General features: G+C 37.3%; 12 protein-coding genes across 20 annotated transcripts; 8 read left to right on the top strand and 4 right to left on the bottom strand.

Annotated features, from left to right (window-relative positions):
- Positions 1–33,256: 33,256 nt before the first annotated feature.
- Positions 33,257–49,801, top strand: RB195_012243 (uncharacterized protein; the record flags this gene model as incomplete). The annotated part of the gene is made up of 10 exons (XM_064194015.1): positions 33,257–33,496; positions 33,564–33,644; positions 35,498–35,598; positions 35,696–35,801; positions 43,776–43,883; positions 44,026–44,154; positions 44,328–44,375; positions 44,462–44,592; positions 49,558–49,650; positions 49,714–49,801. The coding sequence occupies 10 exons, from the start codon at positions 33,257–33,259 to the stop codon at positions 49,799–49,801; spliced, it is 1,125 nt and encodes a 374-aa protein (XP_064051598.1).
- A 2,623-nt stretch (positions 49,802–52,424) lies between these two features.
- RB195_012242 (uncharacterized protein) lies at positions 52,425–54,440 on the bottom strand (the record flags this gene model as incomplete). The annotated part of the gene is made up of 5 exons (XM_064194014.1): positions 52,425–52,471; positions 53,246–53,397; positions 53,481–53,698; positions 53,907–54,023; positions 54,300–54,440. The coding sequence occupies 5 exons, from the start codon at positions 54,438–54,440 to the stop codon at positions 52,425–52,427; spliced, it is 675 nt and encodes a 224-aa protein (XP_064051597.1).
- Positions 54,441–58,238: 3,798 nt separating this feature from the next.
- Positions 58,239–61,422, top strand: RB195_012241 (uncharacterized protein; the record flags this gene model as incomplete). Of its 2 annotated transcripts, XM_064194013.1 has the most annotated exons (11): positions 58,239–58,272; positions 59,190–59,233; positions 59,557–59,646; positions 59,749–59,868; positions 59,954–60,022; positions 60,317–60,441; positions 60,596–60,662; positions 60,721–60,809; positions 60,900–60,975; positions 61,033–61,159; positions 61,223–61,422. In XM_064194013.1, the coding sequence occupies 11 exons, from the start codon at positions 58,239–58,241 to the stop codon at positions 61,420–61,422; spliced, it is 1,041 nt and encodes a 346-aa protein (XP_064051596.1). The 2 variants fall into 2 exon arrangements, with proteins under 2 accessions (XP_064051596.1, XP_013309029.1); XM_013453575.2 differs by lacking the exon at positions 58,239–58,272 and having other exon boundaries at positions 59,195–59,233.
- Positions 61,423–63,176: 1,754 nt separating this feature from the next.
- RB195_012240 (uncharacterized protein) lies at positions 63,177–68,979 on the top strand (the record flags this gene model as incomplete). 3 transcript variants are annotated; one of them, XM_064194012.1, is made up of 14 exons in its annotated part: positions 63,177–63,260; positions 63,347–63,435; positions 63,567–63,681; positions 63,952–64,068; positions 64,124–64,213; positions 64,280–64,399; positions 64,471–64,623; positions 65,389–65,468; positions 65,930–65,937; positions 66,642–66,796; positions 67,768–67,860; positions 68,282–68,361; positions 68,633–68,713; positions 68,790–68,979. In XM_064194012.1, 14 exons carry the CDS (start codon positions 63,177–63,179, stop codon positions 68,977–68,979), a joined length of 1,455 nt encoding a protein of 484 aa, XP_064051593.1. The 3 variants fall into 3 exon arrangements, with proteins under 3 accessions (XP_064051593.1, XP_064051595.1, XP_064051594.1); XM_064194011.1 differs by lacking the exons at positions 65,930–65,937; positions 66,642–66,796; positions 67,768–67,860; ... (1 more) ...; positions 68,633–68,713; positions 68,790–68,979 and having other exon boundaries at positions 65,389–65,472; XM_064194010.1 differs by lacking the exons at positions 63,177–63,260; positions 63,347–63,435; positions 63,567–63,681; ... (4 more) ...; positions 65,389–65,468; positions 65,930–65,937 and having other exon boundaries at positions 66,647–66,796.
- Positions 68,980–77,244: 8,265 nt separating this feature from the next.
- Positions 77,245–80,476, top strand: RB195_012239 (uncharacterized protein; the record flags this gene model as incomplete). The annotated part of the gene is made up of 7 exons (XM_064194009.1): positions 77,245–77,313; positions 77,764–77,866; positions 78,451–78,557; positions 78,623–78,732; positions 78,857–78,937; positions 79,382–79,494; positions 80,403–80,476. 7 exons carry the CDS (start codon positions 77,245–77,247, stop codon positions 80,474–80,476), a joined length of 657 nt encoding a protein of 218 aa, XP_064051592.1.
- A 3,941-nt stretch (positions 80,477–84,417) lies between these two features.
- Positions 84,418–88,748, top strand: RB195_012238 (uncharacterized protein; the record flags this gene model as incomplete). 2 transcript variants are annotated; one of them, XM_064194007.1, is made up of 6 exons in its annotated part: positions 84,418–84,451; positions 84,511–84,629; positions 84,686–84,781; positions 88,196–88,310; positions 88,370–88,530; positions 88,587–88,748. In XM_064194007.1, 6 exons carry the CDS (start codon positions 84,418–84,420, stop codon positions 88,746–88,748), a joined length of 687 nt encoding a protein of 228 aa, XP_064051590.1. The 2 variants fall into 2 exon arrangements, with proteins under 2 accessions (XP_064051590.1, XP_064051591.1); XM_064194008.1 differs by lacking the exons at positions 84,418–84,451; positions 84,511–84,629; positions 84,686–84,781 and adding an exon at positions 87,245–87,253.
- Positions 88,749–92,615: 3,867 nt separating this feature from the next.
- On the top strand, positions 92,616–94,299 carry RB195_012237 (uncharacterized protein; the record flags this gene model as incomplete). 2 transcript variants are annotated; one of them, XM_013453572.2, is made up of 6 exons in its annotated part: positions 92,616–92,667; positions 92,726–92,844; positions 92,952–93,047; positions 93,636–93,750; positions 93,920–94,080; positions 94,138–94,299. In XM_013453572.2, 6 exons carry the CDS (start codon positions 92,616–92,618, stop codon positions 94,297–94,299), a joined length of 705 nt encoding a protein of 234 aa, XP_013309026.2. The 2 variants fall into 2 exon arrangements, with proteins under 2 accessions (XP_013309026.2, XP_064051589.1); XM_064194006.1 differs by having other exon boundaries at positions 92,634–92,667.
- A 3,306-nt stretch (positions 94,300–97,605) lies between these two features.
- Positions 97,606–101,430, top strand: RB195_012236 (uncharacterized protein; the record flags this gene model as incomplete). 2 transcript variants are annotated; one of them, XM_064194005.1, is made up of 6 exons in its annotated part: positions 97,606–97,639; positions 98,021–98,139; positions 98,196–98,291; positions 99,291–99,405; positions 99,464–99,624; positions 101,269–101,430. In XM_064194005.1, the coding sequence occupies 6 exons, from the start codon at positions 97,606–97,608 to the stop codon at positions 101,428–101,430; spliced, it is 687 nt and encodes a 228-aa protein (XP_064051587.1). The 2 variants fall into 2 exon arrangements, with proteins under 2 accessions (XP_064051587.1, XP_064051588.1); XM_064194004.1 differs by having other exon boundaries at positions 98,018–98,139.
- Positions 101,431–101,996: 566 nt separating this feature from the next.
- Positions 101,997–113,587, bottom strand: RB195_012235 (uncharacterized protein; the record flags this gene model as incomplete). Its single annotated transcript, XM_064194003.1, has 32 exons — positions 101,997–102,162; positions 102,225–102,378; positions 102,497–102,676; positions 102,743–102,869; positions 102,983–103,055; positions 103,218–103,305; positions 103,510–103,659; positions 103,776–103,893; positions 104,623–104,771; positions 104,878–104,960; positions 105,040–105,136; positions 105,246–105,330; positions 105,713–105,777; positions 106,189–106,364; positions 106,422–106,535; positions 106,613–106,709; positions 107,170–107,269; positions 107,467–107,560; positions 107,638–107,789; positions 108,194–108,390; positions 108,562–108,685; positions 108,918–109,048; positions 109,371–109,457; positions 109,713–109,791; positions 110,091–110,181; positions 110,795–110,868; positions 111,396–111,548; positions 111,615–111,732; positions 111,957–112,039; positions 112,813–112,902; positions 113,197–113,327; positions 113,401–113,587. 32 exons carry the CDS (start codon positions 113,585–113,587, stop codon positions 101,997–101,999), a joined length of 3,813 nt encoding a protein of 1,270 aa, XP_064051586.1.
- Positions 113,588–116,867: 3,280 nt separating this feature from the next.
- On the top strand, positions 116,868–118,293 carry RB195_012234 (uncharacterized protein; the record flags this gene model as incomplete). Of its 2 annotated transcripts, none has more annotated exons than XM_064194001.1 (3): positions 116,868–117,032; positions 118,027–118,145; positions 118,206–118,293. In XM_064194001.1, the coding sequence occupies 3 exons, from the start codon at positions 116,868–116,870 to the stop codon at positions 118,291–118,293; spliced, it is 372 nt and encodes a 123-aa protein (XP_064051584.1). The 2 variants fall into 2 exon arrangements, with proteins under 2 accessions (XP_064051584.1, XP_064051585.1); XM_064194002.1 differs by having other exon boundaries at positions 116,877–117,032; positions 118,218–118,293.
- A 1,413-nt stretch (positions 118,294–119,706) lies between these two features.
- RB195_012233 (uncharacterized protein) lies at positions 119,707–121,940 on the bottom strand (the record flags this gene model as incomplete). Of its 2 annotated transcripts, XM_064194000.1 has the most annotated exons (4): positions 119,707–119,832; positions 120,335–120,415; positions 120,504–120,644; positions 121,187–121,297. In XM_064194000.1, the coding sequence occupies 4 exons, from the start codon at positions 121,295–121,297 to the stop codon at positions 119,707–119,709; spliced, it is 459 nt and encodes a 152-aa protein (XP_064051583.1). The 2 variants fall into 2 exon arrangements, with proteins under 2 accessions (XP_064051583.1, XP_064051582.1); XM_064193999.1 differs by lacking the exons at positions 119,707–119,832; positions 121,187–121,297 and adding an exon at positions 121,833–121,940 and having other exon boundaries at positions 120,320–120,415.
- A 1,095-nt stretch (positions 121,941–123,035) lies between these two features.
- Positions 123,036–141,836, bottom strand: RB195_012232 (uncharacterized protein; the record flags this gene model as incomplete). The annotated part of the gene is made up of 18 exons (XM_064193998.1): positions 123,036–123,155; positions 123,697–123,768; positions 123,858–124,035; positions 124,692–124,769; positions 124,897–125,039; positions 125,104–125,158; positions 125,275–125,366; positions 127,004–127,181; positions 127,346–127,439; positions 127,534–127,668; positions 131,172–131,268; positions 131,324–131,414; positions 131,827–131,930; positions 132,059–132,185; positions 132,360–132,547; positions 134,152–134,302; positions 134,385–134,508; positions 141,734–141,836. The coding sequence occupies 18 exons, from the start codon at positions 141,834–141,836 to the stop codon at positions 123,036–123,038; spliced, it is 2,130 nt and encodes a 709-aa protein (XP_064051581.1).
- Between the last annotated feature and the right edge of the window lie 2,343 nt (positions 141,837–144,179).

Below are 144,179 nucleotides of genomic sequence, written 5' to 3'. Positions count from 1 at the left end.
ATCCGGAAGCTCATGAATTGCCCACCCTCTGGAGGACGCGGCGCGTACGTCTGCGCTCGCAGACGTGACACGTCGTTAGGTGCCTCGTAGGAGGAGTCGGTGCAACAACAAGCCGTTTCCCACGCCACATTTCTTGACAAACACAAACTTTTGAAATGCACCACCCATAATCCTATCTATTCGGCCGAGCGGGGATACTAAAACGCGCAACTTTTTGATATGCTTTTTTTTATTTCAAGGCGAAAGGGACTCGTTAGGGACCCTGAATGACGCTGTCGGGGGAATTTCAAACAAGTTATCCTTAAGCGGATTGTTACTACCGTATAGATCATATAAATAAGAAGTAGATTTAGATGCAGATGAAATTTTGCAAGTTAGATGACACCCGAATGCTTCTAAAAACTCAAATCAACACGAGTTTTGCCTAATGGATGCACGTTAACGCGCATGATTTCACTCATATGCAATATGAATGTGTCTGGATTAACTCGCGGGAACTCGCGACACAGCTCGGACGGATATTCTGATCGTCAGACATACGTATGTGTTATATATAAACACGAAAAAGGATAAAATCGATAACGAAGCGGATCATTTATTTATTTATTTATTTATTTAGGGCGGGTGTAGTGTAGCGGTTAGAGGTTCCGCTTCCTGCACAATCGATCGTAGGTTCGAATCCGCCCTAGTGCTCACCAAGCCTTTCATCCCAGCGGGATCGATAAATTCGTACCAGACTTGTCTGGGAAAATAAAAACACTTACTTGACACATCGGCTAGCTCCCTGTAGGTCATTGTATAGGCCAGTCACACGTTCGTGAACCTCAAACGATTCTGAATTGAAGTGAACGTGGTGGCGCATCCCAAGCGGATTGATTAACGCCAGAAACTTTATCCTTTTATTTATTTATTTATTTATTTTAACCCCGTGTTTTTCGGCAAATTTATCACTTGAAGTTCGTGGAATGGATTTGTATGCGTCTCCGTCATACAACGTAACTCTACGAAGTACGCTACTCATAAAAAAGACTACAAACAAACAAAAAACCAGTAATGTTTTAGAAAAGTTAGAAAAACTTCGAATAATCCAACAACTCAATCAGTCCTTTAAAAATTGTCTTGAAATTCGGGGCAACCCATGTGGTGTTACATCGAGAAATCAAATTTATCACTGTCAGGCGCACATTTGTGCGGAGAAGAAAAATCCAGGAATTTTTTCCTTCAGAAGAAGAAAATTCCGATTCATTCGCTTACGTGATTGATCAATCCATGGATCATTACTGATCTCCATTTTGATCGCATTTGCTATAGTTTGTGTTACCGTTAGCGACTGTAACGTCTCTAGTTACGAAGAGATTTGATCGTTTTAAATTCAGGATCGGATCGGCCACGTCAAGTTCTGAAGGAGCTGTTTCGGTGAAACTGATAAACCCGATGAAATTGATCAAAAATCAGAAATCATAAAGCTGATCAGATAAAAGAGATGAAAATAATGATTTCTCTATTTCTATATAAAATTATATTAAAGTGCACTAAATCATTATAAATCTATATTTCTGAAAAAAAGATTTTTTCTTCTTTTTTCAGCCTATCGAAAATCAATACATTGTCTCATCATGCTTATATGTAGGTTCATCGATACTCGAGAATTCCATAGTAAAAATTTCGGGTGCATCGCGAATCCCGCGCCACATTCCCCAATTTTTCAATCCGATAGCCCTATCGGTGTTTTTCCACCTCCAGAAATTCAGGCGAATAGAGCTAAGCTAACGATCTTGATCCTTCTTCGCTCAGCTAAACAAATCAAGTTCTTCTGTCCTCGTCAAGCACGAAGACACGCCTCCTTCAAGCTCTCCGAGAACGTCCATCGATGGGTGGCTCATTCAACGTTTCGTGACATTTCTCTTGTCATTCTGCCTTTTTTCCTTTGAAAAATTTTCCTTGAAAAAAAAAACGTCTGCCCTCACTGATATGTTATCCACGACGGATTCACAAATCAACCAGTTCTAGCAAATTCAGCTGGTTTTTAGATGGTAATGGGAAAGTTCCTGTGAGTTATTCTTTTTTTTATTATTTCTATGACATAATTTTGTTCTATTCTATTATTTTTTTTACTATTCATTATTTTATTACTCGATTATTATTTTATTACCGATCGTAACATGGTCGCTTTTCCATAGTGCGCAGTTGGTGAATGTAAAAAAAAAAACAAATAAATAAATAAACAAAAATACATCTATAAATAAGGAAATGATGAAGAAAAAGAAGTTACTTTTTCTAAGGTTTAAATCAAAATGAATAATAAAATAAATAAAAAACTTAAACTAACCTAATTAACCTACTTATATTTTACTACCATATTTTTACATGTTTTTATTTTTGATATTTATTTACTTTTACATGATTTATTCTAGGAATTGGTCTTTATTGGCCAAAATGTAATGCAATCGAATTTTTTCTAATTTTATTCTCTTTGCAAAAATACGAACATTAAGATTTAAATGAAATAAAATGAATAATAAAATAAATGACAAATTTAAACAAACTTACTTGTATTTTACTACTATATGTACATTTGTATGTTTTTATTTTTATCATTTATTTACTTTTCCATGACTAATTCCAAGAATTTTAATTTAATTAATTTAATTTAATTATTTCAATTATTTATTAGTCATAGTTATTTATTTATTAGTCGAAGTGCAATGCGATTAAGTTTTTCCAATTTTATGCTCGGTGCAAAAACACGGACATGTGATATTCAGGGAAAATCCACGGATTATCAAAAACGAGTAAAAAGAGTTATAGTCGTCGGCTCTCGAATGTGCTTTCTTGCATCCGAAAAATAATTCAGCGACGAAGAGGTTCTCTTCCATCTCTTTCTTTTTCCCGTTTCTAATTTTCCGCTGCAAAATTTATCGGGGGATTTTCTATTCACTGGTCACTTTATGGATATTTCTAGCTGGAAAATTCCGATGTTTTTCTTAAGGTGGGGGTGGGGGGAGGAGGAGCGGGGGTGGTAACGTTGTTGACGTTGGCTGTGTGCTTAACGGTGTGGTGGGTCTCCCTTTCAAGCACTACAAAACAACTCAACTATCGACAATCTCGCAGTTTACTCCCTAATTGTGCAATTGCACAACAAACACAACTATAAGTTTTTTTTTTGCTCAACTATGCAGTCTGTGCAATTTTTTTTACTACAAATTATAACTGGCTGGTATAAATTTTTACAAAAAGAAATGAAGATAAATAAAAATAAAAACGAGAAATGCTAACTAAAACTAAACAAAATGGGAATTGGGAAAATCTAAATTGGTATTAATTTGAACTTTTTACTTATATCTTCCTACCGTATTCAAAGAGCAAATCCTTTGTGAGTAGTTCTGCAGTCAATTTGAGAAGTCATATATTTTCAAGGATTTTAGGATTAGGTTTTTAGGGTTGTCCTAAACCGAAAATTGGGCTGAAATTTGACCGGATGTCTTCGAGAACGAGACGAGGTTATGCTTAAATCCAAGATTTACTTTAATCGAAACTTCTTTGGTCGATTTTTTGTGGCTTTTTTTTGGAATATTATTTTGAAATACTTAAATTTCTCTTCCATTTTCTTCTGCTATTCTTGCTAATCTCTTTCGTTCGGGAAATTTCTCACCTCACAGTTCCTATAGGTTCATTGCTAACGTCCTCACAGTTGAGAAATTCCTCATACTGCAATAAATTCAACTTCAGTAAAAAAAGAATGAATTTTTATGGATTCTTCTATATGAGGTGTTTTTCAGTGCTTTTTTTCTGACATTACAAAATTTCAAGCATGTATGAATTTAATGATGCGTTTAAAGGGAGCGTATAATGAGCTAAAGGATGTTCGGATCTTGCTACGAATAAATGGGGTTCGGGTTCGTGATTATTCTAGAAAAAGACATGTGAAGCAGTCATGTGTGATCCCGACTTCCCAACGATGCAACTTACTACGCGATGAGAGGCAAAAGAATTAACTGCCATGCTCATCCAACTAACATAACTCAGACAAGCAGCAGAAGATGCCCATTCGTAAAATTGTGGGCACTTTGCGGATCGCCTTCGTTTTAGCGCACGTAAGAAGTTGTGTCGTCGGGGAGATGTAACCACAGAAGGCTGTTTCGCACGGCAGGTTTTAGACTATTCAAGGATTGAGCCCAATCACGTTTATACTCTAAAACTACACTCATACCTCTAATCATTTCTGGAAAGATCCTAGTGTCATAAATTTTGTGATTCGCTACCCTTCACCTGAATTTTTTGTTTCTTCATCCGCACAGTTCGTTTTTCGTTCACATTAAACTGGAATTTTTTTATTTCTTTTTTCTTGATATTAGATTAGTACCTTCGTTGCGTCGTCGCTGAACATGCTCAATTTTTTTTCAGGTGATTAGCTGTCCTCACCTTACGCTTCGGTTTTTTTCGTTTTCTGTAGTATAAATGAGCAGGGAGACTAAAGAAAAGTTGAGTATTACTGTTCAAGAACAGTTTTTCCGGAAAGTTTTAAATTATCCATGTGCAAATGTATCAAACAGCTCAAATAAGCGTCAGAAGTTTTTTTTTTTGTAATTTTTTTTTTTGCAAGTTCTCGAGTCTCATTTCTGTCTGAGATGAAGGTTTGCCATCGAGAACAAATGACGACATCAATAGGAGGGGAAAAACGTGGTTGATGTTGCCTAGCAGAACCAATATGCATTCAGAATAAGTTCAGAGATTGCTGATGTGGAAATCCAGAGGATAGATAGCTTCCTTCTTGGGATTTCTCGGGAACCCAATGCTACCGCTACTTTCCTCCTTTCAGATTTGTCAACTATTGTAGTTATCTGGTATTCTTTTTTCAATTTTATTGTAAAAAAAAAGAAAAAATAAGAAAAATTACAGAAAAAAACATATGCCTTTCTCCAAATGCGGTTCCTTGTAATCTTGTAAAAAATAAATTTTCATAAACAAAAACATAAGGTAGATGTGCGTTAAAAAAAATAAGGAAGTTAAAAAAAAGAAACAAGTCCTCTTTTTTCCCTGTGCGTTCCCTCATAGAAATAAATTTTCACAAATGACAATAAATTTGGTCCAGGTTTTAGTGTGGTTTGTAATTTTTTTTTGTTCGTAAAATTCTCTGAATCAGACAAACTGTGTTCCATTTTTTTGATCTTTCTTTTCTGGTGCACCATTGGTGTATGTGAATAAATAAATAAATAAATAAATAAATAAAGGCATAAGATACCAGCACGTCACATATATAGCCTTAGGGGGAATCCACTACGTCGGTGGCGGTGGAGGAGGAGGAGGTCTCGGCTGCCTGTCGTTGTTTTTGTTTCACGTGGAGCGTGTTTAAACTTAAGGGAACCCTTTCATAACTTTCTATACTTAGTTTGTCCTTTTCGGTGAAAATCCTAAATAATTCCCACATTCCTCTGACTGATTCGAACTTGCTGCCCATTATTTCCGCACCTTTTGTGTGTGTGTGTCTGTGACAACAATTCTATTGATCGAGCTTTTTGAGGAAAAGAGGGAAAAAATGACGGGGTTGTCGTTCTTGTGTATGTGTGCTGAGCCAGCGGATACACACCGATCCAGATCACATTTTTAACGGATCATCGGTTGGAAATGAGTTCGAGGCGACTACGATTCGAGTGACGACGACGAAGAGGAGGAGGAGGTGGAGGTGAAGAGGAGGGTCGGATCCTTTCTTCGACGAGGTGGAGCGGGAGGAAGAGGAAAAGTTTTTTCTCCAGCAAATGTGTTCCGCCATCGCCGTCGCCGCCGCAGCCGCTCAACGCTGACAACGACATCAAGGAGCGTATGAGCGATTGACGCGTTATCTTGTTATTATTTACCATTCGCCTCAAGCATCAACAATCCTCTTCCATCATCCTCCACGTCCTCCTCCTCCTCCTCCTCTGCATTCTCATCCCAATTCACTCCTCCTCCTCCACTCGTTGCAGAGAATTCCACTTGACTTAGCCGCTGCTCTAGCTGACATCCCAGCACGTCCCAGTGCTCGGATTATTTCGCATTCGTACGAACCTTAACAGCTTTAGCCGTCCTTATACTCCTCCATGCATTCGCTTCTATTCCCTACCTCAATCCTCAATCGTTCTCGTTGAGGTTCTTCCTGTCTCTTTTTTTTTCTTCGCTGTTCCAACACCACCCCCCTATGCCCCTAATTGCGCCTGAAAAACTCACTCACGTCGTATTCGTAAACTGAATTTCATAAACAGCCACAACTGATCCTCACATTCTTCTTTTTTCCTGGAAATATACGAAAACTTTGGCGCTCCAGTCACGGAAACATTCTCGTTGTTATCGTATATCGTTTTCTGGATCAAGTGATTTGCAAGTTCTGAGTTTTTCGAAATTTTTCAAATATAAAATTCAAATTTATGCCCTCTATTTATAATATAAAACTCAAGTTTATCTGTTTATCCATTCCGAGACTCTCGTATCACTCAGTGAATTACTCGCCTCAGGGGATAGATTACGTTTTCTCGACGACAAGCTCCAAGCTTTGTCAAGTGAACTTATTTCATCAACTGCAGGATTGCAAGCACTCAAAACATAGAGGAAAATTGCTCTCCTTCTTCGACGTTTCCCGAATGTTCGACTCAGGGTAGAAATTCTCTTCAAAGCAACGGATTGATTGATGGATTGATCTACCGTTCGATCTCGTCATCTGCTAATTGGATATTTTCGTTCCTATTTCTGTCATTTCACGTCATCGTGTGCTGTACAGCCCCGGATTTGAAAGATTTGCATACTTCTTATTGTATTTTTTTTTATTTTTCAAACTGTATTGTGGCTTCAATTTATCATAAATTTAACTTTTTAATTTCTTGAAATTCATTGATTTATTTTATAGAACTTTTGTGCCTTTTATTTATCGTACTTTTTTTGAATTTATTTTAATTTATTGGTTTTTCTAGAGCGTCTTCCAGTTGCACACAATCGCATTGCGATATTGCGCTACAAAATCACAATAAAAAAAATGAAAATCCTTTTTTTTTTATAAAATATTAAATTAAAAAAATTCAAGTCATCCAAAATTTTGTTTTTATCGAACTTAACTTGAACTGGAAACATTTTATGTGACGAACAGCTGAGCATTTGTGTTTGTTCACACCCTTTAAATTTTATTTTTGTTTTCTAGAAAATATTGGTAATAAATAAAGACGAGATGGATCGGTGACTAATTGCACATTTTTGAACCATAGAGGGTTCAAACTTTTTTTTTTTGCTGTTTTGCTGACTTCACGATGAACCTCACAAAAATTTCTCTCCTCAAGATTTTGAGGGTTTTCTTTTCCCAGCAGACTTCATTCGTATTTATTTTCACCTATTATGATTATCATTTAATTTATTATTTTTTCAACTTTATGTTTATTGAAGAAGATTTTGTAAATAATTTCTCTCAATGTGATGTTTTTTTTCCATTCATACATTCTTTTTTTTCTCATAAATTTCAGATTCTTTTTATTTACAATACGAAGATTATTTGTTTTCTTTTTATTTTTTTTTGCAGGTCTTTATTCGTTTCAAAAAAGCATCGGGTACCGATAATATCGCCTTTTCTCTCAGAATACTGTTTTAATACCGTATTTTACATTATAATTATTACTAGGTTTTTCCAGGAAAAGTTCTTAGTTTCTATACATTATAATTTATGAATTTTCTTATTTGTTTCGTTAATTGCACTGGAAACCAAAAATTTTATTTAAAATTTCTAATTTAGAAATTTAGAAATTTAGATTTTTGAGTGATCAATTATCCTCTATTTTTGTTCTTTAAAAATTATTTTCTATCTTTGCGTTACAACTAATAATTTAATAATAATAATAAATAAATAATAAGTACTGTTCATCAGGTGGGAAAACGTTCGTTAAAGTAGGGTTTTCTACTGCTTTTCTCTAGGAATTAGCAAGAAAATTTTTGAGAGGAAAAAAACAACTCTTAGAATTTTATTTTTTTAAATGAGGATCCCAGTGGCAGTACTGATCGGCCGATATGACTGTTATTGACTCCTGTGGCGGTTTAGTGGACGACGACGAACTCGCTTAGCGTTTTCTCACCAACTTCCTGAAAATTTTATGCATATGACGGGGAGAAGGACGGCCAGCACCATCCCAACAGCTATTATTTCTGGCCTACTTTGAGTTTTTATGTTACAAATAATTTTTGAAAATCCAGGAGCGGTTGCTGCGCCTATCTGATCTCTGCCAAAAAAATCCTTTATATGATTTGTTTTCAGCGTTCAAACAAATTTCAAAATTTCAATTTTTATTTTTCTTTTTATTTCATTATTTCAAAACGAAAATTTCATCTTCTGGCTCTGTATCTATCCTAGCTATGAGTATCGAAGATTGCGAAATTTGAAAAAAAAATCAAAATTAAATTAAACTAATAAAAGTTAAAAATAGCAACTGAATACGATAAATTAAAAATGGCTAATAAATTAGATGAATGAAGTTAAATTTCAGGTTTATTATTTTATTTTTGAGTTAAATTGTGGACGATGAGATTCTTCAAAATCAAAGTGAACCATTCACAATCACAAGGAATGAATTTGATTTTTTTTAAACTTTTTTCCTAACATTTTACTTCTTTTACAGCAATAAATCGCGGACAATCTCCTCGATATAAATGTATCACTGAGAAAATTGTTTTAAATTATTATTTTTTGTTCGTAGTTTATTTTATTATATTGTTTTTCTAATAAGTACCTTTCCCTTTTCCTTGGGTTTTCTCCTTCTTCTCTGTCCTCCCTTCGCTCCCTCCCGGCTTCCCCCCGAACCGATTTTTTCTATTTTCTATTTATTTTTTATATTTTCTGTATTATCTACTATCTACGGTCATTTGTTTCATTGTCATTCATCGTTTATCTTTCCTTATTCCTCTTATTCTGTACGGTTTTCAGTTTTATTCAATCTATTGATTATTGGAATTTTTTTTATGAGTTCATTTTGTGCAGTTTCCGTTGTCCAGAAATCTTGTGAGCGGCCAATATCCTCCATCGCAATATTGCAGACGCAAGGAAATAGCGATTATAAATCGCAACAAATCTCCGATACTTTCAGGAAACAAAAATGGAATATCTTGACGAAATTGGAAGACGAAAATCGGAATTTCATCCGCAAGCACGCAATTCGGAAGTGATGAGAGGAGTTTCCTTTTCATTCATTCCTTTTTTTCTAAGAGCTTTTTTCTTTCATTTTTTCTTTTCTACCGAAGTCAAATTCAAATCCATTCAGGATTACATCCGGCTATTAAGTGGAAAAAACAAACTTAGAAAGAACGGTAGCCGACAGATGGTTTTTTTTTTCGCTCGTCATTTCTCTGACGCGTTTGACGTGTGCTGTTCACCGTAATTGCGGACAGGATAATTTTGGTGGAATCAACGTTTGGTTTGCCCTTTCCGAGTATTTTGCGCCATTCGCTAACCCCAGCTCTGAAGTCGAGGATTTTTGCCTGATATCGTGATCAAATATTACTACGATCTTTCATATTTACACCATTACATCCAGTCTCTCGCTAATAACGCCACAATGCTTCACTTCGCTCTTGTTTTCTGGACAATCGCCGACAGATTACGTTTTTTTCTCAGCTACGGTGCCCATTGAAGCGAAATATAGATAGGCTCTGCTCGCCTAACATTATTTGGCCATCTTCTGAGTGAATTATGTTCAGTCACGGCCAATACACTTAAAACTACGGCATAGCAGACCGTATCTGCGGTAGCAGCACTAAATTGCTTAGGACTGAAAATATGGGGAAAATCCTTTCCTGGGAAAGGAAGGAATCATCTCCAGGGTACAACCCATTTCCATACATGTGTATAAGTGAGTTCCGGCAAGCAACCACAGTCTGACGAATAAGACGAGTCTTGTTGTTGGGTCTCGACACGAAGCACAGCTCTGAGGTGTTTGTTTACCCTCGACAGAGAAATAATACAGATCCTGCTACAGGATTTTTTTTCTACAGAATCGTCTAAGAGGAATTCTGTCTTTTTTTCAGTTGTAGCACTTGCTTTGTTACAACATATATTTGGAAATTTTATGAATTTAATTTTGATTTTTTTCAATTTTATAAATTTGAAAATTATATATATATACTGAATATATTTTGATATTTTATAGATATAATTTCAAAATAACACAAATACCAAAACAACAAATAATAAAAATATGTCCCGAAAATGTAAAATACTACTATAATACTATTATTTGGCTTAGAATTTTTCTGATCTGGATACTGTAGCTGTAAATAATTGTTGACTCAAACGTGCTATGTGCATTTCTTTTCGCTTTTTTAAAGCGCATTCCTATTCCTTTCCCTCTATTTTTTTCTACCGTATCCGAATAGTTGAATTAAAGCTCACTACATCCATATACGGCACTCATTTATACATTATTCCTTAAGCATTCAATTAAGTAAGTAGGATTTTGAATAATTGTAACTCATTGCAATTGTAATAATCAGCCATTCCCCCTATATATCTTCCTCGTTTTCTGGAAAATCTCTTGAAATTTCAAAGAAAAAAAAAGCTATAGAGAAATTCCTCTTCGGTAAGAGTGGATGCATGGAAAATGTAATGAGAAACTCATTTATTTTTGATGTTATTTCGATGTATTATTTATATTTGCTTTAATTATCTCCGGGCATCTTTTTGTTTTCTATGCATTTTATCGGTTTTTGTTGTTTCGAAAGTATTGAATGTGTCCATTCTCAGAAATTGCAGCTGAGACTAACGCAAATATTGAAAAAATAATAATTTTGATCGAGCAGTATGGTAGAATCGGAAAAGAGCGCTGTGAAGGTGCTGAAACGTTTTTTTTTTTCAAACTAAACAATCCTTAAAAGAACTGTGAAAAAAAAGTGTCATGGATGGGGGAAAAGTGGCAAAATGTTGTTTCAGAGACTTAAAAGTTTGCGAATTTTTCTTTAGACACTGGAAATTTTCAGGATTTTCCTTCAGACACTGGAAATTGTTTCCTCCTTTCATCTCTTATCATCTTTTATGTGCAGATCATAAGTGATGAAGGGAGGAACGCGTATTTTATGACCAACACCGTAAATCATACATGATCAGTTTTCCATGCAAATGTTCCCTGATTAAGAGAAATTTCTCACAACTCACCAGAAAATAGCAAAAGAGGACTGGAGGCACTTTTTTAATGGATGACACTCCAGTAATTTTGAGCAGAAGGATCACCAACGCTCACCAAAAATTAATTAATCGAGAAGTATAAGATCCTCAAGGGCCGCTTAGTCCATTTTTTTTCATTTTTTTCCATTTCAAATTTTCATTTTCAAAGCTTTTTCATTTTCAAAGCGAGAGAACAAAAAATTTTCACCCTTGTGAATGCGCCTTTGATGCAGTTTAGCGTTTAAGGATTGGAGAAAAAAAATCCAAGAATATTTGAATTGATGGAGTTTCCGCTAAATGACTTTTCCATGTTCTTTCTTATTTCTTATTAGAGCTAGGAATTGTAAAGTATAACATAATATATTAATAATGTAATAAAAAGAAATGAAATAATAATAGAATAATATAATAAAAATAATATAAAAATAGTACAGAGCAAAATGACACAAAATTATAATACAACAGAACAAAATAACACAAAATTATAATGCAAACATTAACAATAAATATAGTAAGTAAATAAAATAGTAAAATATTATGTAATCTAATATAAAATTTAATATGACGTATGTATACAACACCGCTACTAACATGTGTCCCAAAATCCGTCGCCGACCGTCGGAATTCTTGGAAATGGTCAAAATTAAATTGTGAAAGTACCATTCGAAAGTAAATGAGCTGCTGATTCCAAATATACTTCGAGAATTTACTTTTGACAAATGCGTGGCCTCAAAACGGGCAAAGTTTCAGGAAAAAAAAGGAAAAAGGAAAACCATGACCGGCTGTCATCCAATGTTAGCGCCTAATTCACTTCTCGTAAAGGAAGGAGAGTTCTAGGCAAGTACCGAATCGCGAGACTTAAGCGTTCATTCTAAGCTGTTGACAGCTGTTCAAAAATTGGACCAAATAACGAAATAGAGTAATGTTGTAAGTTTGACACTGGAAAAACTAGACATTTTCAAAGCTAGAAGCTTACAATATAAACTATTGCCAAGTACAAGTTGTTTGCTGATGAATTTCCGAGGAGATTTTTGGAAAGTACGGCTTTTTATTAATCTTCGATGGAGCACTTTCGTCAATTTCTGAAGAGAATGGAAATTTCGAGCCAATATATGATGTGGGGTACCAAAATGCTCTAAATAACCTCCTAATTACAGATGTAATGAACATTTTGTCCAATTTCGAGAAATAAGCGGAAATCCTATGAACACCCCTTCCTTCCATGGTGATGTATCCGCGGGATATGCCAATGGCAGGATTGCGGAGGTGTGAAAGTAATTAACGGGGCTTGAGGAAACTTTGCCCGTTTTCAGGCCGCACTTTTGTCAAAATTAAATTCTCGAAGTATATTTGGAATCAACAGCTCATTTACTTTCGAATGGTACATTCAAAATTTAATTTTGACCATTTCCAAGAATTCCGACGGTTTGCGACGGATTAATCCGTCGGCGACGGATTTTGGGACACAAGTTAGTAACGGTGTTATAGGTCCAGTGATTCCTCGTCACATCTAATTTTAGACGGTAATCCGAGAAAAAAGACCAAAGGCACTACTCGTTCCGGAAACTCATTGGAAATTTCGAGAACTGGTGCAGTTTTTGGGAATTTGAAATGAGTGGCGGAGAGGAATTTGTGGCGTTTGTTAAACGGAAAGGGGGAAAAAAGTGGAGGCGTGTGGATGGGGCACATCCCGTTTTATCGTTTTCCTCCCGATTCGTCGAGTGATCGTAACTGAGTCGGAAATAAGACAGATTTATGGGTCCGTCACGATGGTTATGCGACATAACGCTCCGTGTTTTCTCGTTTTCTTTTTCCTTTAATCACTTGTTTCATCCAGTTCATCCTTTTCATTCCTTTTCCTGCGGATTCTTCTTTTTCTGGATGTATTCATCTCCATATTTTGTGACTCCATCCATAGGATCTACTTCCGCAGCGTCTATCCGCAGTGGGTCCTGTGGCGGCGTTCGATTGACACAATGTCAAGGAATAGCCAAGAGTTACGTTACGCTTACGTTACGCCAACCGTTACGTTTAACATTGCCGCTTCCTTGACATTGTCAATCGAATACTTCGAATAGTCACTACTCTGGGACGATCGATTCAAGGACAAATGGGTCTTTTACTCTTTTTCCATAGCTTCTTATCCAGAAAATTCTTTCCTAAGTTCTCTTGCTGTTCTCATTTCTTAATCGATCGACCAGTGCAGCACTTCATTCATTCATTCATTTATGCGCAACTCTTCCAGAATCCTTTTCCGCGCTTAGAGAGAGAGACTCGTGAGAGAAAGCGCAGCGTACTTAATATTTGAAGTGGGATGAGTGGAGCATCGTCCATTTTGAAGGAAATTTGAAATGCGCGCAGCGTACAGAAAAAGTAAAATTTACGGTCCGTGGGAAATTTTTCACGGATAATAGAACCAATAGACGACGAATGGAAGATCTTGAAGAAATAAATTCGATTAAAAAAAAGAAAAAGTAATTGGACGAGAGGGGTGTTTGGGAAATATTTCACGGTGAAAATACACCACCACCGCCAGATTAGCGGATTCAATTCGGATTTTTCTCATCCAAGAGAAAAGGATTAGAAAGAAAAAAAAAGAAAAGGAGTAGAATTTTTGTAATTTTCTCTGAATTCTTCAACCGCAACAACAAAGAGGATTCGTAGGAGCCGGGAAAAAATGTCCACAGAAGAGGAAGGCGGTTCCGGCCGACGACAACGACAACGACGGCGACGACGACGAATGTAATTTCGTTTTATTCCCATCACAGCTTTTTTTCTCACCGCTATTCTTACGTTTCAATTGTTCATTCGGCGCCTCGACTCGGCGGGGGAAAAAATGTCGTCTTAATGTCGTCCATCCGGCCAGTCTTGACGAGATAGACTGTGCATAATAACGCGAGTTCTTGCAATTGCCCCGCGTACCCCCTTCCCCCCTATCTCCGCTTAAAGAAAAATTGTTACTCTCATTTGTGTGTGGACACATCTCGGATATTCGTTCCCGGGAATCGAATCATCAACTCCCCCGGTAATGGTATGTTCTTATTTTACATTTTATGACACACAATAACGATAACAAAATTTTAAGAATTATTTTAAAAATTTAAATCATTTATATGCTCATTTTTTTCGGTTCAAATTATCCGCACAAACAAAACATTCAGTGGATAGTGGATAAGTTAATTTTAGTTATATTATATATATTATTAGTTTCAATTTTGTTTAATTTTCTTTTGTGTGATTTTCCCTGGTTTTTTTTCTCTAAAATATCCTTTTCTTTTTTCAAGTAATCGAATAATCCAGAAATAGTTGGAGTGTTTGAGAAAATTTTAATGGTCAAAGTTTTAGAAAAAAAATTAATGCCAAATGATACCAAATTGCGTCAGAGCAGAGGAAATGACCAATTTTTTTGGAATTGTACGAGTTTACACGTTGGTTTGGCACGAGAATGGTTGTTTGTTTAAATATTTACATGAGTATTTCAACGCGCGGACAGCAATCAGAGCAGCGGAAAACTCGTCCCAACTTTTTAAAATAATAATATAATAACATAATATAATAATATATTTATAGTAATAATGACAAATAATAATAATAAATTAATAAATAATCGTTTTCACTGTCACTTGCTAATGCTAAAATTAATTTCAAGATCCCTAAGTTATGCACTTATGCTTTCTGTACATAATCGTGTAAAAGTTAGGAATTCATGGAAATGTAATGAGAAAGTTAGAAAAAATAGAAAAAAAACAACGATAATATAATACAATGTAATATAATATAATTAAAGTAACTAAAATTAACAATAAAAGGTAGGTAAGAAAAAAAAAGATCTGTAATTTGTTAGCAGTAACGTTCTGCTGGAAATTCTTAGGATTCTTCGACTCTTAGGATTAACTACTATTCCTCATCGGTAGAGCTTCGGGACGTTTCGTCGTCGTCGATTGTCCTCGAATTCGCCTTCGGCACCTCTATTGGAGCGCAAAAACTAACATTCCTGTTCCAATTTACGATTTGCTCCGCCGCCCAATATTCACGAGTTAATCCGTTTCGTCAACGACAAGAGTTTAGTTTAGTGGAAGGCTGGGAGAGAATCTCATGGGAATGGGAAGTCCAGCATATCCACATAATCACCATGACACATAATTAATTAGTTCAATAATATCTTTCCCCAAGAACTCTTGCAGAATCGTATCGCATTCAAAATAATAGTAAAATTGTGTTAATTATTACTAATAATAGTAAGATGATAGTAAAATTATGCTAATTATCTTTTCAAAGAGTTTGCAGAAGTATAAGCTTGCGAAAGAAAATTAAAAATTAAGTCAAAGCAAAATTAAATTAATTAAGTAATTAAGTAAAAAAAAGGATGTCACAGGAGGCAAGATGTTTCTTATAAATACCTCAGTATAATATAATATATACTACTTTATTTATTTTTTCTAACATTTTTTATTATTTATTTCATTCATTTAATCTACTTTTGATAATAGTTAGCAATTTTTATTTCTACTCTATTTTCTATCTTATTTTTTTTTAATTTTCTTTAATTATAATTCACTTATATATTTTTTCTGCTATGAATATGAAATTGACGGAAATGAAAATATCCATTAAGCATTAATATTAGTTTTTCAAATGATGGGAATTTCTCGAAACTTCTGGATAACGTTAAATTATTCGTTTGCCAAATCCTAGATGTTCGCATCAAATCACGTCAGTAATTTCTGCGAACAAATCCTAGTATGTACCTACCAGTTTCTGTCGATAAATTGTGAGTTAGGTTTTTCCAAATATTTTTCTTCGATTTTTTTTCTAACATTGAATTCACTGAGTTTGAAGTTAATTTGAATGCAGTTCACTGCGTTAAGGAAAAAATAATTAAAAAAAGATAAGGCTATGATAACCAGATGTATATGCATATCAAGCCAGTTCTTTTTTTTTGTTGTTGTTGTTGTCTAGCCCATAAACTGGGCGGTAAGCAAGGAAACAACGAAAAAAATTGACTTTTGCACCACGTGTATCGACATGAATTAGGAAACTAATGAACTTTTCCTTCTAATCCCCAAGGAAAACAAAGATCCAGAATTGAATTTTCGTAGGATTTCCTCCCGTGTCTACGGCTTTCGCGCCCAGCATACAGCTGTTTTTTTTCCTCGCCCATATTCTCCTCTTTTACCTCCTCCTTCTTTTTTTTGGTAAGTAAAATGACTGAAATTGACATTCGTTGTCAGTGAAACTAAACTAATTTCAACCTCAATTACGGATTTTATTCGCGAACGGAAAGAATTGGCGTGCTCTCCTCATCGGCTGCACTACCTCGGCTTTTCCTCTTTTCTTTCCGTTCCGCGGAATTCCGAGAAAATTGCCTCAAAAAACATTGTTAATCGTTGCAGTACCGTATAGCATAATACTGTATAGCAAATTATTAGCTGCACTGAGAATAAGGAAATGGATTTTTTTCTTTTTCTGGATCCTAATTGGCTTCAATAAGTGCTGATTGAACAAAATATGAAAGGAAGAACGGACGGACGGAATGCTTTATCCAGCAATTGTTGGAAAATGCGACGAAATATACTTTTATTAAATTGTCGGGACTGGAGATAAAAGCAGCACTCTTGGCTAAGAGATTTGATTGAATCCTCTCCGGCGTGGACGAGTTGTCATGTGTAGGATGGGAGTATAAAGTGACATCACGCAGAAATTTTTCAATTCGGTCGAATTTTGTGGAATATACTCGATGGACCTGTCCATCGTACGAGTTTACCAGTTCACTACTGTATCGAACTAAATACCGTGTCTCATCCACGTAATATTTGCTAACCTGTATCAGTAGTGAACGTTGGTGGGGCGTAAACTCGTCCGCCAATAGTGGGGAATGGTGGCTGCGAAAACTCGTCCGCGCGGCTAAAAATCAACTACATCTTACAAATGGTTTTCCGCGAATGTTGGCGATTTTGGGGGATTTCCTCTTGGTAATAGTTCCGGCTTAGTCCAAATGGTATCAGCGTGGATAATCGAGAAATCGCGAGTCGTCCACGTCCGGAAACGTTCGCAAGGAGCTGATTTTCCTTTTTTCCCTCTTTCTGGAGGGAAATATTGGCCAATCCGGAAGCATGTGCTTGATGTTTTTTTCTCTTCTCACACTTAAACCTTCTCATATTGGAGGGGACGTCCATATCCTGGAAATATTGGTGATTTGAGATATTCGTCTTGTTTAGTGGGGCCTGAGCAACCATAAGGATACATAAGCGTAAGGTTTTGAACAGTTTTAAGGATTTTTTTAAGGGAATTAAATGTTTTCTTTATGAAACAAAAAAAATTTGTAAGCCGTTTAATTAATTTTATTTTGGAAAGTTTGATTGTTTTGACAGAAATAATTTGAGAAATAATAAGAAAATAGAAATCAGAAGAAAAAAATAATCAAGTTAGCACTACATGACAGTAAATCTAGTAGTGTCCAGAAAATTCCGATGTCGACATCCGTAAACGTTCACGAGGAGGAGTTGATGTACTTTTTTCCCTGTATTGTACGCGAATACGAAGAAAGAAAAAAAATACTAAGTCGAGTCATAACAATAAATCTAGCAGAAAATCCAGAAAATCCTTCAGGATCAATGGATTCGGGGGGAAACAAAATATCCATAAATCTCTAACGAGATCCAAAAAAACCACGAAAAATTTCTAAGCGCTTATCCTAAGTAAGCCTTTAGAGCTGGAAACATGGATGACCAACATTCGCCGTTTGGAGCGAGAACGTGCGCGATTTTTGTGTATGCCTGGATTTGTTCCTTTAGTTTCTGGATGCTACACGGTCCATGACTTTTGTTTAGATGCAAAGAATGGATGAATATATAATGAAGAGATGAATATTCCTAAATACTCACCAAAAAATTGTTATCGTTCTGTTGAGAACGAGAGAAGAGTCGCGTCTACAATTAGATAAACAAAATCACATAGAATTAGGTCTATTCAACGACGTAGACGTAAATATATAAAAATAAATAACGTAGACGTAAACAAACGCAGCATTTCTTTCGATTTATTTCACTTAAAACTATATTTTCTAGAAATAAGCTCCGTAAAACCCCCGACTAACTTTGTTATGTTTTGTTTATTTCGTCTACCTCACAAACAAGGACCATAGAAATAATTTTCTGGAATCCAACGCGGTGAAGTGAGCAGAAAATGGAGGAAAATTGTTTGCCTAAGGCTGAATAGGCTGTTTTCGTTTTCGATGTGGATTTCTTTTTTTTTTTTTGCAAACAACAATTATCCAAGTATAAAAGCGTAGAAACGATTCTAGGAGGAGGAAAACTCCTTCTGGCTCCTAGCTCCGAACGATTCGCTCTTGCTATCCAGTTTTTTTTCTGCGCCACGCGACTCGTCGCATTGCGACCACGGCGACGCGGTTGCTGCGGTCAACATAAATTCAGCGGCTATAAACTCATCACATGTTGTCTATACTTACAAACATTTCAAATGTTCAATATATTAACCTCCTATGTTAAATTGACTTTAAATGTTAAATTTCCTTCCTATGTTAAATTTCATTTAAATTTTTATATGTTATTGTTAAACTTCCTATGTTGTACATATTACGATACAAAAATATCACTGTTCGACTCACTCCGAAAATCCACCAACTCATTCAACAATTATTAAATTAGGTAAAAGTTATTTATTTATTATATTCATTTATAAATTGTAATTGTTTGCAAATTTAGTCAATTAAATTCAATTTCCTTATTTAACCAGAAAATAACACTTCTTGGCGACTAAACAGTGATTTACTGGATACTAGCCTGCCTGAGATGTGCTGTATTTCAAATATTTAATATACTTAATTTTTATTATTAATATTATTTTGATTTATTTTTATTTTTTATTATTAATGCTATTTTAATTTATTTTAATTTAATTTATTATTAATATTTAGTTATTTAATATACTATAATATACTATTTCAAATATTCAATATACTAACCCGTACTAATCGTCGCAGAAACAGCATCACCAAAAATTTTAATTTTTCTCCAAAAAATAAATGAGAAGAGAATCCAATATCTTGAGAAAAAATAGTTTTTATGAATTAATTAAATTAGCTAAATTTAATTAACCACATTGTGGAACTGAAAAAATAGCACTTTTTGCTTAAGGAGAACTAAACTGTAATTTTTCCAGATATTAACCATCCTTAAATAGTCGAAGACAAGCATTTTCATAAAGCAATTTTTTTGAACAAAAATAATTTTTTTCAAATATTAAGTGAAACAAATGAAGCAAGATTATGTCAACAATACTTTTGTTTTGATTAACGTTTGGATGTAAATACAATGAAATTTTTAGGAGCCTTGAAAAACAGAAAAAAAGAGTAATTTTCCCTTCGAAACACCCTATCTCAACACAAATTACCGTGTAACAACAGAATACAGTAAGAATCGAAGCAGAAATCCGCAATTTCATTAAAATTACCTCGTTAGTCGTGTTGTTATTATGATAATGGCCATCGGTGCCGTAGAATTCTTCCGCTACGACACCGATGAGCGAAATTTTAGGAAGAAATACGTGAAATAAAAGGATACAAGATGAAGTCACTGGCGTTAAAGGCATCACCCCACGAATCTGAGATGGTACAGATTTCCGGTGGAGTATTCGTGTACCGCATAGTAGATTATGGAGAGAAGGGTGATTCCGTCCATTTCTTCCTAATTCCCGTAAAAAACGGCCTGGAAGATACGGCTTCGGGCGTTCCGGTGCGCTATTTTCTACAAGGAGTTCGACTGGAGCGCGCCAGCCTTGTGCACACGCCGCATCTTCCGGGCCGTGTTTTTACCGCAATTAGGAAGAAATGGACGGAATTATCATCTCAGACAAGTCTGGTACCAATTTATCGACCCCGAAGGAATGAAAGGCTTGGTTCGCACTAGAGCGGTTTCGAACTATCGACCGTGTGGCTACGGCGGACCTCTAACCGACTGCTCCACACCCGCTCCGATACGTAAAGTAGGTGGTAGTAACACGTAGTAAGTAGAGTAGGTAGTAATAAGTAGTAAGGAAAGTGCCGAAGGTCTCCCAATCGTGTACAAAAATTTGGACGTCACATGACGTGAGGTCAGCACGAACATAACGCTACTATAGACTCTAGCGCCCTACAACAATAATTCCTTACCAGTTTTGTCGCCAGCAATGGAGCACCTCCTTCGTTTCCGTCCGTGATGATCACACACACCACACAAAGAATCGTCCGTCCCGACCTTTGTAATGTTCAGCAGACGTTCATAAGACACAGTGACTCCAGTAAGAGAATTAAAATAATAATCAATAAAAATAAATATTAAAAATAAAAACAAATAATGAAATAGTAATAATAAAAGGTCATTTCTGCTCTTCATGTATTTCTTTTAGTTGTCTTCTGTACTATAGTATAGCAGTTTTTTTAAAGTTTTTTTTTTGTTTTTTAGTTGCATGTACAAATTTCATCGAGTTATGTTACTTGAGGTGTAGCGGGTGTAGCGCAGTCGATAAAAGGTTTCACTAAGGCTGCAGAATGATCGATCGAAGGTTCGAATCCGCCCCAGCACTCACCAAGCCTTTCATCCCTTCGGGGTCGATAAATTGGTACCGGACTTGTCTGGGAGGGTAAAAACGCTGATGAAACACATCGGCTTGCCCCCGCAGGTCATGTTTAGGCCAGTGATACACGTTTGTGAACCTCAAACGATTCCGGATTGAAGTCTGAACGCGTAGGCGTATCGGTAGCGGATTGATTAGCGACAGATATTTTATTTATTTATCCACTTCATTCTTTATCCTTTATGTTATTTTGCAGTGATACATCATGCGAAAAATGTTTTAATTTAATTTTTTTATTTAGTTTTTATTTTTTAAAAATTTAAGTTATCAAACTTTGCTGCATCCGTGTACCAATTAAAATCCCCCAGGCATATGATCCAGTAGGTCGAAACCCAGACAGGTCTTGGTAGAGGCAATTGGTCAAAGAGATGCAGTTTTCCTGGCTCTGTGCGTTTTTTTTTTTTGGTTTTGGTCCTAAATTCAAAATATTCTCGAACGTTCTGCGCAAGCTACGATTTTTAGATGCTCTGGGTGGTCGCCATGAATTTTATATTCGTTCGATAAGCTTTGAAGTGGTTTTGGACTTCGTCATACCGCGTATGGTGTTTTTTTAAACTTAATTCAAATTCAAATTAGTTTTTTTTTCGTCTGCTACGTGCTCAACTGCGGTTCATAACGTGGAAAAATCTCATCCAATCCATCCCCACAATTCACAGCAATATTTCATTATCATCGTAGATTTTCTTGTGCGATTTAGATTTTTTTCTTATGCAAATGATTATGATTCTTCTTATGATTATGCAAACGCTTAGAATTATTCATTATTTGGAACGTCTCCGTCGGGACGGGCGCCTATGAATGTTTATTTTGCAGGATGTGCTCCCGAAAATTTATTTTCTTATGACTAAATTTCCTTGCCATTTCTGCACTTTCTTTCTGAATCTTTTCCGCTCGGATTTGATTCCTCCAGGCTGTAATTCTACCATTTTACTTGTGAGAACATGAAAAACAAAAAAAAAGAGGAAGGAAAATAATTTATGCCCAAAGCTCCGCTCAGTGCTTCGTGCTGAATTCGCTTAGGAAAAATTTTCACATTTGCACTTTGTTCCTACCCATTGTGTTTTCATTTTCTTACATGCTTATTTCTCTTCTCCATTTCTCTCGTCCTGTTAGGTATCGATGTGGGAATTTTTTCCATAATCCGCTAAAGATAGGGAATTAAATTAAGCGTCCCTCTCAGTAAGAAATTTTAACTTAAAAAATTAAATAATAAAATAATGACATGATGATAATATAATGCATAATAGTATAGAATAATAATAAATTAATAATGATTAATTTAATAAAAAAATTAAAAACAAAGAAATAAAAATTCTGTGGCCTCTATCGGCAGATTTCTTGGGACATTAAAGAATCCTATGTCGTTCACCACAAAGTACCGTAACATTAACAGGACTTTTTTCTTCTTTCCTTCTTTCTCAATTTTTCCGACGCGACTTTTATGAATTCAGTTTTATGCGGATATGATAACAGAAATGTAGTTGGTACTACCCGACAGTTATGACCTAAAAATTTGACCTTTCTTTCCAAAAACATATTTTTACGCCTAATACAGTATCACACGGGAACAGAGGCACTTTTAAGGAATTTCAGATTCGGATTTGAGAAAATCATGGATGGCCGCTTTCGTAGTCCTGAGTTCTGAGCAAACTTCCCATTGAATGGCGCACGTTTACTTTAATTGATATAAAATTCACAAACGGTCAATACTGAGTGTTGCTCTGTTCTCTTAAGTGTCTTTTTATTTTGAAAAATTAACATATATTGGTACGCAAGCACGTACAAAATATTCTATTTTACGTCTAAAAGTTGCACATTGTTTAATATTTCACGATACATTGCCAACGTATAAAATTAATATACATACTACTTTTGAGAAAGTAATTTCAGGAACTAAAAGCATAAATTAAATCATTTATTATTAAACACCATTGGATTAAATTTAAAATTAAAGTAAAATTTTTCGGTAAAACTATTATTATTACTTACTCAGTTGTTTATTTTTTCTTACTTGGTTTGTTTATTTATTTGTTCACTATCTGCCGAAAATGGAAATAAATTTCCCACAACTTTTTGGTACCGCACGTGAGTGAAAAACCGCCACTGATAACTTTATATAACGAATATTTCAATTTTGAGTCCTGGTGTTTTTAGATTTTTTTTGGTTTTTTTTCACATGGTCTTCCCATTTGTTTGTGTACGTCAATAAGAATGTGACGATGCTTGAAACAAAAGGAGCAATTTTTATTATTTACTTTTTTTATTGTTGTATAAAATAATTAAGAAGAGCAATTTCTATTTTTGTCTTAATATTGTTATGATACTATACTACTATAGCGTCACTCAGCATTTCAGAAGCAAAAAACTAAAATTTAAAGCATTTAAAACGTAGAACAAGGAGGAGTCCATAAATCGCGAAAAAGAAAAATTATCCTCTATTTCTTCGGCTTTATTATTGTTTGCCAAAATAAGAAGAATTTTTCCCATTTAAAAATGAACATTAATAGAGATGAATAATCCGAGATGGTGAGGGAGTCCCGAGGAAAACTGGAGACGCTGTTGTAGATTGCGGGATCAGAGGTATTTCTGATATTTCTTTCCTCCCTAGTCGTCGTAAAAAAAAAAACGGTGTGGGAACCGCATTTGCTCCAACGAAGTACGTTGGAACGCCCCTCTATGAACACGTTTCGGTCCCCTCAGGAGCCTAATCATTGGTTTCACTTGACTTGGTTGGTGAGAAGATATCACTTGTGCTCGCGACCGCTCGCACTTCGATGCGGCGCGTGCGCAAGAGTGGTGCGTTGCTATAGAGCTTTTGTCTTAAAAACGTCATCTTCCACGCCGTTTCTTACGACGGTCACGGAGAGATGAGCGAAACTATCCCAGATTCTGCAATCTACAACCTTAACTCTAGATTTTTCCACGGATTCCTTCACCGCCTCGTTGTATGCTGCTTTTAAAGTTGCGAGAAATTGAATACGTAATTCTATTAAGCAAATTGGATAATTGCTTGAACTTACACAACATAAATATACATAATATACTTGTAATAAATTTCTTGAAAAAAAATCAGATATTTGACGGCGCATAGGTGGCATTTGAAAAAGAAAATCTTATTGAACCGTCGGAAACAACTGATGTCATCTTCCTTCGGCGAAACAGTTTTTTCTATTCATATTCTGAAGTGCAGATGTTCTGGAATATTCAGAATCACATGGAAATTTGCAAATGTATTTTTTTTTCGATTGAATGTCAGCAACAAATGCAAATCCGTTGGTGAAATTTTCGTAATAAACCCCGTGCATTTAAATCCAGCTCTTTTCATTCATTAGCATCACATCAGCAGCATAACAATGTTTCGGGAATTTCGGGTGCTAACAGAAAAAAGTGAATAGATCTCAATTAACTACTTATTTCTTTGGAAAATATCTGCTAATTTTTTACATTTTCATTTACCGGGAATGTGATGCACAATTTCGGCACTTATAGTTTGGTTAAGACCATCCGAGTTGTAGAGAAATTGCGTAAACGATTGCGCTGGCGGTGGGAACAATGGGACCCTCACTCAGTAGGTGAGTAGCAAAAGGTGAATCAAGTTGTGCAAGCGCACCGCGAAGGATTGTGGATTGTGGATTGTGGATGAAATCGAAGGAGAAACTGGGAAATCTCTTTTTTCTGGATTTTAAACTATGTTCTTGGTTTGCTTCATAGCATTAAACTGACGCCAGATGTTGTTTAATTGGTAATAAGATTATTTATTTATTTGTTTTTTTTTCTTATTTGCTTCCTTCTTTCTCAGATATTTTTCATAGAAAAGGAGTAGATAGTGAAGGATAAAGTGAACGATCCAGGGATGTTATCTATTGCAAAAAATGTAGTGTAGTCAGCTAAGATATCTGTTTTTTAATTTAATTTAATTTTTTTCACATCATTATCAAGTATTATCCATATAAGAAAGAGATTGGAAAAAATAAAGGAGGAAATCTCCATGTGGAAAAAGTAACGAAGGAGTCAAGATTACATAGATTAAGTAAAAATTTAAAATTATTTAAAATTAAATCAAAATCAAGTGTTTTATTGAATGGCTCTCGAAGAAAAAAAACTATACTCTTTTTTTTAAACTATTAACTGTGACCTCATCACTGTCTGGCCTAATGCATTTGAGAACTTTTTTTAACAAAAAAAAAATTTACTCTTGGCTTTTCTTCACTCCCCATTTTATCCATTTTATAATTTTCCTATTATTTTATCTAGCACCGGAAAGAAATAAAATTTACTATCTGATTTCGTAATGATTCCGTCTTCGTAGAAAGAGATTATTTTTATTTCCTTATGATTTCTTATCACATTATTTTTATTTGCTTATGATTTTGTCAGGGATTTCGTAAAATATCATTTAAAAAATGGGTAGCTAAATAAAAATATTATTTATATGATTTTTTTTGGAATACTTCCACAAATTTCAAGGCAACTACATAAGCTGCTAAAAGCGCAATAAAATTGTGGTGGTTCACCTATTTTTTTGCAGTTATTTTTTAAATAGTTTTCTAAAAATTGTTTAAGTTTTTTAAAATTGTTCATTTTAAAAACTGATGGATCTTATTCTCAAGATGTTATAGTAGGCGATGATATAGTTGTCATAAAAATCCCGCAGTTGATTCCATATTTATATCCACGACCTGGTAGCTGGAAGAGAAAATCTATGAATACTAACGAGAGCGATAATGCACTTCCTTGTGTAACACAACTCGGGATGAACTGTTAATGTTGGAATACTCTTTATGGCTGGAATAATACGAAAAATACTGAAAAAGTAAAAAAAAAATACTGATAGTACTATTTAAATTCAACAGGGACTCTCCTCCTAAAGGTCCTAATCCTAAAGAACATTCTTCGAAAGAGGAAAGTGAGGTACTGGTCTCTTTTTTTGTGCTGGAAAATTTACTTGAAAATATTAACAAAAAAAAAAACAATCTCAAATTTAAGCAGACGTTCGTCTCCCAAACCGGAGGAACTTTCGTCCGGAAAAAAGAAATTGAGGATTTAGCGTGGGACCTGCGAGGTTCTGTAAAGGATTTTCTACGCAAATCCACACATGATTTGAGTTTTCCTCGAATGGAGATGGAAATATCAAAAACCTTCGAAAAATTCTCTTAATTAGGTTCCGAAAAAAATCACATCTGTGGCGCTTCTACGCTGCGATACGAATGACGTAGCTGTCTACCTTGCAATCTTTGCCGCTCAATCAACTGGTCATTTGCTGCTTTCAAAAAAAAATTTGAGCTTTTTTCTAGAAATAAGAAATTGGACATAATTTCGTTTTTTTTTCTTTTTCGTCTTTTATTATTTTTTATAATTATTAAGAGTTATTTTTATTATTATTAGGAATATTATTAAGAAAGATAAAGTTCGTCTTTTTATCACTATTTATTTATTTATTCACCACTCATTTGTTTTCATAATTCTCTACTTTCCGAATTTCCTCTTGGAATAAATTTCAGGAGTACTCGATAGCTTGAGAAATCGCTTGACGACGTGCTTCACACGTGTTTCACGTGATTAACTACAGTGTAGTAAATCCCAACTATTACTGGATATTTTTCAATTATTCCCGCAGTAATATTCCAATCATGTCGGGACCCATGTGATTAGCTGTCGTATTAAATTAGTATTATTCCGGCTATTTTCGTTAAATAGGGCTTTGCCAATGTTATGCTCCCGTGGATATTCATTTATTCTTTCATTCATTCATTCATTCATTCATTCAACAGCTGAATGACTGAAAATTTCTTGAAAAGTGACCGATTCAAGGTATGTTTGGTTAGTGATTTAATTGTTAGTTTCTGAGGGAGTTTTTTTCATTCCATGAGCTCAAATTGGTTCCCTTATAATCTAAAACAAAAAAATTCATACATTCAAAAATTGGGAGTTACAAAACCTACGGATGGAAAAGAGCGAAAATATCGGGCAGGATTTTTCAAGCCATTCTATGTTAATTCCTAATTAGATAACTTTTTCTAGAAATTGTTCTAGAAAGAAAGATTTTTCCACCATTTTTTTTTTCCATTTTAGGTCTTAAGTAGATTACTTTTTCTAGAAATATTTTTTTCCATTAAACCTAAAAAGATTTTTCCACCATTCGATTTCAGATCCTATGTAGGTAACTTTTTTATAGAAGGTTTTCCTTAACCATTAAACGCTAAAAAAATTCTCATCAAGTGGTCCGAAATTGTCTGAACGTGAGCGTAAAAAATCCTCTCCAAATTTTTCCTGTGTTTTTGTGAAGTACGTGAAATGTATGTAATAACGTGAAACGTGTACGTATGTACATATGGGACCCTTCTTTAGATTTTTCTAATTTCTGATATTACAAGGAAAAAATGGAATTTATTGCTGGTGATTGAAGTTTTATGAGGTAGAATTTAGTTTATTACTGAGATCTCAGATCACTTTTTGTAAGACGAGATACATTTGGGGCTTTTTAAAAAGTTTCCTTTTTACTCGATAAATTAGCTATTTATTTATTTATTTATTCATTTATTCACATTCATTTTATTTATTCTTTCAACTTTTTATTCATTCTTTTAACTTTTTATTGGTTTTTTATTGTTTTTTTTTAATTTTTCTTGTTTTGTTTCTTGTTCAACGTTTATTTATTTATAAATTTACTGTCTATTAGCAATGGAAATAGTTTCCCACTGTTTTTTGATGCTGCACCGAAATAATGAACTATTTTTCTTGTCCCCAGCGTTTATACTACTACCTCCTAGTAAGCACTAAAAAAATAGTTATGTCGCCTGAGGGGGGCTGCTGACGATGTTGTGCGAGTGAAGTGAACGAGAAAAATTGCCTTAACGAAATCTATCACCTCCTTCGCTGTCCGAGTACGAAACGATCGGCCTGGAACTCATCACCATCACTTGATTGAGTTGACTTCGTCGAGCACACAGCTCGTTTGAGGGAGAGCGAGAGAGGTGAGAGAGATACACTCATACGCCAATTTCGTTCACTCACACCGCTTCAGACGTCCACATCCATTTCGTTCGTTCGCGCTCGGTCGGCCAACAAGTAGCCCATTCGTAAGCGGATTTTCTCCTCGATTACTACGTAACATAATCCTACATTATGAGCCGATACGGTGTTTTGGGAATTGGGAATTGGGAAGCCGGCTATGGCTATGGCTATGGCCATCGCCATAACGGCCACTATGCCACAAAGCTTCCGGATTCATTAGAATTCGGAAGCTTGTGAGCTTCAAAATTTCAGCGTATTCATTACAGGAAAACATTGAAATCCCGTGAAAAATGAAAAGGAAAACATTGAATCGTGAAATTTCAGAACACGTTACTCAAACGTCAAAGAGAATATCGTCACCACGAGAACTTCATTTCCACTTATTTTATGCTATGCTGGTAAGAAAAAATTTTGTGGTCCTCAGATTTTTTGAAAAAATCGTAATCGTTCTTTCAATCCTGTAAAAATTTCACTGCCAATTATTTTCACATTTTCACACCTTTCTCTCTCTCCTGTATTGTTTATCAAGATTTTGTTGTTTATTTTTTTTGCCTATTTCTTTATTACTTATTTATTTCTTATTTATATTTATTTTTATTTATTACTTATTTATATTTATTTTTATTTATTTATTCCTCACAATTTCATTCTGTAGAGCTGATTCAAAGGCGCTTTCGAATATGTACATTTACCTTAATCGGTGGAAGCTGTTTTTTTTTAAACTAATTTTTTCCTTCTTGATTTTCGCTCTCTTTTTTTCCGAAAAATTTCCGGGAAATTGGAAGAGGCAAAAGATTCTTTCGTATGGATTGGATGTCTTACGGCCACGGATTCGTCTTAAAAACAACCAGATCCTATCGTACGTCTTATTCCAACTATATGGGAGGACTACGCGAAAAAAAAAATCGAAGCAGAAAAAATTTAAAACCTCAAGGACTCAGAATTAAAATATTTGTTATATAAAGTTAGTAGTTGTGGCTTTTTCACCCACGTGCGTTATCAAAATATTGTGATAAATTTATTTTTATTATTAATAATTAGTAAACAAATAAATAAATAAACCAAGTCAAGCAAAAATCAATAGCCAGGTAAAGATGCAAGTGAAAAATTCCGATATAGCTTTAAATTTAATCTGATAATAATTTAGTGATAATTTGATGATTTATGCTTGTAATTTTTGTAATTATTTATCAAAATCACCATATTAATTTAATACCTTGTCAATATATGGTAAAATATTAAACGAGGTGCAATTTTTTAGACGTAAAACAGTTCATTTTGTACGTGTTTACGTACCGATATATTAATTCTTCGAAACAAAAAGAAACTTAGGAGTATAGGGAGGAATGTTGTCCGCTTGCGAAACATGACGTCACGTAATTAACTCAGGATGGATGGATCCTTAGTTCGGACAGCTAACTAATTACGTAGTTATGCATAGTTCTCATCCTTACCACCACCATAATTGCTTTTCCCTCTGGAAAATGAATAACGGAGTCGATTTTGGAGCCATTCAATCCTTGAGACGAGTTGCTACGTAGCGTTACGTAGAGATACGCAGTGCAAAAACTAAAAAATTCGCTTGCAGTGCAGTACTTAGCGTTTAGAGTCAGCGTACAGCAAAATGTTGCGATCTCATCACGAATAATTGCGTTAAAGTGTAAAATAAAAATATTGAAAATATTAAAATGCTTGAATATAATACGAAATATTAAATATTAAATAAATAATGTCTAGTCCGTGACCACGCTCAAACTAACCCCTAATAATCAGGCAAAAAAAGCAAGTGAATTAGCCTTATGTGATCCCGTCCACCCAACGATACAACTTATTACGCGGTCGAACGCGAACACCTCCGTCGTCGCTAAACACCAGCGGTACAGTAAGTATGTATAACTCGAATGAGTGAGTGAAAGTGTAGAACTCGTGTAATCCCGGGCGCTTTGCGAACAGCTCACGTTCTAGCGCCCGTAATAAGTCGCATCGTTTAAAAGACTGAACCGTTCTTCTCTACGCGTCTTCTTCTGGATTAAGAGAGAGAGAATTGAGAGTGACTAGCACTTCTATCCATTCGTGGATCTCGAATGGACCACGAATCCACGCTGCGATACGAAGCCTTCAACCCCCTAACGTGCCTAATAATTATGTCGTTGATTAGCGTAGTTAATCTGCAATCACGACTAATACGAAAGAAATGATCCGCGTGGGTGTTACAAACCACAGGCATGGTTTCGTTGCAAAACTATTCAGGAATAGCTACCTCCTCAGTTATTTTTGTTTTATTTATGTAATGGATGCTTCAGTATTAGATATTATCTGTTAAAGAAACTTAGATACCTTGGGAAATAATAATAATAATAAAAATAATAATAATAGTAATAATAATAATAGTGATAGTAATAATAACAGTAATAATATAATAATAATAGCAGTAATAATAATAATAGCAGTAGTAATAATAATAACAATAATAATAATAATAATAATAATAATAATAATAATAATAATAATAATAATAATAATAATAATAATAACAGTAACAGTAACAATAATAACAATAATAATAATAGTGATAATAATTATTGTTGTAATTATAATAATCCTTACATTGGGAGTGCCAATTTTTAAAAAAAAAAAGTTTAGTTGAAAAGAGATCTTCAGAGGATAGGGAAGTTTCCCTTCTATTCCACAAATCCATCCACTATTTCTTATATTTATTTATTGTTTATTATATTTGTTCTTATTTTATTTATTCTATACTTTATTTATTTATTATTATTTCATTCGTTTTCGGTTTGTAACTGTTGAAAATTGATTGCCGAGATGGGATTGCTGCGAACCCTGCTCTGATCTCAACTTCAAGCTTTACAGCTGAACACACGGGGTTCACGCAGCTTTTTGGATTCAGCCAAGCGGACGTCAAACGTCCACACAGGATCCATCGTTCAAGCTCCCGGATCACTATAAAGCTATGTAGCTTGCATGTTGCTTCAGCACCATTACGTCATTCCCTCAGGGGATCAATTGAGAACGGCTGGGATTCTTAACCTCTCGTCAGCGGAGCCTATCATGCCGAGACACATCTTCTATCTGTAATGTTGGGGATGGGTTTTGATCAATAGTAGGAAAAATCTCAAGAGTAGGGAAGTCTAAAAAGATCGCAAGAAGTAATTGTTCGTAGTTTGACCATCAAAAACTCGTAATCTATTGTCGAAGCGGATACGAGCTTGTACATCCTTGAATCTGCTCCTTGTAGGTGATTTTTGTTGATATTAAAGTATACAGTGAAGGTGTGGAATATGGCTTATTTATTATATAATAATAATAATTATTATTATTATTATTTATTTCCAGGATTTGTTTTTAACTTGGTTCCGCATAACCCTTGATATACAAAGAAGATATCTTTCTTTTCAAGTAAATGACTCTCACTTTCGAAATAATCTTAAAATAAATGAGAACAGGCGTATATGAAAATCGGTATGTGTTAAAATGGCCAGGTTTGCACTCTGTCGGGCTCCCACAACGATCTAACACAAAGTGTTCTTTCCAATTACCACCGGGTCCCAACGCATCGAATTCCGGTGACGTCGACCGTTTCCACTCCAGAATGGAGATTCCGGGTGTGGGCTGGTGTAGCGGTTCGACCTCGCGCAGAAAAAGAACTACGATCGAGTGGAAACAACTGCAAGACTAGGGGAACTACGTAAGCGATGATGTTCGAGGTGGGACCTTCGTTAGTTTCAGTCGTACTGTGCAAGCGTATGCGAGGGTCCCACCACACCAGCTTGTGCGCGAACGCATACGTACGTTGCACCTGAAACCATTAGGTCGTTTGGAGTCAATTGTAGTACTGTGGACTGTAGCGGATCGTACCGCTTCGTGGTCTAGGAAGTACGACGACTCGTCCATCCGATATCGCGTGCGATTTCGCATCCGAGCAACTCTATCGCGGTCGTATCGTGCTCTGATGAAGTGTGAATGTAGCTGATTTATGTGTGTATACTCAAATATTGCGTAATATTCAATATTAAATAGTACTCAGTATTAAATATTACAAAAATATCTAATACAAATAGATACTAATAATAATACACCTTTGACTACACAAATCCATTGACTTTGTAACAAATCCTCTCGTTGACTACGTATACACGTGTTGATAGAAGATTTCTTATTCTTTTTTATTTAATTTATTTTAAAAGAAATAAGACATTTTAGAAAAAAAAGTGAAAAAAAAGCGAAGAGAGGTTATTCATGGAAGATAGCGAGATCATTTCCCAACGGAGTGAGGATTCTCTTCGCTTTTTTTTTTACTTTTTTCTAAAATGTCTCATTTTTTCATTTCATTATTTATAATATCAGTAGAAATATATAATATCAGTATCATAGAGTTGATGTCGAATGTCTTTTCTTTAATGGCCGTAGAAGGACGTAGGAAGTCGTTATAGCAAAATGATGGTGATAAAACGAGAAAAAAAAACCATCAAGGAAACCATACCCATAAAACAATTCCACTATTCCACCCTAAATAACCCAGAGGGTTCATAATTGTTTGTTTGCGTATATTGAAAGAGTTGTGGATTAGTAGATGTGTGCAGGAAGTAAGGCAACGCATTTCCCTCCTCGTTTCGTTTCCTTCTGGTAGAGCTGGAGCTGGGTAGATGATTGAACAGCAGTTAGAGAGAGACGCACTATTACACCAATTATAGAGTAATTTGGCGACGTGCCAACTGCTGGAACCACCGTAGAACTAAAAATTGAGTTCTGTACCTCCTGCTCCTCATGTGCTGCGCAGTCTTTTGAGAATCGAGCGTGACAAGCGACCTTCTGTGACCCTCGGCGAGTGTTCGAATTCGAGTTCGAGCATTCATTTCGAGGGCTTAGAGAGCCGGGCAGTTGAAGACAACAGATGACCGGATGAGCCCGAAATCTATCAATCCATCCCCCCGTCCATCCATCCATCCATCCATCCATCCATCCATCCACCATCAGTCCCACCTTATCCGTGGTGCACCTCCTGATGTATCCTCATCTGTCAACTGTGTAAAAATGGCCAGCTGTATGAAAAGTGGGCGGGTCCGTCCGGGCAGCGATGAGCAGCGGCGAGCGGTGAAAACACATACATACATACATCTGTCTGGATACACTTGTCGACACTACATTAACCGCCGTATCGGATCCGGATCCAGTGTGAAAAATGCGTCCTTAAATTATTCCCAGCCTACCACACCCAACACTCTCTACCCCCATCCTTCAGTGTCCCGCAACGAAAGAAAGAGGTCTACTTCTGTCGCGGCGACACCACCACCACCCAAGCCACTTTTTCCCGCCGTCTCTTCTCGAATCCGCAGTCGCTGTTCTGTCAAAACGTCGTCTTCCTAACTCCTTCTTTTTTTTCTGCTTCGCTTCGCTTTAATAATCTCTAAACAAAGAAATTTGGATGAAAACATGGCGTTGCCACAATTATCCACATCGGAACGACGTAAACGACTTATGAAACGGATTCATACGTTTCAATCCGAAGAGCAAAGCGCCCACGGCAGCTCATTCGATGTGGATTTCCCGTCCGTACATTTTGATAGCGACGTGTCGGAGACCAGTTCTCCAAATATTGATCGAACATTGTTATTTGTTCCTGATGCACACGAACTTAAACTGGATAAAGGAGAGAAACCACCACATAAAAGGGTTTGCAATGAGTTAAATTTATTAGAAAATTTTATTTGATCCATTTGTGATCCGGGAATAATTTTAGGATGTGATCGAAAAGATCCCAATGCGAGTACGATCTCAAAGTTGGCTGATACGTACAAGACATCTACTACATGAAGAACGGGTACACTTTCTTCATATTTTTTCTTTTTTTTTCTTTTTTTTGCCTTTACTTAGGATTTTGTTGGATCCATTGCGATCATAGAGAATTTCTTAATACACGAATGATGCAACAAACGAATCCAAGCGTTATAAACACTTAAAACCTCAGCTTTTTTCCCTTACTTGATGATTTTTGATTTTTCTGGAAGAAATCCATTAGCTTTTGATGGTGTTCGCATGGAAAACACCGTTCAAAACCACGGAAATGGAAGCGTGGATTCGAAATTCCTTTTTCATTTTCTTCCTAGGATTTCCTAGGATTTGAAATTGAGATTTTTTTGTGGACGGTAGCTGCGACCGTTAGGATCAACGGAACTGAAATTACATTCAAAATGGCGGCGATTTTGTAAGCGTGTTTGTGTTTATGTTTATGTTTTGTGTTTATGTTGTTCTTTCATCTAAATAGCGCTGATCCTCGAAGAGTTCCTCGTCACGGAGTTTTCACGGATAGTGGCAGATAGTTGATTGAGATTCGGTCCCATGAGTGTTGCGCAAGATCTTCTCTAGCAATGTGGCCGAGCCGCACACCGCATCCGCATCTGCGTAAACGGTCCTCAAACGAAAATCTCGGAATTATTGTGAATTCATATTGGAGTGTTAAGCTCCAGCTTTTGTTTTTGTCGCTTTTCATCAAGGATCATTCAAGCGGTTTCGTCTTTACTTTGATATCCAGCGAATTATTTTCCTTTAAAAAATTACTAAGGATTTATACGAGTAGATTTATTTACTTTTCCTGAATTATTTTCTAACTCTGGTAGATTCCACAGAGCTCCAAACATCGTCAGTTTCGTGAAACGCAATTTAATTAATATTGACTCTTTAATTGATTTAATTTAATTTAATTGATTTAAACTGTGGGCGGGTGTGGTGTAGCGGCTAGAGGTTCCGCTTCCTGCACGATCGATCGGAGGTTCGAATCCGCCCTAGTGCTCACCAAGCCTTTCATCCCTCCGAGGTCGATAAATTGGTACCAGACTTGTCTGGGAGGATAAAAGCACTGACTTGACACATCGGCTAGCCACCGCAAGTCATTGTATAGGCCAGATACACGTTCGTAAACCTCAAACGATTCTGAATTGAAGTGAACGTGGGGGCGCATCCCAAGCGGATTGATTGACGCCAGAAACTTTATCCTTTTATCCTTAATTGATTTAATTCTTAAATACTAAATATTTATTTACTTTAATTTTTCCTATGAGAGCCTAGTGGAAAAACCCTTGTGTCGATCTAAATTCTCATTAAATCGTCAAACGGGGACTCATTCGGTTTAGATAGGTATTGATTCATTCAGATCGAATGACATCATACTTTCCTAATTTTTCTAATTCTGTCAATGACAACTAGTCCCAGTGGCGAATTTGTGATCTCAAATTTTCTAGGATTTCGAACATGAAAATGAAAACAGTGATTGGAATGAAAATAGAAAAGTTTTCTATTTCTCGGTAGTTTTCTGACTGCCATTGTTTTCTGCATTAATTTTATGAAAAAAAAAGATAAGGGATTAATTTTTTAAAGGAGCTATAAGAGAACTGATTAGAGCAGCAAAAAGGAGAGGAAATTTTCCGTCCGAGACGTACCAGCCTTTTTTTTAAAGTATATTTCGAGGGCGAGTTGTTCGTTGACCGCAGGGGTGTGGCCATTTCCATTTTCTTCGCGAACAATTTTTTCCACTTATCTTTTGCTTACAATTCCCTATTTTTTCCATTTTTAGTTTTTTGTTTTAATTTTTTTTACCAATTTTTTTAAGTTTAAATTTTAATTTTTTTTTGAATTTACCAATTTTTTGAAGCTATCTACAGTCTCTATCCGTTACAGGAACCTCCACCGCTCATCTCCCATATGATGCTGTTCTTCTCGTCCGCATTATTTGTAATGTCCTTCCCATGGAGCCTATTTTTCTGTGTGAAAATTATCAAGTAATATTTTCTCGGACGTATTTTACTTAAAATGTATTTTTACGAGCAAATAAGAATAAATTAAAAATGCATAAATGAATAATAAATTTTTTTCAAGAGAATACCAAAGAGCTGTGATCTTTCGACTTGGACGTTTAATCAAAGGTGGTACTAAGGGTCCTGGATTATTCTTTATTCTACCTTGTATCGATACATGTAAAATTGTGAGTTTTTTTTACATTTATCCGTATTTTTATACGTATCCTATAAGGATTTATGTCTTTATTTCACCTCATTTGATTTTCTCAACAATTTTCTATTTATTTATTGAATCCATGCGATGCGGACCCATCTGGCACGTAATCCGCCGTCAATTTCCCCTATCACACCCGTTTTATCGCTTTGTGTTCGTTGTTCGAATTTATTGGCACTCACCCTACGAACGATGTGTTAGTGAGGGTTTTTTTTTCGTGATTCTCATCCGGGAATCCGAGAGTTCCCCATCCGGAAACGAACAGAATTATCGTCGATCGGCGTAGTAGCTACCAAGTGAAATATGACGCTATTCCTTTTTTTGTGACAGTGTTTGAAATGCATTTCCATATTTGCATAATGCATAAGTATAGTGGTCGCTAAGTGTATGCAAATTCCATTCATTTCACATACCATTCATTCATCAATTCGTGAATATTCGATACAAGAAGGAGTTAGTTGGGTGAAAAGTTTTTTTTTTTGTATTTTTTCGTCTACATAAAATAATTATTCCACCTCTAATCTAATCTCATCATTTTTTCTTTTCTTTTTTTTTTGAAGTGGAGCCAATTTTTTTTCAAATCACCGAATGTGAAATTAAGGTTTAAAATATTTTTTCTTCTATATAATGTAACTATTCCATCTAATTTTCATTGTTTTTTCTTTCCTTTTTTGGTGCGTAGCCAAATGTTTTTTTTTTCAAATCAGTGAATGTGAAAATATGGTTTAAAATATTTTTATGTCTACACGATATAATTATTCCATCAAACTTCATTGTTTTTTTTTCGCTTTCGATGGGGAATCAAATGTTTTTTTTCAAGTCAGAATTTAAAAATATGATTTAAAATATTTCTTCTTCTACATATTATAATTATTTCATTTAATTTCATTGTTTTCTTTTTGCTTTTGATGCGAAGCCAAATGTTTTTTTTTTCAAATCAGTAAATGTGAAAATATGGTGATGGTGATTAACTGTCGTTCTCTTAATGATATAGCTATCATTAATTACGGTGTTTGCGTTGCAGGACCACTCTGGACTGCACTACGCGGGAGTTTTTTTACTGAAACATACCGCATAATCACATAAATCACCTGTTTTTGCTTTAATAAATCGTTTTTACAAGAAAACGCAACGGATTTGCAACGCAAAAAAGCACAGTTTTAATTTTGACATAAGTTGTAAATAAATCTTATATGTACAAGAAACTTTACAGCCATTTTTTTCCGTACTGTTGAGATTAATGCTAAAGGGCAAATCCAGCAACTCGACTTAGGTTTTTTCTTTTCTCTAAAGCAGATACTGGAGGGGAACAGTTGCGAATTCCGTTAAATCGCAAGTTGCCAGTCAGGAATGCAACCTTTCGGAACAACTGCTCAAATCCTGTTTCTTAAGTGGAAAAAATTAGCAACAGTATAAATAGTAGAGTGTAGTTAATAAATTTCCATTTCTCTGTTTTTGCTCAGTAGATATCGTACATATTTATTTATTTATTTATTTATTTATTTGTTTATGTGCTTATTCATTTATTTAGTGCCGGTATAGTACAATCGGTAATGTCATCGTTGAATTTTGATGGAATCTTTTATTATTTTTTTGATCTTTTCCTTTTTTTTCTCTTCTCCTTTAGACTTTCCCTCATACCGGCCCTTTCTATTTCTTTGTTCTTGCTTCAGGTAGATATCGTGTTGATTTTTTTGTTTTATTGCTTATTTACCTATCTATTTATTTACTCACATACACCAATGATGCACTAAAAAAAGAAAAAAAAAGAAAAAAGAAGAAAACCATATAAATAAGCTTTTCTGTCCCTATCCAATTGATTCATTCTTCGTTTTTGTGGATTTTGGGTGACCCACCGTTTTTGTCCTCCAACGTTTCCACTTATCCCCGAAGCGAGTACTTCTGAGATTTCTGCCTGGAAGAGCATTTATTTCCTGAAAAATTTGCTTCGAATATTTCCGCATAGCTCATATATCGCGAACTCTTCGAAAATCTGGAAAAAAAACATAAGCAAAAATTCTGCTTAGTTTAGGGGGATTTTCGCGTAGAACTTGCTCGCTTTCAAGGTGGTTTTCCTCTTTTTTTTCCCCTAAAAATGACAGATAATACATTTCCATTGAGTTTTCTTCTACTTATCCTGTTGATGATGGATTTTTTTAGCATTCACAAAGGGATTTGGTTTGACATAGTCACGGTGCCCTCTCATTTATCATAATGTCACAACTTTTCCTCGGACACCTGCCATATTTTCTAACAACAAGTTCTAACAAAAAGTCCCCATAAAATTTAGAACGCGTAGGGAAATGATATTCAAAAGGGTACCTGGGAATTCCCTTGGCAGAGATTTCAATAAAATGTGAAGAGCAATGCAACAAAAAAAAAAGAACTAAATTAATTAATAGAAGCGTAGTTATTTGATCTACTTAACAGACTAATTAAGGCGGGTGTGGCGCAATCGCTTAGAGGTCCGTTGTAGCCGCCTCACTGTCGATGGTTCGAAACCGCACCAGTGCATGCCAACCCATTCATCCCTCCAGGGTCGATAATTTGGTACCAGAAAACGTAAATCGTAAACCTCAAACGATTCTGAATTGAAGGGAACACAGGGGCGGATCCCAAGCGGATCGATTAACACCAGGGCTGCGGCGCGTGCACAAGGCTGGCGCGCTCCAATCGAACTCGTTGTAGAAAGTAGCGCGCCGGAACGCTCGAAGTCGTATCTTCCGGGTCGTTTTTTACGGGAATTAGGAAGAAATGGACGGAATCATCCTCCTGCATCTATGACACCGTATACGTATACTCCTCCTGAAACGGATTAATTATATATTAGCGTTAATTATTATACATTATTATATTAATTATTATATATATTATATATTGACGTAGTATTATTATTCATTATATATCATATTATATTTCAGCGTCGCCGCCTTCTCCAGAACCTAAAAAATCAAAATTGATTGCCTTGAAAATTAATTGTAGTCTATTATCTTCGAAAATACCCTCTTCTCTCTTCGATAAATTCGGTTATGAATAATTGTGAGGGGATAAGGGTTACGGTGGTTTGTGGCTCGGTTCAAGAAAATTGATTTCACGAGGCTCTATACTTCATTTTCTCTTTTTTCTCTTTTCTTCATTCTTCACGCTACTTAATTTCTCGTCTAAATACTCTATAACAACAGTTTTCCTAAGAAAAGAAGAATAAATTCCCTTGAAGGATTCTAAAGTGCAGGAAGATGATGTACAAACATAATCCAGCAAGGAGTTGAACACTGCGTATCGCCATTCCCGAACGGGGACAGCTTTTACGAGAATTATTCCCGGATTTTGCTGAAATATTTATGTGAACATTGAAACGTAAATATTTCAGCAAAATGTTTCACATTTATGTTTTTTTTTTGCTGAAACATACATTATCGTTCTTGGATAAAAAAAAATTCCACTAATTGATGCAAGAAATTTATACAGGTTCCAGAAAGGAAATTATTTATATTCTAGGTTCTGCGACTTTATGTCGCAATTGATTGCTATGGACCAAAAAAAAAACGTAGTGCATGAATTGTTTTTGTTAAATTGTACTAAGGCACCATAAGGGAAAGTCATGTTTTGTGTTTTTATTTTTTTTTCTGTTTTCTTTTTTTGTTTTTTCGGCAACAGCCAAATTTCTGATTTTACAAATTTTATAATGGTTGTGCTACTTCAGTTTCCCAGCACCAGCGGCGGGTCCCATTGCCTCAATTTTCTAGCTAATTCCACGTAAAATCCAGTGCGAAAATGACATCGCATTTTTTCAAATGCAATATTTTTAGTGTTCCATACATATTTCTATTTATCAGTTATATTTATTATTTTTTATTACATCCAACTATTTCTTCTATTTCTTTATTATTTTTTCTTTTTTTTAATGTCTGGAGCATTAGGTTTTTAAATGATTAATTCCTAAAATATTGTAGGAGGTTAAAGTATTGTATGAACAATTATTTTATTTCGTATTTATTTCCATATGAACAATTATTTTATTTCGTATTTATTTCCTCGAATAATTCCCTAATTTATTACTTTTAAAGTGGAAATGCAATTCAGTTCTTCGACTCATTGGCTCGACTGTCCGAACCTACATTGTCGTCATAAAAATGTTAAATGGGGGGACTCAAACTCAAATTCGAGTGAAAGTTTCATCGGACAACTGTTCTTCCCGTTTTTCTAAGCGGACTCAATCCCATTTCTTGGGAATAACAGATGGTGAACGACTGGTGGAATCCGTTGCGGTAGAAGAATAGTGTGCTGTTTGAAAATTCACCCAAAGAGTGTACTCTTTATGACCTTTTACTGGAATTGCATCCAGAGAAATACACTTTCGTGGACGTTTTTACAGTTTTTGGCTAAACGGGGAGTGTTTGAAGCGAGTAAATTGAGTTCTCTTCAGTTTGACTTTCAGTTAGGTTATTCTATTTATTCTATATTTATTCCTATTTTATATATTTAGATATATTTGTATATATTCTATTTTTTTAAGATATTTATTCTATTTACCCAAGCGCTCACGGCAGGACATTTTTGTTTTTTGTGTGGGCGGGGAAAAATGATAGAGGAAATAGAAAAAGAGTACCTAATGGCTTCAAAGAAATAATTTAAGGCAAAAGTGATCAGAAACCAACTTTTTTTTTTTGTTAAAATCCACAAAAGTCCGCAAAACATAATAGAAGGTAGCTTCTATGTGATCTTGCAGAAATGCTGTGAAATTTGGATAGATAATAACAATAAAATATTGTGTTGATGTACACACAATGGCGTTTTTTTTTAAATTTTAACTTCGCGCGCCGGAAAAAAGGGTTTAGCGTTATGTAATAATATGGTATTTGAAGGAGTATTTCATTTTCCACAAGATAGTGCTTTTGGTTCTTTTTTATGCTGACTTTTTTATGGTTACAGTTTAGGCGAATATAATAATAAATAATAGAAACAATAACTGGTAGTAATCTAAGTAAGTAAGTAAGTAAGTAAGTAAGTAATAATGGGTAGTACAAATGATAACAGATCACAAAATAAAAAATAAATAAAATAAAAACAGGAGAAAACATAAAAAAGATCTTTCTATTTTATTAGAAATTAAAACAGAGACCTCTCCATATACACACTATGTTTATAGCTACTCTGTTCTGTCCAATTTTCGTTGAAATTGGTGCGTTTTTGGCTTTTTTTCAATTTTTTTTTCCCTGGAGAATAGATGTTTTGGAGGAAATAGACAATTTTTTATCCTACATACTTTTCCCTTGATTCCCGCTATAATTGTATATTTGTAACTTTGAACTTTCCTGTTGTTCTTTTTCGACTTTCAAATCCTTGATTTTTGGCAACATAAGAGGACGTCACGGAAAATTCCAAATATTTTCAGCCTTCTTCTCTCGAGTCGATTTCTAAAATGTAACAATACATACATTTCGAGGGTTTCCGAGACTTTTTTGTGGATTCTCCCCGACTTCAGCTCTGTCTTCGGCGGCAGCAGCAGCGTATGGCGGGCAGTATGTAGAGCTTTTCATAATCTATCAACGAGCCAACCTGACATGTTCCCTTGTGGATTTTCGAAACTTTTCTGCTGAAAAGAAAATGTGAACACTAAAAGAGGGAACAAATTAATTATTGTTATTTATTTCGGATTGTTATATTTAATAATAGATGTAATTTATATTTAATAATATATTTAATAATAATATTTATTGTTTTTAATTGGATCTGCCTAACCTAGATTTTTAATCAGCTTATAAAATCCATGAATGATTCAATTAAAGAACGAATTAATACACCAGGTCTAAAAAAACATAATAATTATGAAGAAAAGTAGAAAAATCAAGCATTAAGAAGAAGTATTGGGAAAGAAGTCAGTTAACTAATAATAGGAAATATTGGTTTTTTTTAATAATTTGATAGTTGGATCTGCCTAATCTAGATAGTTTTTCAGAAAAAAAAAAGAATTTTGACATTATTTTGTTTTTTTTTTTTACTTTATTTACTACTTTTTTTACCCAAACTTTAGATTATGCTTTTTCACGATAAATACTTTTTAATTATTTCTATTATTATACGAGATTTTCTTTTTTATTTCCTAGAACATCGGGAAGTGTCGGGTGACAAGCAGAAAAATTACTCTACTTTTTTTTTGAGCTGGGCACAGTTGTCGAATTTTTTTTCTCGTTAGCCAGTCTATAGCATATTCTTTTGTCAGATATGTAGCTGTACAAATTTTTCCATCACAAAAAACAGTTTTTTTCTCACCAAAAAAATTACACATAGACGAAATCTTATAGATGAATGATGATTGATCAAGAAAGAGCTTTCTACTAATTTTTTCTGGAATTTTCCAATCACTACATCCTGTGAGGATAATGATATTCTGGAATGTTTACGTAACAAGAAATATACATTAAAAATATTTCCTCATAATCTATGAACATTCCAAAAAATCATCTTTGTCGCATGTTGTGATGGTGATTGTTGGAAATTTCCAGCGGATTAATAGGAAGCTTTTTTTCTTCGGCGAATCCATTATCTCCGGAAGATCTCGTCCCAGTGTAATCTTTCTCATTGTCGGAAATGCTTACCATTGTAACAGAAAAAAAGCGCTTGTCGACTAGATTTCTAAGAAAAATGGCGGTTTCCGACATTTTTGACGTTCTACGGCTAAAATTTCAAGCGAGCGACATCGAAAAGACGTTTTTACGCATGGAAAAAAGTGTCACAAAGCTTTAAAACTCTGTGACGTCGTCAACGGGACCCCATTCGTTTTATTTCTGACGTAGGGGAATCTTTTTTTTTCGAAAAAAAAACAACTGCTTGAGCATCAAAAACACTACTACGAAAGTTCGAATATTCATGCGAATTGATGTATATTCACGTGATTATTTATTCTTTTTTTATTCTATTCTTGTTCTTGTTCCAAATAAATAATGAACAACAGAATAATCCCATTATTTTCCATAGATCAGATCCGTGCTTTACGGACTGTACGGTGAGGATATCAACAACGACCATATTATTTGACACCTTGACAGTTTGTAAAAAAAAGCTCTATTGAGCAGGTCTGAAAATTTCTATTTAAAAAAAGTTTGCTTTGAAGTGTCATCGCTCCAGTAAATAGCACCTTTTCCTATATTAGACTGTTTTTTTTGAGAGGTGATCTATGTTTTTCTAGCTAGCGCAAAGCTTTTTTGGAATGAGAAAATTCTTTTTTTGTCTTCCTATCTTTTATTCAGAAAGAATATTGGCTGGAGAAAAATTTGGTGCGTAAATCTATTCCGTTCATCTTGAGTCCAGGAATTTGTCAAATCCAGAAGTACCAAAAAAGAGTTGAATTCTGCATAGAAACGGCAGAAATCTATCTTCGTCGATCACGACATGAAGACAATCGACGAAGAATTCAGATTTTTTTGGATAGTCTTTCTTATTTGGGGCTGATGTGGCGTAGTCGGTAAGAAGTTCCGCTTCCTGCACGATTGATCGGAGGTTCGAAACCGCCCTAGTGCTCACCAGGCCTTTCATACCTCCGGGGTCTATAAGCTGGTACCAGACTTGTCCGGGAGGATAAAAACACTGAGTGAACTCATCGGCTAGCCCCCGCAGGTCAATTTATACGTTCCGGAGCAGTTATGCGTTCGTAAACTTCAAGCGATTCTGAATTGAAGTGAATGAATTGGAAGCAGATCTCAAGCGGATTGGTTGACGCCAGACACTTTATTTTTTTTTTAGTTATTTTCTATCATATACAACCTTGCTAACTGCAGAGGGCCAGAGTCTGTTTTTGCATTGGATTTTAGGATCGTCATCATGTTTGCTGTTCCTTCTTTATGTTGCTTCTCATTCTTTGGTTCAAATATTTTTTTGAGAGAAAATTGATGTTATTCGTTGATGACTTGATTTCGTGGATTATTTCTTATCCTGGTCATTTCAGGTTGATTTGCGAGTCCTTTCATTTGACGTACCACCTCAGGAAATCCTTAGTCGCGATTCGGTCACAGTATCTGTGGAGGCTGTCATATATTTTAGGGTTTCAAATCCAGTAGGTTTTTTCGATTTTTTGGTGGCATCATTTCTAAAATTTGATTGCATTTTATACCGTTTTCCTGAATTTTTTTTTCTTTTTTTCCTTTAAAGAAAAGCAGCAACTCCACATTTTAGAGCATATTCGGGATTTTTTCCAGGTAATTTCCGTGACCAACGTGAATGATGCTCAGTTCAGTACGCGACTTCTCGCACAGACAACGCTTCGAAATGTGTTGGGCACGAAAACGTTGAGTGAGATGTTGTCGGAACGAGATGCGATAGCAAATGTTAGTTGTCCATTCGATTGTAGCAACCGAGGAGGTGATTGTGGTAGAACAGCTGACATCGCTATCCAGTTGTTTGTACACGGGGACCCTACAACATCGGCAAGAAACCTGAGAATCTAAGCGAAGCCGAAAACATCTTTCCCCTCACACGAACAAATCCGATCATATTTCAGATCACAGAAAAGGTTCTCGACGAGGGCACCGTACCATGGGGAGTGAAGGTATGAAATTGTACTGCTTCCCGGGGACAACTGTTTCCACGAAACACGGAGCGCTGATCCGGTGAAGTCGCAACAACGTTTTTCAGGTGGAGCGTGTTGAAATCAAGGATATTCGTCTTCCACATCAACTAACGCGAAGCATGGCCGCCGAGGCAGAGGCTGTACGTCGGGCGAGAGCGGCAATTATTCACGCTGAGGGAGAGAAGAATGCTTCACGGTACGCGTCCTACAAATTCGCCCAAGCGGCAATATTATACCATATTTTTTGTGGATTCACATAGGACTCCAATAATCCGTAAAAACGCTAATTCGCATCGTGATATGTATTCTAGGGCGGGTGTAGCGCAGTCGGCAAGAGGTCCGGTTGTCGATCGCTGCACGATCGATCAGAGGTTCGAATCCGACCTAGTGCTCACCAGGTCTTTGGTTCCTCCGGGGTCCATAAATTATATACCAAGATGGTAAATTGAAGACATCATCCCACAAATTTCGGATAGTGTGGGTTCCAGGTGGGTTATGCCTATAATGGCCGTAGATTATGGGGGAGGAGAGTGATTCCGTCCATTTCTTCCTAATTGCCGTAAAAAAAACGGCCCGGACGATAAGGCTTCGAGTGTTCCGGGGCGCTATTTTCTACAACGAGTTCGATTGGAGCGCGCCAGCCGTGTGCATGCGCCGCATCTTCCAGGCCGTTTTGTATTTTCTGCGAGAGGTAACGAAGGCACAAGGAGAAAATTGTAGCCGGAGCACACTCAACAGTTATTGAGGGGCTTTCACTGCCATAATAACAAATGAAATTGCTCCAAATGTCAGTTCCGTTTACGTAAAATTATGGACCTTGCACACCTCCATAGTCCACGTTTTGTTAGAGTTTTGGGTTGAGTAGAGCAAGTGGTTAGGGTTATGTGTTCCTAATTATTTGGCCCACTAGTGGCTTCGTAAGCCCAATAAACGCTGGTAAGCTCCCTCCCAAATGGGAAATATATCCGTTTTCATTTGTGATGTTCACGAAAACATACACCAACCACAACAGCACAAACAACATGGATTACACCAGAATACGGGCCCGAATAGGAACAAAATAATTCCAGGAAATGAAAGAAACACAGGGAGCAGCAATTCAGGGAACACATCAGCCTTGAATTAGTGCCGTTAATCCTTGGGATACTACTCGATCCCGAGACGATCGTCACCTCATTCAAAAAATTGGCCTTACTCATATGTACAGCACCTCTTATTGTTTTTGGTAGTTTTGCTGCTTGGTTATGGAATATTTCAAGAAATATTCTTGATTTTTCCTCTGTTTGTGCTTTGCAAAATCGAATAGTTTCTATTCTTACAGAGTAAAACTTAAGAACTTCACAAACTGGATAGTTTTTCCGAGAAAAATTTGCATTGAAAGACTTCGTTGACAGGTGTAAATCGTCGTCGAGGAATTCTTCTCTGCACCTGCATTGCTGGGGATTTTTCCAAGGAAATTGATCCTGCATTGATGGAGACTGAAGAAAATCGATACTTTTGTAGATATAATCAGATAGAACCGTTCCTTACTAAAAACACTTGATCAGTTAGCTCAGTAGTACTGTTACAGTAACTAATTAATACGCGAATGATATCCTGAAACGAGGATTTTTTTTTTTGGCCGAAAAAAAAAACTGTAATTTCTGAGGCGAACTTTGGTAGAGATTGGGGAAATGGAAAGATCTAGAAATTCCTTCTTCTTAGAAAAAAAACATCACGGAAATATTTAACCTTATGATAATGCATAAAAGTGGCCGAACGTGAATCACTGATTTACATAAAGAAAATTTTTTTCATAATTCATTCATTTAATTTATATAATCATTAATTTTTTTCCATTTAATTTTCATAATTAGCTTCTTCAACTTGGTTGGATTCTATTCTTGAATTTGTATATTTTTAAAGTTAGGAGGATAAGTTCGTTGTAGAATTTTTCTTGCAAATGACAGAATATCTTTTCACATTGGAATTTTAACGAAGCTATTTTCCAGACGTGGTTTTATGGATTTCTTTGCAAATTGTTCGCTGCAAAAATGATAAATGTGCCGATATTTCACATTCTCTTGTTCATGAATGTGAACCTCATGTTTACCCGAACACTTTTTTTTTTGTCCTGGAATTCCAATCCACTGGATTTAGACAAACGTTCGCTTCGTTCAAAAAAAAATTGGCAGAGACGATGAAAACCAATTTAACATCTGTGTTTTTTTTTTTCGAAAAGGATTATTGCAGCCATAAATTGAGCAACTGCTGTTAACTAGTAGAAAACAAAATAAATAGATGAAAATAGTAAACAAATATAAAATAATAAGTTATATATATAAATAAAAATTATAAGTAAATAGTGTAAAAATACTGTAAAATATTGAGCACTGATTTTATAGTGGCAACTGATTAGTGAGATAGGCCTGAACATACGGCTTGAATACAGTGTTCTTGTATCGAGAAGATGCCCACGAATACGGTAGTCCTTTATCCACATGGGAACGGAGTCGAAGAGCATCGCCGGGTCTTTCTCCTTTACTACGAGTAATTTAGAAAGGAATCTCTTCAATTGAATAGATTAACTATCCAATAAAGACAAGACAAGATAAAAAGGATAAAAGTAGCCACTGGGATATCATTCCATGAAAATAAATAAATAAACAGAAATAGTCAATAAATAAATATAGTAATAAGAAGTAAAAAAAGATAAAGTCACTGGCGTATCAATCCACTCGGGATGCGCCAGCGCGTTTTTTTTTTTACTGGAATTCGTAATCGTTGAGGTTTTGGAACGCTGGTTGGCCTATACAATGACTTGCGGGGGCCAGCCGATAATCAAGTCAGTGTTTTTATCCTCCCAGACAAGTCTGATGCCAATTTATCGACCTCGGAGGGATGAAAGGCTTGGTGAGCACTAGGGCGGATTCGAACCCTCGACCGTGTGGCTATAACGGACCTCTAACCGACTGCGCCACACCCGCCCTAACATAGTAATAATTATATATAAATAAAAATTATAAGTAAATCTTTTAAACATGTCTCTCGAACTCGAACCGAGTCCATTTTCTTTTTTTCTTTTTTTTTTTTGGTGCACCATTGGTGCAAATGAACAAACGAATAAATAAACGATGACTTATTTAAGTGACCACAACAAGAGCGGTGTCATTGATGCACCGATTCCCAGTGTTGACCTCTTTCCCTCCGAGGAGATGTGCACCTATCTCCTCACGAACGTTTGTAGATCCCGCCTTTAGAAATAGCCCCCAGGGAAATGACGCATTTTGAGATCTTCATGCGATCTGATAGCCCGAGTCATGTAACGATAAACACCATCCATAAATCCTAAACAAACAAATCTCCAAATCTCTCGTAAATAGTGACGGGGTCAGGGAATGGCTATTCAACTGGAATAGATAGGGCATAAAAACTGGGAAGAGTTCTGCAGAGTCTCCTACGGAGGAGATCAGAGGATAGGATAGGGTATAGTAAAGATAACTAATATAGCATGTAGTAATATAATATATGATGTTAGGTTGAATCAAAACTACTCGTTTTTACTTCCCAGTTCTTTAAAAACCAGTTCCCAGCGTTCTGGAACAAGGGCATCCACGATCTATCTGCCTAAACGTTGGCAGAAGACCGTTAATGCCAATAGGGTATACTTCAAATGATTCTCAGTCGTTTAAATAAGATAAAAGGATAAAGGATAAAGTGTCTGGCGTTAGTCAATCCGCTTGGGATGCGCCCCGTCCACGTTCACTTCAATTCAGGATCGTTTGAGGTTTACGTTTTTAAATGTAACTGACCTATACAGTGACTTGCGGTGGCTAACCGATGTGTCAAGTCAGTGTTTTTATCCTCCCAGACAAGTTTGGCACCAATTTATCGACCCTGCAGCAATGAAAGGCTTGGTGAGCGCTGGGGCGGATTCGAACCTCCGATCGATCGTGCGGACACAGCCGAACATCTTGCCGACTGCGCTACACACGCTACACACAGATTTTTGCACTTGCATCAATGAAATTTAACCAAGAAGGAAAAATTGCAGGAAAAATTTCTTTTACCAGCATCACACTTCAACAGTGATTCACACCATAACTCTTCCGTACCTATAATGACCTATATAAGTGATTTTATCTTGGACATTGGTGCTGTTTTCATTGCTACTTCTCGTATCAACTTCAGAAACACCGAAACTTTTCCAGACAGATCCAATCGCCGTTCAGATGTCCTCAGATGTATTCAGAGATTTGTAGGGTGTCTCTGGATACATGTGAGGACATCTGAACGGGGATTGAATTAGTAGTTATAAGTACTGAAGTACTAAACACACCTACCACTTCTGGACTCGAGAACTCACAAAAAATCCTTTGATTTATTTTATTATGTTTTTTAAATGTTATTTTTCCAAATTTCAGCTTATTGAAGTTTGTATACTTAGTTTTCTTAAGTTTAGTTGTGCTTTCGTAGACCTAGTTCTGTAAAAAAATCCATGATGCACATACTTTATGTAGTTTTAGCTAAATCCATCACGTCAAGACCTAGACCTTAGTCATGGATATTCTCACTCGTACAGTACCTTATTTGCACCTGTGTACATCTTTATATATACACATATGTACTCATGTATACATTTTTGGTAAATGCCATCAATTTAAATGAGGAAATTCTAAAAATCAGGTGCAGTGAGAAGCTTAGAAGAGAAATCCTGTCCTCTGCTTACAAGTTGATGCGATTCAGCGCCGCAAATGCTGCCGGAAGTGTTTTCCGGCGATTTTTTCTGTAAAAATAAAAATAAAAGGATATTTTCACAAGGTTCTGGAGTGGTCGTCGTCGTCCAAGTCAGTAAGTAATGATGCAAAGTATTTCTACGTCCTAGAACCAACGAACTTTCTCACATGCTCACTTCCTAAATATTTAATTCGGGTTGTCCATTTGAATAGAAAAAAAATGTGCAAAAGGAATTTGTGCGTGAAAGGAGAACAATAACAATAAATTATTCCATCACCAGCTGCAGCTCAGAGTACTCGGAAAAATTTTTACGTTCCGCTGGAAGGGATGTGACGTAATAGGAAAAAAATCAGAGATTTTATGGATAAGAATCTCAAGCATTCAAATATCGTCATTCTTACTTATCTTTGTTTATTGATTGTTATTCTCATTTGTTTATTTTTAGATGGATATCCGAAGCTGCTGAGATTATCAACGGAAGTACAATTTCGGTTCAGTTACGATATCTTCAAACACTACACTCGGTCGCGTCACAAAGGTACCGTATTTTAGCTTGTTGTTGCACTAACGTAATACTGCAGAATTGCTCAATTCCCTTCAGGAACAACACTATTGTGATTCCATATCCGATCGAAGTTGCGCGAAGCCTCATGAAGAAGTATGGACGAGTAAAAAGTGCAAAATCATAATCACTGTCGTCGGTAGCTGTTCTGACTCGGATGCGACAGCGACGCGTCCGACGCAATAAGCGCACAGCGCGCCTCTCGCCGCGCAACCGTGCTCTAATCGAACACCACGCGTCGCGGTCGTGTCCGAGAAAAGACGACTACCGGCGCCTACAAATAGATTAATAATTATAAATCTAAATCTACTATATAAAATGCTGTAATGATGTGTAATGTGATACCATCACCAATTTTTATCGTATCCAAGCAATGTACATCAACACTTTTCCTACTTCGGAACCCAGAATGTGGGCGGAGCTATGCACCTCTGTGTATATGGAGGCGGAACTTTGCATTTTTTGTATGGTCATCGCCCCTGACATGGTTCACGTGTGGAAATTACGGTGATTATGGTAGTGAATTGCAGTAAATCTGGAGCCGTGTCTAAAGATTGCTATCAGAATCGTTCGCTAGAGATTCAGAAGACTCCGCCCGTAGCCTGACGATGAACTCCGACGAACGCGTATTTATGTATGCATATACAAAACAAACTAGTAGCATGGTTTCTTACAGAATCCTATATTTTTACAGTACAATATGCATGTCTACGCAAGTGAAATTGGATGAACCGAAGAAAATCCTTGGTGAAAAATACAAATGAGATGAGTATGAAAAGAAAATGATAAGCAGAGCGAGTAATCGTAGGTAAGTAGACACCGAAATGTGAAAAAAATGAAATATGAAATAGGCGAAAAAATACACGTTTTAAATGTTTTCTGCGATATCAAGAGATAAAATTCGATGAAAAATACATTAATATAAAATATGGTATAAATAAAGAATAGACAAAAACTCGTGAAGGCTTTTGAAAAAAGAATATCTGTGTAGATAAAATTGCGGAATATGAGAGATATAATTATTATTGTTAAGCTGATCGTATATAATAATCACGAATTATGCTTTAGAATTTAATTAGTGCAATTTCCCGAGCAATTTGACGTGTTTAAGGCGCTAAATTAGAGTTCAATCTTGGGTCTGCTCAAATAAAGTAGTCACGATCCAACTCTGCAATGCTAACATTCAAAAAAAGTCGAATTTGGGACTATTTAGATGACATTTTGGAGTAGATTAGAGAGATATCATTGTTATTATATGGATTATTGTTAGACATTATTGTAGAATTATGTTAAATTGATTGTCGTGCTCCGGGTCCGCTCCGAGAAGGAGCGGCGGGCATCGGTGGGAGGACCCGGATCCGAAGGGGCCTGCGCTGGGCTAGCCACCGGACGGCGGCCCAGCCCCTCCGAACCTTGCGGGCAGGCGCCCAGGGTCCCATCCCCCTGCCCCGATTCCCCTCCGGGGGCCTCGGGTTCCCATTCCTCAACCCTTTCCTTGCGGTCGAATGTGGTATAGGTGGTTGAATAATAAAAGGTTTATCCTAATACACGACACTACACGGCGTATATATACACGACATAACAGTAGATCGACATAGGGGCCTGTAATACCTAAGTGGTAGGGGTTCTCTGGGGCAGATTGTTGGGGGTTGCGGTTCGGGCCCAGGAGGCACCCAGCCAGGGTACATGGTAGAAGTGGTTATGCGGTAGTGGTGTGGTCGAACGAGAGAGAACGCGAAATACGAACACGAACACGACACCACGAAAAGGCAAAATAAGGGCTGGAACCCGGAGTGCTCGGAGCCAACCCTTATATATTGCGGCGGCGTGGGAGCACTACTGTAATACCTTGCCATTGGCAAGGTTTCCCACGCGCAGCGCGAGAGAGGGTGCCGGCTGGCTGGAAAAGTCGTGCCGGACACGACACTGATCGTATATGATAATCACGAAAATAATCAATTTCTTGAAATAATTTTACATGTTTGAGATGTTAACTAGTAGTTTTTTTTGGTTTTCGACCGGGAAAATATAGAAAGAGTATAATCGATTTTTATTTTTATACTGATCTAAAAGTTAAAAATTAAATCAGTACAAAAAACCAAAGCATCTATCTTGTAGAGAAAGAAATGCTCTTTCAACACGCACGCTACTTAACCCTAAACTCTTTTTTTCTGAACGATTTGATTTGAATTTGAATTTTAAAAAAGAAAAGCTATCAGTTATGCATCAATACGTCATCATTCTAATAGGTTGAAATTTTCATTTGGTTACTTTTTTAAGTTATCTTGAGGATAGTGAGGATACTAGTACTAGTATAGAATTTTTAGTCAGTTAAAGAAATAAAATGTGGAGCATTGTGAGGAAAAAGGAAGAGTATAATTGATAATAATAATTGGCCTCTTTCCTCTTTCTAGCTTCCATCACTCTGATTACTGTATAAATGGGTAGATTCGAGGAAAATTCCAAGGAAAAACACAACGAATTATTTTTGAGGGTGCAACTGAGGTGTGTCCAAAGAGCCGCCCCTTTTCTCTCGCAGTGCTCCACTCTTCAAATAGTATATTTGCAGTGTTAAAGATGTACTTGAGCACAGCTAAGCAGTGTTGTCTGAAGATATTAAAAAAATCAATAATCTATCACAAGTGAATATAGTTTTGTGATGAAAGATTTCAGAAAAATAAAGGAAATCACGGATTTCAACGCAAACTTGGAAGATTTCTCGGTTTAGTGAGAAGAAACGACAATCATGTTCAGTCGAATTTATTGGATCGTTTCGGTTTCATAAGAACGTGACGACCTGGAAAGTAATGATGAAAATAAGTAAAATAAGTAACGAAAAAAAGAAAGAACAAAAAAATCGCAAAGTACAATTGATACAATTTCAAATTCAACTAAGTAAGTTGGCTCAAGGCTGAATGAGTGAACGCACTTTTCTCCAGATCAAATATAAACGTGAAGGGGGTTTGTATTTTGCGGCGAGCAGGTTTAACTCGAATGTTCGAATTAACAGAAAATTCGGCAATGACAACATGGCAGAAGAATGCATCCACATTTTTGCATCCAAGTTAAACGCAGCATACTACGAAAAAATAGGGTTAGGGGTGCAAATCATTGGTATGGACGCAATCACTTTCGATTTCTCTCAATCGTGCTCGAAAACGGCTTGGTGATCAAATCTTCCTACGAGCCACCTAGTAACGTGCCACATCTGCGAGCCCAGGCATACGAGCTGCGTCGCACCACACCACTGCGGCTGCTAGCACCGTCTCTCTCTCTCTCGCTGGCAGACACAGCGCGCTCGCAGATGTGACACGTAACTAGATGCCACGTGGCACGTTGTTGGGTGCCTCGTAGGAAAATTCGATCACTAAAGCCACTTCCCACCTTTCCTGTACAAATGGCAGAGAAATGCAAGTGATCACGCTCAAAATCTACAATACATACTCTCCCTGATCCTATATTTTCGTGCAGAGACCCGAACTTCGACAATTTCGTGGTATACCGCTTTTAAGTTCTGGCCAGAAGCAAAAACCGAATTCTTTCGAATATGCGCTATCAGAATCTCGCTCACCGTGGATCAATGAGGTCAGATCTGCAGCCATTCGGATTAACGCATAGTATCCAAGTATGGATAGCACGAATACGACAGCAAAAGCTTCGAATGAGAGTATTTCCAGAAGCGGATACAACCAATAGCCATCCAACACTCTAACCACGATTATTCTAAAAATAAAGTGCGGATTTAGAAGTAAATATTTCTCAAAATACATCAAAATGAGGAAATTTTACAGCTGAAATCTACTGACATAATAAAATAGATGAAAACATGAAGTGCTGCCATCGTCAGCGATTGTCGATGCGACGGTGGATTCCTTCTGGATGCGATTAGTTCAAAAATAACGTAGAGTACAGGCAGCGTATGAGTGACATGGTTTAACCATGAAGGGATTAATCTGGCCGCCCATTCAGGCATTACCAGCTCTGGATCGATGGCGTACAAGCCCCAAAACAAGGCGCAGGTGGTCTGAAATCGGCTTTGATTGGAATTTGTAAAATTTCGAGGAGAAAACTTAATTTTAAAGGATATTTCATCTTTTATTTATTGCATATTTCATTATTCTTTCCGAAACCCGAAATTTAATTTTAAAAAAAGAAACAAATAAACTCAATTGCTCCAAATAGAAAGGAAAATTTTTAAAAAAATAAAATAAATACCGAGATAAAAAACAAACCACAGCAACTGGAAATATCGTACAATAGAAGGAAAAGTCTAGAGATGCTTTGAACTGACTCCAAGATCCGAGGAACACCCCGATCAGCGCAAAGATCGCGAAAATTGTGATGATCACCTGTAAATGACCAAATTATCCTTTGAAAAAATTAATCTCAAAGGGTCCTCTTCAGGAAAAATAAAGTTATTTTCTAGTTAATAGTGCTCTTTACAGCTAATCCATTTAAACTACACGATTAAACTAATTTTATTGATTATTAGTTTATTTTAAAATTTATTCGTTATTTTTTTGAAATTAGTTAGTTACCAATTCTATTAAGTCGTAATTACTAATTATTTTAACTTTTATTTTCATTTCAATTTTTTTTCAAAATTTAATGAAAAATGAACTCACGAAATTTAAATTGGTTAGCATGACCAGTTTGTAGATATACCAGTCATGACCAAGTCGTGGTTGGTACGTTACATCATAATAAACAGAACCGCACCACAGGGTAGCAAAAATTATGCTCAACACTGTGTTAAACGCACTCATATTCCTGAAAATAAGGATAAAATGGGTGCATGTGGAAATATGGGGATTTTGAGCTGTCTGGACGAATTTACAGCGCTACACTCAATTTTCAGTTCAGTTTAGAAAAAAATTAGGATGAAAGGATTCTTTCGTGCTTCAACACATATGTATTCATATAGGCGAAGCATGGTAGACTTTCTTTCTTTCTTTTTTTCTCTTTGTTTCTTTTTTCTTTAACTTCCTTCCTCACTTTCTTTTTTCTTTCTTTCTCTTTTTCTTTCATTCTTCCCCTCTCTCTTTCTTCCTTTCTCTTTGTTCCTCTCTTTCCCTCTTTCTTTCTTTCTCTCTCTGTCTTTTCTTCTTTCTTCCTCTCTCTTTCTCTCTTTCTCTTTTTCTCCACGCCCCTGTACTTTCTACCGGTTTTATCATCATGTTATATGGCATGTGACTTGGCCTCTCCTTGTTACAAAAATAATTTATGTAGCCAGCGAGTTCAAATCCGGCCTGGTTCTTTTTCTTTTTGTTAACAGACCAGAAAGCAGTAAAATGGGATCAGATCGATCCCACATCGTCGAACCAGTGGTCCTACGCCACAAAGCCACAGTGAAATAAGATGGGACGGGTTCCATTTCACCTTGGTTCTTTATATATGTTAAAAAGGTCAGGTGAATGTACGGTGAAAGAGGCAATCAGCGGAATTCTTCTCTGAGTTAGTTAGATATCAGCAAAGAAAAATTGAAATAACTGAAAAGAGTAATAATTTGAGTTCATGTATCGCATAGTAGCTCGTTCAAGCACACAACATCCATTGATTCAAAAACACTCCAACACGCTCCCATTATCGCGGACGTGTTGCATGTTGCCTGCGTTCTATCGCCCGTAATAGGTTGCATCGTTGGGGAGGCGAAAATACATAGAGCTATTATAAATGCGTTTTTCAGGATTCCTAATGAGAATTCGGTGTTATTACCCTCATACTCGTGTACCACTACACCCTATCACTATCCACTCGTCCAGAGATCCCAAATTTGAAAGTATCGGGACATGCGGGTTTTAGCTGATTTTACCAGCTTGACCACAACTTTACCACTCTACCAAAGTCAACGAGAAAACAGATCACGTGAACAATTTTCTTTATTCTTAGATTTTGCACATGGTCGATTGCACAAATTACTGATTTATTGATCTAAATTAGATTTATGTATCTCAAAAAAGTCCCGGATTATTAAGGAATAAACGTTTATTCTCTTGACACCCTCTGTAATCGTAAAATGATCTCGAAATCACTATAATTATAAAAATCAAGACTTTAAATCGTTATTACGAATGTTCTCCGACCGTCACAAGGTTGAGGGGAGATTTCCAAACAAATATTAAACATTGGCATAACCCCTATTCATGGATGGCTGATGTGTTTACATAAATTCACAAAGAATCCATGACTATACTGATTTCGATTCCTTCCAATGAATCTCTAAAAATCTCAATCGGATAGGAATTATGGTGAGAAAATAAGAAACACACGTAGAAAAAATGAATGATAGAATGTTAAAAATTTAAAATAATGTAAAACTATAATTGTGTTAGTATCTGTTTTCACTTTTCTCCGTCTATGAATGGATGAAATTAGTTCTTCAAAAGTTTCTTCTGAAAAAAAAAACTAATGAAGTAAAGCTAATAATAAACTCAAACGTCTATGAAAAAGTACAGTTCGGTGATTTTTTTCTCTTAGAATTCTACAGTAACCGGATGCTAAGAACTAACTCTGAAAATTATTATCAAGAGGACTGTGATGCGACGGGAGGACAGCAAACAAACACTTTTTCAAAAGTAAATACGAACAATGAAACCGTAATATCTTTGGCAAAAATCACAAAAATTCAGGTCTCGAATCGAAATCTCGAGCACAAAAATTAGTGAACCAACTTGAAGGAATTTTGGAGGTCAAAAACCCATGTACGGAATTTTTCCCTGTTCGCGTTCGGAGCAACGTCGATTTATCAGGGTGGTTATCATTTAGTGAATTTCACCTTAAAAGGTACTTACATATTACTATTAATATTATTATTTTTTATTATTTATTCATGCTTTATTTTTTTTTCTTGAGTTAATCTTGCTGCGTGCGACCTGTGACCTTATCGTGCTTCAGTAGATGCGGAACCCATATACCCTGCCTGTAAACCTGGGATCAGTTTCCACCAGTGATTTTAACGGGGTAATTATCAAACTCAGGAGCGGGTGTAGTGCAGTCGGTTAGAGGTTCCGCTTCCTGCACGATCGATCGGAGATTCGAGCGCGCCTTACTGCTCCCCAAGCCTTTCATCCCTCCGGGGTCGATAAATTGGTACCAGATTTGTATGGGAGGATAAAAACGCTGACTTGACCCGTCGGCTAGTCCCCGCAAATCATTGCCACTGGGCCACTTACACGTTCGTAAACCTCGAGCGATTCTGAATTGAAGTGAACGTGGTAGCGGGTCCCAAGCGGATTGATTAACGCCAATCACTTTATCCTTTATCCTTTATGACTATTATTACTATTACTACTATTACTTACACTCGGTATTGCCTGAAATATTAAAAGATGTAAACATTAAACTATATATTATATTATATTATATTAATATTACTATTACGTATTAAAAGATCCCAAAATCGGCGTTGCGAATGAAAAAAACAGGTCAGCGCGGACAGAATAATTATCCACACGGAACGGGACCCGACCTTGAGCACGAACCATTCACATTCATCGATTCCGATGACCGAGACGGTGAGTTATCGCGTTTCTATCGCGAATAACAAAGTGAACATCGGGTTAATTTCGAGTTTTTCGAATCACGACCGTTCGAACCACAGTTGAGATCATCGAATCAGAAGAGATCAGAGACAGCAAGAAAAAAAAACTCGGTGTCCTTGGAGACGGAAAAAATCACCCAGGATTTTCTTCTGGAACTCAATTTTAAAAGATATAATCTGTGTCTGTGCTACAGAAACTCGGAAAATCCTTTAGATTAAAAAGAAACAGAAAATATCCCCAAAAACAATAGAGTGAATGATGCAATACAGTAAAAACAAAAAAATAATACAATATAAATATACCATACAAATAAATAAAATAATATAGTGAAAATATTCATTTTTGCCAAGAACTTCGCCATTTTGGTGAAATAATGAGATCTCAAAGCACAAAGATAATATTTCGAACCCATTTACGTGATCTTTTCGCCAGTAAAATTTATTCGTCGCAACGCGAGGAAATGACAGGTTCGCATTTTGCTGCGCTAGTAGCGAATCACTTCCCAGCCATAGAAACTGGGCATTGATCCGAAATAACCTCAAATAAACATATTAATCCATACAAAAACGATTTATGGAATATAAAAATTCTTATGAATTTGACGTAAACCCACAGGAACAGTTATTCGTAGGAAAATGTCGAGTACCGTACTTCTGAATCTTTAGAACTGTTTCCGATCAACTAAAAAGAATTAAACCTGCTCCAGTAAGCGTTTCATAGGAAGCTTTCTTTGTAAGGAATACGGTAGCTACATTAAATATAGGGTGAGTGGCAGAAATCACTACTATTTCCAGTGCTGCCAGTGTCAAAAGGAATCCCGACGCTCTCATCCGCGCAAAAGGGGTCTGCTTACACAAAACCTAAAGTTTGTTTATCGAATTTGTTTACAAATAAAGGAAATGTATGCGTAGGAACAAGAGACTCTGGAAAACGTGCGAGCAAAACTAAACCAAACACATCACTGTCAAGGCCAAGTGATTTTCTTACGACTAAAAATGTATGCGGTGAGATTGCGTCTTCCGTATGAGCGTGTCGTTCAAATTCTCCACTATTTCCTGTGAGTTTCTTATTGATTTCAGGGTTCGTTATTTGTATTTGCTTATTATACCGCTGTTTATTTGTTTACTATTTCTAGTCTAAATAATTATTATTTCTGGTTATTTTACAGTCCTCCGGCTTTCATTTGCTTTCCTGCATTTACGGTTTCTTGGCGATGGTGCAGCTTTTCTTATTCTTTTCTTACCCTATGTTGAAGGCTACGAATTGTTTGTTCTAACATGGCACAATTCATTAATTACTTCGATATTGTTTGAAAGAGACCAGAGAAATATGTGATTCTACGCTCTCAAAGGTTTTTTAACGCTTAAAAATGTTTCAGGAATCACACCTTTGTTGCGATTTCTTCTTAGCATTTTCATGAGATATCGGGGTTACCTTTACTCTGCTCTTATATTTCTCTTATCCCTTTTTGGCTCTGAAGTGCACCACACGTTAGTTATGTTCACATGAACGCTTAGGTTTTCACTTCTAGACTACCAACCGTATGCTTTTTCTATACTTTCTCGAAACGGTATGCTTAGTTCTGATAGAAAGATGCATATTAAAGATGGTATAAAAGTACCTGGAGAGTTTTTAAAAAATTTTTGAGCCTTCCGGGACCTAGTCGTTTTGTTTAATCACTTCAAATTCGAGCCCAAAATTGGTGTCTGGAATTGATATCGGGGACACCTATTTAAAAAAAAAATCCACCTTCCAATTTCAAACCAATACTACTATTAGTATTACCATGGATCGTGAAAATCCTTAAACACAATATCATCAAGTGTCCTCTCCCTTCTCGGTCAGGATTTAAGCGTATGTGTTATTTTCTTGTGTGCTTGTTTATTATCCCAATTTATCCATGTTCGTTATCGTCATATCGTTAATAATTGGATGAAAATAATCGGATTTTATCCGAGTTTTTTTTTGTTTCAGCAGCAATGTCGACATTCCGTCATCCGCAATCCACTCCATCTAGGGTATGTTTAATTGATTGCTGTATCTGCTGAATTTGTAGTCTTTCACCATTTTTTTTAACTTTTCAAGTTATATGACATTGCTAATAATATAATACCGAGCGCATTGCTACTATATGATTGGCGGAGAGTTTTAGTTTTAAATTTTCCTTTTTCTAACCGTGGCATAACAATTTAATGTTCTCACTATAATTTCCAAATATTTACTCCAGAATAGTTTCTGGTGAATTCTGCATTATAATATGGACATTTGTGGAACTAGCTGGACAAATCTCAGTGCATTTTCTTCGTTTTTATATAAAAATTAGTATTTATGTTATTTACAGAACCAAACTGACTTCACCATGAAGGCACCGAAACCCCCTGACAGGCCGTTAGTTCCTTACATGCGGTACAGCCGAAAGATGTGGTCAAAGGTATTATTTATTTTCTCTCGTTCTTATTGGATTCCAGAAACATCTCTGGAGTTCCCATTATGCAACACCTTACTTTTATTAGTTATTTCGCTCTTTTTCAAGGTTCGTGCTGAAAATCCAGAAGCACAGCTATGGGACATTGGGAAAATTATTGGACAGATGTGGCGAGACATTTCAGATGCGGACAAAGCTGTGTATCAACACGAATATGAAATAGAAAAGGTACGCGTGTTCGAATTATTTTAAATTTAGTGGATAGTTTATGTGAATGATCTATGTGGAACATATTTTGACGGTGTTATTTTAGGCCGAATATGAAAAAGCCTTCAAAGCGTATCAAAATTCCCATGCTTATCAGCAATATGTGAATGCTAAGGTAGTTGTTTTACCATTCTTATCATCTTTTAACTTAATATAACACACTTTTTTATTTCTCTCTTCTCATATTTTTTCTTTTTTTTTTCCTAACTAGAAACTAGTGTTTACTAGCTTTGACCCATCAAACTTTGATTTCCCAAGACTCAAATGTTGTTTATTCCATTTTTTGTTATTCCATAATCTTCCTATTCATTGATTTAATTCTGTTCACGTCTAATTTTAACCGAGAAAATGATCACCTGACAAATTTCTATCTAGGTAGGTCTGATACTAAATTTCTGAATGCTTCAAGACTCGTGCGAAAGCGAATGAGAAATCATCACGCAGTCGAATGGAGGCCGGTGGCGTCGTGATACAGCCGGTTGATGAGGAGGATGCCGGAAACGAACTTTCTTGCCGGCGTCTAGCTGCAGTACGGTAAGAGCTCCTTTCTGAATCATATATTCCACTACACATAGTTCTTTTCACTCTTCTCACTTGAAACTCTTGGAAAAGAGCTTGTAGAACTAGCTTTCTCTTACCATCAGTGTGAGTTGTCGGTGATTTCGTCTTCGACATCGGTTAATTTCAGCTTCGACCGAAATCATCGCCTCATCGGAGATTTGTTTTCGCCTGCCATAGTTACTGACACAAGAACGGTAATGTTTGTGGTGATAACTCATGCCGTTTCACTCAGTTCAATCTTGGATCTTATAGGTGGTTGCTCAGAATCGTATGGATATGCTCCGAAAACAGGCACAGTCTTTATCTGCTCATCAAAATAAACTTGAAGAGGAACTAGTCAAGTATTATTTGATTTTTTCGCATTTTTGTGGAGTTTTCCGGGGATTTTGAAGGTTTCTATTGTGAAGACCAAACAGAAAATATGAGTTCAGATTGGAAGAAATACACCAGGATAAGAAGCGACAAATCGAGAGAGGTAGTGAGGAATTTGCAGAGAATTTGAAAAGGGTAAGAGTTTTTCGAACTCTACGTTAAAATGTCTTTAAAGCACGAATTTCTCTTCAGGTTTGTGAAGAAAAACCACAATTAGATGAAGCAAAATATGCAGAATTGCTGGAAGAAATGAAAACAAAGTTGGCTGAAGCATATAAGGAATATAAGAAGAAACAAGATGAGATTAATGCAAGATTAGGTACGGATTTCCCCCTCAGTTTCCTTCTTACATGTAGGTCATCTTCAAAGGTTTTGCTTTAAGCTGCTGAACGTGAAAAAATTGTGGAGGAGACTCCAGTACTAGCGGAACTTGTAATGAGTGAAGAAAACGATACGGACACAATTTCAAAGCCGCCAGAGAAAGAGGAAGAGCAGCAGCCAGCTGAAGAAGTACAGGAACAAAAGAAGGAAGAAAGCGAGGCAGAAAGCGCTGAGAAGCCTGAGCCGGAGCACGGAAAGTGATGGGTTCTGTGATTTTTTTCTCCGTTGTTCTTTTCCGTATAGTCGAGGGAAAATTACGTGCAGTAGTTCTGGAAGGTGGAACGGAATTTATTTTGTTTTGGTGTATCTGTAGCTCTTTATCACATCTACAGATTGCATGCATGCATATCTTCCTAAATTTTTTCTCTTAGCCCTTTAGTTTCTTGACGGTTCCAATGTTTTCTTCTTTCCTGTACTCATAGAAAAATCTCTTCTTGTAGCTTTTTTGTGTTAGTTCCGCGATTGCACTTGTGCTCAATATTTACACTATTTCGTGTTTGTTCTCGAACTTCCAGTTGTGCGATAAGATTTCTCCATTTTGCAAGAGCGTTCCCCAATTTATTTGAAGGAGAATAGTGAATAAGCAAAAACATTTCAAGTGAGCCACGTATAGCAAATGTGGTCGCCATTAGATTAGGATGTAGGTGGAAAATCTTAACATCTGTTTGTTTTAGATCCCAACACTAAGGCTTTAATGTTCTAGGGCTACTGTACGTAGATATCCCTCTTTTTTATAAATTACATTGTTTTGTATTATCCGTCATTCTATTTTCGTATTTTTTTGGTATTTAATTTTAGTTTTTTTGTCCTCCCCCCCCCCTTTTTTTTCCTTTCCTCTCAAACAACAGTACATGTTTCACAGTTAATTGTGTTCCCTGAGGTATCTTTTTCTTTTTACATTGAGTTTGATCGATTGTGCCGGGAACACTCGAGATGTTGCATTATAAGGGGTTAGTGTAAGTTGCTACGCGTACAACTTGTTACCACACTAATTAAAACGAAATCCCCGCCCATTTCAGGTTCTGGCGGTTTTTTTTTCTCATTTATTCGCTGAACGTTATGTGTTAGCGCGGCGTTATCAGGGGCACTCAGCATTATTTCGCACTACTTTTCATTTTTCATTGTTTAAGTGCAACTAAAAAGAAGGAACTGTGTAAGCCTCATTCTAAAAAATTAATGTTAAGCAGTATCTGGTCTTGAGTATAGTCGTTTTCACAAGTAATTGAACTGTAGAGAGGAATCAGACGGCGTGAGTTACGATGTGCAAATGCGATTTTCTCCTGGGACCTAAATGCATGGCAGTGTTCTGCACAAATACATACTTTTGATCTTTTCTTCTTTTTCGCGAATTTCACTAGATCTCTTCAACTTCGGTCTCGTGAATGTTTCCAAACTTTCTAACGATTAAAGCGGTAAATATTGCGAAGCAATGAAGTTTTTTGGAATAGCCCATTCACATAATATTATTCCCATGATGTCACCTTTTGAAACACCCTCCTCGAAAAAGCAAGCCAGTTTGGAAATAATTTTTATTTTAACTTACATCAACACCTCCCCTAGTCAGAATTTCATCCAATCAACTTTGTTTGTTTTCTTAAAGTTGCTCTTATCTGTTATCTAAAGTGTGCAGAATCACATGCTAATGGCTAATAGGGTCCGGGAGCAGGAGTAATTGCGTAAAGTCGTTAATCGCAATGAATTTTGGCAGTTACTAGCTGGAACTGATAAGAATAGACTGAAGTTGAGTCTCGTTGCTTGCGTATCTCTTAACCGTATTATTTACAGTGTTATTTTTTTTCTCCTCTATTCTCCACATTTTGTTTGTACAATATGATTTGTAAATAAATTTGGCCGTGGTTTAACTGTTGTGTTTAAATGATGGGAAATGTACCGACACTGTTTTGATTTCTACTTTTTTTATCAGCAGCTTTGGTAGAGTTCTTTTGGAGTTCAGAATGCCGCACACGTATCAATCAGTGGCGAAAAAAGTGCAGGAGTTTCTTGTTGCGAACCATGATCGTCCGATCGCGTTCATTACAGTGGGTGACTTATGTATTAAAAGATATCTCAGGATGTACATATGTCGTCCTGTGATGTCTAGACATTCAGATTTGCCAAATTTCAGAGCGGTGGCACAAAAGTGAACTTGGAGAAGAACTGTGTACGATTTATTGATAATTTCTCAATGGGAACCCGAGGAGCAACCAGCGCCGAGTAAGTGATGATATCGAAATAGTTTCTTAATTGTTGGGTCAGACATATGTCTTGGATTGGGTTAAAAAATGAATTATTCTTCCTCCTCAGATCAGAACTTCTGTTTCTCCCCTAGAAATGAATATTTCCAGGTATTTTCTCAAGGCTGGTTATGCAGTAATATTTCTACATAGGGAAGAATCGTTAAAACCGTTTTCTCGACTCTTTCCTCGTATTTTCGATTCGTTAAAGATTGAGAATGATAAGGTACTTTATTTATTTATTTTACTTCTAATTTCTTGTGCACTTTGAAAGACTCATCGGGTCACAGGAATTTTCGCGAAACAAAATTAATCAGAAGAGGACAGCAAGTACTCAAGTTCTAAAGTACAGCCTACTCAATATACGCTGAATTTCTGCTGCTTTTTTCCGTTTCTTCTCCCGTCGCTCTGAATTATTTCCTCTAAAGCAAGGGAGAAATCCCGAATGGAAATCCGGGTGCCATCTCTGAAGAAGTCAGATGAAATCATTTTGCAGGTTGTGTGCGATTTACCACGAATAAAAGAAGCTGTTGAGCAGACTGCACTGTATAAAGACCGATTAATTTATGTACCATTTTCTACGTTGGAGTCATACTTCTTTTATTTGGAAGAAGTAAGTCTGTTCCTCTCATTGGTTTACTAGTATTTTTTTAAGCATCCAATTTTAGATCAGTCGCCTGCTTGCTCCGTTGAAATCCAGAGCGCTTTTCTATTTGGCAGCTGCTGTGTCAGATTTCTATGTTGAAGAGGAAAAACTAGTGTGTTTCCTAAACTTTTATTTGGGATCAGTCCTTCTTATATGAAAAAGAATAGAATTGTTTCAGCCTACCCATAAGATTCAGTCAAGTGGTGGTGAGCTGAACCTTCGATTGAGCTTAGCTCCCAAAGCTATCGATCAAATTGTTAACAAACTCGTTCCGGATGCTTTTGTAGTGTCATTTAAAGTAAGCAAGCAAGTGTTTATTTTGAATTGACTGTAAAAATGTAAGCGTAGGATAATTTGAACGTGATTCAGCTCGAAACAGATGAATCGCTATTGATCACAAAATCTCGTGCGGCATTGGAGAAGTATAAACACGAACTAGTGATTGGAAACATCTTACAAACAAGAAAAATGCATGTAGTCATTGTGGATGCGAAGAACACAGAGAATATCGATTTAACGCAGGTATTGTTTTTTTCATCTTTACTGCGTCTCTTGGGTTCAGTGGAAGACGTTTCTTTTTCGTACTTGGTATTTTCTATCTCCCTCATCTAACTTTTTTCATTTATATCTATATTTATATGTTTCTATTCCCTTCTTCCCCGTTTTTCTTGATTAAGGCAATCCTCTTTTTCTTCCGTAGCTTCTTCAAAGTGTCGTTTTTTCTTTTCTTGGGTTTTTTTTTCGGGAACGGTCTTTCTTTCCGCAAATAGACCAGTCTTTCTTTCCGCAAATAGCAGCTTTTTTCCTATTAAGAACTTGATGCTTAGCTCTTCTACTTCTCTACCTGTTTGTCTTCCACTCTAGCTCAAACTTGTTCATTTTGTAAAAGTTTGTTTAGTTTAGCCCTCTCTCTATTTCTCGTCATATGCCACTTTTGAATACCAACTCTTGTTTATTGCCATCATGCTCTTTTTTTTTGTGGATAATGAATCGATCACACTTTGTGGAAGGATACTGTTACTTTTTCTCAGTTCTTTTTCTTTTCCTATTTGAGATCTATTTGCATTTAGTTTCACCAACTGAATGTTAAAGTTTTCTTATTGTGTCCAGAATATTCTTGTTTGAATTGGTGCGTTTCCCGTTTAACTTAGAACTACTTCAAATTTCTCCTTCCTTTTCACCCGTGAACAATTCAGATACAAACCCTTTTCTCCATTGGAAGATTTGGATGATTAGATTATCCGATTAGATCATGATCGAATGTTGACTCAAGTTAGTGTTGTTCAGGAACAGCTGAAGGATGGAGTTGAAATCGAGCAAGAAATCATAGCGAATCTTCAACGTCGCCACAATGAGTTCATGTCAAAGTAAATGTATCGAAGGGAATCTTTGTCAGGACAGTGTAATTACATCTTTGTTTTGTAATTTTTACATCTTCTGTTATTCCTATCCTCTTTTCAAATCTCGATTTCAATTATTTATTTCTATGTGCCCTATATTTACCTCTTATTTAACTCTTACAGTGAAATTTCTACTTATTACATTTTGTAGCGTATGTTTGTAGTTAATGGCGCTGGAGTTGTACCTGTTATTTTCTACGTTTATATTAACAAAAATGAAAGATGCTCCAGGAGGAGACATTTTTATTTGAGGCTTAGCCGATAGTAACATGCATCAACACCACCAACTCTTTTTACTTGAAGAAAAATGGATGATAAAAAAGAAAACGTCACCAGTCGTGGAGATATAAAGAGAGAGTTTGGATGCGCTAACCTTTTGAAACAATTGCATCAACATATTTCTCGCAGTGTCACATTTTAGATGGTAGACGTAAAGGTAGGAATCGATCTTTTTGATTATTTTAGTCTGAGAAACAGTTTTCCATTTGTAATAATGTGGAGCTTGAAAAAATAACCGTACATCACTGTTTCATTCTTCTATGGTTTGGATCTATTGATATGGGATGCCGCCTGCTTGTGTCAAATTGTTCTATAAATACTTTTTTATTCTAATTATATTATTTTGTATCCTGTCAATGTGATTTACGTTAAATTGCTGAGAAAACAGTTTCCACACATTTTGTAGGATTTCTCGTGAATTCAATTCCTTCCTTTTTCAATGATTTCGTAGGAGTTTTTTTTTTGATAGTTATGATCTATTGACGAAATGTTGAATTATTTAATGTTCACTGTAACGTAACTCGCTTTTGAAGACCCGTAGCCGTTTTTTATATTTTTTTACACCTGTGTAAGTGTATTTATTACTTCATATTTATAGATGAGTCGAATGTGTATCAAAATGAGCTGAACTCACCTTGTTGTTCGTTTTATTGCAATAGATTCTGTTTGATAAATTATTTTCATGTTTGATTTAGCGTTCACGTGTGAGAGGTTAGGATTCCAGTCATGTTTTGTATTCTTGAATGCCAAAAACTGCTTGATTTCAAAAGAAAATGTTTACCACTACTTTCACTGCAGTTTTTGCCAGCCAAATTTGGTAATAGTAATGTAAAACAACGCAGAAAACTACTCTACCTTAAGAAAATATGGACAAGTACGTTATTTCGGAAGAAGAAGAAGTGTTGGATGCGGAACCGCCATTCGAAGATTCACTCAAAGGAGGCATCAAAATCATGGAAATGCGCAAGAATACGAAATTTGGACATATTATCGACTATGTTAATAAATTATTTGAGGTTGGTACAAGATTGCGATTTTCTACAGTAAAAACGACCTTGGTGTACTTATTTGTAAGCGGATGCACTCGAAATGAGGCAGTGAAGCAAGCGGTTGCGGTTGAGCTGGAATCTCGTTCGCTGCAATCGGACTACAGGGATGAATTAGGGTCCCATCTCGATCGCAGCAGCTATCTTGACTGCGCAACTCTGACGGCACACGCCTATGCAAGTGCGTAAAGTTTCAGGTCATTTTGACTCGACTAAGATGTCCACACTAACTAGATCCTCACACTCTGTGTCCTCGCTGCAGAATTAGTGTGAAATTTACGATACGATGCGATACGGCCAGAAGTTGCACGAGAATCTTGTTTAATGAATGTTTGAGTCTGATTCGTTTCATTTTCTTCTTTTCCTTTCATTTTTTCCTTTTCTGTGTCCTATTTGTGGGTATTTTGAAGCTCTAAGGCAGTAGAACTAAAGCGCAGTGAGATAAGAGGAAGTGAAGGCAGAATGTTAGATAAGGATGACTATAAGTATGCCATTCTGTCACACACTGTCGAGGGTTCGAATCCGCCCTAGTGTTCACCAAGTCTTTCATCCCTCCGGGGTCGATAAATTGGTACCAAACTTGTCTGGGAGGATAAAAACACTAACTTGATCATCGGCTGGCCCCCCAAGTCATTGTATAGGCCAAAACGCGTTCCAAAACCTCAGCGATTACGAATTCCAGTAAAACGCGTTGGCGCATCCCGAGTGAGGATTGATACACCAGTGACTTTATCCCGTATCCTTTTTAAGTATGCCATTTTAATGAAATTAAAAGTAGAATCCAAGCACGTTGACATGGTAAAATTAATGAAGGGTATCACACCACGTTTTATTGATATCTAGTCCATAGGAGGTTTTAGAACTGGCTCGAAGCTTCTCATTGTTTGGATCATGGATTCTAGAAAAGATCGAAATGTCACCTTTAGACCTATTTTTTACAGGACGAAACAGTGCGTCGCGTGATTTTCCGTGGTGTTGGCGATGCTGCCGAGAAATGTGTTTCCTGTGTGGAAGTGTTCAAGCGGAAGTTTAAGGTTTGCGTATCTTTTAGGTTATTTTGATGTTTTGTATTCATTATTTTTGTGTTGCAATGTACTTTTTTTCTGAGGTTTCAATCTCCGTAATCTTCCCAAGCCAATTATTCACCTTTGAGCCATATCAAAAGCCTGCTTTATCTTTCGCGTCCTAGTCGTGATTCGTCCGAAATCCATTCGAAATTTCACGAATTTGGAATAGTTACCTCATAAAAACAAGGTTATTACCGTAGTGAAGCGGGACTGTTTATCCTGTTGTCATCTTCCTTTCAATACTCCGTACTCGAATTAAAACTTTCGGTTATATGTTGTAGCAGGCTGCAGTGGTCTTGTTATAGTTCAGATTGATGCTTATATATTTGTTTGCCTATTTATTTATTTATTTATTTATACGACACCCAACCACTGTAGCTATTTCTAGGAGGAACTATATCAATGGAATGCGCTGAGTACAGCAAAACGTGTTACTTATTGGGACCCTATTGTTGAAGGAATGAACAGGTACTTCCGTTATTTCGTTTATATGATAGCAATTTCGTAGTCGAATTAAAACGATACGAAACCCCCCGGTGCAATTTTAATTACCTCTGCGGTTCGAGTGGAGCTAGCGATGGTCCTTGATCTCAACCACTGTAGCTCCACTGAGCCGGTTCTAGTACACCCACATACACAGTTGCATCAGGATTCCGGTCGCCTCGACCCGACTACATCACTTTGTAACTCTATTTTTGGTATAGTAGGTGATAGTGCCACAGCTATGCTTTGTTTTCAGACTAAAAGTGACTATCGATACTCCAGTGATCTTCATTATGCTTTCACGCGATCCTTATCCAGCAGAACTACAGTGTATGAGGTTGGTCACACCGGCACACGGAAGTTTTGGACAACTTTTTTTTTGTTTCAATCAGATTTTCTCTTCACATTTTCAGTATGCAAAAATCATCTGATAAAGGAACGAAAACTCGTCCAAAACCTCCTGAAACACGACCTGCAAGACGAGGTGGTAAGCGACAACAGCAACGTGGGTCGAACAAATGGTCAAGGCCAGCTAAGGATGCGAGGGAAGCTGAAACGGCAGAAAGGCAGGAAATACTTGAGAAACTGGAAAAGTTACCGTGAATACTGGTGTTAAATGGAGCTCTGAAGATTATATTTCAAAAATTTGCTTGGTTTGACGCTCGTTCAGTTCTATTTGCAGCCGATGCCATTATTCAGGGATAATTGCACTTTAGTGGATACGGTTCTGTATCGCAGCCTTCCTTTTTTCGCTTTATAACACCGCCTATGTTTGATTTTCATCATGAAACCTGCAAGGGTTGCATGTATAGAGGAAAGAATTTAGGACAAAGGATTGGTTGTCGTCGGAGGACAGGAGTTATTTGAGAATTCTAGAATTCTATTCTCGCAGCTTTTTCTAGTTTTATGCGAATTATTCAGATGTTTTAATGTTGGGGGTACCCATAAGTAACGGATTATTATTAGTGTGGAATATTTGCTTCAGTGTAGTTCAGAGCGTGAATGCATAAAGATTTATTTTATATAACAATATTACTGATCGTGGCCTTGACTTTCGTGACAATTAAATTCAAATGTTTTTATTGTTCAAAAAAATGGAGTAGCAAATTGGCGGACAAGCAACCAACTTAAAAACATTTACGTCATTGCCTGCTGTTTCATTTTCGATCAGATGTTAACGCGATGGTTGCAACGAAGAAAATTTGTGGTGGGTATGGAGCGTATTGAACATCAATAACCCCGAAAGTTAGTTTAGAAAATCTTCCAGCGGTGATTTTGACTTGTCCGATAGCGAGGTGGACGCTCCGAAGGTGGACGCTCTGTTGAGTTTGATAATTAAAGGATAAAGGATAAAGTGTCCTGCGTTAATCAATCCGCTTGGGATGCGCCCCCACGTTCACTTCAATTCAGAATCGTTTGAGGTTTACGAACATGTAACTGGCCTATACAATGACTTCCGGGAAGGGAGCTATCCGATGTGCCAATGCAGTATTTTATCCCAACCAACTCTGGTACCGATTCATGGACCCCGGAGGGATGAAAGGCTTGGTGAGCCCTAGGGCGGATTCATACCTCCGATCGATTGTGCAGGAAGCAGAACCTCTAATCGCTACACTGTACCCGCCCAATAACGTTAGAGGCATCACCCCACGAATCTGAGGTGGTGCAGATTTCAGGCGGAATATTCGTATACGGGATGGGAGACTATGGAGAGGGGGGTGATTCCGTCCATTTCTTCCTAATTGCCCTAAAAAACGGCCCGGAAGATACGGCGCCGCACAAGGCTGGGGCGCTCCAGTCGAACTTCCTGTAGAAAATAGTGCGCCAAAACGAATGAAGCCGTATCTTCCGGGCCGTTTTTTACGGCAATTAGGAAGAAATGGACGGTATCACCCCCACCCCTCTCCATAGTCTTCCATTCCATATACGAATACTCCACCTGAAATCCGTACCACCTCAGATTCGTGGAGTGATGCCTTTAAAATCATTGCTGGAAACTGATCCCAAACTGAGTATTCGGGAAATGCCGAATACTCTTCTGGCTACTTTGTAAACAGTCCAAAGACATCTTCAAGATATTGGGAAAGGTTTACAGGCAGGGTATATGGGTTCCGCATCTATTGAAGCACGATAATCCCAGGTCGCACGCAGCAAGATTAACCCAAGAAAAAAGATAAAGCAGCTAAACTGGGAGGTTTTACCAAAATCCCTAGAGTCTCCCAACATGGCACCATCTGATTTTTATTTACTCCGATCGATGGGATATTCCCCAAGGATTAAAAATCCTAAAAAAAAATTATCGATTATGTGCGAGTTCACCTAGAATCATATTTTTCTTCAAAGCACACGAAATATTATAAACAGAGGATTGAAACTCTACCAGCATGATGGGAAAAGGTCCTGGATAAAGCTCCCGCAAGTCAATCTATATGCTAGTTACACGTTCGTAAACCCCAAACGATTCTGTATTGAAGTGATTGCGTTGGCGCATCCCAAATGGAACGCCAGACACTTTATTCCTTTTATCCTTTATGCTCCAAGGACGTCGTAACTGCACGGTGTTTTTGCATTTCAAATGCTGCGAACTGATTAAAAGTTTTTGGAGTCTTTTATTTCAATCAATGTTTTCTGAGGTGATTGTTTTTGTTTGTTTTTCTTGAAGTTATTAGTTTCATTCGTAGACTTTTGAGTGGTTTAAAAGTTTTCTTGCCGTTCCCGTTGCTTGCCTATCACCTCACCTCCGAGAAAAATTTCAGCGAATCGTTACTGTTCTATATTTCGTAAATTGCTGTTTTTTTTTTCGAAAAGTCCTATCCTTTTTTCCTGTCACGTGGAACTATAATTCATCCTGTACTTATCAAGCGACGAGTTCTCCCGTTTCTACATTTTCGCACTACAGCCGTAGCTCTTTTCCGAGCTTTGTTGATAAATGAATGCAGCCAAATATGTAGTGGTAAGATCAATAAGAGTTTAATATAGAATTATACTTCTCTAGGACATTAGTGGACTGGAAATCAACGCATTTTTCCGATTGCGTCTTCTTTTAGATACTTTCTATTGTTGAGAAAATGTTCAGCAGTGCAACAACTGTTTCTGTTTTGTTTGTTTTTTTCTTTTTGTTCATCTTGTATTGATCGAAACATTACGCTTAAATCTGAGTTTCATTGATTTGGATTCAGAAATTACTATACTTTTCGAGTACCGTCCTATTTCTTTTAACTTTCAATTATTCCCATGGATTTGTCGTCCTTGTTTCATTGTTTTTCTTTCTTTCATCGAAAGTTGTTGTTATCACGTGTTATTGGGTTTTATTATGTCGTACTACTGTATAGATGCGGTAACATATGGCTTGGTGGATTTCTATGAAATTTTTATTTGGCTTCTGTCGTTCTGTGACCGTTAAGTCAACGATTACAGCGGAGCGGATCAATATTCAAAACTGATACTCCTGAATATCACTTTCAAAGGAACTACAAAGTATTTGTGTATTCGAGGGTAAAGGAAAAATGTTGGACCGAATCAATGGTTCGCTCGATCCTTATAAATGTTCACTAAATCAATACCACTTTACCTCATCGAGGAATGGTTTGATTGATTTTGAACCCCGCAAATCAGTCCTTCCCCTTTTCCAGGTGATCTTAGCATTCCTAATTGTATCTAGGAAGTCAGAACAACCCCAAAGGTGCTATTCTCTTCACTGATATCGAATCAAGCTTCAGAAAGGTACCATCGAAACGGGAGCACATCGCACACCCATTGAATCATGACCAACTTGTAAGGTTGAACCTTCAGACTTGTGTATTTACACTAATATTAAAGCCACTAAGAAGTACAATAACAATATGACATAGGCACAACAATAACAATAGTCGATGGATAATTACAATTCTGCAGAGACGGTTTGGAGACCGAAGCAGCCGCATAAACGGGAGCGCTCGAAGTGGCGTAATGAAGCTAGCGATTGCGATCAAGGCGGGACCATCACTTGTTGCCATCAGACTTCTTAAAGGCATCACCCCACGAATCTGAGGTGGTACGGATTTCAGGTGGAGTATTCTTATACGGGATGGTAGATTATGGGGAGGGTGTGATTCCGTCCATTTCTTCCTAATTCCGGTAAAAAAAGGCCCGGAAGATGCGGCTTCGAGTATTCCGGCGCGCCATTCTCCACAAGGAGTTCGATTGGAGCGCGCCAGCCTTGTGCACGCGCCGCATCTTCTGGACCTATTTTCACGGCAATTAGGAAGAAATGGACGGAATCACCCTTCTCTCCATAATCTACGATCCCGTATATGAATACTCCACCTGAGATCCGTACCACCTCAGATTCGTGGTATGCTGCCTTTAAGTAAGTAAGGTCCCAACTCGAGTACAGCCGTTTACGTAAACTCACCAAGCTTCAACTCGTTTTAGTCCAACTATAAGAACACAAATACAAGTAGAAACAATAAGAATAAGAAATCAAACCGAAAATTGATGCGATCACGTCCGCATTGTGCACGATATACAGTAGGGAAGAAAAATTTACCTCTCTTCAAGGCGGAGCACATGAGAACGAACTACGACAACAACATTTAGCGGAAGAGTTTCTGAAAAAGTTCAGGCATAGTGCGTGAGGAAAGAAACGACGAGGTGCAGGGCAGTGGCACTGGAGCGCCGAAAGAACGTGTTGTTTGGATCTTGGTCTTGAGATTACTACCGAACACAGGAACTAATAGATTGATCTACGCGTGATCGATTGTGAATGAGCAGATCATGGGTGCTTACCATATTTGGCTCGGAGCACTGGGTACCATTCTTAACGCGTAGGAAACTAGTAAGTCCTATTGGTTTATGAATTCTAGAGATGTTTTTTTAGCTTTATGTTTTCACAAAAATAAACAAGAAATAAACAAGCAACAACATCAATCAATAATGTACTCTTCGTTGTTGTTTACAACTTCTTCCCAGCGTTCAACAAGTTGTTCAATGATGATTCAAAGCGGATCGCACCTCGTTGATTTTGTTGTTGTTGACCCACGCGACCAACTTTTGAACCTTTTCCATCGGGTGAAGGTGATGCTCTATGGTACTGTGGGAACATTCCACTATCTCTGCCGATTCCTTCGTCGTTCGGCGTGGATCTTCCTGAATGAACCGAGCTTCAGTCGCGCTTCATCGAACTGAACGGGGCCATCCGATGCACTTTTTTTTTATGTCGGAATTAATGTCTTAAAGGGATCACCCCACGTTGCGGTGGTATGGATTTCCGATGGCGAAAGACTTGCCGGGTCTTAGATTCCAGAAGTGGCTCCTAGCTTTCTTCCTAATTGCCGTAAAAAAACGTCTCGGGTCGCTATTTTCTACGACGAGTTCTATTGGAGCGCGCCAGCCTTGTGTGCACGCGTCGCATATTCCGAGCCGTTTTTTTTTTGCGGGAATTAGGAAGAAATGAGTGTTATCCCACTCGTTTCTGCCATCTACGACCCCGTATAGTCTTTAGCGATCGGAAATCCATACCACCCTTGGATTCGTGGGGTGATGCTTAGAAAAAAAAAACTAAACTTTCAGAAAAAAAAAGAAAAAAGGGGTTATGGGCGAACCCAATACATCATCAATGTGAGATGAGTATTTGCATGCTTTACAAGAAGTACGCGGTGTAAACTTACTTCTGAACAGTTGTACCATTACAAACCGCTGAGAAATCCCAGAGGTTCATGGATAATCCTTCTTCATTGGCTGTAAATTGCAACTTTTTTTTTGGGAACACTGTGTTCATCAACAACTGACGCCGTTTTCAAAGTAACGTCCACTGGTACGCGTTTCGCTTCTTATCTTATCGATGCGCTCAGAGTAGACGGAAATACAACTGTCACTTCACTGTGAATTCCGGAGGTCAGCGGTCCGGTCGGAAAGAGTTCCTATTCATATCTACGCCGGTTATTCATGTCTGTACGTATATGTATGTTGGTTGAGTCATGACACTCATTGTCCTCACGTCTGAAGAGTGTGTGTGTGTGTCTTTTTTCACGATGCCGAACCGCTTCGCATATGAACGCGCTACGACGACGCTAGAAGCATTTCTTTGTTCCGATGAATGGTTTTCTCCGACAATTCTTGTTTTCCTGAAAAGTCCTTACATTCTGTGAAACAATTTAGCGACTCTTTTCTTAACAACGACAACCGATCGATATACTATCAGTTTGTTTGCTGTAATGGACTGTTCTTCGCAGAAATGCATCTTTCTCTACTTTTTTTTCTTTTCCCTTCGCCTTCTTCACAACAATTCGATAATTATGGCGCTAATCATCATCATGTTTATTTTAGATAACGCTGGTAACTGGACCCGTATAAATCCTTGAAATTTAAAGATAATTTTTAATGTGAAGCAGGAACCAAGATTGTTAGCGCTGTTTTTTTTTTTGTATGGCTCACGTTACGACATCATCACCTTCATCAAAACCTGGAAAAGTACAAAAGTTTGCGGTTTTCCTTATGGGATCCTAAACTGTTCTGGTGTTTAGATCTTCAAGAGAATCTTTATGGGATCGTGACTTGTTCTGCATAAGAAAACCCAGAACAAGTTCCGATCCCATAAAGGATAACATCGCAGACAAAAAGGTGAAGCGCCCAAATTATTTTGCTTACCTCAGTAGTCGTAGTGAAAATCGTGGACCACTGTTTCATAGAATAGCGCTCCAATAATATTGTTTAAAGGAAGTAGGCAGCATATCAAAAAATTTACGATGTTAAGATATCTCCACGAAAAGATAGGGTTAGGGGTGTGGATCACGAGTATGAACGTGATTACGCCCACTTCCCCAATCATGCAGAGAAACGGCTTAAGAAACGGCCTAGACGATCGATTTTCCCTACATTGCACCTAGCAACGCGCCGTATCCAGCAGCGCAGACGCAGCTCCTGCCTTTGCCAGCAAGCTGAAGAGGCAGTGTTAGCAGCTCACTGATTTTCCAGGCGCATACTACTCACAGAAGTGCATTACTAGGTACTTCGTAGGGAAATTCGATCGCTATAGTCGTTTCCCACGCAGTTTTCCGGAAAAATTACGGGGAATTTTTATATATCTTTATAATTTATAATTTAATTTATAATTAGGGGGATATTTTTATAAGTCTAGCGCTCATGCTTCATAATATTATTATTATATATTCGACAGATCGAAAATCATCTCCATATTCAGGAAAAACTGACGTTCCACCCTTCTAAATTCTAAGATTTGAAATGCATTAATTAATCGACGTTACCCGCAGTAATTATGACAAACTCAACTTTGAACATTTTTAATATTGTCGTTTGGTACTTAATTTTATTTTCGACTACAGTCTATTGAAATGAACTTTGATTGCGGCAAATTATCCAATTTTGGTCTATTTTCTAGATTAAAGAAATTTCAGATTGGCATCAGTAGCTTTTCTTAGGATAAATCGACAACTTTTCTCAACGATAGAGAGGGATTGCGTTAAAGATAATCTTCTTCCTCTTCTCATGCGGTATGATCACATTCAGAAACGTAATCCTTCACAAGTTCCTTAATCTACATATCTTAAAGGCATCACCCCACGAATCTGAGGTGGTGCAGATTTCAGGCGGAGTATTCATATACAGGATGGGAGACTACGGAGAGGTGGGTGATTCCGTCCGTTTCTTGCTAATTGCCGTAAAAAACGGCCCGGAAGATGCGGCCCCGCACAGTGCTGGCGCGCTCCAGTCGAACTCCTTGTGGAAAATAGTGCACCAGAACCCTGTAGAAAATAGTCCGCCAGAACGCCTGAAGCCGTATCTTCCGGGCCGTTTTTTACGGTAATTAGGAAGAAATGGGCGGAATCACCCCCCTCTCCATAGTCCCCCATCCCGTATACGAATACTCCACCTGAAATCTGTACCACCTCAGATTCGTGGAGTGATGTCTTCAAAATCATTGCTGGAAACTGACCCCAAACTGAGTATTCGGGAAATGCCGAATACTCTTCTGGCTACTTTGTAAACAGTCCAAAGACATCTTCAAGATATTGGGAAAGGTTTACAGGCAGGGTATATGGGTTCCACATCTCTTGAAGACGATAATCCCAGGTCGCACGCAGCAAGATTAACCCAAGAAAAAAGATAAAGCAGCTAAACTGGGAGGTTTTACCAAAATCCGTAGAATCTCCCAACATGGCACCATCTGATTTTTATTTGCTCCGATCGATGCGATATTCCCCAAGGATTAAAAATCCTAAAAAAAATTATCGATCAAGTGCGAGTTCACCTAGAATCATATTTTTCTTCAAAGCACACGAAATATTATAAACAGAGGACTGAAACTCTACCAGCATGATGGGAAAAGGTCCTGGATAAAGCTCCCGCAAGTCAATCTATATGCTAGTTACACGTTTGTAAACCCCAAACGATTCTGTATTGAAGTGATTGCGTTGGCGCATCCCAAGTGGAACGCCAGACACTTTATTCCTTTTATCCTTTATTTTATACGAATACTCCACCTGAAATCCGTACCACCTCAGATTTTTGGAGTGACGCCTTTAAGGGTCGAGGGTTGGATTTTATACGGTCGTTTCGTCCGTGTTTTACATTTAGAAACTGGGGAATCGTCTAAATTGTTCACGACTAGCACCGATTAGGGATGTCACCTCTATCTCCTAACATAATGCAATTGAATGTTCTTTCTTAAACTACGAGTTGTGTTAGGCATACCGTATAGATCGCATTTGAAGAGACCTCTGATGATATTTGTCTTGGTTGCTTTCTATGCTTGTCTCTTCCTTTTCTTTGTGTCACTGCCAATCAAACTCGTATAATTTCACGAAAAACGATTTCCAGCATTCGAACGGACAGAGTGCGCAAGTTCAGCTACGGTACAGCTTTTTTCACATGACGGAGGATAATTACTGTAGTCTTGGCTTACGTGACTCACCGACAGCACCTCATATTGAATTGGTGGTAAGAACAACCCTTCTTCCGGAACATTTTGCATCCTGCACAGAATGCTTTTCTTATCTTCTCAGCGCTAATGTTATTAAAGGCATCACCCCACGAATATGAGGTGGTATGGATTTCAGGTGGAGTATTCTTATACATGATGGTAGATTATGGAGAGGAGGGTGACTCCGTCCATTTCTTCCTAATTGCCGTAAAAAACGGTCCGGAAGATTCGGCGCCGCATAAGGTTGGCGCGCTCCAATCGAACTCCTTGTGGCAAATAGTGCACCAGAACGCCCGAAGCCGTATCTTCCGGGCCGTTTTTTACGGCAATCAGGAAGAAATGGACGCTCTCCTCAATCTACGATCCCGTATACGAATACTCCAGCTAAAATTTGCACCACCTCAGATTCCTGGAGGGTGGAGTGATGCCTTTAAGTTGTTACCCAGGACCTCATCGAATATTTTTAGCTCTTAGGACCACCAGCGTATGAATCTCCAAATGAATTCGTACCTCCATCGAAATCCACGAATCTTTTCATGGTTATTACTGTAACGCAGCTCATCTTAGCAGGTATCACTTCTAATATCTCAATGAAACTGCCCTGGATGTGCTCCAGGAACAGAAACAAGGAGGTTTCAAAAAATTGTTCTTACACGTCAATAAAATTTTGAAATTCACAATCTCTACAGTAATCGTAGCACTTTAGCGGTGCCGTTTGTAGCTTAGCTGAGGATATCCTCTGAATTTATTGGAGATAAGTTCAGCTACGTTTTTCCAAAGCTAGAATATTATATAAGATCCATACGTTCGCTACATAATATAATAAAATATGTTTCAACTTTTTTTTTCGTATTTTCTGCCTTTCTTATTCATATATTCTTATATTTATTTTATATACTTCATTATTTTTACACTTAAACATGTAGAGTTTTTTTAAAGCTACTGTATCAATGAATTTCAGCCGTTCTTTTACATTCCGGCTTTTTACTACACATCCTTATGCTTATTTTATTGTTATCATTTATTTTATTTTATTTTATTTTTTTGTTTTATTTTTTTGTTTTATTTTTTATTATTTATTTTATATTATTGTTTTTATACTAAGATAGGATGCAGGATTTTCCAAAGCTACGTACAGTAGCCATGGATTTCAGCTCTTCTTTTATATTCTGGGATTTCTTGTGAAATTTACGCAGGCGGCTACCATTGTTCATATTACTCAATTATATGGATGTCTTCCTTATGTTTATTAAATTTACCGGTAAATGTCCTCATATTTCCCTCTTTTTTCCTCAGCGTGACTCTATCCACTCAAATTTCTTGCAGATTGGTGTAATCGCAGCTATTACTCGTTGCGACAGGCTTCTTTCTGTGCATATTTCCTTATGCGTAGCAGTTATTGTTGCCGGCATAGCAACTGGAGTGATTTCCGTCCTGTAAGTTTCAGTTTCACTTACTTCCGGGGGCGTGGTCTTTGTAAAGTGCTGACCAATCGCTAACGACCAGCAGGCACGCCCTTTCTTTCGAACAATTTTTTCTGTTAAACGGTGCTTATTTTAGTGACTATATAACTATTGGAACGACTCAATGGTGCTATGAAAATAATGTTTTTTGTATAATTGCAGAACATGATCCAAGGAGGTGAGCTTTCATTAAGTTTGGATCTTAGAATGGTGCCGTTTCCGGATTGTGACGTCATATTGGTGCTTTTCCTAACTTTTTTTCCATAACCAAAGAATATACAAATAAATAAGTCTACGAAAATAATAAATGATAACGAGAAATAGACCGCACGTGTTGGTCTTTCTTCTTCCTCACTAATTTATATTAGTTGTTGGCAGTAGTATTTTTTTGTAAATTATTTTTTTTTCTGTGATTTACGCGGGTAAAATTCTCTTTTGCTCGAACTTTTTTTCGCTTTAAAGTTCTTTTCAGTTTTTTTTTAATTTTATTACTTACGCACAACTGATGGAAATTATTTTTCTGCACACCTTTCTTCTGTCTCCGGAAGTTTCCCAGCAGTTTTCTGGAAGTTGCGTTTGTTTGGCGGCACTCGGCCCACAAAATAATCTGTTGCTTTTTCAGAATTTTTCACATAGGCACTCATTTTGCGAAGAGCGATTTCGTGGGATGCGTATGGCAGTTCAAAATAGGATTGTCAATTGTCACTTTGTCAATTTTTGGTGTGATTTTTATCGGTAAGTAGCTTATCGCAAATGTATTGCCAAAGTTTACGATCAATACATTGATAGATTTTGAAAAAATCAATAGATGAAAAAAAAAACCTTGCTCTAAACAACATCGGCGAATTTCTAGTGAGCTCTGGTCATTCTTGTTTTGGTTTCATAGCACACTTGTGGGTCTTTTCAAATAGATAATTGAATAAATAAATAGATAAGTAGGTAAATAAATAAATAAGTAAATAGATAACCAGATAAATAAATATATAGATAGATAAATAAATAAGCAAACAAAAAACAAGCAATAAAATAAAACAAATAAATGGTAGTTCTATGTCCCACTATTTCCCTTACTGCTATTATGGATGTAAAAGATACTAACCACAAAGTGAAGCGTGATGTAAGTAATGAATATTTCTTGGTCTTATTCTTTTTTCGAAATGAAAAATAAAACTAACATTTTTACGTTACCAATTGGAAACATCTAGTTCTAAGTAGTATAGAGAATAACACATCCATCAGTGTTTACATGTGCTACTTTTGTCTTCGGATAGTATCCTTACCTTTTTCGACGAAAATGTGAGAAATACCAATCACAAACTGAAGCGTATATTAAAAAAAGGATTATAAATATTTCTTGGTCCATTTTTTTAAAATAAAAAGTATGACTAACATTTCTCTTCACACATTTACTAATGTCTACATTTGCTATTATGGGCTTCGGATAGTTATCCTTACCAATTTTAATTGATACGTAATTTGATAAATTTTAATTTTAATGAACTGTATGAACTGTAATTGATTAAATTTGAACATACGTCTATCACAAAGTGTAGCATGAGTTAGTCAAAAAGTTTTTTCTGGTTTATTTTTTTTAATACAAGAAAAAATTATTATTTCTATTCAAATGTTATGACTTGTTTCAGTTTTCTTAAACATTCTCTCCATCATTCTATCCTCTCAACGAATCAAACGATGGTCGAAATTTCGTCGACGATGAGCTCTGGAGTGTGCTGTGTTCCGATCTCAACCAGAGTTGCTACATCATCCTTTCACCTCGCCTTATTTTTTCTCGTTTTCTAATTCTGTTCAAAAAAATTCATACATATCACTCCAAATATACGAGTATATTCTATTGCTTTATTTTTTCTCATTTTTCCACACTTGAAACGCAAACACTTCGTCAATTTGTGGCGATGTGACGCATCCATCCTTGTATAAAGTGTAATATCTTGCTTACATTAAAAAAAGTTTTTTTTTGTTGAAGAGAAACAAAAATAATAGGAACATTTTTAAAATTTTTTTGAAAGAAAAACCATCTGCATCGGTAGCGGAACTGAAGGGATTTTGACGGGCAGGAATTGCTATGCAAATCCGCCCTATACTACTCTATCCATTATAAGTTATCTTCCATGATTCTTGGTAATATTTAGTAGGTCTACTAAAAAAAATTTGTTGAATTACTGTAGCTGTTCTGTACTACTAACTGTACTGTATTACTGTTTCCCTCATCTTTTGGACGTAAATATCCACATTTGCATATGTAATAACTTTTTTCAATCTCTGAACTGATTTCATGAGGGTGTCGGTTGTGACTTAGTCCCCAGTTACATTTATTCGACAATGAAAATCAAATCAATGAAAATCAATTAATCAAAAAAATCAATGAAAATCAGGTGCACGTAGTCTCCGGATGTGTTTTTTTTTAACATGATATGAGATATGTTCTCCAGATATGTTTTCTAATAGTGTGCCTACGAGGTTTTTATATGGAACCTTTTAAAAAAATCAAAAATTTCGGGAAAATTCATCACGGCACATCATCGATATACTCCCGGTCCACTGGCGAGCGGTTGAAAACATCGTCGAACGTTCGAATGCAATCATTTACGCGATAATGCACCATAAATCAAATGAAGTGATTGAGTTGTTTATGTCAAGGTTACAGTCACTCTCTCTAAGTACGTACTTGTTTACTGTTAGGTGTTTAACAGTTTATGGCGCCGCCATGCACAATTGATTAAATCGATCATTTTTTGGTTGAGGTGAGAGACAGAGAAAGCAAGCAAAAAATAATATAAATAAATAAAACATGCCCAATACAGTTATTCACAAAAATAAAGGTATTTAAGAAAGCAGTGAAGGCGACAGAAGGTTAAAGGTCGGTCCGCCCGCACACCTTCCCTAAAGAATCCAAAAAAATTGACCAGAAAAATATTTCTATTTAAGTTGAAATTAAAAAAAATCCTTAGAAGTGAAGCTGTGATGATATTCCAGAAAGTTGTGTATGAAAAAAATTGTTGGTTTCATAGTGAACGTCCTAGTGACAGTGATAGTAAAATGTCAGGAAATGATGACCACAGAAAGCACCGTAGTCTTCGTCGTAGAATATGGAGGAAAAGAAAAGAATTTGAAAAAACCGAAGGAAATACAAGTCATCACTAGCTGATAATCAGAAACACAAGAACTAGAATTATAGTGAATACAATCGTATTCCTGAAACGCAAGCCGTCCGACTTCAGAAATCTTGGAAACTTTTCAGGATTTCTCGTAAAATAACGTTTGAAAACATTGAAATATCGTCCAAGGTAGATTCTATTTCTAAAATCATGAACTGATTCGCTTAGGAGCAGAAAATTCGAGGATTATAGCATCAGAGGGCAATTATATCAGTCATATCTTTCCTAGACTGAGACACTTTTATTCACGGAATTAAGATGAACCGAAAGAAATTATTGAAGTGGGAGGGACGAAAAGAAAAACAGGACAACAGAAAAAAATAAGATAGAAAATATAAACGAAAAAAGTATAAATAAAAATATTAGAAAATCATTGAGGGAAAAAAAGTGAATATTTGGGTTTAGAAGGCTAACAAACGATTTACAGACCGAAGACTTTAAATTTGAACGTTCCAAGATCCTCAATAGTTGAGGAGACCATGTACCATGCACATCGATTGATTCCCTTTAAATGGCATCGTTGATCAAAACCACTGATCAAAACCGCTGAACAAAACCACCGATCCATGGCTGAGGTTCTCATTTATCGATCTTCCTTAACCTCATAGTTCTTAATTCCTTCCCTTCGTCTTGAATCCTCTATGAAGAAGAGAGTCGCGGTCTAGCGGTAAATTTCCTATTGATGTTTTTTTTGTTTTTTCTTTTTTTTCTTTTCCCCCCCAATTATTAAGTTTTTTGTAGAAGAGGATTTTTTGACCTCATTCGCCTCCAATATACCTTCTATTGAGAGGAGGGAAAAAGGAATTCCTACGATATTCTTCTTTATTTCTGTTATCCTGCTTTTTTGTACTACTTTCTACTACTAATCAGTTCAAATGGAATAGTCAATCTCTATGCCAGATCTGAAATTTTATTAAAAATGAATACGCTACCCAGGTAGGAGATTTCTGCCGATGAGGCATTCAGAGACTTTTTCCAAGCCTATTTCAAAAGAAAATCAATTAAATTGACCATTGTTCATTTCTAAACATCATTATCGTTGAGGACAAAGATATTTTTCTCTCGACTTCTGAACTGGTTCCGATCATATCGAAACACTGCATCAAAGTTCACCGTCGCAAGGTTTTTGACGGGAAAATTCAACGCTTTTTAAACATAACAATGACATTTTGTCTGCATTTTTCTCTATAATCAACAGAAAATAAAATAAAATAAAATAATAATAAATAACAATGATAAAAGTAAAATAAAATAACAGTTGCGTATTTTGCGTATTTTTGCGTATTTTTGATTAGCAGTAATAAAATAATAATACATGTTAGTAATAAAGTATTTCACATAAGAACTCTACAAAAGAGTTCATAGTTTTTTTTTTCTAAGGGACTTGTTTTTGATTTTACGATAGCACAAGCAATAGCTACTTAGACAGAAAATTCGCTTGCTGCGACATCAAATTGATTTTTTTTTCTGTTGCGAGGTATTGAGGTCGAAGAAATATTCCGGGAAAAAAGAAACTACAATATTCAATAATAATAGCAATGATAATAATAACAATAGGAATTATGTACACGTCTTTCATTGTAAACCTAATATCTATGTATTAATTTTAATAATTTAATTTAATTCTTAATTAATTTGATTTTATGGTGAATTCACCCAATTTTGAAAGTTTGTTAGAGATTTGATTGAGTTTTGCGGAAATTTTGTTGTCCTCGAATTTTCAGAGCTGCACGACGGGTGCATACATTTCGAATAGAGTTTCTCAGCTGTAAGAAGAAAAATTGATCACGCCTCCTGTCAAAAACAGTCTTTGTCTCGTTTCACTGTTTTTCATAACAGTGTAAACAGTGAACGTTGCATGCTTTGCTTGTTTATTTACCCTGTCTGTGCATAGTCATCAGTAGCGCACTTCCAGTCACCCACTAACATTTATTAAGCGCTCTCTGATTTTTTTTTTCAGCTCAAAAATTATTTCATTATTTATTATTCGATATATTTGGTATTATTTTATTTATTTATTATTTGACGTATATTATTATTTAATATTAGTACTATAAATATTTATTATTGCTATAAATATTAGATATTTAAACTTTGAACTTTAACTTTATTTATTATTTGATATATATTATATTTGACTTGATCAACCATTACCTTGTAAAGGAAAGACATTTCGCTTTACGCTGGGCACTATTCCAACTCCAACTGCTTTGTTTGTAAATAATAATAGTAAATAAGGGCTAATGGGAGATTGAGAAAGTTGTTTATTTTCATGACAAATAGAGTAAACAACTAGGATTAGCCATGTATGGAGATAATTGTTTACAACACTACACGATTTTTTTGTAATTTTGTTATTGATCTTACAATTTTCCGAACCTCTGTCCTTCGTTTTCCTCTTATACCCGCTACTGCCCTCTTCGTTACGCTCGTTTCGCATGCGTGTATCCACGGGTATCGATCGAAACTGATATTTCCAGAAATGATCCGTCGATCTCTGGTTCAAATACGGAAATGTGAGTACCATTTTCTACGTACATTATGAATTGACCATCATGTGACCTTCAAACGATAGGTAGCCATAAAGCGGATCCATCACGAGCGTTCGATTTTATCCCGGCAAAAAATCGGGATGCTAACGAAATTTTGGATCTATGTTTGAGCGGGCTGATCCGAGACGAACCTCATTCGAGAGTGAGTAACAGGGAATCCGAACCCATTTAAATCTCATCGAAATTCACTGATTTCAGGCTTTGAAGCTCACATCCGAAAATTCACGAGGAGTGTTCGAATACATGGTTGCAAAAGCTCTACACTACCCGTATTCCTACAGGATACATGAGAAGGTAAAAATTAATTTGTAAAAATAAAATTAGAGCTGATATTCATAAACAAGTCAATGACTATTACGAGCTGGAACACTACTAACTACTCCGGGATGGTCCTATTTTGACAAATATCAAGAAGTTACAGTAGTCAGGAGCTAAATAACTCGGTTTTTTCAAACTAACCTACGGAATAAGTTTCATCGCTAGAGAAACGAAAGCACTCAGTGAGATACCACAGTTTTTCCAGATAATTAGAGAAAACATGATTCCGCTTACGCTCGTGGATTACTGCATATTTCTGTTCTATCTATCCCTGAACAAATCATATCGTCAATTTTGTGTTATGTTTCTTTTAAAGCCAGAAAAAAGTGGAGAAGATCTAAGCTCTTTCATCTTTGATTGAATCAGGTGAAGAAATGGTTATGGTTAGTATGTTTTTTTTTTTCCGGTCCATAGCAATTAATTGTGACATAAAGTCACAGAATCTAGAACAAAAGTAATTTCTTTCTCCTGCATCCTGCATCAATTTTTTTGCATCAATTGAACAAAATTTTACTTTATACAAGAATGATAATGTGTGTTTCAGCAAGAAAAACATAAATGTGAAGAATTTTGCTGAAATATTTACGTTTCAATGTTCACATGAATATTTCAGCAATTCCAGTGAAATTAATTCTCGTAATGCCTGTCCCCGTTCGGGAATGGCGATACGCAGTGTTCAAGTCTACGGAATTATGTTTGTCCTTCATCTTCCTGCATTTTATAATCCTCCGAGGGCATTTATTCTTATTTTCTTAGGAAAACTGTAGTTATAGAGTATTTCGATGAAAAAAGTAAGGAGCATAAGAGAAAATGAAGCATAGAGCCTCCTCAAATCAATATTTTTGAACCGAACCGAAACCACCGTAACCCTTATCCTCATAATTATTCATAACCGAATTTATCGAAGACAGAAGAGGGTTTTTTCGAAGATAAACTACAACTAATTCTCAAAGCAATCAATTTTGATTTTTTTTTTGGGTTCTGGAGAAGGCGACGACGCTGAAACGCTCTAAGAATCAGCTCCAGAATGAACAAGGTTCGAGCGAATCTTGATTCTGCTCAAGAAAAGTCTCCAATGTATAACTAATCCGTTGAAGGTGTCACCCCACGAATCCGAGGTGGTACGGATTTCGGGTGAAGTATTCGTATACGGGATCGTAGATTATGGAGAGGTGGGTGATTCCGTCAATTTCTTCCTAATTCCCGTAAAATTGCCCGGGAGATGCGGCGAGTGTACAAGGCTGGCGCGCTCCAAACGAACTCGTTGTAGAAAATAGCGCGCCGGAACGCTCGAAGCCATATCTTCTGGGCCCTCTTTTACGACAGTCAGGCAAAAATGGACGGGATCACCCACCTCTCCATAATCTACGATCCCGTATACGAATACTCCACCTAAAATCCGTACCACATCAGATTCCTGAGGTGATGCCTTTAAGGAACTAAGAAATATTATAACGTAAAGTAATAAGCTACAGAAAGAACTAATTTTGACCTATATGACTGGAAATGCATTAGGAATGAGTGGGCGTAGGCGAAATTCCTTCGTTTCCGATCTGCGGCAACAATAATGCCCAATAATTACATTTTTTTCAAATAGTACAATTTTCTTCGTAGTTTTTGAGAGAGGAAATCTCATTGTTTTGTTAAACTGTTTATTTACTGCTTTGAAAAAAAAACAATACAATACAAAACAAACATAGATACGGAGTAGACAAATAGTAGAAACTGCTATCAGCTATGAATGTCTGAGGAGAGAAACGAGGACAAAAGGGGTCCTAACGAGTAATGTTAGTTTTTTTTTATAGGACTGTTATAAATTCCACAATAATCAGTCGAATAAATGACCTAACTCAATAGTCAGACCTAGTCCAAGCCTTTTATTCCTCAAGAGTCGATAAATCGGTACCAAACTCAACTGAGGATAAAAACACTGACTTGATACACTTGGCTGGTCCCGTATAAACCTCAAACCTCGTATAAACCTTCTGAATTAATGTTAGAAGTGTACGCGCATCCCTATAGGGATTACTCAACAATGTGCCCTTCATGCTTTGACCCAACGAAATGTGGTAACCATCATTTTATTATATTTTTATTTTATCATCATTTTGTAAGCAACTCTCTCATAAACTCTTCTAATAAAAGTTCTATAAGATTTTTCCACAAGAGGATAGGATTGGGAATGTAGATCACGACTATGAGCACGATTATATCCAATCCCAATCCTGATTGTCGTTATGAATGGCTTAGAAGACGCTGTCGGCGAACGAATCTTCCTACGAGGCAACTAATTACGTGCCACGACTGCGTGCGCAGCCGTGCCGGCCGCTACGGCCAGCGAACACTGGAGAGGCAGCGTCAGCAGTCCATTGATTGTCTTGCGGAAAGTTCCTATCTTTAGAATTATCCACCTTTCAGTGTTGAGTTCGACGAAACGCCATGATCTCGGTATTTATCGATATTTATTAGTTTGTATACCTTTCAAACCATTCAACTAACTTCACCAACTTATTTGTTTATTTATTATTTATTTATTGAATTATTATTATTTATTTATTTATTATTATTTATTGAAAACACCTGCAGATTCGCCATAAAACAAAAAAAAAACAAGATGGAACAGAGTTCACTAGAATAATTGATCATTTCTCCTTCTTAGGGGTTCAAATACCGTGATAGGCAGCGTTGTATGCATCCCCGATGCATGGATAACATACATATAATATATGAAAATTAACGGATTACCTAATTTCCGCTTCGTTTTTTTTTTCGCATCGCATGGAAACGAGATTGAGGATTCTCTGTGGCCCCACATTTAGACGCACTCGATCTATTCTTACGAAAATAGAGTAAAAAATCTTGCACGGGTTCTATTTTTGGAAGGAAATACATACATTAAGTCTTTTCATCTCCATCTTCTCTAATAAAATGATTTTTTTCACAATTTTTCTCACATCTTTTCAGAAAGACCTTGAACTACACCGAAGAGACAATCAATACTAGAATGCTGTAAAAAAGAAGTAAATGACCCAACCAGTAGTAAAAATTAAATAAATAATTAAATAAAATAAGGAACAATTAAATAAAATTAAATAAGTAACCTCAAGTGCGAAATTAAGGGTAAAAGGATAAAGTCACTGACGTATCAATCCACTTGGGATGCGCCAACGCGACAGTGTTTTTATCCTCCTACACAAGTCTGGAGCCAATTTATCGACCCCGGAGGGATGAAAGGCTTGGTTTACACCGGGGCGGTTTCGAACCCTTGACCGTGTGGCTACGTCGGACCTCTAATCGACTGCGCCATACCCGCGCTTAGTGCGAAATTATCATTAGGAAATTGAGGTTAACACCTTAAGAATCCGCCTGCACGAACAAATGTTCGTTTAGGGAACGAACAACCTTATCGGCTTCCGTCTTCTATCCATAGGACATCGTGACCATGCGCTGGATATTGAACCAGTTCCATTAACTGAACCTACTGAACCGGGACCACGACGGTTGTGTGAGTTGTTGAGTTCCCGTGTCTTGTAAGTAATCCATAAAAAAATAGATATTCTTCAGGTGAAATTCTGGAGGAAGCGAAGGCAAATTTCTGGAGGCTTGTCGATCCCGCAGTGGCGACGGTGATTCGACGTGAAATCACCTACGTCATTCCCAGGCATCAACGAAAAGGCATCGCCAATTATCTTCTTCACCTTGGACTCGATTTCGAGGAATTGAGGGTATAGTGGAACCGTAAAGATCTTTTTCTTCTAAAATCCAAGACGTTCGCATCCAGAAAAGAGGAATCCATGGAATCACATCCGAGGCTTCATCGTTGGCGAATCAGAAGTTGCTCGCCAAGAGCGGTTACACCTGCATCAGTATGCCGAACTATAAATTGGATATGTTCGACGGGAACGAAGGTGTTAAGGTGTTTTTCAAGGATCTTAGAAAGTGATCTTTGAGTTTCTTTTCTATTAGCTTGCTCTGTATAAAAAGATGTATAACTCACAAATGGAAGAAAAAATCGATAGAAGAAATTTATGATATGGAACTATTCTAACTATACACATTTGCGACCACAAGTTACTAACTGATTTTAACTTATATTTAGGAATATTTCGAATATTTTGCTGATTGAATTCTAACGGCTTCACAGTCAATTTATTGATAGAAATTTATTGATTTTAATTAAGATTTACTGATAGTTAGCGATATGATAACATAAGAATAACCTCTTCGACCCATCGACTATTTGTATTCATGTAAAGTTCAGTGAAGAAGAAAATAAATGTTTCCAGGATATTTTTCTTAGCATAAAGCAATTATTTGGGCATATTAATGTATGTGAACTGTGGATTTCACTGGTTTCACGTTTCTCATTCTCTATCCTGGAGGATAGCAGAACAAATCGGTTGATTTTTCTGGAACGACACCGTAGATCAAGAACAGCTAGCTGATCAAACGGATTTGTGGCTGGCTCTTCGTAGCCGCTTCAACTGGATTCCACAACACCAGTGACAACAAATCCAGGGCCTTAACCATCTCAAATAGGTTTTTGTTAAGAGAAGAGAAAAAAAAATCCCTACAATGTTTTTCCAATTCCTCCCGCAACAGTTGTTTTTCTATTTCCTGCCGCAATCATTGCCGATGGAAAATCCAAACGATTCTAAGTAGAATTTTGCCTCAGCTTTTCCAAAGTCCCGAAAGATATATTGTCTTTTCCAGAAATCAATATTCCAACAAATATCAACAAGTAATTAAGTAAATTGAATTTCAAATTTCAACAAATAATCAGGTATAGACTACTTCACGGCGAAAAGTAATAACCTTGGACCTTGGATGGAAAGCCACGCCCACTAGCATCGGACACGGATATTCTTCTTTCAGATACTGCTTTAAACTGCATACATTGAATCTATTACGGTACAGCGTCACCGCTAAGCTCTATGAAAATCCTTGAGCTGTCAATCCATCTCTTCCACAGCAAAATCCAACTCTACGCTGATAACTCACAGTTCCGGGTTCATTCTGTGATTTTCTTAGCCTCCGAAAAGTGATTACAGTCTTCGATTGTTCTGCGGTGTATACACAGTTCCTTTACAAACAAAATTTTTTAATTCTAGTATAAAACCAGTTTCATCCCTTGGATCTCATTGAAAACGCTGAAAACGCTTAACATTCAAGAGTTCTCGGCCAATAAAAAATCATTTGGAAACATTTTCTTCTTTCTTTAAGGGTTTCAAGGAAACCCTTGATTCAAAAGTGAATCAGCTAAATTAACCAAGACATTTCTCTGTTTCTCAAAATTGATCTGATATCCACCTTATCGTTGCAAACATTTGATGTTCGCAACACTTCTTTTCTTTTTTTCTTTTCTTTTTTCTCTGATGAATTTTCGCAAATTTGAACCTTCCTAAAAATAAAAAAGATCTGACAAAATATATTTGATTTTATTATTTAGATTTTGAAATGTGAAAAAGCAGTGGAACAAGTGGTATTAATATGATATATGATGGGTAATGACGGTAACTCTGAGGAACGAAAAAAAAACTTTTTTTTTTCTGAGGATCTTTGTTTTTCATTCAGGAACTGTTAGTTTGGGAAAACGACTGTTTAGAGTTTTTTTTTACCATGTCTTCAGATCTGAGGGAAATTTCGAGGAAAGCAATAATATTCAAGGTGGATTCCTCTCGTTTTAAGCCAATAAATCCAAAAAAAAATCCCCACCAAATTTTAACAGTGTTAGAAAGCAGAAATTCTGTTATTCTTAAATTTCCAGACCTACGCAATGGTTGATTCATTCGGAATAGAGTTTCAGTCGCAAGGAAAAATAACTTAACCACGTCATTTGTCAGGACAGATAGTCTCGTTTCACCTTTTTCATCCGAGTGTAAACAACAAGTGAGCGTTGTATGCTATCGTGTTTATTTGCTGTCAGCAATGATCAATACACCAACCTTCACCTTTAAACATCCACTTATCGATCGCTCAGTGTTCCTGCTCATACTTTATTCTCTATGATTTGATCTCTTAAACGCTTATACCGTATATATCCGACTACCGTAGCGGTTATGACGTATATAACCGCATCGTAGGCAAATAAGATTGAAAATTTGAAAGTTCCTAGAAACAAAAAAGACCTCGACAAAAAATTCTGAAAGTTCTGAAATGTGATAAAGCAACGGAATTTGTAGTATTAGCGTGATATATGATGGGTAATTACAGTAACTCTGAGAGACGAAAAAACACTTTTTTCTTGAAGAACTTAGTTGTTGATCCTAGAACACCGTATACGTATACCCACATCGTAAAAAAATGGGATTTCAAATTTGATCCCAGAAGCAAAAAATCTATGACAATAGAAATTTTCAATTATAATGAATATACCGTATAGTCGGGTCAAAACGAGATGAACGACAGTGTAGTTGCACGAGCGACTGGACCGCACGCGATTTTTGACCGCTCGCCGACAGCCTGCGAGCGGTTCGCTTGGCAATCTGCCAAATTTCACCATACGAATCGATAATGGCCGTAATTTTTTGTTTGTTTTCATTCTTCTTTTCTTCCTGATTTTTTCAGTGTTTTATGTTTCTTCTTTCGTATTTTCGTCATGCTTGCTGTATTTGGTTTTGTTATTGAGATCTACGTCGAACTTACTTTTAAAACTTGGTTCAAAATAGCATATTAACTTCTATGTTAACCTTTTTTGTGTTTCTTCGCCCACTTTATCTCCTTTACGAACAAAAAAAAAAGAACATTAACATGAAAATAAATACATGAACAAGAACAAAGTAATAACTTAAGAACAATACAGATTAAATGTGGATCTCTACCGCAAAAGCAAATACTGGAAACATAGCATAAAAATACGAAAAAAGAAACTTAAATGACGAAACGGCCGCAGGAAAAATCGCGTGCGCTCCAGCGCGACTGATCGTAGAACTTCACCACCGTTCATGTCGTTGCGGCCTGACCATCTACACTCGGATGTGACCGCAATGTGCCGCCATTGTGGAGTGCACACTTTCGTGTTCAGACGCGCTGCACTTTAAAGGCATCACCCCACGAATCTGAGGTGGTGCAGATTCCAGGTGGAGTATTCGTATACGGGATGGGAGACTATGGAGAGGGGGGTGATTCCGTCCACTTCTTCCTAACTGCCGTAAAAAACGGCCAGGAAGATACGGCTTCAGGCGTTCTGGCGCACTGTTTTTTACAAGGAGTTCGACTGGAGCGCGCCAGCCCTGTGCGGCGCCGCATCTTCATGCACCACCTCAGATTCGTGGAGTGATGCCTTTAATAGGCCGATCATAATTGTCCATGAAAAAAAAACAGGATTGGTCAGTTCTCGAACTAATACGTCACTTAAAAATAATTTTAGACTAGCTGAACATTTGAAGGTTCGTTCTTGGGAAAGGAAAAAAAGTAAATAGGATTACCGAAATGAAAAGTTCTAAACGTAATGCGGTACTTCCTCTTTTTTGTAGAAGAACTTTCATCGACATCATAGAACAAACTGAAGGTGTTTTTCAAATTTCTCCTTTCTTTTCCTCGAAATTGCTATTTTCTCTTTTTTCATTTTACGAAGAGCTCCTCTGCGTTACTCTTGTTGAATCTGTAGGTATCGATTGAAACCGGAATTTCCAGAAATGTTCCAGTAGAAATGTCCTGCACGACATTTTCCTATATTTTTTCTAAACCACAGTTGAACTTCCACCACTATCACAGATACAATTTCCGGGATTTCCTTTGTTTCTCTGTTATAACTCCTATTCCCCTATTCGTTACGTTCCTTGCATATGTCTACATATGAGTCTCGTCGATGCTGCTGTTTCCAGGAATGATCCGTCGATCTCTAGTTCAAATACGAGGATGTAAGTGCGATTTTTATGTGTTTCATGTGTTAACCTTTACGTAACCTTCAAATAATAGGTAGCCATAAAGTGGATCCATCACGAGCCTTTGATTTTATCCCGGCAAAAAGTCGGGATGCTGACGAAATTTTGGATTTATGTTTGAGCGGACTGATCCGAGACGAACCACACGCAAGGGTGAGTGGGAAGTAAAAATAATATGTTAATAATAGTAAATAATAATACAATAAATAACAATAATATATAAATAAGCGTAACGTGTTGCTCGAAGGCGATGATTTTAGGCCCTCAAACTCACACCCGAAGGTTGCCGAGGCATGGCTGAATACTTGATTGCAAAAGCTCTTCATTATCCGTTCTCTTATAGGATAAATGAGAAGGTAAGTGTTAATAAAAATGAATAGAAGAATATTACTCATGAAAAAGTTGTCGAGGTACATGAGCAACTGAGGGAAAACGGAAACCGGTTTGAATTTAAAGAAAAAAATTGAAAAAAAAATCGAAATCAAATCGAACGAAGAGCAATTTAACCACTATGGACACTCATTATAAATAACTCCGAGGACTATTAACTTAAAATAAACAAGGATAGAGGCGTAGATAAATATTGGAAGCTGGATATATGAGGTTAAGGCGACGTAATGTTAGTTTCCCTTATGAGAGTGCTGTAAATTTGAGGTTCTGAAATCCGGTACTCATCCTCGTTCCTAAGAGGACAACGGAAACCGGACTCAAATCTTGTGAAAAAAAAGGTGGAAACTTTGAAAAAGCGCTTCAAAAAACTTAAAAAGCGGTTGAAATTTAACTTAAAATGGGGATGGTTAACATTTGGAAGAAAAAAAATGAGAAAAACACTCGAACGGAAAGCAGCACTTCCATCGATCGATTCGTGAGTGGATCCAAATATTTCGTGATCGGATGCCCCTAAGGAATGGAACTGAGCACTAGGAAAATAAATCTTGCCTTAGGGGACGAATAATCTTATTGGCTTCCGTCTTATATCCATAGGACATCGTGATCATGCATTGGATATTGAACCAGTTCCACTTCCTGAACCTACTGAACCAGGATTGCTACGGTTATGTGAGTTGTTCATAAGTAATTAGTTAGTAGAATAGTTATTAGTTATAAAAAATAGTTAATAGTACAGTATAGTGTATAATAATAGTTAATTTTAATAGTATCCTAAATAATTAGTAGAATATGAAAAGTACTTTATAAGCAGTTAACTTAAAAAAAACCTATCATTCAGGTGAAATTCTGGAGGAAGCGAAGGGAAATTTCTGGAAGCTTGTCGATCCATCTGTATCGACGGTAATTCGACGTGAATCCACCTACGTCATTCCCAGGCATCAACGAAAAGGCATTGCCAATTATCTTCTTCACCTTGGACTCAATTTCGAGGAATTGAGGGTATAATGAAACCATGAAGGCTTTGTTCTATAGAAAATCCAAGGCGTTCGTTTCCAGAAACAGGGAATCCATGGAATCACATCCGAGGCTTCATCGTTGGCGAATCAGAAGTTGCTCGCCAAGAGCGGTTACACCTGCATCAGTATGCCGAACTATAAATTGGATATGTTCGACGGGAACGAAGGTGTTAAGGTGTTTTTCAAGGATCTTAGGAAGTGATCTTTGAGTTTCTTTTCTGTTAGTTTTCTCTGTGTAAAAAGATGTATAACTCACAAATGGAAGAAAAAACCGATAGAAGAAATCTCTGGAACGAAATTACGTACGGCAGCGAAATTTGAGTGAATTATGACTGAGCAACGTAATGTACATGAAAATATTCCAGACAATTTGAGAATGCTTCACTTCTAACACCACATTTAGTTTACCGAAAACTTCTATCTTTCAAATCAGTTATTTGTATTCCTTTTTTTTGTAATTTTATTACTATTATTTTATCTATTTATTTTTCGTATTTTTGTGAAGTTAGTTCAGCGAAAATAAATATTTTGAGGAGTTTTCTTGACAAGAAGTATAGTATACAAGTAAATGTGGAAGCGGGGGAAAAAATTTCCAGATTCAACAAGCGTAACGTGATGGAATATATCTTGGAAAAATGAGGAAAGTAGAGGGAATTTCAAAGAAAAGAAGGAATGTTTGAAATAGTGATGAAAGTGTCCAGTTCTTGCAGAAATATGTATGTCGGGATACCGCAGCACGTGTCGAGTTTTCTGCGTCTGCACTTTCCAAGTATATAGTTGGGAGTATGTTTAAGATTGTGGTCTTGAAGGTTCTAGAAGGTCCTCAAATGGGTCGATCACACTCAAGAATAGCCGGAAAAGTAGATTGATTTCCCCTAAACGAAATCAAACGAAATCCTAGGTCAAAGGTCAAATCATCCTCAGGTGATCAAACGGATTTGGCTCTTCGGCCCTCATCTACCGGACCTCACAACAGCAAAGCATAAGCATCATGACCTCGACAATCTCCAATGGGTCCTCGTTAAGAAAAAAAAAAAGAAAATCACTATGATGTATTCACTGAGGAAAACTATGTAAAGTATAGCAAATAGGGCTAATTTTATCTGACGTTGCTACACTTTACAATAGGGTTCTTCCATCCATCCCTCGACAATCCTGATTTTCTACAGCTGTTGGTGCTAATTTTTTCTGATATTTCTGATGCATAAAATTCTTAGTTTATGTTAGTTTAGTTTACTTTATTTGTTATGTTAGTTTAGTGTTTAGTTTAGTCTAGTTTAATTTACGTAAGCTCTATTTCAATCGATACATATCATTATTAAGTATTCCCCGAGGGGAAAGGAACGAACCAGCGAAATGCGGTCACATGGCTCACAAGTGCTCGGACAACATAATCATCCGAATTTGGCGCTCGTCCATTTTGATTACACTTATCCCACGCTTTTAAACTCTGCCCACGGAAAATTCTGGAATATTTTCCCAGATCTAAGAACAGTTAGACTTGACGCTCTCCTATTCCACAGAAAAAAAAACTAGTGATTTCCGGCAGCATCTCATTACTCTCCGGAAAACTCAAAATATATGACCTATGGGGAAGGGAGCGATGATTTTGGGTGGGAGGCCACGCCCGCTGGCTTCGGTCACGGGTATCTTTCTCTAGGATTCTCTTATAAATTGCATACACCAAATCAGCCACTGTACGGCATGCACGTTCTAAGCTCCGTGAAAGCTTTAAGCTGTCAATCCACCAATTCTATTGCAAGAAAAGGAACGTTATGCTAATAACTCACAGCTGCTGTGTATTTGTTATGTGATTTTTTTCTCGAATCCTAAAATTAATTCCCTCTCTGATGGACCCCTATATGCGAAACAGTTTGTATTGCAAAATACAAAACAAAAAATAAAGTTCCAGGTTGTTTTTTTTATGTTTAGATCATATTTATTTATTAATTTGGGACCTAATTCAAAAGTAGTCAAGAAATCAAATCAATTAGAATCTGAATTGAACCTTAATTCTAGGTTAAGACCAGCGTCACCATCTTATCAAAAACGTTGATCATTCTCAATATCCTCGAGTTCCAGGCTGGAAAAAAACTGGTTAAAAAAAGTCCAAAAAAAGTATTTCGGATTTTTTTGGAACTTACTTCAAAATCAAATCAATTAAATTGACTGTTGTGCAAATATGAACACTGTTATCGCTGAGGAGAGAAAGAAAAAAAAATCCGTCTCTTCCATGAAGCTAATCTGATAACCGGAATATTTTTGCAATTTTCACGTTTGTAATTGCTTTTTATCTTTTTTTTTTCTTTTCTCGATACGTTCGAGGGAATTTGAAGTTATTTGGACATCATGGAAAGATTTTTTGGACGTCATTCTCAACTGATCAAAAAGAAAAAAGATTTCAAAAAAAAAAAAGATTATTCTGAACAATAATGAAGTAATAGAATTAGTAGTAATAACATGATATATGTAGATGATGATAACAGTAATTATTTGAAGAATATATCCTTCACTCTACATACATATGTCACCGAAGTGAAATAGTTACTTAGACGGAATGGTTATTCAGAATTTTTTTTAATTTAATCAAAATTTATCCTGAAAGAACCAAAAAATATTTAAAGTGAACCATTTTTATTCGTTTTAAACGTGCAAATTATAGGCAAAAAAAATCACTAAGTTTTGATATTCTTAGAGAATTGTTCAGAGCTCACAGCCTGATTTAGTTCGGAGGTAACGAAAACAACTTGACCACCCCTCTGCCAAAATTGATTAGAAGTTCGTTTCACTTTTTTATTCGAGTGTAAACAGTGAATGTTCTATGACGTCGTTTTTATTTGTCACTCATCAGTACACCCCACCTTCACCTGCAAACATTCACTTATCGATCGCTTATTTTGTTCGGCTCATAATTTATTTCCCCGAAGACAAAAAACAGCATTGGTCACATCTTTGACCGATACTTGAATATGAAGTCTTAAAATACTTTCTAAGCAATTAGAAAATATTTTAAGACCATCAGGAGCTTCAACGTTTCATTTTTGACGTATCACGAAAATAAATAGGATTGATCAGGTGGAAAATCAGGTGAAAAACTCCAGACGTACTGCGGTACTCCCTACGTATTTCAGCAAGACCTGAGCTTTGACCAGTATTTCCTACATTCCTTCATTTCTTCAGAATTCCCGCTGCTTTCCTCATTTTTCCAAGATATATTCCTTTGCGTTACGGTTGTTACTCCTTTGTGTTACGGTTGTTATTTTTTTACGTTACGTTACGGTTGTTGAATTTGTAGGTATCGATCGAAGCCGGAATTTTGAGAAATTATCCGGTAGACAACTATGAATGGCATTTCCCCATATTTTTTTTAACCAGAGTTAATCTTTACTATTATTATAGATACTTTAAATTTTCAAAAATTCTTTGAGTTCCCTTGAAATTGTTGTTACGCTTTCGTTACGTTCGTTATATTTTTACATGCGTATCCTCGAAGCCAGTGTTTTCAGGAATGATCCGTCGGTCTCTAGTGCAAATACGGAACTGTAAGTGCGATTTTCTACAATTTTTGTGTGTTAAAGGCATCACCCCACGACTATGAGGTGGTACGGTTGAAATTTTCCGGTAGAGTATTCGTATACGGGATCGTAGATTATTGAGAAAAGGGTGATTCCGTCCATTTCTTATTAATTGCCGTAGAAAACGGCCCGGAAGATACGGCTTCCACAAGGAGTCCGATTGGAGCGCGCTAGCCTTGTGCACGCGCCGCATCTTCCGGGCCGTTTTTTACGGCAACTAGGAAGAAACGGACGGAATCACACCGCTCTCCATAATATACTCTCCCGTATACGAATACTCCACCTGAAATCCGCACCATTTCACATTCGTGGTATGCTGCCTTTAACCTTTACCATAGTTTTTAGTAGGTAGCCATAAGGTGGATCCATCACTAGCGTTTGATTTTATTCCGGCCGGCAGCCGGGATACTGACGATATTCTAAACATATGCCAGACTGGAATGATTCGAAACGAGCCTCATTCGAGGGTAAGCGACAGCTAAGCGTAAGTAGCGTAAGTGTTGCTGAAATGGAATGATTCCAGGCCCTTAAACTCACACCCGAGGGGACACGAGGGATATTCGAATACATTATTGCAAAATCTTTACATTATCCCTTCTCTTACAGGATACACGAAAAGGTAAGTCTTAATTAGTTTAAGATAAAAGATTAAAATTAAACAAAATATGGGTTAAAAAAATATGGAGCTTTTAAAATAGAAAACATAGAATACATAAAAAGAATTAAAGCAACATAGTCACGGCTACAGTATGCAACATTAATGCTCCTGTGCGATGGACGAAATTAAAATCAGTTTTTTTTTTCTCAATCCTGGGATCTTTCCTCAAATAGATGGGGGCAAGGATGTAGCTCCACGAGTAAAAGAGTCATCGATCGATCACTCGCAATTCCCTATTTTCCCTTTAATTTTGTAGTAATCTACGGAAAAATCTTGAATCTTCAAAAATAACGATGCAACTTTTTACGCAATAAAACAAAAGCAACCAGAGGTAACCAAATGTCCGCCATCTAACTAATATGAATCGAATAACCCTGCACAATGACCAAAGCATTGCTGATTACACGTTCTGTCAGCTGTAATAAGCTCTATCGTTGCGAAGACAAAAGCATACAGTGCTATTTCACTCGTTTTCTGGATTACTAGAGAGAAACGAGCGTCATGACGCAAATGGTCAGGATCTACATCCATGACCCTATATATTCAAGCATAGAAGATCCGAAAATCAACGTTAATTTCTTGTTGCGCTGCCTTTAAAGGCATCACCCCACGAATCTGGGGTAGTGCGAGTTTCAGGTGGGTTATGCCTATACGGTGTCGTAGATTATGAAGAGAAGGGTGATTCCGCCTATTTCTTCCTTAACAGCCCGAAAGATGCGACTTCGAGCATTCCGGCACGCTATTTTCTACAACAAGTTCGATTGGAGCGCGCCAGCCTTGTGCATGCGCCGCAACCTCCAGACCGTCTTTTACGGCAATCAGGAAGAAATGGACGGAGTCACCCTCCTTTCCATCATATACGAGCCCGTATAGGAACTCTCCATCTAAAATCCGCATCACCCCAGATTCGTGGAAGTAGAGCGATAACCTATGGTCTTGCCATCAAAAATGTTGCTTAAGGGAACGAACAACCTCATTGGGATCCGTCTTCTATCCATAGGACATCGTGATCATGCGTTAGATATCGAACCAATTCCATTCACTGAACCTACCGACCCTGGGACGCGAAAGTTATGTGAGTTTTTTATGTACCTCATAAGTAGTTTATTTCTTTGAGAATAACGACCAATAAGGCGAAATTCTGGAGGAAGCAAAAGCGAATTTCTGGAGGCTAGTCGATCCATCAGTGTCGACGGTGATTCGCCGCGAAATCACTTACGTCGACCCACGACATCAACGAAAAGGCATCGCCAATTATCTCCTGCACCTTGGACTCAACTTCGACGAATTGAGGGTACAGTGAAATGAGTAAAGATTTTTAAATGTTTGACTTTCATTGAACCTCAGCATAGTAGAACGTCATACAGACTTCTTTGTCTGTACACCAGGTTGTTATTAATTAATTTTATTGACATTATTATTATTATTATTATTATTGCTAACGTTTTGGCTAATCGCCTTCTTCAAATCCTGAAATGGGTGATTCAATTCACAATGTAAGCGACCAAATCTCTCCACAACTAAACAGACAAACTCTAAGCCTATTTTTTCAAACACTGACGTTGTTCGGTAACAGCCGCCAAACCTCTACCGTATTTCATTATCCTCGTAATGCATTGTTACAAACATAGTCCCGTGACAGAACACCGTAGTACTATTGGGTAAGAAGCAGCGCATCAACTGACCTCACTGTATTCCTGTTATCGTTGTTGGCGTACAGTAGAAGAGGCAGCTTGCCAAGCTTGCCGTGTTATTGTGCGTATTCGTGATAGTGTCTGCCACTACCCATTCTTATTCGGAACAAAGCTCCTACTACTGATTAAGTACTCCACTGAACCACCTCCTACAAAAGGGACTCCACAGACGTAGTGAGTGCTAACCTTGGATAGGAGACGCCCAGCAGGGACAATTAACTAATCTATCACGAAGATAAATTATTCGAATGCCTTCTTCCGATCAGAATAGCCAACCCAAATATGGTGTGAGTTCCACCGTGGTCGAGAGGTGTTCGCCCTTACGGTTCATTTTAGGGGTTTTGGTTCGAATCCAAAATGCCTCCAGCGATCAAGATTTGTACTCCGATTTCAAAATTGGCTCCGTCGTGTTTTTGTGTTTTACGGGCGCCTGGAGGTGTCCATTTCCACAATCTATTCTTTTCAATGAACTGAGCACTGCCCTTAGGCGGTGTCTGAGAAGCGCAGACATAGACGGCACGTTTCGGTTGTGGAAATACCACTGAACAAATTAAACGGTCAGCTAATTAAGAGTCGTTTGTACGATACTATCCGTACCATACCAAAATGTATTATTTATCGCACAGGTAATCCAGGAGACTGCTCGAGATCCCGTGTAGTCTATCTGACGACAGCTATTTCCGCATCAAAGAGCATGTGAATGGAAAGGCAGGGGATAGACGCCTTTAGGCGCCCATAGAACACAAAAGCACGACGGATCCTTTAATTTTGAAATTAGGGTCAAAATCTTAGCGTTATGAAAATATGTAATAGTATATAATAACAATAATAATATAAAACGTTGACTCGAGAATCGCTGGAGACCTCTTGGATTCAAGCCAAAGACCCTGAAGTAATCTGCAATGGTGAATGTCTCTCGATAGCACAGGAACTCAGGCCTCAAAAGAAAGGCTCTTCTGATCCGGAAGAGATCCGCTCTCGTGATCGATCAGTCAGCGTTCTTTGCTAGTCGTCTCCTATTAAAGGTGAGCACCCACTACGTCCGTGGTTGAAAAAAATAGGATTACAGGAGTTCGTCTGTTTGTTACTGGAGAGATTTGGTCGCTTAGATTTTGAATTGAATCGCCCATTTCAGGCTCTGAAGAAGGCAATTAACCAATAAAATCAATTAATATCAACCTCGTCTACAGCTAATCAAAACGTAAAGATTTCGCTCATATAAAATCCAGAATATTTTCTTCCAGAGACAAGGGATCCATGGAATCTCCTCCGAGGCTTCATCACTGGCAAATCAAAAACTGCTCGCCAAGAACGGTTATACCTGCATCAGTAAGCCCAACTATAAATTGGATATGTTTGACGGTAACGAGGGTGTGACGGTATTTTTCAAAGACCTAAGAAAGTGATCCTCAAGTATTTCGAGAACAATTCAATCTCTGGACAAAAATGAAACGAAAGGAAAACAATAGAATAGGCATCTGATATGGAAATACACGACAGTAATTACAGTAGGGCTAGATGTGCCTCATATTTCTTTCGACTACTGTAGCTGCTTTACATAACTGTCCTTATACAATTTACTGATAACTTCGGTGATCTTCTAGTATTTGTGTTCATGCGAACCTCAGCAAAAATAAATGCTTGAGGATGTTTTTGTTGGCAAAAGGCAAATCAGTAGAGTTGATCTTAGACTGCATAGCACACTTTTTGAAACCATAGACTAATTCTCAAAAAGTTGAACATAATACTTGTAGCTGAGCGCACAAATCCAAAAGAATCACTTGAGAAAGAATCACCATTAGTATCCTCAAAAATGATCCCAAATAATCATAAATATGTCTGGGTTAATGGACAAACTTATTAAGCCAAATCATCTGATCAGTCTTTAGTCCTTAGCGTAGCAAAGAAGCTAAACATGTTTTCGAAGCATTTCCAATGTCTGTTTAATCCAAATTCACAATATTTTACAATATTACGTGGTAGTCTCATACGCTCTGAAAGGCGACCTGGCCGGTCGAAGAATCGAATTCTTGCCAATTTGTGTCCTATTCGTCGTCTTCGCCTGCAAGGATGCAGTAGATGGTGATCTTGGCACTTCCTTTCCGTAATATCCCGAAGATGATGTCGATGTTATTGAGCTAAGACAAATAACCGCCTATAGGAAATCTTTTTGAAATCCAAAATATTGAATTGAACGGACCTTTGTCCTGGTTTCCGGAATGTCATACCAGTTTCTGGATGTAGCGCTATACGGCGAAGGTAGCAACCAAAGAATATGGAAGCAATGAATAGTAGTATTGCTACTGATGACAGTATACCAGTCATCCATTTCAATCCGATTTCTACGGAACGATCTGAAAAATACATTTTGGGTCAGGAACACGTCGATCGGTCAACATACACACTATATTTTCGCAAAAAAATCGGAAAAGACAAATTATAAGTGCCGAAAAAAGAAATTTAATTACTCACATCTACACCATACATGCCAACCAGGTGTCCACGAGCCATTAACACATGTTCGTTGTGCAGTTCCATGAATGAAGTATTCCGGTTTACAGGTGAAGGTTACGGTGACTCCATCTAGGTAATTATTCCCTGGTGGATATTTTACAGCTCCAGGCGCTACCAGAAGTGCACCACAGGATTGTACTGGAACGAAAATATCATGGTAACCACGAGAAATACCGAACTAAAAGGAAATGAATCACAACAAACTTCGATGTGTGCCTTTGTGTTTCAGTTCAATAAGTTTACTTTGCACCTCTAACGTATTCATTGCAATTTCACGTCGTCCTGTGAGGAAATAATCATATTCGCATTCATAGACGCTCTGACAGGCTACCTAAATGATCAAAGAGGAACATAACTGAAGCAAAAATTATACATTTGAAAAAGAAATTATTTATAAAAGAAAATTAACTGTAAAAGTGGCTTCAAAATTTGCTCTACACCTACCCGAACTTCATCTAACGTGAACACCAAACTTGCATTATACTGGAAACGATAAGGATCATGGGCAGGATTATATCTGCAACATAGTTCCCTTGAGAAAAATCACCAAAAAATTATTGCAAGTTTCGGTTTAGAAACAAAATAAAGAAAGACAGAAGAAGAAAAGAAGAAGTAAAAACCTCTAGTTGTGACCAAATAAAAATCACACACGAACAAAAAAAGTACTATTAAGAAGTACCTTCTTTCATCACCAAATTGTAACGGATTATATATCGGTTTGATGTCATCCTGAAAAAGCAGCTTGTGGCGTGATCCGTCGACTCTCCCTAAACGCGAATCCATATGATGTAGAAAATTAACAGAATAGACCTTCTTAGCACGCACCCAATAACCACCAAACAGCCGGCCGAGCGGGCGTCGCCGCCCGCGCGGCTGTGAACTCTGCGGGCAGCCCAAAGCGCCTATTCTACCACAGGCCACATTATCTCTATGATTGTTGAATTGTGATTAGAAAACAAACGATAACTCACATCGAGATCCGAACTTATATGCATTAATGTTATCCTGTTCCGTTGGTGGATGGCTAACAATCGTGATGTGACCATCCGGCGACATTAGATCATCAAGATGATTCTCGTTGAACGTTCCCAACAAACCCACAGTAACATACCGTTGTCCACCTGCAATCCTTACCCTTATTGTAGAAGACTAACATTTTGACTTCGAAAAAAAATCAAAGAGAATATGCAAAAGGATCAGAGAGAGAGAGAGAGAAAAAAGAAAAAAAAAACTGCACCTCCAACAAACTGCAAAGTGGATGGCTGGCTAACTCTATTGATGAACTCTTCCTGCACAGTTGACCGATGTCCGTTCTCGTCATACTCGTTTCCAAAGTAATGTGCGCCGCGATAATACTTGAAATAGTGGTGTAACAGTAAGAATGTAGAAGATCATAAGAGATGGTCAAAGTAAGAGAGAAATAAATTTTACGAGAACTAACCAGAAGAGCTGACATTATATAAGAAAAAATAATTCCATAAGACTATTGTCAACATTCTTCTATACTCACTTGTCTCTCATTTTTTTTTTAACGGAGGAGCAGTGGATATCAAAAACACTCCAGCAATACGCGGCTAGTAAACAACCAACGACGGGCATAGCGGCAAATTTGACCAGTTAAGAATAACTTCCACCCGACCTTCAGTTCGTTAACAGTTGCCTCGTTAATAGTAACGTTACAGTGCCTCCACATTTAGAAAACTTCTTTGTTCGGGAGCAGTCTCTTATTTCCAACACCCTTCTCCTTAAAAGTGGTGGCGGAAATAGAGCCAGTCTTCTTGATAAATCTTGATAAAACAATATCTTGTAACGAGTTGGGGTAGGAATAGAAAAAAAAACAGGATGATAACCAACACCAGAGCGGGTAGAAATCGTACACAAATAATCAATCACTGCCAAATTATCCGGATAACTTTAACCTTTGAACTTTATGACAACTTTATGACAGGGGACCAATTTATTGCAGCTCCGGATGACTTCTTTCATGTCAAAATAGTTAATAGCTTCCCACTTTCCTCATTACAGATATGAGAATAAGAGAACGATATGGGAAAGGGAAAGCAGTAGTTAAAAAAATAACATACCGCAAATGTTTCGTTGAAGTCAGGTGGCAACAGAGCCATCACTGATAGCACACCATGTGCTTCGGCCACTCGGATCCCGGCCCCGGAATCAAACATTACGTGGATTTCAGACTGATTGTGGTTTCTTTCAGGTGATCGGATTGTAACACCTAAAATTTCCACCAATATAAACAGTATAGATTCTTTTATCACAACTCCAAATAAGCAGTTCTCTTTGGACTTATATGAATTCCTCCATGTGAGGAGAAATCTGACCTTTGAATCTCTGCATTTTCAATTCTGGTGTGTCGAAAAATCGATAATGCCCGTTTACAACCACATCCATTCGATAACGCCATCTAAGAATGGTTAATTTAAATCTACAGCACTCTTTTATAAAGGAAAAAACGGTCTAATAGAAAAGTCCTCAAAATGTACCTCCTGAACTCCTTTCGAGCAAACACTTGGACAATATCTGACTGATTCTCTCGAGCAGCAACTCCAGTGATGACCGACGCATGTACCTCTTGGTTCCCTACATAGAAAACAGCATTCTCAAGTAACAAAATTATATATCGAAGTAAATCGATATTCTTAATTACATTTAAATAAGAATAAGGTTCTCTTCTAGAAGTGCTACTTACAGTCAGTTTTAGGTGGCTGCTCCATGCGAATTTGAACGTGGAAATCGTGACGAGGATCCTTGCTCATGGTGAGAATATAGTAGCCCTTAATACATGATAATGATTGGCAACCACACGCTTATTAAAATAGCACTGGGAGGAAGCTTGAGAGAGACAGAAGAGCAAACAAAAATTTCATGAATAAAAATTTGGCTGGCAGCAAATTACTTCACGGTCACTAAGTGATTGTTTTACCTAATCCACCAATAAAATCAAAGAAGCATTGTAAAATAAGGGAAAAGAAAATGCAAACTTCCACAATGCAAAAATGACTTCCACAGAGAAGAAGATGGAACAAAAATCAAAGGAAGTGAATTTGAGTAGAAAGTTCGGCTCCTGATATTAACTTGACGAAGAGAAAAGTAACATGATGGATTTGAAAAACTGATTGGTAACTGATTTGAAAACTGCTTTTGGTAAGCCCCTACCTTTCCTTGGAAGGTGTATCGCGTTCCATCATAGGTCACGAAATGTGGATCACCATATGCAATTCCTAAAAGACATATTTTCCTCAGCAAATCTCATATAACCGGTTGAGATCTCGATTTATTCAAACGAGATCAAATAGTCCAGCGCAATAATCACAATAACAGAATCCCAACATAAGTTTTAGCTTTGCTAGGATTGCTATAGTAGGGTCAAAACGACATGAAGCACCATCCAGTTGGGGTAAGCGTTTCCGCTTGAAGCGGTGCGATGGAGCGTGGCGATTAACATCGAGGGAGGATCCTTGCTAGCACCATTCTTCGTTGGAGTTCGCAAAGATCCCACCATGATTCCAACCGCTTTCTCCACCGTGCCGCTTCGAGCGCATCGCGCTCTATGTCGTTTTGACCCTACTATATCGAACAATAACTACGGTGTATAATGAGAACATCGGTTTCCTGGAACTACATCTACAAACCTGCCACAGGTGGTATATACTCTTGACAACCGCTGGTCTGTCTGCGCCAAAAATAAAATTCGCATGCTCCGGCCCATTTACAGCACTTTTCGTAGGCCATAATGTCTGTGTGGAAATTCGACAACGATGGAACGTATGGTGGTCGTTTGAACGGAAACGAACCCATAGGATGTGCTCTAAATATAAACTGTTATGAAAGCACTACAACACGTCATACACATCGTATCGCGCACCTCATGGATGTTCCTGGGCTGAAGAATCTCAGATGTGCAGCGTTTTCATAGTCATCTGAATGCATCAACCAGCCCTCAAAGTCATAGCAACACACCTGTCCAGCTCCGGTCCATCTAAACAGGAAAATACGGGAGCGTTCCAAAGAACCTTAGAGCTGAGATCTCATCTCAAATCAGAAAAAGAATCGTACGTTGCTGCAACGCTCATCACACAATGTTGTGATCCTTTGTTGTACTCACATGAGGCATCACCGTCACGATCACATCCAAATAATGGCATGTATCGACCTTTAAAAGAAAATTTTGCGCGAAGAAAATATCCATTCTTCTCAAGACTGAATAATACACAATTAGAACGGTTCCGTTAGGAGAACTTGTGTGAATATAGCAAATTTGAACAGAACTGCGTTAATTAGCCGAGTAAAAAGGCAAGTGTAGCAGTTTCAGCCCCGAATCAACCGCTGAACCTTCGAAAGGAAAGCATTCTAGTTCGAATAAAGGCAATGAAATCGATATAGTTCAGAAAACTCAAGGAAAAATATAGACAGTAACGCCGAAACCGTTAGCCGTTGTTTAATAAAGACGATCAATACCAATCTTGGCTACAGCTCTAGGAAATCAATTTAAAAACCACGTTTCAACATGCCGAGATTCAAAAACAGTCGAACATGAGCAATACAATGAAGAATACTTGATTCCCTCACTTTCTCAGCAAAACACCATGATCAAATGAAAGGAATTGGCTTACCAATGTCTAGCAAAGCTTGATCAAGAGTGCACGGGCATGGAAGGAATGGTTCTAGATCCATAGCAAAATTCACCCGCTTACCATCATAGTCAAACCAATCCTAAATTCACAAATCAACTAATTTATAAAATAATAATCAACGAATGAATGAAATAGCGTCTTATAATAAATGCAAAGTGAATGTACGACTAAAAAAAATTACACGGTTAACCTTACAGTGTTCCTCTTATGAATGCTATAGATGAGGAAGACACCGGATTTCCCACATTTAGTGAAAAAAAATTTAAAAAAAGAAACCTGGCAAAGCTCCAATGCCCAATCCCTTCCATATTCGTACTCCCACACTTCTCGAAAGTACCACCCGAATGGGGTCAGCTTGCTCCAGAACACACTGAATCCAACAGTTGTTTCAAGGCCTCGTAGTACAGGTTAGTTTTGCAGTGAACAGTGGAAAAACATAGTTAATACCCTGTAGTTTCGTCAGTGTCCGAGATTGAGATTCTCACACCTCCAAACGAATACCGTCTCCACGAATCGAACAGCATTGTGGTTCTAGCAAGTGTTCGAGGGTCGAACTCATACGATCCATCGTTCGATGTGCGTTCTGCGATGGTCCCTATCTGTAACATGAACAACGTTAAGTCATAATATATAATACATAATATATAAGTAATAATAAGTCCACTATTCTGACCCCACTAACTGTAATTAATACAACTGGTTAGACACCATATAGTCTGGTCAAAACGACATGAAGCTCGGTGCAGTTGCGGTCGAAGCGGTGCGGCAGACCGCAGCGGTTTAAATCTGAAGGGATCCTTGCTGACACCATTCTTCGCTGTAGTTCGCAATGGTTTCACCTCGACTCCAATCGCTATTTCCACCGTACCGGCCGCTTACGCAACTACATCGTGCTTCATGTCGTTTTGACCCGACCACACGTTACCCAAACTTTGCCACTTTTTTTTAGTCAAAAATCAGGCTTTACGAAAAACAGCAAGACTTTCTAGAATCTACTCTTTACCTCTTCAAAAATATGGTCATCTGTATCCTCCCAGTAGCCCATCAGTTTTATATCAACCATAGCGTTAATATCATTGGTCAAGTTATACGGTGCCCATTCAAGTCGAAGACGTGTGGCATTAGCACTTCGCCAGTTGTTGTGCGGTTCTCGAGGGTTGTCGATTAGTTTGACCGCCGGAGATGCTAGTGACGGTTGTACTAGAACGAAGAATATTCAGCTAGAACAAAGTGAGAAGTTCATCAGAAAAACAGTTATCACTAAGCTAGTTCATCTGATATTCAATAACACTGTAATAAACGAATGTGACTCCAAAAACAAGTAAAACAACCTAACTTTAATGCTTTCAATGAAAAATTCAAGGAACTCACACAAATAGAATGTGCCGACGTAAGGATAACTCTGACCACCATCTCTACTCATCTTTACGTTCACGAGTCCTGTCTTGTACATACGATTCACCGGCAAAACACATTGCGCACGGTGCATATTTAGCTGTAAAATGAAAAAAAAAATTTCGGAAAAATACAAGATCTCAAAGCAATATTCCTGAGGTGATGTACTTCAGAGCATAATACGACTAAAAGAAAATTAAAAATAAAAGCGTCACGTTCTTTTCAGTTGGTCTTTTTTCGACATCGATCGAAATAAACTCCACCATCTCAGACTGATAAAATTCTACTCTGCGGCGTGTTATTTGAAAAGAAAACTGTAAATGCTCACTAACCCTTATACAGTCCACTTGATATTCATCGAATATCACTTTGACAACATCCCCTCCACGAAGACAGGGACCAGAAACGTTCACATACACTCCACCGATCATTGTGGCCGCTATAGGAGCTGTGGTCAAGTAACCTGCGTTAATAAAACAGTAGTAGTATGGAGACTATAGAAGCCCTCAAATTCTGAGCACCTCTGTGGACCTTGAGCTTTGCAATAAAAAGAAACCAATAGAGAAATACTGTAAAAAAACTCAGAGGGCAAAACTGGCTATAATCATAATCTCGTGATCTTCAATTTTGTGAAGTACGGATAGCGTTATGGAACTAGCAAATTACAGATAAAATAAGACGATAAAAATTATGAAATTCGTGCTACTATTTAAAGATCAACTTGAAAGATTGGTGCTGAGAGAAAAAAATCTTGTAATAGGCGTCAGAAGAAGAATATTTCTCACCGATACTTTCGTTGCTACAACCGCCACGAATGATTTCCTCATCGACGCGGAACAGCCATCTTCCTGGTACTCCAACATTGGAGAACTCTACAATTGAACAATAGATTGCTGCGAAATGCTTTAAAAAAACTCTAACAAGATCATGAAACATAAGTTTTTGTACATATAAGTTTCGTGTTTCGCAAACAGAAGTCAAGATATGTTTTTATTTTTAAATAATTAGTAAAACTAATCGAAAGACCAATGGAACGTAAATCGTCATGCAGGAAAGAAATAAAAAATAGAGTAGGATTAATGAAGAAACTACTTCGAACGAAAAGTGGTGTTGCAGAGATTGCTCACCTTTCAGCTTAATTACACGTCCTTCACCAGAATACGGCAATGATGTCCACCCGGTGCCGTTTCCGCCATTAAATCCGGCCTAAATACTATAGATATTCCTATTTTTACAAAGCACGTCGCATTCCAGATGATTTTTTTTAAGCGAAAAGAAAAGAAACACAGAAACGGAACGAAAACCGAAAGAGAACAGAAATACAAAACTACACTTAAAGAAACTTTTGCAAAAACGTTCTACTATAGTCTTACGAGCAAGTAACATCCTTAATATATGTATATGTGAAGGTGTTGAAAGCAGAGCACATAAAGTCTAGACATAAATACATAATACAATTTCAAACATACTGTGAAGGAGAAGAAAATGAGATCTTTATAACTTACAATAGCACTTTGCAGACCACCTCTTCCTTGAAGCGCTCCAGCCGTGTTCGATGATGTCCAGTTGATATGGGCGTAGTTGAACATAACATAGCTTAAGCAGAACAATAGATTTCAAATAAAACCTTAGTTGTAGAAAATATTCGGAATCTACAATGTGAAATAAATAATAACTGATCGGTCATATTAGCGCAATAGTCTCAATATCGAAACACTTTTAAAGACTCGAACATCAGTAGAACCTGATGGGAACTAATGTAAAGATTTTTGTTTTCAAACAACAGATTCAAAAAAAACTTTTCTCCACTTCGAAACAACCTTTTATTCGTGCACTGTTCAAAATCCTTTTAAAATGCATCCGTAAATTGACCACATGACAAAAAAAAACTCTTTTTTTAAGACAACTATTTGTCTCTGAGCACTACAAAACAACTAAACTAACTCTAAACTGACTAGCTAAATGAATAGAGGCAAAACTAAAGACAAAAACCACAGATTGGCCTCAAATCGAAAAAAAAAAACTTTGTTGTGGACATAAAAATTGTCATACGCAATCTACAATCTCCTGCGAGCGTATAGTCACCGGCCATCTTTCTATGAAGTCGGCCACGAGATACTGCTGCATTTATCAAAAATCCTTTATTTATTTTTATTTATAATCATATTTGTTTATAATTTATGTATTTATGTGTTTATAATGTTGTAACCTTCGAATTTCATCAGTCGCCAGTACAACTTGATAAGTGTTGGTCCAGCGTTTCGCCTCTTCGTACCTGTTTACCTGAAATTGGCTCAGAATTTAGTATCAACAATTTTATATCGCAGCTAAAATACATAACCTTTTGAAACTGTTTGCAAAAACTTGAAAAGTACGCTTAAGCGAAGTATTTCATGGTGTTATGGTGCTAATTGAAAATAACGTGACGTCGGATCAAAACCACCTGAAGCACGGTGCAGTTTCGTAAGGAGCCACGCTCGAAGCGGCACGGGAGAGACAGCGGTTTAAATCGAGGTGGGACCGCATCACAAACTGGAGCGACAAGTGGTGCTAGCGAGGGTCCCACCACGATCTCAACCGTTTCGCTCTTCCGCGCCATCAAGTTACTCAGCTAAAGACTACTCCGACGGAATAAAAACCTTTAGGCGTGACTGCTTCTGTGAGGTGATGGGTATAAAACAACCCCAGAAAGAAAGGACGAGTGGAAATGTTTTGGAACCCCACGGTCTTCCATCGCGCATGGATCTTCCAGGAGTTGTGACAGCTATTCAGAAGTCAAACACTTCACTGATGATTGAAACTCCACGTACCTGTGTGACCTTCGGCGCACCACCGTACGCCATCCGCTCCCATGTCACTATAACCGCGTAGTCAGCACGAAAACCATTCGCTCCAATAATTCCTTCACGAATTGCCATTGTGATGTTATCCAGAAGATAGGTGTCTTCGACTCGACCCCACGTCTAATTTTAAAGATTTAAGGATATAGTCAAATCACACTTATCGATCGTGCCAAAAGTCGAACAAGCCTTCTTTTCGTAGCGATCTCTGGCTGTTTCGAACATACTATTGTATTGACTGTTGTCGTTCATGAGCGGACTGCCCCATTCATCGAATGTTTCGAATGCTCGAGGGCGAAAAATTATTCTAAAATAGCAAACAAATTTCTCAATGATGATCGACCGAAGAGGCGAAAGAGGTTCTTTGTTCACATTGTCAACAAGATTACAATTTTGATTTTTAACGGAGTTTGTACTGAAATCAGAAGACAGTGCAAGTAAATCGTTCTTTTGCATCTTCTGCTTCATGTCCAAGCTCCCACTTCCAAGGAGCAGCTTTTATTGATTGATCTGTGGTCTGAATAATTTCACCTGTACCAAACGTTCGAGATCCCTCGTTCACCAACAAACTGGAAGATTTGGTCTGCGTAGAAGGCAGCAATGAAGGATGCATCCTAGAAAAAAAGCATGGATTCATTTCCTTAGAATTTGATTGTAGGTAAGATATCATGAGCTGGACGACTTCAGTTGTCCTATGTCCTAAAATCCTAAAGTCATAAGTTCTTAAATTAACATCTAACGGGTTCTTGCGAATTGAGTCAATAGAAAAATCCAACGTCGAATGAACACCAACAAATTACTTCCCAGAAATCCCAGATATCGATAGAATCGAGAAAAAGTTGGAGTATCCGAGTTTCTCGGAGATAGAAGAGCCGCACGACGAAGCGAAAGGAGCACACTGAGAAGTACGAGGGGCGGACCCGGCACCCCACCGACCAGCCCCACCCAGATCAGTCAAAACTCGCGATCTCTATTTCATTGCGCCTCTGACGAGCCTACAGTAAGCATCTGGGCGGTGGGACCCTCGGTTAACTCAGAGCATTCGCCACGTTATAGCTGTACGGTCACAGCTATTCGTGAGCGTTTAGGGACTGTGTCGCCTCGAATTCATACGCTTACGCCATTTTGCACAAGAAACCATGTTGTTTTGTTCGAACTTCAAGTTTTTCTGCCTCCTGGGCGATTTATCTGTTTATTGCACTAAAAATAATGAATGAGAAGTGAAGAGAATGAATGTTGCAGGTTTTCTATTTTCACGGATTGGTTGAACCCAAGAAAGGAAAGGGAAGTAATGTAATTAAGAAATTTAGGATCATTATATATTGATCGTATAATCGCCCGGGAAGATAGTTCATAGTTCAATGACTTATTGAGAACTTTGACCCACCTTCTGTTCAGGCCATCGTGGATTTGGAAAGGTGTACGGTGGTTGGATGAATTCTGGATCAGAGAACGCCAACAAACCATTTGGATATATCTGAAGAATGATTAGATTGAAATGAAATAAACGAAAGACATGACTAACTTTCCATACAAATGGTTTTCTCATCACTTTTTCTTCGTTTTTTTCTCTCGTTTTTTTTTCTTTAATACCTCTCAGTGGTTTCTAATCATGGTGGAATTTCTCTTGAGCAAAAAATAAACAAATGAATAAGTGAAAGTGGCAAATAATTTGTGTCGGGTACTTTTTTTCATATTTTCGTTCCCATTTCATATATTTTTCATTTTCAAACCATATATTGCCTAAAATTTCTATGCAACGAAAGCTCACCATAGTGTAGTTGAAACGAAATCCATAAAATGGAAAGTCAAAATCGAAATCGATTTGACGGTCATGGTGTGGTTTGTTTAGAAGATTTGCATCGTTATACAGCGGTCCATAGGGGAAAAGATGCCACCATCCTGAAAAATAATTCCTTGTTTTCTTTAACATCACCTGGAATTAATGCGATATGAAGCTTATATGTAGCGTCACCTTCTTCTTCTCTTAGATCCATGTACTTCTCACGTTGATCCAAAAGTGATGGATCAATATGTCCAGGATTTGGCATATAATTGAAAATTGGGTTTTTATTCCCGAATAGATCAATAGTGGACATTTCATTGTAGGTTTGTTGCCCGCTGATAACAGCCGCATGAAGGAGCAGCCAAAGTGGCGCCATTGTCGTGACCACTGGAAATGAATCGAGAAATTTCTTTCAGGATAAGGCCATTGATCAACTACTCCAAGAACAATAATAAAAGAGGTTGAATTTAAAAAAAAGTAAAATAAAATTTTAAAAAAGACGCGAGTTCGAATGTCTCCTTCCGTCTTCCTTTGACGATGTAGATAGATAAATAAGGTAACAAATAAACGGATAAGTAAGCAAATAAATAGATAAATAAATAGATAGATAGATAAATTAATTAATTGATGGGCCAACGAAAAAACTGGTTACAAATTGCTTCACTAAAAAGAAAATTAAAAGTAACTCTTCCCGAGAACCGTGTAAAGTTAATGTTTCTTCGTAAGGCAATGCGATGTATCAGATTCATGTAAATATGTTTTAAATTAAATTTTTATCATGTTATTACACATTAAATCATTATATTTTAAATATGTAAATATTAACAAAAAAAGCAACGACGACTGCAGGTAGCAAGCGAAAGTGTTCACTTTCTATTTTCGAATGAATAATTTAATTAATAAATAAAAATAGGTAATAATAATAATAAAACTTCAAGGAAAGTCGAACTTTCGCAAATTAATTAATCTTTTCTTAAATATAGCAGCTTTCATAACCGCTGTATTCCAGAAAAAAACCAGAAAACAATCAAATCTTTGTTTTTCTTTCTGACTTTTTCCTTTCTATTCAGGCAGCACTGTATGTACCTATCACCTTTTCTTCTGGAAATATAAAGAGGGAGAAGATACTGGAAGAAATGAATAGAGCGGGGACTTCTCAGACTCAATACATAGAAAATCCCTGGATTTTACATCTAAGGGTAAGTTAGGAATGTTATGTGCCTTAACATTATCAAAACATTTCGATGAATTCGGGAGTACTGGTCTCTCATGGAGGACAGTGAAGAAAATGCGTAATGAATATAATGTCATGTAAGAAAAAAAAACTAAAAATGAAAGATCAAATCAGCAAAGTAATCGATAGCCATCTATAACATGGAGGTGTAGGATTGATCAACTACATATACGCGTTATGTGTTGATGTGAGCGAGTGACCCTAGCGGTCACTATGGTCGCTAAGCTTATAATTATGCGATACGCCTAACGAATGAGCTATCCAGTAGCTGTCAGGATGAGGTTATCGGTAAACGAGGTGCTAAAGGTCTCAAAAAATTTGAGCGCAGATGAATTCGGTCTAAAAAGTAGTTGTAGGAATAAAGTGAGGCGAAAGAATGTGACATATCTCCTTTTTATATAATTGTAATGAAAAAATAATAAGAAATAAACAAATAATGGTAATAATAATAATTGTAATTAACAATCGAAATATTACGCAAAATATTAGTAGAAATAAATGTAATGCAAACACATCAAATTTCCCATTAATACGTAGGAAAAAATTCGAATAGTTTTTCCTACGAGAGGATTTCTTTAACAGCTTTTTTTGGGGGTCTCCACAAGTACCGTATGAAGCAAGCGTGTGTGCGCCAATCAGAGAAATGCGTGTGTTGCCGCGGCTTCGGAAGCGTCGCGGTCGCAGGAGTGAATATAAGTACGGGAGATCTCACAAAGCGATGAACGCCTAACTCAAAATATCGCAGCAGTGAAGAACACGAAAGCGGCGATATCGCGCTGCGATTGCGATCCTCAACAGCATATCATCTGTAGGCAGCGGGGTGGTGCTTGAAATCACAATTTTTTCGACTACCAAAAAACAGCCATTAGAAAAATGTATAAAATAAGAATAAAAATATAAAAAATTAAAAATAAAATACAATAAAACATATAGTAGAAAGTAATGTCTATAAACACGCAGAAATTAAAATTTTTGAGTTGTCTGTTCATCTGTGCTCAAATTTTGGAAAAAAAAACGAAAACCTTTTGATCGCAATGTGGAAACGTTCGAAAATGTTAAAAATAGGAACACATCACCTTTTTTATTCTCGATTTATACAGAACCTTCTTCCACTTCCTCTTTTACTTTTTTTAAAAAGATTTGACAGGTCAGATCAAAGTTTGCCGTGTTTTGCCACATTTTCAGCGTTGCCAACGTGGAAAAAGCACGGAATGAATTTCACAAAATCCCCATTTGTCATAAATCTTTACTTTTTATTCATCATCTGGCTTGTTTCCGTTGTTTTAACATAATATTTACATATTTAACATAATTCCCACTTCCATATTCTCTTTCTGGCCTCTCAAATTAAAAAAAAAACCGTTTCCTGGATTGAATTAACGTTTGTTTAGTTGGGAACAGCTGCTGATAAATATATGAGAGATCTTCTTGCGAGAAGTCCTTACGAGAACAAAAAAATAATGCGAAATGAAAAAAAAACAACCGAGGATTTGTCTATTATTAATTCCTGGATAATATTATGATATTAATTTTGATACTATTCCAATATTATAGTGACTTAATGCTGGAATTTTTTTTTTACATTACCGAAGATTTTATTATGTACACGTTTTCAAGAACTCGTCCCTCGCTTTGCTGTAATTTTAATTCAGGGTACGTTGACAAAGTATTGCAGCCACCATCGGATCCATCAGATCCACTACTGACGGATCTGATGGATGGATCGTTCACAGGCAAAATTTGGATAACCTCTTCAAAAGCGGTTTTCTCAAATTTCGAAATTTCTCAATATTCAAAATTCTCCGTAAATCATCAGCAATTTCAAAATTTGCATTACAATAAATCAATTGATGTATGAATTATTTCCAGCAACGTATATGTTCCATTAAATCATGATATTTCATTTGAAATTGTAATCAACGCAGAATAATTCCACAAAAGCGTTGGTGTTAACAAAAAGAAAAAAAAACCTTCCATCGTTTTCATTTTACCAAATGCGGAAGTATTGTCATCCCAAAATTGTATTGTACTCAATTTTGTGCGTTTTATGTACAGAAAACGGATTCGGAATGAGCAGAATACTTCGAGAAGCTCTTTGACAATTTCAGTTCCCTTGAATTCTAACCTTCCGTGCTCCGTCCGTTTTCCATCGCATTCCTCACAAATTTCCCCAAAGTTCATCTCGAATCTTCCAATGAGGTCTCGTCCGAGTTGTCTTTTGATCGGAAATATCACACGACTATCATCCATTACAGTACCCTCCTAGATAAGACAATTTCTTGTCTTTAATTGTATCATTTTTCGAAAGGAAAATGTCACAAACGCACATGTCGAACACTGTGAACGGTCAAAAGAGGGTTCTTTCCTGCAAATCCGAACACTTCCCTGATCCTAACGCTTTCAGAATCTCTCGTATAAGGTGATGTCATACATGATGTATCGTGAGACAACACTTGGTGTAGCATTATCGCACACATTGGACGAGTTTGTAGAAGAAGGTATGATTAGCCGTGCGCTAGCCGCGAAAGTGCTCGCCGCTTTCGATGCAAACATCAACAAGGCGTTGGCGTATAAAGTCAAAAATAAGGTGAGCACTCGATTAGTTATGGATATTCATCTAAGCTTTTCATTCTGGAAAATCTATACGCATAATTTAAGCGGGCAGTGTGTTGATGGTTCGAATCCCCCCTTTGCCAACCAGGCCTCTCATCCCTCTGGAGTCGGCAAATTGGTACCACATCTGTCTGTTAGGACATAAACACTAATTTTATGCAACGACCCCAGCACGTCATTGTATAGGCCAATACGCCTTCCAAAAACCTCGACGATTACGAATTGCAGTAAAGCGTTGACACATCTTATTGGATTGATACCCACAGGCTTTATCCTATATTTTATCTTTCCAATGGATTTAAGCTTTGATTTAAAACGGCTAGTAATTAGTACTTTTTTGTGATGCGGAAAAAAACAGAGGCGGGATAATTATTTCATCATTGGCCCACGGAAGCGCCTCTGTCCAATCCTCTATATTAATTTTCTCGGGTCTCCGGACACTAATTAGCTCAAATCTATTTAGTTCCACCATATTCAAAGCATATGAGCATATCACGTATGAGTTCCTGTTAGGGACGAAGAGAGACTTTTGAATGAGCCATTCAAGACGGCTCGACCCCGCCCCCTTCTCGCTCACAACGAATGATGACTGTGGACGTTCGGACTAGCAGCAGTTTTCATAATGCACCATAATCGCCATGTTCACTGGAGTTCACAGCTGCTGAATACAATGCTCCAAAACATTTTGTCGTTCTTCTACGTTCCGCCATTGAGCGACTACAGTGCTTTCGTTTCGGGACGAACACTTGACGCTGCAACTCTGTGAGACAGCGTCCCGCCACGAAGATGTCACAGACGCTCTGTGACGGAACGCAAGGATAGAATCGAGTGATTTTTACACAACTCCAGGTTCAAGTTCTTGCCACAGTAGATTTTTAAATCATTATCAATTCTGCTTTACTTTTATTTCTTACTAACTGTAACTGGTTACCATTGCTTGGTCCACTCCGGAAGTATCCTCGTTTCAGGTCCAATTTAAATCCGACAAACTTCTGGCGTACCGTTATTGTGATAATGTGTGGACAATTATAATGAAAGGCGTTGAATTCCACTATATTCTGTGGCCAGTGGAATATAGAGTTGACAAGTACGTGGTTACAGTAATCTTTCGTGACTTAGTAATTAACATTTCCATTAATCTGTCCAGAATTTTTTTCAGAATGAAAATTGTGGCTTGTGAAGCGCTACCACGTACCATACCACCATCGACAACTAGCACAGAAACTCAACAATAACTCGTCCGAGTTATCCACTCGATGGAATAAAAAAACACTCTCGATTTAGATTTGTTTGTTTATTTATTCTTGGTTTGTTTCTGTTAGCGATTCTGATTCTCAACAGTCATTTTTGTTTCCTTCTTCTCATCCTGAAAATGATGTGATGCCATCATTTCGTTTTCGTACAAGAATTAAAAGAAGTTCATTTGTTAACGCTTCTATACATGTAGAAGAGGATTTTATTGGTTTCTGTTATATACATGGATATTGTCTGTCGCATAAATATAGACAAATAATATATAGCTGTGCATTCGTATATGTAGAGACAATACCACTGAACAAAATATTTTACAGAGATCTCTCTAATATTAATAGCTGGGCATTGAATTCTACATAAAAAGTGGGATTATTTTTGAATCTATGAACCTGGATTGTGGAAGTTTACAGCAGTTACTACAATCCGTACGGTACTTCTCTTCGCTTCTGCCAGATCATGTAAAGTTTCTGTTGTGGATACAGAAATTGGTGGAGTCGCCCACCCTATGAAGTGCATTTTCCCAAAATTACCTAGGAATGACCAGAGAAGAACGTCCTAGCAGTTATTATGCGAGTTCGCTGAACAAAAGAGCATAGTGAGCACGTTTCAGAGCAGTTATTTTTCCGCATTGTACATGAATACAGTCCAATTAGTAAATCTTGATGTTATTTGCAAAATGGCGTGACCAACGGGCAGTCGAATTCTTCTACAATGGACTTAAAGGCATCACCCCACGAATTTGAGGTGGTACGGATTTCAGGTGAAGTATTCGTATACAGGATCGTAGATTATGGAGAGAAGGCTGGTTCCATCCATTTCTTGCTGATTGGCGTAAAAAAACGGCCCGGAAGATGCGGCGCGTGCACAAGGCTGGCGCGCTCCAATCGGACTCGTAGAAAATAGTGCGCCGGAACGCTCGAAGCCGTATCGATGCGGCGTGTGCACAGGGCTAGCGCGCTCCAATCGAACTCGTAGAACATAGCGCGCCGAAACGCTCGAAGCCGTATAGATGCAGCGTGTGCACAGGGCTGGCGCGCTCCAATCTAACTCATAGAAGATAGCGCGCCGGAACGCTCGAAGCCATACCTTTCGGGCCATTTTTTTTACGGCAATTAGGAAAAAATGCACGGAATCACCCTTCTCTCCTTAATCTACGATCCCGTATACGAATACTCCACCTGAATTCCGTAACACCTCATATTCGTGGGGTGATGCCTTTAACGGTAACGTATGGAACAGCAGGCATACGCGCCACGTCTGCTAGTGAACGCAAGAGACAGCGTCGGTAGCCCATTGGTTGTTCGCTCGCTGGCGGACGCCGCGTGTGCGCCCGCGCCTGCAGGTATGGGACGTCCTCAGTTACCTCGTAGGCAAATCCGATCGCCTCGGTCGGTTCACACGGCATTTTCCATGGCATGTAGGAAGATTTGAGCATGATAGCGACCGTATTCGTGACATACATCATCAACGCAATCTATTCCTGGAGAAATCTCAACATCGTCATTTTCGCGGTGTACTGCCTTTAAGGCAGTGTCACAAGCCACAGACGTCTACGATTCTCGAAATCGGCACGCCGAGCGGAACACAAACCTTCAACCCAACCAATCTTTCTGCATTCCGGACAGTCTCCTGTAAACTCCGCAAATCCAGAAAATTAGTCCCGTTTTTTTTTTGAAAACGAGGAAAGTTTGTATTTTTCACCCGTGTAACCAATTAAGCATGCATTTGAATCTTTTAACATAACTAGTTCTAGGCAATGCAATTTTTCGATTGTATTGCACCATGCGTCCGCGTGTCAAGCGTATTGCGCGGTCTCTTGGTTGAACATAAGTAGCGGCGCCTATTCAACTTAAACAATAAAATACTCAAAGTAAGCATTCACCGAGTTCTCACCTAGAAACAGATTAATTTCAGCTCTTTCATGGAAAACAAATTAAAGTGAGAATGAAATCGAAAATATGCCTTGAAAAAAGGCTGCATGAGGACTACGTCTACACTTTTCCGTCACTAACTCTCGCAAACCACGCAGCACACAAGATCCACACCGCTGGCTCGTGGACGCGGTCGAATCAATTCGCAATCCACTAACCGACGAAGAGATCCCTGAAATTCAGGATGAAAAGGTGTCCCAGAACTCTTGAGCCGCACGAGATTGACACGGTTCCCAATAGAAGGAGCAATTCAAATTTACCGTATCCGGACAACATCCCCTTAGAGCTTTGCGAGGACTACAGGCTGTACAAGGGAAACATTGCAGGATAAATGAGCAATCCGTAAACGAGACAGGTTCCGGAATCGCACCTCCTGGTGGGGATTGTTTGAGACGATGCGGCTAAAGAAGGAGGATTAATAATGGATATTAAGGACAAAATGATTAAAAAATATATAGAAAAAACAAAATAATCCACAGGTGAAGCCCTCAGAAGATCAGAAATAAAATGAAACCTACATATCGTGTGCAGAAAAAGATGAATACAACGGCAATAATTAAACAGTAAAAGATTATGACCAACAGAACAACAAGAGGAATCAGAGTTTCCAGTGAAATTTCCGATGGAATCACATCCTGAGCTGTAGTAGAATCCATGGAAAAGAGATCAGAAGCTAAGTGTTTACTTGTGTCGGTTCTAGGACACGGTTACCACGGCAACAAATACGCGAATTTTAAACATATGCAGGTAACGGGGAAGGCGAAAAATAGTAAGTGAGACTAAAAACAGCAAGAAATATAGGTTTTACCAGTAGAAAATGAAATATAAACTTACGGTTATAAATATTTATAAATAAATATAAATATAAATCGTTATAAACATAAATCGGGTAAAAACGATCTGAAACTTGCTACGGTTGCGTATGCAGCGTAGTGAAGCAAACGAGTTTCAAACGAGATGGGACCATCACTATCTCTACTGGGATTGCAGAGATGAGTAAAGCTAGCGAGGATCCTGCCGCGATCGCAACCGCTTCCGCAATTGCAGCGTGCATCGCGTCGATATCGCCGTCGTCGATTTCGACCCAAATAATCCCGATCGAATAAAGTTTTTAACATTGTTTCTGCTCTTTTAGTCACTGCACTGGATCGTGGAAAATCCAAAAAATGGAGATCATGAGAAATTTGCAATTTTCTTAAACATGAGGGTAACCATAGCTTTAGAGAACTTAGTTCTAGTCCATAATGTCCGAGAAAAGGCAAAAATCTGTTACAAACTACTTTTCTAACCAAAGGACAAAGAGCTAGTGAATTAGAGACCACTTTGGTCCCACACAGAGAACAAGGATCACTCCCTCCTCCAAAGCAGGGGCGTGGTCAACATCTCACCACGAAAAAATCTTGGGCCGAACTAATAACGACGTGGCGGGCTGGAACACTTCGATTCATGAACCCGTACAACCGTAATCATGATTTCCTTGTTGGACCCAATTCAATAGAAGTGATCATTCCTGGGAAAATCTGTGATTTGTACCATTGTACGCTAGATGTTTCGAGTAGAATTTCGGTTATTTTCTTAAAACTTCTTACCACAAATAACTTGGTACCAAGACGCATGACCGCACCATACAAGACCGTACATAAGTACCGTTCTCCAAGCACACAAAAAAACCTTCCTTTCTTTAGTGAACCATTCATTTTATGCAAATTACAATAGCACCATTGTAATATTTGTATTACTTCAGTTTTCGCATATGACAAATAAAGAATAGAACACACACACAAGAAAAAAATGACATTAATAACGCCATAAATTGCAAATGACATCGAAGTAGTAGTGAACTGGAAGGCAATTTCTTTTGGTGATGGGATTGCTCTCAAGGAAAAAAAGAAAGAAATAAAGAAGATAACACACAAAAACCACACCTAGAAAACTTTATAACGAATATAATAACAAAACAAGAAAATATGGGCGAGTTTCATGTTAGGACGACAAAAGACCAAGAGTTCCACGGCGGAAAAAAAAATTGGCATTTTTCTAGTTTCCTATCGGTCCTTCTTTTCCATAATTGGATGGAGTTCATAAAAAAGGACGTGAGTTCTTCTTTGAAATACGAGTGCAGTGCGATAAAACTTTCTTTAACAAATACAAGAAATGTGACATAGCCGTATATTGACTGACAACGTTGCATTGTTGAAAATAAGCATAAATTAACGTCTTCAATTACAAAAACAAAAATAATGACTAGAAACACGAGCAACATGAGCATATGGGAAGCGTACAAATCGCACCAGTTCGCCATTGTAGGCCATTTAAACGAGGACGGATCACCACATGAAAACCAATCAAATGGAGCACTTTAACACTTTCAAACTAAACTTATGGACACTTTTCTTCATAGTTTTCTGCTCCATTCGTTGTTTTTCACGGATTTACACTTTAAGACGATATTATGCGCTATTACAAATTACAGTTCTAGGCAAATTCTTACCATTCCCTTACAATGACCTCTGCAAATAACTAAAACTGCCAAATAAAGTGAGTTCTTGATAATTTATCCCAGCTTTTCTAAGTAAGTACTGACGACTAACTAACAAGTAAGTGGTCTTACTATTGCGAGAAGATTATTAAGCTAATACGAGCACTAAAAAGCCGAATGAAACTGTCTAAATCAGCAAAAGAGTAAGATGTGTCATGTCAGCTCAGCTCACCGTTGAGGGAAATATTCGAGCAGTATAAATTCTCAACCGGAATACTCAAGAAAGACATGCGGAAATTCCGTTGAGCTTTTCTTAGCTGTAGTTCCGAGAAAACGTAAACTCATAACTATCCGCTCGTCCACTTTCACTCAAATCGTCCATACTAGTTCGTCGGCTCATAAAGTACTCTCGATCTGTCTCTTCAACGTCCGCCTGAAAAACGCCAGATCGAAATTTGACCGGAAAATAAGGTGTGTTGAGTGGAATGGAAAGTGGAAAAAACTGTGTGAAATTCAGTGCAATACGAGCGATTGTAAAAAGAATAGCTAGAAAAGAGCTATTTCAGCAAACATTATCCTACGGTATACTACTGTGAGAAATACAATAACAATGTGGTGCACAGCACGGAGCTCATCTACATGTCTATTATAAATAGCTCACGAAAATGCTGGAACAGTAGCTGTAAAACCACTACTTCCAGTTCGTACATACATGAACTAATCGGGAAAGGTTCACGCAAATTTGTTCTGTGTTGTAAGGAGCCCATCTCTGGGATTACAGCACATAGATAAGGGGAAAAAATAAAAATCTGGATAGGAAATTATATGAAAATGCAAACCTTAGTGCACAAAAAAATCGGTCATAAAGAAGTACTATGCAAACCGAAAACAATGTTCCTCAGATAGCAAATGAAAAAAAAATAGATAGAAAGAAAAAAATGAAAAAAACTGAAGAAAAACAGAAAAACACTCACATCAGCGTCTATCCTTGATTCAACTATGAATTCAGCCATTGACTCAAAGTCTGACGGTACGTCGGAGAGGGTCTGAAAACAATAGAAATAGTAATTGACCTTTCTTACGCTTGCTCTTAAAATAGAAAACATGACCTAAGAAGAGAAAGCCAACAATTTACCTTGATCCACTGGTTATCCAGCACATCCTGAGCAGAAAACCTTTCTTCCTTGTCGGTGTTCACGAGGAGTAGAATGAGCGCTTTGGCGGAGGCAGAGATCTTGTCCCATGATGGAGATGGGAAGCTTACTCGTCCACGCATTATTTGGGCGAATAAGTCATCTTGTGTTCCGTCGGAACTAAATTTTTCGAGTTCTCAAAGAAAAGAGATGAAATAGGTGAATTGGGTGAACTCAACGACATTTTTTTCCCGAACTTTCAAAATTGAGGAGTCAAAGATCATGTTTCCTCACACCTTTTCGCAACACTATGGTTTCGTCGAAAAGAATAGGCCACCGCATCCCTCATTTAGCAAAGACCCGAGTTAGAACAGAAAGTGCTCTCATTCTCAATGTCGCCTCATTGATTTCAGCGCATTACGAGATTAGGCAGCAATGGATATGTTGCATTAAGTTAGGATTCATAAAAGAAAAAAATAGAAAACACTCCATGAAACATGAACAGATATATAAGATAAGATAGATGAGCAAATTTAAAAGAAAAACATTTTAAGTACCTCATAAAATGAAAAAAACACATCAGACACCAAAATAAAAATAAACGAATAAATTAACTTGAATTTAAAAAAAAAACTTGCAAAACTTGCATAAAAACTTGGATGGCTAGAATGTTTCGATGTAAAATTCAAATATAATTCAATCAAAGCAGTATACTTGCGCTTCCAGTAAATATTTAAATTGACGAAGAGAAGAAAATAATATAAAATTATAAAATTATAATTATAAATAAGAATTATAAATTAATAAAATAAGGATTAGTCGAGAATTATAAATACCTCTGAAATGGTGGGAAACCGCACAACATCACATACAGTATCACTCCCGTTGCCCATACATCCACTTTTTCGTCGTAACTGAACATAGAAGGATGGAGACGATTGGAACAGAAAGAACAGAAAGAAACATCGATGTTATCGATCACTTTGCACGAAATACTTAAATCTTTTAAATGTAGTAGGAAAGAATAAAACATCAACTAACCCAGTTTCGAGTATAACTTCTGATGCAACATAGGTAGGCGTACCACAGATAACCGACAGCTTTCCGCCGTCTTCAGGTAGCTCCGTTGCTAGACCAAAGTCAGCAAGTTTTAGTTCAAATTCCCCATGTGAGGCAGTATACAACTAAAGACAGATAATTCATTATCGCATCTCCGATTCAACGTAAAATCAATGGCATGACACTCACCAACAAGTTTTCAGGTTTTACGTCTCGATGAACAATGGAATTATCGTGAAGGTAACTAAAATAAGGAGATTAGTCTCACCATCGAGCATAAAATAACAAAATTCGAAGGAATGCTAGAAGAAATGTGATCAAAACAGCGGAGATAAAACTTATCAGTTTCATAGAACTCACGATAACGCCTGAGCTAAGCCTTTCGTCAATCGAGCAGCTTGCCGTTCAGCTAATCGTCGCACAACACAGAGATGCTCAAAAAGATCACCACCCTAGAACAAGTCAAACTTAAGGATTTCAGCTATACTGATTATATACATTAATTAACCATTGTGGAGATCATTTGCAACTCAGAACAGACTGGAATGCTCAAGACTGCGATTTTAGTGGATGGAATTGACTAATAATTCGAGGTTGAAATCCCTGCACTTTTACGACATCCCCAATTTCACGACTATTTTATTCGAATGCTCTTGTACTTGTGCCATTTATTTATCTGCTTATCCCACGCATTCCGTATGGGGAAGAAAAAAATGGATGATTGTTGAGTATAAGAGCTTCAAAGTTGAAAAACTGAGAGAAGAAAACATTGCAACAATTGTTTACAACTTCCAGAAGGTAATGGAAGTTCAAAAAAAAATCACCTTATGTAAATCTTTGAGCTAGCTTCACCCCTTAGAAAGAACGATGCTTCAATGAACGACAAGAAAACACGGACATCAGTAGGTAAATATGCTTGCAGGAAAATTTACAAAGGAATTTCGCCACTGGTTATAAGAAGCAAGGGAGAAAACTGCAAAACGTTATCATTTATTTGAATTAGATCATTATTATTCCTTAGAAAGCGGGTAACGATAACCAAATTACTGCACCCTAGTTCACAAAAATTTCCATTCTCATGTTAACCCATTCGCATCTAAAATCCAAATCTTCTGCAGGCACTGCCACTAACATACCAGTGCTTCACAAACGAAATATTTCAGGTATGCATCACCTTCCCGGAAAAAGTTCTCTTCCAGCACTTTCTGTAGGTGCTCATTCGACAGCTGTCAGCTAATCTAACGATAGTCTAGTTCAACAGAGTAATAACCCCTTGGTTCTGTCATACTGTTAGTATCTTCCGTTGCTTGGCACCCGGTGGAACGCGGACTAATTTCCTAAGGACAAAACAAGAACATGGAGTGACAAGTTTGGATAAGTGTAAGAAAAGTAAAAGATAGTTGAGTGAATGTGGGTAATTATCAAACAGCAGACAGCAAGACTTCGAAAAAAAACCACCAGTATGAACTGTCCACAAATGAAATAAAATAAAAGTTAAAATGGCTTATGTATGTAGTTCAGGGTAAAGGGACTCCACTACCAGTACCTTCAGGAGAAGATGAACTCCCCAACCTCAACAAAACGATTTTAAGATAAGCCCCAGCAAATTAAAGATTTGTGCGGCAGCAGTGCATTTCAGAGCATTTCGCATCGCTCTGATATGGTGAAAAAAGTAGTTTAAAGTACTAAGAAGAGTGGAAGGCATGAAAACAGCTGATGCGACTTGCACTCACAAATCAGGAGCATTCCGTTTGATGGGATGGCGAGCAAGTTGCAAATTTGTACAAAAACACACAAACCCTTAAGTGCAGCAAAAGAAGAAAATATCCTTCCAACTTTCACTTGTAGAAAACGGAAGTTATCCCAGAAAGGGTACATCATAATGGTTTCGTACTGGTCTGGTACGGTTAATGAAGAAATCAGGAGTCAGTCCACAAAAACAAAAGCTCCAACAAAAAAAGAAAAAAGTACGTTAAAAAAAAGTTGAAATAAAGTTGAATTGTAAAATAGTGTGGACGATAACGATTATGATGCCCTCATAAAACAAGCAGAAAAAAAAAGAAAGTTGAAAAATAGCAAGCTCACATACCTCTATTAGCTCAAGCGAGAGATAATATGCGCCATCAATCGTCCAATCTTCAAACATTTTAACGATATACGGATGTTCGATCTTCTTCATAATTGCCAATTCGCTCTCTATTAGCGCCACCTTTCCAACAGCCGAATCGCGGGCGATCACTTTCAGTGCGCTGTGCTCTTGTGATGATCTGCATAGAAGAATCGAATTAATAAAATTGAAGAAAATATCAAAGAGACCAAACACACAGTGAAAATATGTCTCAGCTCGAAAAGACAAACTCATAGACGAAGAATAGAAATAAATGGTAAGACAAACTCATAGACGAAGAATAGAAATAAATGCACCGCTAACCTATCCATAACTTCGTACACGAGGGCGGTGTTTCCATCCCCGAGAAGTCGTAAAACAGAGAATTTCTCATCCAATTCAGCAGGAAGATTACGTGCTGGAAGTGGTTAAGTAACCCATAATCCCCGTAATTTTGTGTATAAGAGAGAAAAGCTTAGGCAAAACTCAAAAAAGTAGGAGCGCATACTCACCTAATTCGTCTGGAACAACACTTCCACAACGGTCTTCTCTTAAACTTTCATTTCTGGCAGGCATCACACGAGGACGAGACGAAGTGCCTCGTCGACCACCTCGACGAGCACCACCAGAGTACAATCGCTTATATTCTGAATATTTGCACATATATAGGAAGAAAGTGAAGAACTTGAGGATATTATAGGTAATGCAGCAACAGTTAAGGAGAGATTCTCACAACAAACAACGGCGACCCTATAGATGCTGTGTCTGCATGAATAACACTTTTGCAAAACTACTGACTTATACGAGCATCCATCCGTCTTCACAGATAGAGAGCCATCCTCATTTCTTTCGGGAGCATTGGGAAAGCTTTCAAGAATTAAATGGAATCACAAGGGGAGGCGAGCAACCCAAAAACGTCAGCGCATGTGACCTCATCTGCGGCAAAGAAAAAATGCACACTGACTTGAAGGACGAATTAAAAGCATATCAGAAGAAATAACATAAGCAAACAGGGAAAATTTTAATCCACCAGTGAAGATCCTCCAGTAATTCTAATCTCATGAAATCTAACGGAAGAAAAAAAAGCTGAACCGAAATTATGTTTCATCATCAAGATCTGATCTTTTCAACTTCATATGACAAAGAAAACATTGGTAAAATTTCCCAAAAACTTGTACCGTGCCGGAAGAAAAAAGATAGCAATGGCGCTGCCGGCATATCCAAGTTTTCTTGTTCCCAAGATATCAACAAAAATTTTCAATAGATTCGCAGCCGTTTTTGTAGATCAATAGGTAAATAAGCGAATAATCCGCACTGGATTTGCACAGATACATAAGAAACAGTCAATTCAATCAGTGTTAAACAGGCTAAAGAGTTCCGAATCAATTTGTTTTCAAAAAAAAGCCTAAAAACGGCTGACGTAGATGAGATCAAAATTTTCTTGCAACCCGTAACCAAGAGCAAACAACACCAAACTGAAAGCTATAACATTTTTCTAGAAGTTTAGAGCAGAAGGCGTGTACAAAGCTCATTAATGTGAGTTAAGTAAAAAGGTGTCAGTTAAGCCTCATAATGACGAATTACAATATTGACAGCGGAGCACTTCGCTTCGTTCGAAGAACTTCTAACAGATTGTTGTAAACTGATGAGCCAGTCATTAATATCACATTCGATCCGCCCTTCAGAAATAGGGTAAAAAATGGGAAACGCTGTAAACTCACTTAATGGATCATCACGGTTACGTTCTGTAGATGTCTTCACCATTTTTGTAAATTTCACGTCAGTAGATGAACGAGAGTGTTAAGGACGAGAAATGTCACAGAGTACGCGGAGGAAGCAATGAGTAAGCACATTTATGATAAGCTTATGGGACAAACATTGACTGTGCAAACGAATCATTCAAAAAGAGCGGGAGATCGAGCAGCAAATGTTTTGCCGAATGGTATTTTTCTGGGTGAACTTGTGCGCCAGCTATCCAATCAGTTTCCGTAAATGAAAAATCGATTCGCTATGGGAAAAAGCCAGTTCGATGTGTTCTAATTCTTTTCTTTCAATCACAACAGAAACCAACGTAACGGTATTGTTTGAAATTTCAATCAAAAACGACTTTTTGGACGATGACGTTACACTTTGTGCATTAATAATCACACAGAAATTTGCGAGAAAAAAGCTAACAGAACAGAAATTTTAACTTCATGACCGCGTTCTTCTAGAATTAGTTCAAGCATAGTGCTACAGAAAAGAGAAAAGTTTTTGAGTATTCGGCTATTTGGGTGAAAGATTAGGTTTCGCAGTCGGTAAAAATCGGTAAAAGAGAGACGAGCGTTCCAATTATAACACCTTAGCATTCCAGCTTAAAGAGATCTCGGTACAAATCCATTTTAAAAAAAAACAGAGAATGGAATGAGACTTCGCAGCTGTTTGCGCTCTCTGGTTGAATTTGCAGCACTGATGATCACTGGATGAGTGTTAGTGAGGAAGGCACGAGAGTCACTCAATTGTTCACGGTTGCAGCGCTGCGGTTGACCTTGTTCAAGGTAATCAGTGAAATAAAATTGCGATTCATACAATTCTTTCTAGATAGCTCTTCCATTCATGAAAGAAGTTCGTATACGATTCAAGGAATCAAATCAAATCTAAAAAAATCAAGAAGAAGGAATCAAAACTGAGCTACTCATTTCTAGCAGCTATACGGAACGGATCCCAAATCTTCGTCAATACTCAAATTCAAACAAACAAAAAAATTAGGGTCAAGCAAGTAGCTACAATCAAATCAGCTGTCCACTCAGATCGAGGCCCTTGAAAATTCAAATTTTCTACAAAAAAGAAGCCCCTGATAATTGCAGAGTTACTAAGGTCTAGAAAAAAAGATTAAATTATTGTAAGGACATATGTTGTCAGTGATTATTCAGACGCATGCAAGATCATCAATCAAAAGATTTTCAGAAAACTAATTTGATCTACCTGTTTTATTACAACTCATCCACAGAACCTGCTCTCAAAGTTGTTTTGAACTGTTGAATAACATTCACCATCAAATCTATCACACGAAACTAGACAAAATCAGAAAGAATGTCATGAGTCAGAAAGTCAGTCGTCTGTGAGAAACGTTTGCGGAAAACAACCCAAGCGAACGGACGATGAGCATTTTCGATTGTAATATCGATATCGAGAAATACGTCTAAGACGAAGAAAAACTTACTAGAATGATAAAAACGCTTAATGTGCCTTGACACATAAACTATTCCGGGATAACAAAAAATGCGCAAAATATGCGCTTAATCTGTGCCTTCATCGCCCATTATTTGTCAACTGCAAAGCTCTTTTTCAAGATCCGTTTTTGCTCGCATTCTACCAAGGACGAGCGCTCGCTCAACGATAGAGGATGTAGTTCATATTCAGCAGAAACTTCCGAAGGGAAGTGTATTTCCGTTTACACAAGAGCTCGTTCGAAACAGTCACGAAAGGCGAAAAATGCAGAAGCAAAAGAAACTAGACTTTTTTGTTCATGTGTATTTGGTGTAGTGTCGTATTTTAGTCGCAAACTTAATAGAAGACTCAGATCTAAAAAGATACATTGAGGAAAAGCCTCGCGAGGATTTCAACAAACTCAGCAGATAAAAATACTTATTTGTTTAGTTCGATATTGAAGATAAATGCTATTAATTCACTTATAGTCGGTTCAAAACGAATTGAAGCTTGGTGCAGTTGCTTAAGCTGCTGCGCTCGAAGCGACACGGCGGATCTAGCTGCTTTGATTGAGGTGGGACCACTTGAGGGAGGCCCATCGCGGACTAAAGGGATAAGTGAAGCCAGCGAAGGTCCCACTTCAATCAGAACTGGTTGCTTCACCGCGATGCTTGCTGTTCAAATAGGTATCGCCTACTGAACATGGTAGCTAAACAAATGGTGGCAATTCCCAAGTTTACTCCTATAACTATTATAGCAGATCGAAATAACTCTTAGATTCGTTACCGTGTACAAATTTGGAGGCTCTATCGCAAGAAACAATAAAATTAACTTCAAAAAAAAAGAATAAAGAAAATAAAAAGAGGACGAAAAGCTTACAAAAGGCGAAAAGAAAGCAATACAAAACAGTGCAGAAAGAAAAAGAAGAACTATAGAAAATATAGGCAAAAGAACAAAATACCTTCAGAAATTACAAAGAAGTCGTCAGCGCTAGCTCGCTCGTTACCATACGCAATGAAAACATCATCTTCTCGGAAGAAATCTTGCAAAGTCAACACCTAAACCTGTTCCCTTTACTGACATACACCAATACTGATTTCACTTGAAACCTACCGCAGTTCCTCCCAGAGCGAATAGTTTTCGGATCGCACCACTATCCAGCTTGACGACACATGTGAGATCAGTCATAACCTGATCGAACGATCTGGAAAAAAATGAACACATTGCACGTGAGATATTCTGGTTATGATAAAAAGTTAGCCAGTGAAATAACGCTCAGAAATTATCAGAACGCATAAGAATATAAAACAGACTGAAGAACATTTTATGAAATGGAAAATCCTGAAGGGATATTTCTAAACAACGGTACAAAACCAAGCGCCCGTACTGTTGTTCAAAGCAGAGTAAAGAAAAACGTAAAACAACTAGTGATATGATGTAAATAAATACGATCGTATGAGAAGGTACGAAACATATCCTGATGAATAATTAACAAAAGAATAAATGGGAGCAAAAAAGACGTAGTGTAGAAGGAAACTTTAGCAAAAAGCTGCTGATTGAAGCTAGAAGAAAAAACTCAAAATCAAACAAGAAAGGTAAGTGTATAAAATTATCACCTAGCAGTTTTCTTGTTCAATAAATGGCGTACAACTCTCCGTGGCTTCACACCATTACGAATGACAGTAATAATTCGTGGAAATACGAAGTGAGTAGGTTCGACCTGAATTGAAACGTAGTAACATAAATATAAAGGGAAAATATAGCAGATTTTGTTGTTACTTCTGCACTGTATTGGATTTGTAAGAGAAATAAGCAGATGTTAATCAAATGTTAATAAAGGAGACTCACAGCGACATGTTCTGTTCCCCAAAGGCCCAACATAGCTGCTTCATTAGGCCGATTTGTTCGTGATAGGGCAAAACACCAATATGGTTCACGAGCATTGGCATAATCAACAGATTTGAATGTCTCCGTGCTGAAAATGAGAAGAGGTTTCATCCAATTAAAGAAAAATAATTGGTTCAAAGTCGATAATATCTATATGGAAGCTACCCAGACGCAGTTACACAGTTCTGAATCCCAACGAAGCAAAAAAATTAAGTTTTAGGTAGTAAAACCATAATCTTGAGTGCACAATTCTAGAACCTACCTAGAACACACATACGATTCGCCATCTTCAAATTGCTCAATATCAGTTATACGAGTTTGACCGTCTATGCTGAATATGTGTCGGATGCCCAGTGGAAGTGCTGTGGAGTCACCCATTGTTTTAGCAAGATCTTCCATTAACGGCTTCATACTCCGAACACGATCGCCACGTAGAGCGTACCAGAGTCCCTGAACAGTTTACATTCATTGTTTCCGAAAATGTTTCCGAAAGCAAATGACACTGATTATTATATCCAGAAACATTCGCATTTTTTAGATTTTTTTCTGCAGGGGTTACATAGCAAAAGAAAACCCCATAAAATCCTGAAATCTGATGAGCCCGATGCTCGAAACACATCTCTTTCAAAGCTAGAACTTTCAATCTTCGAATGAGTTCAACCCGAGAAGCAGTGAAGCAATTTTAAAAAAATACTGTTCATAGTGTTATATGAGAAGCACTGGCCAAGATAACAAGATATTATTGCTGTGTTGTTAAAATTATTATTGTGTTTATAGCTTTTGTCTTCTTTTCGGCTGATAAAGCCACACTTTAGGCAGTGTTCTTAATTCCAAAGGATTCAATAATCAACCAATTTTCAGACAACATTTTTTTTAAGAATTTTAAAGTCAATCTTAAAAGTGCTTGCGTCCCTCTTCCATTCCATCAAAAAGCTCTTCTGGTTCTTGGTTCTTTGGCGGAAAGCAACTTATTCGGCAATGAACTGCCGATTCGTTGACAACCACTCTTGAACAATTTCAATAAAAGTTAGGCTTCGCTAAACTAATCTGACGTTGATCGCCATTTCTCAAATAATTATAGGAAATACCGTTTAAACCGTTTGTCACATGATGAAAAGAAGTTTTGATTGAAAGACCTAATTAAGGGGCAACACTCGCTCGAAAACCAGATTTATCGCAATTAAAACAAGTCCCAGTCGATGGGGACATGCTCTCGATTTGTGGTGATGTAAGTGGAGTGTGAAAAGCATGTTTTGATTCAAGATTTTCGAAAAAAGAAGAACCAGCCATGGTAGTTATAAGAAAAATACCAGAAATGAAAAGTAAACAATTTCAGCAAAGTTTTTGTCAACATCACGATGTGAACAAAGATGCGACAGAACTCAGACGGCTTTCCAACCACACATTTCAAGGATCGTTAAGTGCATTAGATGAGATACTTTAAAGTTTCAAATGATGAACATGTGGTTCGAACATTGTTTTCTGAGAACATGCGAACATTTTGTTGGAAGTAACTTATTGGTTGTAATTTTCAGCAGACGACTTGCAGATGACGACCTCTTAAAAGTAAAGATTTTAAGGGATTAAATACCTTGCCAGAGATCCGCAAAATAAGAATTCGAAGTATTAAGGAGGTTTTTGAACTTATTTTAATGTGCTAGTAGCAGTAATTTATGATGACTTGACGGGAGAAAATGTTGCAAAGGTTCGGTGGAATCATTCCAGGAAGTAATATTAACTATTTTTACACTATTTTAATGTTTAAGATCTTCTAATTTATGTGCTATAAGATTAGTTCAAAAATACTAGCAACATTTTGGAAAGAAAAACAAAGCCCACTACGAGAGAAGTCTAAATATAACAATTTATTTTCACTAAATCTTGCTATTCATCCAACTTTTCTTTTAAAATACTTGAAGAATCAAAGTCCTTTTGAAAAGAGAAGAAAAAAAAAACAACATAAATCAAAGCAGAAAACAGGAATGACATAGTCCAAAGTTTGTTTATAAGACACTAAAAAAACAACAAAAAAAGACTATGAAAACCAAAAATACCTTGTAGTACTGGTCACCATTTCGATAAAATCGTATCCGTTTTGCTTTTGCCGATCGCGTTACACATCGAAATGGTTTCGGCGTGCTCGTTACATCTGGTGGATTCACATCTATCCGACTTTCAGTAGGTGAATTGTTCGACGAGTCCCTACTGGAAGACATAGAAGAGTATGAGAAAATCGGTTTTTTTTAAATGAAGAAGAGAGCAAAGAAAGCAAAAAGCGAGAACTTACCTCTCCACAACAATCGACGAAGTCATCGAGGCAGTTTGCAACTGATCAACCTCTGACCGCACGTCGAAGGACGATGCTCGAGGTGTTACCAAGTCGTCGTCGAGGTCTCGCGACTGGCGCGTTGCTGAAACGATGATGTTTTGTTCTTCTAAAATATAACCAATGAGTAGCAAAAAAAACATAAGTGCAATGGAAATACAGCACATAGAAATACTTGTCCTTCTCGATAATAAACATATTAACTGTAAGTAATTACAAGCAAAGCGGTTAAAAACGATCTTAGAGAAAATAGAACAACTTAGGAAGTTGTTCTAGTGGAAGTTTTAACAGCTTCGAGAATAAAGAGGTAACAGATTAATAACCTTATTGAAATTATATAGCAGAAATGAAACGATATCGAATAATTCTGATTGTCTAGCTGCGTATAAACTAGCAGAAGCCTACTTTCTGTACATATTTTACGTCATCAGGGCTGAACGGTACTTCGCAAACGTGCATGAAGGCGAGCAAAATGGAACGGAATTGACTATTTATTGCCTCTCAGCCTATTTAAAAAAAAAACGCCAAGACGAAAATAACGTACATCGACGCCTCCACATAAACGGAACTGGTTAAAAAGGTCTGATTAATCGATATAAAGCTCTGGTCTTGCTACTGAAAACATAAAACTATTCAGAAGAAAATTAAGGTAAAACTAGGCGTTCGTCGAATGATGCCGAAAAATTTAATGTTTTCGCCCACTAATGCCGGCTGGCCTCTCTCACATGCCAACATTCGCTAGAGACTCTGCACATTATGATTCGAGGACCGAAATAAAAATAACACCCATAGATTGCTATATTCTCGTTCATCAGCATAGAAAATTATTGGACTTTTCTATAATCGTTTGAAAGACTTAAATAAAACCTTAAAAGGAGAGAAATAGGAAAGCACAAAGAACTTGCTAATGAATCTATGGACATCAATCTTGAAAAAGGCCGTGAAACTATGAATATGATTTTAAAAAAATAATGAAAAAAGAACAAAATGAAGTCGATTAGTGGAAAATACCTGCTTAGCTAGTTGCAGACTCTATTACTTATCATCTTCAGATCGATCTTCAGAATGATTTCCAGTCAAGAATGCTGTACATGATACCTCAGTCTATATACGACTTCACGTTAGAAATAGAATTCGTGGGAAATGAGGACAAATGCAAGGCCCGAGAACGTGAATAATGAACCTTCTCTACCACTGAAGCTGAGGACAGCTATGTGACCATTCTATTATATTATACAATTGATCGCAATGTGAGGAGCTGACTGAAATAATTACTCAAACAGCTTCAGTTTAATGTCACTTACATAATAGTGGGTTATCACTTTGCAGAACTTTATTACTAAATAAGTCGCGATGGAACATGAAAAAAAAAACAATATTTTAATCTCAAGAAAGTAGAGGACGAATTTTTGAGGTCGTCGTGGCCGAATAAGAAGATTGAATTTAAATTTGCCAGTTACCAGGAATTCGGCGATTTCTGCGCGTGGACACCACATTCAAAAATGATTTGTAGACAACCATAGTAAATGCCCTATAACAGCTCTTGCGTAGGATTAAAATCTCACGTTATCGAGAGAGAAAGATGTGTTTTCCAAAAGAGCAAAATCTAACAAAAGGAGACCCGAGCACTTAGAATAGGACATTTTTTTGCAGACGATTTTTGCAGTTAAATGACTGGTACAAAAAGTGGTGAATTCCAAAAAGCCCTCATAAAATCCGGAAATGGAAGCTTCGAACGTCGTTAATACAAGGAAATCTTCGGAGAATTGCCAGTCCTATGACACATTTGCGGGCGTCGGCAAGGAAAAATCGTGTTGTTAAAATCATCCAAGGCCACATTAGCGCACTCTACGCCATTAGACACCACGACATAGCACATTTTACATGAGACTCTCGTCAGATGGGATTACTATAGTACATGACTAAAAAAATGCACTTAGAAGGGAAAACTATTGGCAAGGATTCGGATGGTAAAAAGGAAGCATGGCAGCTGAAAATCCGAATAAAGAAAGGGAAGGTCAAAACGAGTTCATTCCATTACTTGCAAAGCGGATTTGCAGCCATCCAAACTAGAGCAAATCAAGCGAAATTGCAGTCAGAGAAAATGAAATTGCTTCTTTCGTATGTATATTCCGCTTCTTTAAAACATGCAGCATATAATTTGTTTAAAAGATTTAAGTATGACGCCTATAACGAGGATTTATTTCTTGAAAATTATAGACATTCTTTCGCACTCTATGAATATTGCACCAATCTCGAAAATGACATAATTACCTTTCCAGACCAGCGAAATATTCAACGAAAAAAGTACCAATTTGTTTAGGAATGTTTACTGCTTTTGATGGAAAAAAATTAACTTTGCAAACAAACAAACAAGTTAGGGAATATCATATGTCACAAAAACACAGAAATCACCATTTCTAACAACTTTTGTCGTAGTGAAGTGAGGCAATTAAATGGCGCTGACTATAATGCGAATAGAAGGAACTGGCCATGTTCCACTAAAGGTCGAGAAGCACTTAGTCATGGCTTTCAATTCAGAAAAGTCACCTGCTAAAGCTAGCGCTTACACATTTTAGGCATGTCATTACGAACTCTATATTGGTTGTTGAAAAAGTTTTCTTATTTGGAAAAAAAATCGTTCAAATATTTGAATGAAAAGGTCTCGGCGCCGTGCAAAAGTATGAAGAAGTTCCCTTTTCACTAAACGTTACGCTTCTAAAGATTTTTTCGTCTCTCAAAACATCTATTTGTTTTCTCCCACATCAAAGCAACGCGAAACGCACAATCACATGGCGCTCTGGTTCGGTTGATGAACAAAAAAGTGAAACGATTCGAAAACGGTTTATGTGCACATAAACGACTGACGACTCTGTTCATTCTCTCTCGTATCGTCATCGATGGCGTAAAAATGACACAGAGAAAATGAGTACATTTGAATAAGAGCCGGTAAAGGTGACCGTTGTTCAAACAGCGTCGCCCACACTTGTTCTGTAGATCCATTAAACGTCTCCTACGCTTTTTTACGACTCCCTCTACGCAGAGTTCTAATCTTTGATCGGATTCAGTCGAATAAACGCAGACATTGACAGAAATAACTGGCAATGGCGTACAAACCATTCAAAAACTAGAGAACACGGGGTTTGTAAGCTCAAATCCACAAGATGCTTACTCTTTTACTTCCATTATATCGTAGATCCTGTGGAGAACAAAAACTTCCATCAAAATATTATACATTCAAGTTAATGCATTCGCACGAATATCTTCAAGCAGTCGCTTGCAAAACTAAGCAAAAACCTCCGAGTTGGGTTGAAATCCATCAGCGTCGAGCATATTTGCATGATAACAAGCTGTCAAGCTCTCACCCGAGCTGTTTCACCCATCTGTATCAAGGGTGTCTCGGTCATGCGTTCAGGTCCTTGCAGTGAAGGAATGAGAATCACAGGAATTTCAGGAACAACTAACTTTTGTACTTTGTTTAAACCTTTTGTCAGATTAAACACAGCCCAAAATTCCACGATAACAAGAATTTTTATTAAATGGCTAGTACTCTGAAGTCATCCTCTCAGAGAAATGGTGTTTGTTTTCTTCGTATGTTCGCCCTTTTCATAGCCGACATTGATCGAATTCATCATATATGAGAAAATAGATGTGACTTTTGATGATAGACATTGTCCTTATCTTCGTCACGACAAGATATGATAGATGGACATAGCACTGTTGACATAGTGGCCAAACGTCCCACTGGGAATTTTGTTTAAAAAAAAACGAATAGTTAGGATTTCAAGTAAAAAATAAACGACTAAAAAGGCAAAAACCACCAATGTGAAACAAATAGGCGATCGTCACTAAGTAAACGAATGAACTACGACAGTAACCGAATTGAGCTGCGATGCCGAGTAGTAAAATGGGTTCAATGAGCGCCTTAGAAATAATTACTCAAGTAATCATCATCAATACTTTTTTATTGTTGTTGTTGTTGTTGTTGTTGAGTGTTTGTTTTTTTTTTGAGACCTTAGCTCACACCCTCATTCGCCTTAGCACAACTTGCAGAGTTGTAAAGTGGGACATTTCTAATTACCTCACCTTAAAAAATCACCGAAAACGAAGGTCATTTAAGTGCTGCAATTACAAGAAGGAAAACAAACATTCTTCTTAAATCTAAGAAAAAATTCCTCGAAGAGCCATAGCGCCGGAGCGGCCAGGAAGGATACTGGCATCGATCCACCGTCAAACGATACCAAGCAGCATTTTTCGGCGATGTGCTGCACTATTCATTATGAAATACTTGTGACTAACGCCGAAACACTAAGAAAAACTTCGCTTCATGCAAGCATCTCACCCGAACGAACTCATTAAGTATGCACAATGGTAGGCATGTAACGCCGTTTTAAAAGCAAAAATAACAACTGAATGATACTGCAGGAATCAAGATGGATAACTTCATGGAATGAGGAAAATCTAACTAATCGAATACATACGTAATTACCCGACGAACAAAGCGTAATATTAATGGCCTTAAAGATCGAAAGTGTCGATACAACGAAGGTCGTGAACAGAACTGAAAATTATGGGAGAAAGTGGGCTACGCGAGCGATAAAAAGTACCTTTTGTGTGTGTGGTGTGCGTTTTTGAAAGAGTATCCTTTAGAAACATCTGAGCACGAAACTGTGACACGCGGTACTCAACAAAAAAGAACAGTAGGCTGACCAGTGAATGCGTTATCAATCCCATAGTGATAGCACACAGTCATTAAGGACAGTGAACGTTTCTTAAACGCGTTATCATTGAAGGTGTCCAAAAATGCGACGGGCCATTAACTGACCTGTGATACGAGACAAGAAGGAGTGAGAGTATCGTAACAGGCAGTTCGAACTCAGATGCTTCGAAACTTCACTAAGAAACATCCGAATAGGTAGATTTCCTTGGAGCCAAAACGTTATTTGGACTACGTATGAGATAAACGCGATGAAAAAGTTACTTAAATTAAATTTAGATTTGATTAAATTATCTTCTTAAACCTATGTCTAACCTTTAACTGACCTATAAACTCAAAGTGAACCCAAATTTCTAACAAGGTGTCCAAAATGAAACATTCTGGGTTAGAACAAAAGCCTGCAGCAAATTTGCAAACTTTTGTGGGCTTTTGAAAAATCCAATAACCCCATAACAATATGCTTTGATGATGTATGCATTATTGCATATGGAAGAAGAGAGCAACTGCACGGATGAATGCTTAGTTGGAATTCTTAACCATCCTGTGCGAAACATCATCACCATTTCTTATTTAAATTAGAAAAAGATGGAGCTCAACGTTGTGACCTTTTAACGCTTTATCTCCATATTTTCAAATCCCAAAAGAGAACGAGTCCTCTTATGGAATTCCAATTTCCAATTTGAAAAGACCGATAAATAATCGTATTAGGCTCGCTTGAACAGAAATAGTTCGCCTGTGAAATTGTTGAAAGCAAAAACTTATTCGAAAGAAAAAAACATAAAATGTTCTAGAGAGTTCTAAAAGTTCATGGCCTGAAATTCAAACGTTGAATCACATGTGCGAGCGCAACGATCGAATACTGCCAACAAAGGATGGCAGGAAACGTGTTTGCATCGGAGCACCAGCGACCATTAATGATTTTCATTAAGAAATGCAGCGACGAGAAAATTTTAAAAAGATTTAAAAATGTTTCCAAAAAAAAACTTATCCACATGATCGAGTCATTGTGATCTCTCGAAGGAGATTGGAGGCAACGTAACCTTCACATGGATGTAGTTGCCTAACCATATTTAAATTATATCAAACAAAATGAACAAAAGCAGTGGGATGCTTCGTTTTTAATGTTGAAAATTCTTCTTTATTAAATTGCTGGTAAATTTAGAACTCTCTTTCTGGATACTGTCCGAATAGAACAAAAGACCAAGAGAAGATACTCACGATTTATGCGCTGCACAAAATACGAAGTCACGAAAGAAGCGGCGCTTCAATCGCAAATGAGCACGGGAAGGAAAACCGGGTAGTTAACAAGTGCTTTTAAAACAAATATTTCTCCAATGAAGGGAAAACAAACAGGAATCTCGAGATTGGATCGATAAAACAGCAACGGTAGTATAAGCCCACCACGCGCTGATAATGAGCGTCTGGCTCTGAACAGGATTTCACAGCAACATTTCAACACACACTTTCACAGATGCGATGAGCACGCAGACGAGACAGGCAATAATTTGTATGGATGCCATGCTTAATTGAGGCGTTTCAAGCTATCGACCATCAGCACGGCGCACTGAGATATTTCTTTGAAGTCTGTTATATGAAAAATCTCTTGAAAAGTAGATGAAGTACGTATGATGACGTATTCGATCCTATATAGCTGGCCTTAATCATCTTCAATCGCATGTGTTAAAAAAAAGTCGAGGACGGTTTAGAATGATTATAAGAAGGCCGGCCTTTCGACGCCGAAGGAAATGTTTGCAACACGGATATCCAGGGAAAATAGTTGTATCCTTGAAGGAAAATGAGGGAAAATGTCCATAGGTTTTCTTTCCGAAAAGGGTTACAGGCGGAATATTGCACGAACACAGAGAATCATAGATACACGTGTTCTAATGCAGGGGAAAAAAGAGAACTCGACACAAGCGTACATCCCGACGTTTCCCGTGTACAGCTTCAGAGAACGTTCGTTTAGGAACCGCCCGACGGGAAAAATCCAGCTTCATTAGATAGGTATTTCTCTTTTAAATTGAAACTGTGGAAGAGTGGAGGGAGTAGGATGGAATGACAAGGAGAAAAAGCACTAGCGTAGCAGACAATGTTATGACTAGCAAACAAGGAGGGTGTTTTATTTCTTCTCGTTGTACGCGGTAACGATATATGTCGATGCCCATCATTTGTTTACATTACACCGCCATCTTCCAGAAAAATAACCCATCCTTTATTTTTTCCGTAGCAATTGGCCTAACCTTCTAATGATCCCCTCATATCACTGAAACGATGAACAATTCAGGGATAACTTCTGCACGTCGAGGCTTCAGTTGAAATCCATGGAATTTTTTTCTTATTTTGCCTTTAGATGAAATTCAATGGTTGTTTCACCAACATGGAACGCAAAAAACAAACAAAAAAACTATAGATACGGTCGCGGAGCCTTAGGTAACGCCGCAGAGTGTAAACAAAACGTCTAGCAACTACTAAACATTTGTTTAAAGAAAAAAGAACTACAATCACATAACTATAACTAGCAGGGTTTTCTGTTGAGCCTCGTTCTGCAAACGGTACACAAAAACGAAAATGTGGATTTATTGATCAAAATTACCTCTTCGTGATACAGCTGACGGTCGTTTGAGTGGACGCCGTTTCGGAGTAGGTCTAGGCAGGGTGTTCCTCGGCGAGACACTTCGTACACACGTACTCGGCATCTCGACACGGACCCGGGAAGACCCAGCCTTAAACAAATTGTAATATTTCTTACGTTAATTATTGAGCGCCAAAGGTCCGACGCCGTATAAACGTACGAAAAGAAAAACGAAATCAAAATAGTAACAGATCGGAAAAAGTTGGTCAATTGGTGAACGACATGGAATAATGTGAGAAATTCATGTGCTGAAGCAACGGAAAGCATAAACATTAATCAACATTAAAACGTCAATATTCGAGAAACAACGAATCCCAGACTCGAATAAACAACTGGAGTTTTCTTCTTAATATGACTCTAGTAAAATGCAATTGCTTTTGATTTGAATATGAGTAAGGATTTTTTTAGAACCTTGTAAATTTGTAGGCTTCAAAATTTGAGAAAAAAACCAATTTCATGAACCAGTAATAGTATTTTTTTTACTCACAATCACACCAACATTTGTGAGCACTTGAGAAAGCGAAAAAAAAAAACAACGAAGATTTCCAGAAAGCATTCATAGAATTCAAAGAATCGCTAGAATCACTAGAAATTCTTCGTAACGAAAGCATGAAACGCGAACATAAAGGTGGAAGAACAGTCACTGTATCACTAAGCAATTTCAAAAGTTTTATAAAGCTGTCATGGATGAGAAATGTCAAATATTATGGGTGTTGTATGTTTTCTATCAAGATTTTACAGCGCTATTCATCGGCAACACACGCCGAAACAAACTGAGAAAGAATCAATCAACCACCAAATTTGCCGGGGGAAAATTATGCCGAATGATGAAAAACTGCATACGGTTTCAATTTAATATGACGATGATGATAGATACTTTCTGGGTGGGTGAAGGGGAGATGTTTATAGAGAAATTGGGCAATATCAACGTCTAAACAATTGCCTGTGAACGAGCGCGTCGGACGGAGATCAACGTGGTCATATTTGCTTCTCTCTCTGGCTTTTTCTCACAGACACGCTACACTTTTACGTCTTTCGATTGTTCACAGTTCTTTTGAATGACTAAAGACTAAGGCTTTTAAGATGGGAAATTAATTCTACTGACTCAACATTTTATTTTGACTGGAGCTGAACCTCTGCTTGATCATCCACAGAAATTTCCAATAATAATTGATTGATTGGTTCACTCAAAGTCAACTCAGTCAAACAATGTCACTAACCGATAGGACCAAACTATACAATCAATTTACACTATACTGTTTTTTTTTGTAGTTATTCTAATGGAAAGGGAACAAAATTATGAGCATAAACCCCAAAAAGTCTGCACCAATAGTATTTATCATAAACTAAAACAAACTATTGATAAATAATTCTGGTTAAGTTCAACACATGTCTCTTGACCAGCAAAGTCAAAAATAAAGAAAAACCAAAGTAAAATTCGCTCAATTAAACGTTAAACAGCGAAGCACATAGCTTTTGTTATCAAATACTTCATGGAATTTACACAAATCAAACCTATTAGAATCCATACACGCTGGTTCAAATGAACTTAAAGGCAGTAAAGTTAAAGGCAGCGCACAGTTAATAATCACGCTTAAAATGTCTCTAGTTGAAAAATTTGAGCCGCCTTCTTCAGGAAGTTCCTTGGAAAAATTCAGATTCAACTAAACAATAGAAAGAACATCATCAGCATCCTTTCTCCAAAAAGAAAAAGAATTCACATTCAAGTAATCTCGAAATAAACGAGAATGAGGCAAACTAAAGAAATAAGTCACTCAATGCCTATTCCTAGCATAAATTGTTTATGAAAACTGCAGAAAATGGAGGGATTCAAGCGCAAGTTCTTTGTATTCCGTGTTAAACTGCAAAGAAAAAGTAACCAACGCAATGAATGAATAAATTATTAAAAACACATCGAAGGAATAAAATTAAAACGCTAGAGACATAAGCGAAAGTGTTAAAGAACGTTGAAGTATGTAGTGAATGATTCTAACCGAAAATATCACAAGTCAAGAGATATAATCAATCAAAGCACTAAAATCCATCAACCATTGGTTGCAGAGAAGTTTCTGGAATGAAAAACTCAAATGAATCCGAACAAATCGTTTGTTTCGAATATTTCTGAAGCTGATTGCGGAAAATAGAGAGCAATTTATGGTTGTGCAACGTAGATGGAATAAAATAAATGGAAAAAAGTACGAATATTGACCGTTGGTTAATGAAGGTGGAGCTGGAGCGTAGCCAAATCAATGCGCAGGCGATGCTAGTGTCAGTGTAGTAGGCGCCGCGACAACTCGTCTCATTCTGCTGACGTCACGGTCACTCAGACTCCGCTTGCCGGCGCAGATGCGCACGTCAGACGCTATCAACGAACTTGCGCGATGGTCCTTCAGCGAACAAGTACACG

This window comes from Necator americanus, chromosome III (genome assembly GCF_031761385.1).
Source record: "Necator americanus strain Aroian chromosome III, whole genome shotgun sequence".
Lineage (NCBI taxonomy): Eukaryota > Metazoa > Nematoda > Chromadorea > Rhabditida > Ancylostomatidae > Necator > Necator americanus.
This window is presented reverse-complemented; position numbering and strand designations above follow the sequence as displayed.